Source organism: Phoenix dactylifera, chromosome 10, assembly GCF_051530095.1.
Source record: "Phoenix dactylifera cultivar Ajwa chromosome 10, Ajwa_hap1_PhDact_Kaust_v1.1, whole genome shotgun sequence".
NCBI lineage: Eukaryota > Viridiplantae > Streptophyta > Magnoliopsida > Arecales > Arecaceae > Phoenix > Phoenix dactylifera.
In genome coordinates, this window is record NC_143199.1 from 21928097 (window position 1) to 22072275 (window position 144179).

At 37.9% G+C, this 144179-nt stretch overlaps 3 protein-coding genes and 1 pseudogene across 16 annotated transcripts; 3 read left to right on the forward strand and 1 right to left on the reverse strand.

Moving 5' to 3' along the window:
• Positions 1-1353: 1353 nt before the first annotated feature.
• Positions 1354-29615, reverse strand: LOC103695689 (serine/arginine-rich splicing factor SR34A-like). Of its 11 annotated transcripts, none has more exons than XR_003383195.3 (15): positions 29382-29615; positions 25527-25752; positions 25262-25372; positions 18274-18339; positions 18124-18198; positions 17930-18041; positions 17732-17778; positions 17598-17655; positions 15238-15287; positions 15099-15155; positions 6624-6709; positions 6458-6544; positions 6327-6351; positions 2890-2953; positions 1354-1632 (listed from the first exon to the last, which is right to left on the reverse strand). XR_003383195.3 is itself a non-coding variant. In XM_088705524.1 (15 exons), the coding sequence occupies exons 3-14, from the start codon at positions 25557-25559 to the stop codon at positions 6336-6338; spliced, it is 798 nt and encodes a 265-aa protein (XP_088561650.1). In that variant the 5' UTR covers positions 25560-25752; positions 25817-25858; positions 29382-29609; the 3' UTR covers positions 1354-1632; positions 6327-6335. The 11 variants fall into 11 exon arrangements, 8 of the variants coding, with proteins under 8 accessions (XP_088561650.1, XP_088561647.1, XP_088561646.1 ...); XR_015969305.2 differs by having other exon boundaries at positions 1721-2953; XM_088705524.1 differs by lacking the exon at positions 2890-2953 and adding an exon at positions 25817-25858 and having other exon boundaries at positions 29382-29609.
• A 6043-nt stretch (positions 29616-35658) lies between these two features.
• LOC103695686 (Glycosyl hydrolase superfamily protein) lies at positions 35659-37306 on the forward strand. Of its 2 annotated transcripts, none has more exons than XM_008777068.6 (2): positions 35659-36912; positions 37029-37306. In XM_008777068.6, the coding sequence occupies exons 1-2, from the start codon at positions 35755-35757 to the stop codon at positions 37101-37103; spliced, it is 1233 nt and encodes a 410-aa protein (XP_008775290.4). In that variant the 5' UTR covers positions 35659-35754; the 3' UTR covers positions 37104-37306. The 2 variants fall into 2 exon arrangements, with proteins under 2 accessions (XP_008775290.4, XP_026656417.4); XM_026800616.4 differs by having other exon boundaries at positions 37032-37306.
• Positions 37307-56500: 19194 nt separating this feature from the next.
• LOC148702308 (secreted RxLR effector protein 161-like) lies at positions 56501-57310 on the forward strand (annotated as a pseudogene).
• Positions 57311-106475: 49165 nt separating this feature from the next.
• On the forward strand, positions 106476-124423 carry LOC103697683 (polyadenylate-binding protein-interacting protein 12-like). 3 transcript variants are annotated; one of them, XR_015969308.1, is made up of 11 exons: positions 106479-107360; positions 107474-107584; positions 117787-117831; positions 117907-117979; positions 118076-118188; positions 118319-118378; positions 118480-118527; positions 118635-118703; positions 123941-124002; positions 124086-124212; positions 124295-124423. XR_015969308.1 is itself a non-coding variant. In XM_008779592.4 (10 exons), exons 1-10 carry the CDS (start codon positions 106803-106805, stop codon positions 124141-124143), a joined length of 1197 nt encoding a protein of 398 aa, XP_008777814.1. In that variant the 5' UTR covers positions 106476-106802; the 3' UTR covers positions 124144-124423. The 3 variants fall into 3 exon arrangements, 2 of the variants coding, with proteins under 2 accessions (XP_008777814.1, XP_008777813.1); XM_008779592.4 differs by having other exon boundaries at positions 106476-107360; positions 124086-124423; XM_008779591.5 differs by having other exon boundaries at positions 107471-107584; positions 124086-124423.
• The last annotated feature ends 19756 nt before the right edge of the window (positions 124424-144179 follow it).

Sequence of the window (144179 nt, forward strand, 5' to 3'; positions counted from 1 at the left end):
CACCATTCTTTGGCAGAGGCCCATATATCGATTGCAGCCGCAGCAGGATCACCGCTGATGAGATCGAGGATCGAGCCCTTCACACGGACAAACAGCGGCAATGCGGACGCTGCACCTGCACCCTACCTCATGACTGGCCATATACAACAGGGACGATCAAACCCTAGGAGCAGCAATAAACTTTTGAAAAAGCCTCAAGTTTCGGCAGCCTCAAAATTTAGAGCAAGCCAAACCATGACATTAAGGACCAGGTTTTGCGCTTCCCACTCACAAGACAGATGATATTTGGTCAAATGATGGTGTATCTGGAGGAAATATGGCAAAATTCTGCCCACTTAGCATGAATTGTTCAAGAAATGTAGATGATCAAATATAAGTAGGAAATGTTAATTAAAGAGCTATCTTAAAGACCACGTTTATCTTCACCATGCCATACATGTAGATCAGACTACTAGAAATCCTAGCTCCAAAGCCGAATGAATCTATCTAAATTTCACGCTACCCAGTTATCTTATAAAACCAAAGTACCCAATCCGATAAGTAAAATATGAAAAGAAAAATGAAAAAAAAAATAATAATAATCTTTCAAGAGATTTATATATAAAAAGGGAGATTTTTACATGTATGGTAACATTTGACAACCTAAGTCACAGGATATAGAAGCAACCACTTCAACACCTAGTGGTCTAAAATAGCCAGAACGAGAGCGGTTGCAACCATCTTCTCTCCAAGGTTGAACAGGAGAAAGTTGATGTTTACAGTTTCCCATTGCACAAGTCATTAGAACATATAATGCAGTCCCGAACAACCTCCCCAATTAAGCCAATTAAGAATATACACGATCTATATATAACTCGTAGCATACCCATCTAGGACCTTAATCTAATGTCTGAAGGCGCATGGATCCTCTATGGCGCACGGTTTGCACTGCAAAGTCCAGTGCAGCGCTCGATGGCCACCATCAAGAGATGGACGGCCATCAAACAACGCACGCCGTGTATGACACGTAAGAGCGCATTGTTTGATGACCGTCCATCTCTTGATGGCGGCCATTAAGCACTGCACAAAACTCTATGGTGCAAATAGTGCACCACAAAGGATCTCAGGTCTGCCTGAATGCTTGATGGCAATTCAAATTTTGGGTCTCCAGGTGGCACAGGATCTGATGGCCACGGTCTAAAGATGGCTGCTATATTTTACACTCCATAATATACCCATCAATGAGTTTTGGTACTCATGTCAGTACGAGCTGCTTCCATATAACTAGCAAAACCCACGTCAATCAATACCCTAGGGTTTCATCAAGTCAAACAGGTTATAGTTGAATAAGCCATCCAATCCTGAAGAGTAATCTGACAAGTAAAATAAAACATACTAACTTACCAATCATCCCATAATGCATACTTCTTAACAGTTCAGATTACTAGCTCATCTGGATATGCTGATCACTTAGTTGAGGACATTCACAGAATACAGTAGTGAAAACAGAACAACTGTGAGAACCTAGCATTTCAAGTTCACAGTTATCAAAAGCTAAATTCTCTGCCACAAAAGGCAAAAGTCCAGAAAGTATATCCATGTCAACACTGATCATCTGAAAACAGCAAGTGCCACCACCATACAGTATGATGCCTGCCATGAAGCAATAACAACAATCAACAACTTTTAAGTAGAATAACATAAAACCTGAATCCCAAAAACTGCAAATGCCTGATTTCACCTGAGCAATTTCCTGCACGAAACCAGGAAAACCACAAACCACAGGTTCTTTCGTGATGTTAACCAGTTTGACCAGATCTAGGGCACTTAAAGATCGGAAATTTAAGAGAACAGTAAAAGCTTTTATGGAAAGAAAAAAAATTAAGAACTGGTTGATTTGATAAATGAATGTCCATCAGATAGAAGCCTAGAGCAAAGAGAATCCCTTGAAATTGTCCGACCATACGTTAATCCAATCTATCAAAGATCAATTACTTTCTCCAACCAAAATTACTTACTAGTTATTGCCTCCAAATTAATGTGGTGCATCAACAAATAGATGATGGTGTACAGCCATCGTATATCAGGCATCCAACATGGATTTGCAAAGAGCATCAAGAGGACTCCTAGTGCATTTCACATATTTGTTGGGTTGACCTATCTTGGCGCATTCCAATTAGGAGACAAACCATTATATGAGCAGATGTTTGAAGAAAGAAAATTAGTGGCTTGGTTCTTAGCATCAAATTCCAGAGAGATGACCTCAAATAAAACAAGGTTCGGAATCGAATACAGGAGTGCCAAAGTAACTTTTGATATTAATTTATCTTTGTTAGGCTTGAATCTGGAAACTAATTTCCCTGTAACTCAGATGAAAAAGAGGATGTGAAACATGCGCTCATAGGGTGTCAAATGTGAAAGATTGCTGCAATGGCAAGATTCCAAAAGCCTTGCAAACTTGTCTCCATGTAATCCCGTATAGGCAAGGGCTCAAGGCTCAAAAGCATTGGTTTCATTTTGGATTTTAGCAGGCCAAACAAGTCCAAGTTTTGGCAACTTTACCTGTTTCAGATCCGATTATGGTATTTACAGCCAAAAAATTGTAAACATTAAATTGCCCAAAGTTGGGGGAAAACGAAAATACATAAGCAACTAAAACAAATTATAAAAATAAGCTGTGGCCTTTATCAATAGATAATTGATACAGAAAGTAATGTATTGTACGTATTTCCTGTATCAGTGCATTTGCTTGTGCATATGACTTTTCATTGACTAGGGGGTGTTTGTTTGTCCTATGTATCTGGTACATAATAATGTGTGATTCATGTGGGTGCACGTGGGCACATTGTTTATGCTAATTTTATTATCAAAATATTTTCAAATCATAAGTTCGTTATTTTCTTTTCTTACTTTTTTCTTATTTCATTTGGTGCCTCATTTCGCTACGTCATGCGCCTCACTTTGCACCTTGAGCCTACAAGAGAACTTGGCATCTCAGTGCAGTTTGAGCCATAGCAACTTCGACAGATGAGCACTAAGAAACAGCTAATTTGACATCTACAAAAATTCAGCTAATTTGACATATTTTGAGCATTCATGCAGACCAATTTGACAGAACCAATAGCACCCTGTCCATTAACATACAGTTTTTTATCACTTTATTTTTGGGATCTTACTTAGCTCCTGTGTCAACCTTATTGCTAATCAAGAAAAGCCACCCCTACTTTCAATTCCTCTTCACAAATAAGAAAAACCAAGTTGCATGTCACAGGTGTAGCATCATATTTTCCTTTCCCCTTATAGTGTCCATAGTTCCTGCTAGATACTCCAATTATAATATACTTTATGCCCCCGCACCTAGACCAAAAGGACAGATAATTACATTGAGGCCTACAACCTGGTAAGATCTAGACAAGGTAAAGCATGACCCCAACACGATCCAATTTTCTTTCGGGTCAATCACTTGGGCCAGGCAGAGCCAAACATAACCCAATCCCAAAAACAATGCATTCAAGACAGGTTAGATCAGATAGGTTCAAGAAGTACCTAATCCATTATATATCGTAGAAGGAAAAGTAATACTGACACATATGCCCAGTGAAGATAGCTATAAGAGGGTGTCAAAACAGGTTGTTACTACATATGCCGCCGATAAGGATACGGTCAAACCACAATTAAACCTTCAGCCTACAAATAATACCCAACAAACCTTAAATAACAGCACTGCGTTGTGTGATAGAGGGGTTAGGGATTTCAAGCTCATGAGTTTTGGGCTAGAATTGGATCAGGCTGGATTGCATTGGATCCGGTTATCTAGCGTTTGACCTATTTAGACCAAGTTAATACATGACTAGGGTCAACTAGGAAAAATAAGACCCATACCCTATGGGTCTAGAAAAGGGGAGCAATTTACCTAAAGAGTCCCTACAAATCATGGTTCCAAAAATCGCTGAAACAGGACGGATCGACCAATATCGTTCTATTGCGGCATGAAACTAGCACTAGCATGGGTGCCAGGATGCTAAAACAATCGTACCAATATGTACCGATCAAGGTTGGTTGTATCGATACTAGTACCATACTGTTCCCGTCCGTTTCAGCCCCTTTTTCATTTTCAAATTTTGCACTGAAGTCGGTATATGGTTTGTCGACTTCAAATCAAAATTCGAAAATAAAAAGAGTTTGAAATTGAAAATAAAAGAGAGTCCTCCCCTATTCTGCAATGAAAACGGCAAGAAAGAGAGGGGGAGAGGCAAAGGTAGAGGGATGAGAGAGAGAGAGAGAGGGAGGGCGCAAAGAGAGGCCGAGAGAGAGAGAGAGAGAGAGGACTTTCGAGCCCTCATCGTCATAGGGTTAGGGCCAAGAGAGAGGGAGGGGGAGAGAAAAAGAGGAGGGGTTTCTTATCGGTGACGTCGGAGAGGGGGCGAGCGGGCGTCGAGAAAGGGTATTCTCTGAGTGGTCGCAAGCCACGGAGAGGGGGTCTCGAACAATCAAAACAGCAGGAGAGGGGGTCTCGAATGATCAAAACAATGGGAGAGGGGGGGTCTCAAGACAAAGGGCACGACAAGGGCTATTAACGAAAGCCAAGGGGGGAGCAGGTTTTAATCAAACCGAGCTAGAGGTCAAACGTGAGAGAGGTGAACCGATTTAATAGGTGGAATCATGCCAGTCCCCTACCGGTCCAGTTCGATACACTCCGAACTGGCCGGTCCGGCACGGTTCGGCATTCCTTGGTACTAATATGTATTGGTCCGTATTAGTGGATATTAAAAGTACCACACTTGATCATTTCGGTTAGTACCGATATTTTTTTTTTTTTTGAAAGCTAATAGTTTTGATACCATATTTTTACATTAAAAACAGTATGAAATTCGATACGGATATTTAAAACCCTGATATAGATCACAAGAATCCATAAGACTGTTAGATGGCATCCAATGGCACCTACCATTCATGCACACCTCAACTCACACATAGGGTAGGACCAAGGTCCGCCGTACCGGTACCGGTCGGCGTACCGGTGGCCGGCCGGACCGGTACGGTACCGGTCCGGTCCGGTACGTACCGGCTGGTACCGGTCCCGTACCGGCCGGTACGCGGTGGTTTCAAAAACCACAGCGCGCGGCGCTGTGGTTCTAAAAAAAAAAAAAAAAATCGTACCGATGCGAACCGGCCGGTTCGCACCGGTACGAGGTGCGTACCGGCCGGTACGGGCTCCGAACCGGCCGGTACGGGCTCCGAACCGGCCGGTACGGGCTCCGAACCGGCCGGTACGGGCTCCGAACCGGCCGGTACGGGCTCCGAACCGGCCGGTACGCACCCGTACCGGCCGGTTCGGATAAAAAACCGGAAATACCGGTTTTTTATCCGTTCCGGTACCGGTCCACGGCCGGACCGGTACGTACCGGCCCGTACCGGCCGGTACGGACCGGTACGGCATTCCATGGGTAGGACCATAAAGCACAACAACAATACATGGGGGTTATTGGATGTGATCCATGGATCAGCAAATGGTCTCATGGGTTCCTGTGAACTCACAATCCATAGGAACTTCCTGTGTAAACCACATCCCTAATAAGCAAGATCGGAAAGGGCCTCATAGGGTCAGAACCAGGTTTGGACCATGAGTTATACCTGTAGAGTAAATTTGTGGTTCAATTTTCAAACAAGAAGTTAAGGACTTGTACAAGAGCGATATAAAAGTGTTCATTGATATGTTAAATTTATGGATTTAGTGATCTAATCTGTTAAAAAATGATGCTTATGGTTACATCTTGTGAAGCATCATGACCCTTACCAGCCTGGCATAACTATTTACTTGTTAAGATTATTATTATTTTCTTTGTGCTTGCATGAAAGAGAACAAAAAGATAACAATCCATTGTGCAAAGACAAAAAAATCTATGCATAATTAAATGAATGAATAAATGAAGAGTAAGATGATGAAAGGATACTTCCAATATTAACTAGTAATTTGGAAACAAAAACAAATATAGTTGCAGATGCTTAAAAGTTAAAGCAATTTTTTTATTTTTCTTCCCAAAAGAAGGGGCAAAAATCCAAAATAGTCAGCAACCAAATATGAGATTTTTTGCATTATTTCACATTATCACTCATGTAAAATACTAGTATTCAATTTAATGTACTGTCTAACAATAACTACTAGTCTTCCTAATCCTATTAATGTCTGCATAATGTCGCTCTTCACTGTATGACAGGACTATTGTATTGGTTTTGCTTTCAAACTGCAATAACTAAGGCATCCAAAAATATCCTCTCCCAGCTAAAATTTTGCAATGATGTTAAGAGTAGATAAAGCTATAGAAACTGCAAGATGAAGACATTACCTGGCACAATCAGCCTGACCTTGACCTGTATATTGAAATATAAAAAAGGGAATGACAATATATATTAATAATAAATAACAGAAGACTCAATTTCAGAACTTCTAGAACCTATCATATGTACTAGCAACTACCTTGAAAATCTGACAGGAGAAGCGGATCTAGATCTTGGAGAAACAGATTTTGATGGTGATCTAGAGAGAGGTCTTTCCATTGACTTGCTGTAGAGGAAAGAATGGAACCAATTTTAATTAGAAAGAGGATCTATTTCAATGCACATCAGCAAAATTAGGAATTCACCTCCAACTCCGTCTAGGGCTTCTGCTTCTACTACTGCTCCTACTTCGGCTTCGACTCCTCGACATGCTTCTCTCATAGCTTCTTACCTGAAAATAAATAAAGTTTTAAAATCAAATATAACATCATAATGGGCAAATTTCATTTTAAGTCTCATGGTCTGATTTAAGGCATGTTTTGGTGTTGCTTAAAAATAGTGCTTTTGTAACTTTTAAAGCAAAAAAAATGCTTCCTAGAATAGAGAAGTTCTATGAGAAGAAAAATTAAAATAGTACTGTCAGGAGAAGCTAGAGAACCTAAAATAACTTCTCCTTTTGTGATAACAAATTTTTTAAAAAAACAGAAGCAACACCAAATATGCGCTTAGACGACCATTTTCTTCTACGTAAAAGCAATCTGCTCCAAAGAATTTGTGAAAGAAAATATGAAAAAAGAAAATACAGACTAGATGTTGAACTCCTGGTGTTTAGCTCAGCCTTCCCCAGTTCAAAAGTTGTATCAAAGCAAATGTTGCTTGAACTTTAACTAGCACTCAAGATCCAAAACATGAAGCTATCAGCCTATCACTACTGTTAATTGTACTAGCAGTTGAGAAAAAAAATATCATTGGTATCTATTGTTGAAAATTATGAGATAGAACTGATATAAACGCATAAAAGACACCAATTACTGGTATATATAGGACAACTGGTTTGCTCGAAAGTTAAGTTAATGAGGTTGCTTCTGAAAGGCCATTAATCTTTACAAGAATGAGAGATCAGAATCATGGTGAAGTGATTCATGGTAAAAGGTAATACCAGTGGAGAAGTATGACCAAGGAAAGAGCACTAGCTAACATAATATAATGAATTCTAAAGTATACATTAAAGGCCATAGCAAAAAAATATGAAATAACAACTAATATATAGACCATGTCACCAAGCACATGCATGGCCATATCAGCAATTTAAAATTTGGGCAGTGATTCATGAAATTCACTTCAAAGCAGCCAGGGCCCCTTAAGCATTTCAAGGTGGTTTAATAAAAATAGAGCTAGATCTATCCAATTTTTTGCAAGTATGTCGAAAGATTACCAATACAAGCAGATTGAGAAGTTTATCCAACAATCTAGAAACAACATATTGTTGTCACATGGAACTGTGAACATGTAAGCATTCTATGGAAGTTGCATTGAACATGATCATGGGCAAGAATTGCCGAACCGGTACCAGTAGACGTACCAATTGGCGCCGGTACCGAACCCGATACTGGTTCGAACTGGTACCAATGGTTCAGCCTGGTTCACGCATCTAGAAGCCCAAAAAAAATTTGAAACTGGTACAGGCAGATGCGAGCTGGTACGGTTGGCCGGTTCCGACTGGTACAAGCCGGTACTTGTTTTTAACGCCGAACCGGACTGGTCACAACCAGTACCGGTTCGGTACGGGCTGAACCGGCCGATACAGGCCGATCAGCATTCCTTGATCATGGGCTCATATCCTACCTGCTAGTCTTAAAAATAAGTCCAGGAAGCACTATGAGAATGAAATACAGCAACAAATCATTTGTTATCATCCCTTTACTAGCAATTTACTTGGAAATGGAACAAAAACATGAAATGGGAAGGATAACTCTGTGTCATTTGGACGGAGATGATATTCTCATTGACTATGTTGTATTGGCCCCCTTTATGAAGTGGTGGTAGCCAATCAAACCCTCCCATCACCAAGAAATTGGTTTCCACCTCACAAAGCATTTATCAAGAAAGACAAATCAAGACCACTTCATTTCTTAAGATTCCTTTGGCTTGGCAAATACCTTCAACACAAATTATGAATCTCAATGAAATAAGTTAGGTAGAAGATAGCGAAAAGCTTTGCCGAAATATATTTAATAAAATATAAAAAAAAGGAAAAACTCCAACTAGGTTTTGTACTCTGCCTAGTATTAGCTAAACCTACATTAAAGAGAATTAATCTTGCTTGATAACATTTAAAATTGGGCATAATACTCGTCAAATAGATTTCTTCCTGACTAGGAAAACTGATCGAGTTTTGTATAAAGATCATAAAGGTTTATGCCAGGTGAGTTTAACCGCCCAACATAAATTGGTAGTTTTAGATGTGTGTATTAGGAAGTGGAAGAAAAGGACTAAGGAAAATTAGGAACCCAAGGACTACTGGTTAGAATTTGTGAGAGAAACAAATGACTTTTAAGGATAGAATGTTAAAGGAAGGAAAATGAGATCTGTATAAAGAAATCAATAACATATGGGACGAGATGGCTAATAGAATTAAGAAAGTGGCAACAAAGATATTGAAGAATCAAAGGAGAAAGGGCAGTACAGTAAGGAAACTTTATGGTGGAATAAGAAAATTCAGTCAACCATTAAGGCTAAAAAAAAAAGAGTACTATAGAAGATTACCTAAATGTAGTAATAGAGAAGCAAATGAAAACTTCAAGGAAATCAAGAAGAAAGTTATGAAGAAGGTATGAGAGGGTTAGACTCAAGATGCAGGAAGAGTTATACTACAAACTAGAAACTAAGGATGGGAAAAAAGAAATCTAATAAAATTGCAAAACTAACATAAAGGAAAACTAGACAATTGACTCATGTTAAATGCATCAAAAATGAAAAAAAAAAAAAAAGTTAGTTAAGGAGGATGAGATCAAAGAAAGGTGGAGAAGTTATTTTCATAAATTATTTAATTAAAGTCATGGAAACGATTTAAGATGCCTTGCTAGTTCTATTGAGGATAGCAATGTTTAAGTATACACGTAGAATTAGAGTATCTGAGATAAAGAAGGCTAAGAAAATGATGAAAATAAGAAAAGTGGTTGGATATGATGGAACCTCCATTGAGGTTTGGAAGTGTTTAGGTGATGTGTAAATACCTTGGTTAACTAATTTGTTTAGTAAGACTTTAAAGACTAAGAAAACGTTGAATGAATACAGAAAAAGCACTATAGTTATGCATTATAAGAATAAATGTGACATTCAAAATTGTTCAAACTACTGTTGTACTAAACTTATGATCCATACTATAAAAATTTGAGAGGTGATTGAACACGAATAGAGGCGTGACACAAAAATATCATATTTGATTTTATAGAACGAAAATCAACTATGGAAGCAATTTTTCTTCTTTCATATTAAGGGAGAAATATAGAGAAAAGAGACAAGATCTTCGAATGGTTTTTATCAACAGAGAAAGCATATAACAAAGCCTTTAGAGAAGTCTTATGATGGGTGTTAGAAAAGAAAAGAGTTTCCATTAGATATATTAATGTGATCGAGGATATGTTTGTTACCAGTGTGAGAACTACTAGTAATAATACTAATGAGTATTCAATCACAATAAGTTTACACTAAAGATTTACTCTAAGTTCTTACATTTTTGCATTAGTTATGGATGAGCTTACTAAGCATATTCAGAATGATATTCATTAGTGCATGCTAATCGCGGATGATATAGCCTTCTTGCATGAAAACAAGGTGGGCTTTAATCGTACCATTAAACTATGGATGAGCGCATTAAAATCTAAAGATTTTAGATTATGTAGGACCGAACCAGAATACATTGAATTTAGTTTTAGTAAAATTAGAAATAGGGAAAGGTGGAGTGAAAAATGAGGATCATGACGTTTCTAAGAGTGATAATTTTTGATATTTAGAATCAACTATTCATAAGGAAAGACGGATTGTAAATCTATAAGAATAAAGCAGGTTAGATAATATGCATAATACAATTGAGATACTATGTGATCGTTGGATACTTGCCAAGTTGAAAGAAAAATTTTACGGAAGAGCCATATAACTAGTTATGCTTTATGGTACAGAATGTTGAAGAATTAGAAAACAACAAATCCACAAGATAATGTGGTCGAAATGAGAGTATTGAGATGGATGAGGTAATACAAGAAAAGATAGAATAAGAAGTGAAGTCATTCGCAAAAATGTAGAGGTAGCACTAATTGAGGAAAAATTGAGATGACAACTTAGATAATTTGGCCATGTACAATGTAAACCGAGGGATGCACCGTTACGAAGAAGTGATTTGATAGATGTATAAAGAAAGAGGAGTAGAGGTAAGGTACACCAAAAATCACATGGCATTTAATAAGGACAGACTTGATATCGATACGTCTTTCAAAAAAAAATGTAACCCTAAACAGAGCAAGACAGAGGAAAAGGATTCATGTAGCCGACCCCTATTAGTTTGGGATTTGGCTTACGTGAGTTGAGCTACATAAAAAGGAAAATGATTAAGGAAAACCAATGTGCTTGGCTTTCTAGTTATTTCTCTTTTGTTTCTCTTACACTCAACATATGTTTTTGTTCTTCTTGCATTATAGCAAATTTTCAGCATAGTTTCTACTTAAGTGTTTGTATTTAACTTCTTGAACGATTAATCAATGTGGTATGTATGGTTGGCGTAGTAAAATGAAAAATTCCAGTTGCCTATATTAAGACTGGGTGAAAGGGCGAGGAAGTGGAGATTTCAAGAAAACTTAATAAGACCCATGAATGGATATACCCAGAAAAACAAAAAGTATTATAAAATAATATAAAGCTACCCGCAACCAAGTAACAGAATTCGATATATTTTTGAAAAGTTTGCAAAGAATGTGCAGATGAGACCACAATTGAATAATTCTACGAATTGTTTCGCGGTTTGAGAATCATGGAATTCACGAGACTTACAAACAAAAGAAGAATTTTTGAAAAACTGCTGCGCCTAAAATCTACAAATGCAGCCTTACGCAGTCAAGAATGTAGGTGTGGGCATGAGGGTTTGGGCTATTTAAATTGAAGGGCAAAAATAAGGATCCAAAGCCTTCAACAGTGAATATGTTCCATTATCTCTCATGTTCTAAACTTCCCATTCTCAACCTTCTTGTTCTCAATTTCCCAAACTTCTCAGCCCCCCTCATCATTTCTCTTTTACTTCTACCAAGGCCCAAGTTCGAACAAAATTCCCAATCCTCAGGTACTTTTTAACCCTTTAAAAATATTTTTCTTTGATTTCTTTAAAACTTCTTGAATTTATTGTAAGAATGTAATTTGGAGAGATTTATCAGTCATGATATAGAACTGTGAACAATTATTTATTTTCTTATTGTTTAAAACATTTTAAAATATTTGGAACTTTTCCTGACTTGTAGCCAGACTTTTTGCCAAATTATTTTTCCAAATTCAAATCTTTCAATCATGCCAGGATGTCCCCAAACACTAGACTTGTGACCATGCCCGTAATGAGTTGGGGCAAAGTTTTTTATGAAATGATATATCATAAACGAAACAATTGTGACTAAATTAAAGTTTACTTGACAAACTATGGTAGCACTAAAAATTGATTGATGAACAAAGGTTAGATGTAATCGGATGTGGGCTGGAAGAGGGAACAAAATATTGGAGATATAACAATCTAGGCAGAAGATTCTAGTTGGTCAAAGCCAGCTACGAGGCACTAAATCCAAATCAGATGCCATTTAGTGCTTTCTAGGGAGATTTAATAGGGTTGCCAATGAAAGACATTAACCATAAAATGGTTAAGGATCAGAGCCCAGAGGTGATGAATGACATAGGATATCATTTGAAAGTGAATATGAACAGAGCCAAAAATACTACTCAAGTAGGTGGAATATTACAACAAATACTAATGGCAACAATGCTATTAGAACTTGATGAGGAGTACTTCACAGGAAAGTCTTATGTAGATTAGCTCATCTCGCTTGTGCTACGTCAATTGGGCATTTGTAATTTCATTCGAGTGTTGAAGCAACTTGGGTGATTTTGGCTGTTAAAAAAATTTGATCTACTTCTACTCTCATTTTGTCATGGTTTCATATGCATAAACCTAGAATTATTCAATGCTTGAAAATTAAGTAGGCTGACGGATTCCACAAACAAGTTGGTAAAAAATCAACATACCTTTTTTTTTTGTTTTGAGAAAAACTATCATATCATTTGTTAACAATATATTGGTCTTGGTGTAGCGATGGACATGTTGATTCTTTAAAAGGTTGCTTTAAGCAATGTTCATGCCCTTTATATAGCCTCAATAAAAGATTCAAGAATCATTATGAGAAACAAGGGAGGCCATACACTCATTTAACAATGTTAATAGTAGTAATTTGATAACAAAATAAAACAAGCATGTGAAACAAGAAGAGAAAGAAACAAAGGCAGCAATACTTCATCCAAAAATATTAGTAGTACTAATTTGCTAAGAAATGGAATAAATAAACGAAATGGAAGTGAAAGTCAATAGCTTCCCTTAAAAGGAATTAAGTCGTGCAAGGATTGGAGTATTGTGTGCCGATGTTGTGTCGATATAGCATTAGTAAGGTGCTTGCAGTCACATGCCAGTGGTAGGCATGCACTCACACCACGGTGTAACGAATACAGGCACTCAGCCCTACCACATGCCAGTAAGGCAATCACAAGATACATGCTGATCCATGCCAACAAGCATGGATGGCAGCTCAATCCACAATCCAAAATGATGATGCTTTGTGCTGCAGTCAAAATTGAGTAGTAAAACAGCCTGTCAAGAATTATGATAGCCATGTTAACTAGCCAACAGACCCTTTCATCTCCTATATAGGCCTCCATTGACAACTAAGAATATAGAGGAAGGTCCTTAAGGATTAGTTGGAGGCATGATCACCATGAAATATTTTTTCCACTCACAAAACATTCCCCGATTTCATCTTCCCACATTTTGGAAATGGCAAGAAGCACCCATGGAATGGAATAAAAAGAGGTTGGGGAAGCCAGGGTAAGAATATATTAAAGAATTGAGAAAAATAGTTGGTCTTGTTCTCTATGGTTTTCCTTGCCTTAATCTTCAATTATTTGATGTAATTTTCATATTAAAATGCTTTTTACCCTAGTTTCTCCATTACTGTCCACATATCACTTTCAGCACCCATTTCTCAATGCAGTACCTGAAGATAGAGTGCATGAACAGGAGACTATTAGCTACCTAGAGTAAGAGTTAATGGAGATTAAAGGAAATGCACATGAAAAGCTAGGATATGGAAGCATTCAGAAAAAAAAAAAAAAAAAGTTATGAAACAATAATATACATTATAAAATTATACAGATCTTTTCCCCAATCTTTCCATTTTCTACAGTTAAACTTGTAATTACAAATTGATAGAGCTAGAAATTGTAAAATTGTGATCAAATTAAAGTTCATTTTGCTAAATTATGATAGCAAAGTGAGTGAAATTTTGGAGTGCGTGACACCCCAGTAGGAGAACTTAGTTCACCAAAAAAAACTCAGCAAGGGAAGCTACCTGCTTATGATTTGAAAGCAATTGGGTGAACAAAAATTTCTTTAATAATGAGAATGAATTTAAGTAAATTGTGATAATCTCTGGTTTAATTTCCTGTCTTTCTCCTTAGAACACTCTCCACACACACTCTTTGACTTAACACTACATAGCCACATTTGTTGTTTTCTTGTTGTCCAACTCTCTTCTATTATCAACCATGTGTCTTACCCTCTTTTTTTGTTCTCCACATCTTTGGCTAAACCTATGAATCAATAAAATCATCCAGATTGACAATTTCTATAAGCAAAGAGTCTCGCAAGCACGGTCGGCAGAACTGTCCCAAGCCGTACTAGCGGCGAACTAAGACAGTTCCGGCAAAAAAACCGAGACAGTTTAGAACTAACATAGCACAGTTTAAAAATTTGTCATACATACACCCTAATATAGCCCTATGGTTCTTCCTATAACTCCCAAAAAATGAAAGGTAAATTTCAAAAGTCTTTACAGTCCTCAAAACAAGTTTGCTGTTTTCAAGATCCAATTATAGCCATGAAACAAATCTTCAAACAAAGAACCTGAGTACTGTCATGATGGCCATTACAAAAGTTGTGACCTTGGATTTTACAGTACATAATGCCATCTTTCTGGAACTATTTATTCATGGATCACAACACAACATTTAAACAGAAGAATTGGATCAAGTTAAATGATATACGTCTTCACCTTTTACTTCCATTCACAAGAATCCAAAATCAAAAAGTGCAATAGTTAGAACAGCCCAATTAGTGTATTTTTCAGTCTGTTGTTCATCCGGGAGGCCCACTGATTCAACAGGCAAAAAATGATGGGCTATAAAAATATAAACAAGAGAAACAACCTTGCCGTACACATTTACAGGAAAATCTAAATAACTTTTTCTGCCATTGGTGACGTCGACATTAAGTTATAAGCTGAAAGTGCAGTTAGGAAGACTGCATATGAACACAATAAAGAAAAATGCCTTAAATTATATCACATATTGCCTGAATTCTGCAATTACCCTCCTCTTATCACAATATTTTACTTGATTTTGTAAAACACAAAAGAACAGTAATAACACCATGGAGCCAATGCCTTGTTTCTACAGATACTAGAATACTAAGTTATGCTTTATAAAACAATGAATGACAGTTAGTCTTAGTAAATTACATCCATAGTAGTAAGAGAACTTACCCGAATATAGGACCTCGAAAAGGGATTTCGGAACTCAGAATCATCAAGTTTCCGAATCTGATAACAAAACAAAATCCATTAGATATCACAAATGAAGTTGCAATGTATAACAAGAAAAATATTGGAGACAGATGCTTACAGCATACTTCATGTCCTCATAATTAGTATAATCAACCAAACCCATAGTGCCTAAAATAGCATAGGAAAAATCTAAGTCAGAATGTCTATAATTAGAGACATGAACTCAACAAGTGAACCATATGCAAAACACTAAGCATGGAAAGTGTTTCAAGCAGAACACGTAATGCATAAAAGCTGCAGCAGAAAGTTTAATACATATAATTATTCATTATATTGCCATTCTTTAATCAATAATAATACATTGTAATTACAAATACTATTAATATTATAAAAATATGTACCTATTATATTATCTATATTAATGCTAATAATAAATCGAGAGTAGATTAATATTTATCATTATTTATACATTTATCATATATATTTTATAACAATATATTATAAGATATCAAATTTATATAACATAAAAATGATATAATGTGATACTATATAATACTAAATAATGAATTCCTGTATGCAATATATAATTATCATAACATATTAGAAAGTATTACTTGATAATATCAATACTATTAATATAGTAATATTGATGTCAATCTTATAACCATGTAATACTCTTCTATTCTATATTATATTATTAAGATTATTAATATTATAATAATAATTTTAATGTTGCTAAAATTTAAAATATTATTATTTGTCATATTGATATTGCAAAATCAACAATAATATATTATAATATATTACATACTATTATTGAAATATATTACATAAGAGTTGGACTATGTACTTTAACTTTTAACAATTCTAAAAACAATCATAAAACATCGAAATTGAAGATCCAAACCTTTATATATTATCTACACTACAAAACATGCCTAGAAACTAGAATTCATATATGTTGATGGTTTTTCTAACCTATGAATCAAGTCCAGACAAAATAAACAGTATCAATTGTAATAATGGTAAAATATATAAACAGGCAAATAAGTTGAAATTTCACTTTATTAATCATGATCTACACAAATTAAAACACGGTTGGATTTAAATTCATTAGCTTCTGATGATTAGATCATATTAAAATATAATACACTATTAAAACTGTTTATTTTAACACCAATTTGATGATTAGGTTAGACCAGCAAAACATATGAATTTTGGCTTCTCAGTATTTTTTCCAATGTAGATGGTGTTCCATAACTTGGATCTTGAAATTGGATAATCCGTTAACTTCTTTTTTAAAGAATTAATGTAATATGTCTAGTCTAACTCATCGCATAATATTATGACAATATTTATCAAATTTATAAAATATCAAATTAATATAAAAAGATACATAATATAATATTAATATTATAATATAAAAAATCATATAATATTATAATTTTAATATGCATATGGATGGTATTATTATTACAATGAATATAAAATTAACATAATAAATCATGGTGCAATAAATGATAAAATAATAGTTATAATAATAAATTGTAATAATATAATAAAAATTATCATAATATTACAATTACAATTATACAATAGTAACCTAAAATACAATATCATAATTATGTGTCATATTAAAATTATTGATAATATATTATAAATTATAATATCAATTACTATAATAATTGAGAATCTAATAATATCATACTAATATAATTTAAATTATTATATGATCCCCAATATTACTATGATATATAATATATAATATTAGATTATCTAATAAAGATTATATTACTACATATATTTTCAATGTATTTTTATTTATTATATAAGAATTTTTATGTTGCCAGGCACCTATCTAGCACTAGGGCCCCGCCTTGGTCATGGTTTAACTCCATTCATGGGAATTCAATAATCATTGGAATCAACATTAGTATGTCCAAATGAGTTGCCAAATATGGAAAGTTTGCTGGAATGGGAACCCAATACCCATTCCCACCTCCCATTCATGCGAATCAAACATTGCCTAGGAGTTTTTTACGTGTCTACTTCCCTAAACACATACACGTGCCTGCTCCTACACACACTCCCAATTCCATCAACTAATGACAGATGCTTCTAGTTGATAACAATCACACATATATCAAGGACTAAGTTTTCCGATGAATCTAGAATCTAGATTTATTGGCAGAACATGAAAACACAAGAAGGAACATCTAAACTGCATATCACAAGGTGTGCACATAATTGCCCGCCTGCACACGGTTATACTATTGCACGCAGGTGTGCAAGGCAGATACACACATTTGCACATGCACATATAGGCACGTGCACACAGATTCCGAATCCTAGGACAATACTAATCATGCTTACGTGATGATCAAGCATCATTGAAATATTTATTGCAAACCAATGATCATAATTCCATGCTTTAAGAATAAACAACACAGCAAATCATGATAGTTGTAAAAGACCTACCATCACCATCCCGGAAAACTTGAGCAAAACATACATCCCCAGCCTTTCTCATATGATCCTACAAAATATAAATAATTAAAAGCCCCAAGCTCAGAAAGGAAAAAGTGAATTATTTTGGTAGGCTGTGCTCGCACCTTTAAATCTTGCCATGAAGCTGAAGGAGGAAGTCCACGAACAACAACTGCAAAAGTTAATAAAGGTTGAGAGTTTAAAATACAACTCCACGACAATAACAAATACCAGTTATGGGACATTTACCAAAGCATGTCTAGCTATAATAACAAGAAATGATAACCTCATTAAAATGGTGAAGTTCAATTTCTTAAAAGCACCTCGAAATTCAGAACGACGAGAAATTCCATGTTTACCGCCTCCCCCACTTGCATACCCACTGCTCCGTCCAATAGAAGATGACTGCCCTCTGCCACCATGGGCTAGCTCAACCTGCATGAGGACCCAAAGAATAATCAAACCACTGGTGGGTATCATGATCACATCACAAAGACATGAAAGTAGTCTCAGTTACCCTCAAACGGTGGCCATAGAAATTATAGCCATCGCGACCCCGGATTGCGTCATCAGCATCTCTAGAACTTTCGAACTGTAGAATAACGAGTTAAAAATGAAAAAAAGAAACAATTGCTGAAGGGTCTGAATGTCAACTAATAGAGTTTACCTCAACAAAACAATAACCAGGAGGGCGAGGTGGATTCTTTAATTCAATTTCCACTATGTGACCATACTGCAATCAGAGTATAACAAGATATCAAAGGTAAAAATAGTTGTATTTTCTACGAAGTACAATCATTAATAAGTTACATGTTCCGAGAAGGTGAAAAAGGGTCTTTATGGGTACTAGAACTTTCACATATCAAACTAGCAACAGAACATCTACTTAAGCATGCATTCAAAAGATTGAAATCAAGCACATCCCCAAAAGTCTTCACCTCATAAGGCAATCATGCAAGACAGGCTATATACTTGAGTTCTGATATCATTAGGTTTGAGTCATGCAACTTTCTGTATTGGCTTCTCTCCTGATGAGAGAATAGAATGCACCACAACTTTCATTATTCATGGTAAAGCTCCACATCATCGGACTCGACTATCATTAGGCAAATCCCAATAGCAAGGTTTTAAATAACAGTGGAATAATAAGGCATCCCATCGTCCTGAGTGTCAAGACGGGACAAGCTGGGAAATGGATCAGGGAAGGATAGGACATCCACTGGTGTCCCGTCCCATGGAGGAACCAGGACAGTACAATCCTACAGTATTTAAAACCTTGCCCAATAGAATAAATTATTGTTACAAAGTAGAGTCATGGTTAGTTTTGTTAAACTGTCAATGATGGCCATAGAAAATGGTGAGGGTTATAGTATTCCAGCCTAATACACCTGATACCTTAACCAACCTAACTTTACACCAACCTAACCAGAAAGATGCAAAAGCAGGCTAGCCAAGAACTAAGAGCTCGTTTGGTTCGCGGGAAAAGAAGAGAGGAAAGTGTGGTCAACGGAAAAGTAATGAGATGCCTCTTGTTTGGTCGGAATTTTCAAAGGAGAGAGACAGGAAAGTTGTATTCCCATGGAAATATGATTCCCACATTTTATGGGAAAGTCTTTCCCATGAGAAACATAAGAAAGTTACTTTCCCATGAGAAACATGGAAAAGTTACTCCATTTTTATTTTTTCCCAAAAAGACCCTTCAGCATTAAAGAAGCATTAAAGAGGCATTAAAGACCTAATTTTTATTAAGGGCATAATAGAAATTATACATAACTTTTCCAGGAAAGTGGATGGCCAACCAAACATAAGCACTTTGGAAATTTATCACTTTTCCATGGTCAACCAAACATGCCAAAAGTACTTTCCTAGGCATCCTCTTCCTAGGAATTTGTTTCCCAAGAATCATATTTCTGGAGGGAAAATGTTTCCCGCGATCCAAACGAGCCCTAAAAGAATCGCTTGGGCACCCACTAGGTAGTTGTTCTGCATACAAGTCCAAGACTAGGCAGTTCAACCCTAAGCCTTTAAAAACAATACTAGATATAGTATTTGTAAGGCCTACATCTATGGTCTTGACAAAAGATTTAAATCCTAAGGGTCGATACTGTAATAGTGGCAGGCAATATGGTATGGTCCCTGATATGGGCAGGATGTCTCCATACACCTTGAGTAAAATGAGCAAGAACAAGTGTATAGTGGTACAGAGTTGATACACCTTGGTGTGCCTTGGTATGAGATTATGAGCGATACAATATGACACAGACCTGATTTGCCTAATATGGACTCCTACCAGCTCTCGGCTGAATACTATTATACCAGCCAGCGTGTGGCTGATACACACTCGATTTCAACCTTGGTGTAGGCTGTTCTAACTTAAGGATTAGACCTCACCACTAGCATGCAGAAGCTCTTAAAGGCACTCTTGCAAGTTGGGTTGCCTATGTTCAGCCAGCTTCCCTTTCCTAATTCATAACTGTTGATGGAACCTATGTTCATTTTTATGTTACCCACCATCTCTTACTAGTCCTCAGTTCTCACCATTCCATCTAGCTTGCAATTGTTATTCAGACAAAGGTGAAGAAAACAAGAAAAAGCTCTGTACAATTTTCGATTTCAGAAATAACCCGATATATAAAATGTACAAGCTGTTTGTACATTGGTGGTAAATAAAGCTATAAAAGAACTGAGAAAAGTAAAGAACATGCAATTTTCATTCATGCAGTTGTACAGTAGCCATCAAACTCACTATGGATCATACATTCAAAGTTTGCGTAGGAAAGAGCATCTGATAACAGTTTGAGAGGATATAGGTGGTAAGAAAAGAACCCAAGAAAGGCTTGCATAAAGTCAAAAAAGAATCTTATTGTGCTTGGTAAACTCAACATAGTGAACTGCAGGCAATCTAGAAAGCACTATGGTTGTCACGGTGAAGAGGAATATGAGTGTCAAGAAAGATTCACAATCATCCAGGCAATGGAGAAAAACAATTGCCTTGAGAGTATAAGCCCTGGCAACATGCTTAATCTCAACTCTCTTGCTAATGTTCCAGGAGAGGATAAAGCTGGAAAAAGATCCGTAAGACAGCAAGGAGATTGTACAACATCATACTAGTATGCATCAAAAAAGGCTCAAAGTTGAAGAGACAAAGGAGACAAATGGGGGAGTGCACTGTGGTGGTCTAATATAGATGGCAGGGAATACAAACAGAAGCATTGCAAGTAGTCTATACTAGAGTTGCAAACTGACCTGCCATATGGATGCTAGGAAAAATCTTGGCAAGGGATTGCCAAACAGTCCACATTGTCAACAAACTATAATGTGTAAACTAAAACAGATACTTGTCCTCGCTGAGCCAAAGCTTCAAGAGAAGCTTTATGGAATAGCAATCCAACAATCTATAAAGTTAGAATGAAAATAATGCCAATCATCGACTCATGACGAGAAACCAGAAATTTTCAAAAACTATGGGTCAGATTAAGGCTGAGGAAATTACTACAAAAACCCAAAGTGTATATAGGGCTGCCCACGGGCCGAGTTGCTCGGGCTCGGCTCGGGCCCAGCTCGGTAAAAGCCCGGCTCGAGCTCAGCTCGTTAGTCAAACGAGCCCGAGCCCGAGCCCAAAATGAGGCCGTTTAAATTCGAGCTCGAGCCCAAATGAGGGCTCGGTCCAATTAATAATTTAATTGCGTCCCAATTAAACTTGGACTCAACACAATTAAATTTTATTTGGCTTAATCAATTTAAATTCCAATCTGATTGAACCCAATTGGATTTAGATCAGACCCACCCGACCTAACCCAAATCCATTTAATTTCTTTAAATCAGATTGGATTGGTTCGGGTTCGGATTCAACCCGTTAACCTGAACCCAACCCGTTAAATTCCCTCCACCTCAGCACCTCCTCTTTCTTTTTTTCTTTTCCTCTCCTTTCTCGGTTTCTCCAGAACCTTCCAACGCCACGCCACCACCAACGAGGGCCCTCCCCCTCTTTCTTCTCTGTTTCTTCCCTTTTCTTTTTCTCTCTTTGCCGACTCCACCGACAACACTACGACAGAGGAGGGGAGGAGAAGCCCTCCTCCACCAGCGACACTGCGACAGAGGGGGGAGGAGAAGCCTGTGGCCGAGCCCGTGGCGCCCACGGCCGTGCCCGCGGCCGAAGCCGACGGCCTCCGCACGCGACGATGAGGGGAGGAGAAGACCTCCTCCACCGGCGACACTGCGACAAAGGAGGGGAGGAGAAGCCCGCGGCCGACGCCCGTGCCGGCGGTGCTCGCGGCCGAAACCGGTGAGTCCTTTCTCTTTTCTTTTTTCTTTCTTTCTTTCCTTCCTTCTTTCTTCTCTTCTTCTTCTTTTCTTTCTTTCTTTCTTTCCTTCTTTCTTCTCTTATTCTTTTCTTTCTTTCTTTCTTGCTTTCCTTTGTTCTTTTCTACGACGACGAACAGAGCTCGGCTGCTCGGGGATGGCCGGATGGGGATGGGGATGAGGATGGGGTGGGGCGGGCTCGCTCTCGCGCTCAGGCTCGCTCTCGCGCTCGGGCTCGGGCAAACGAGCTTTACGAGCTCAAGCCCGAGCCGGACTTTGCCAAGCGAGCACGAGCCTAGAATTTTGTGAAACAAGCCTAGCCGAGCCCAATACAGGGCTCGGTACCGAGCCTGAGCCTGGAATTTTGTGAAACAAGCCGAGCCGAGCCCGCGGAGGCGTGGGCTCAGCTCGGCTCGTTAACAGCCCTAAGTGTATATAAATTGATTTTGATGATATTCCTAGAGACGTTTAATATAACATGGGTCATTCCCTATAATAATTATATTGTCCATCTAGATAGCAAAATGGGGAGGATAAACAAATGAAGTATGACTATGCTTGGCTACTCAAACCTGCCTACAGAGAGTGCTGGACTAAGTTCTTAAGAATAAGACCAAGAAGCTCATTTAGTATCAAGAATTGCTAGACACAAACATGTTGGTTGGATAGGAAGACTAGATGAAGGATGCACATAGAACTCCTCGAGCAGATTACTATGGACTTGTTTGGTTCGCGGAAAGAAGAGGGGGGAAAGCGTAGTCAACGGAAAAATAAAAAAATGCCTCATGTTTGGTTGGAGGTTTCAAAGGAGAGGGATAGGAAAGTAGCTTTCCCATGGAAATAAGTTTCCTAAATTTCACATAAAAGAAAACCCATATGAGACACGGAAAAGCCTCTTTCCCATGAGCTGGAAGTTGTATTAATTTTTTTACCAAAAATGCCCTTAAACCATCATAATCTTCTTAATAGCTATTTTTATAATCCTAAACTATTAAAAATATACTATTAAGAATTACTACAACATAAAGAAGTTATAATAATTTTAATATAAAAATATATTAATAACTACTAAAAAGTACTAAAATATAAAAAGTTGACTAACTAATAAAATTGTTAGAACTCTAAAAACTCAACCCAGTAAATATTTTTAATACTTATTTTTAAATATTTAAAAATGGGTATTAAAAATTATGCATGTGATGTTTTACAGGTATTTTATACAATTTTCTCATAAAAGTAGATGCTCAACCAAATATATGTCGCTCTGGAAAGGAGGTTTCCTACGACACTTTTCCATAGTTAACTAAACATATAAAAACTACTTTTCTAAGCATCATATACCCAAGCATCAGCTTCTCAGAAAAAATATTCCAATGAGGCAAAATTCTTCTCGCGAACCAAACAAATCCTATGAGAAAACACATTCTTCACATATAAAAAGGCCGTTGTACAATATTACAAACAACAATGAACAACCAAACGGCGGTTATCTTAGAAAACAGTAAACAAAGGTCTAATAATCCACATTATACTAGGTGAAGCCATGAACCATGAATCAAGCACTTATGTCAGTCCATCAAACCATTGTATTCTTATTTAAGAAATATTTGCAAGAGACAACTTCCAAGTGAAGAATAAAGAATTTTTCAAAATGTGTAAATTAGGGAACGTAAAGATTCAGCAACCTCCAAGAATAAGAACCATAAGATGTGCCTATGACTCTGTGGTTATACCTGAGTAATATAAACCCACCTTGGTGATCTTTTGTGTTGATGAGCAGGATTAGCAATACTTAGAATGGTGAGAAAATGAAGCAGGATTCTATCCATGGAATTATTGAGAATCAGCATGTTTGTGAGCAACAAGCAAAATGAAGTGCACCCTTGTGGTATAAATTCAAGTGTTGGAAAGCTTGGAAATAGAAAGAAAGATAAAAATGAGCAAGATCACCATCCACAGGAGGACAATTGAAACAGCAGACAAGGAATAACATAACAGTGTAGATGCTCAAAACCAGTACCATCTCAGGGGCCTGTAGCCGATGCTCTGTAGGATCATCAAACTGGTAGGTTGTGTACTCAAGATTTAATTCTGGGAAGATGTACATAGCACACTAGCTATGTACTTGGTTTAAATTAGCAGGAGGAATAAAAAGAAAACAGGTTAACAACCAAAGACACAGATGAGAAGAAAGAGGCTAGGAATATGGATGGTAAAGAAGAGAGCTACCAGCAGTTATTATGGATGTGGATAATTGAAAAGATGCACCACAGTTGCAACTGCTTTGGGACAACCAAGGTTAGAACAGAAGCAGCAAGAAGAGAATGGCAGGTGGTCTCAAGGAAGTTATAACTCATACAGCTCAAGTTAAAACCAATTTTGCCAGCAAATATAAGAGTAAGAGAGTGGAGTCAAGTTGCCACAAGAGAGTAACTAGAAAACTCAATTGCCAAACAAACACTTGCCACTACAAAAAAGAACAAGAGAGTAACTAGAAAACTCAATTGCCAAACAAACACTTGCCACTACAAAAAAGAACAAGAGAGTAACTAGAAAACTCCATTGCCAAACAAACACTTGCCCCTACAAAAAAGAACAAATCTTGATGGTATAAAAAAAACTTTTAAGCAAAATCCTTATGCGTCCAACACATTTAGAACACTTTAAATACACCTCTACAAATTCAAAACTATTAATAGCTAGAGCTTATAAATTTCAATAAAATATTCTATTTAGTTTTTTATAGTATTTCTATGTCCTAGTCAGGGTATCGTTTAATCGGCCCTTAAAAAATTCAGCATGATGTGCCTGTAACTCTGATTTTTTATTTTCACTTGTCTGCTCATCAAATGCTCTTCATATAAATAAATTGATAGAAGTAGATAGATCCATAGAAGATACACAAAAATACATGTGATTGCAATAACATCATGTAATATTTATGTGATAGCAATCAACAAAGATATCATTATTTTAACACAGCAACTAAAGTTGCACCCATGGAAGATTGAAAAGGAAACTCTGATAGCCAACCAGAGAAATGATTCATCAGCCCTTAAAAATTTTATTTTCTGTTAGTCTGCTCACAAATACTCTTCATAAACACAAATAAATAAATGAAAATAGATAAGACCCATAGAGGATATACACAGAGATGCATGTGAGCATAACAACATCGAGCAATATTTATGTGATAGCCAATCAACAAAGATATCATTATTCTAACACAAGTAAATATGCATGCTATGGAAGGTTGAAAAACTATATAAAATAAATCTGGAGAGATCCATTACTAAAAGAAGAGCACTACCATATGCATACTTAAGACTGGACAAAACATAACCAATACAAACCTTGTAAAATAAATCTTCAATTTCTGATTCTCGTACATCTAGAGGAAGGTTGCCAACATAGATGGTACGACTTAAACGACCACTCATGATTGACACGATAGCTTGTAGAACCTGTACAAGGAGAAAGATAGACCATTAAAAGCATAACCTCATAACAAGACTACATTTCATCCTCAATCCAATCCAACAACGGTCATTTCACAACAACATGGATCCTGTACGATGATTAAAAAAAATGAAGAAAAGTGAAAATTTTGACGCAAACCAAGAATGGTGCTCCACAGGCTCCATTGCTCATATCCTCCAAAAGGCTCCATAGCTATAAATAATTGAAATATATGTTGAAAAAATTTCCACTTTATTGAGGTGCAGAGTAGGGCTCCTCTTTACATGCCAGAATCTCTATCAAATACCTACTATTCCACTGACTTCTCCCACTCCTCTATAGTCCTACTGACAGCTGCAAAGCTCCTATTTCCAGCATCTTTCATCTATCATAAAGGAAGTGTGTTTGTTACAAGATGCATAATATTTACAAAAGATCTACTGATTTACCTTGTATAGATTTCTTCACAACAGCATTGACAGAAACAAGACCTGGAATATGTGTGAAGTGCAAAACTTAGATTACCTCAACTCTAATTGTGTTTATGAACAGAGAAATCATAATAGTTTAGCAAGATGACAGTGACAATATCTAAATGCTACTTTGTTGAATATCTACCAGGTAGAAAAATAATTGAAATCACACGGCAGATCTCATCGCTACTTGGACCTTGTATAACATTCAAAATAGTCAAAACTCGATGAAACATAACTAAGAATTTAGAAAAGAAGAAATCATAGTCATTTTCTTATAAATATATGCATATATATATATACACACACATATGGATTTTGTCCATTATTACAATTTTAAAAAAAATGAATTTATCACATCAGATGAGAATCCTCCCCCTCCCGCCCCCCTCCTTAATAGCCACTTATCTATTTAATGATACTTATCTATTGTATTTTGGGTGGAGTGCTTATCCCATTTACTTCCTATAAAATAAATCACTTAAATATCAGCCATTTATTTCTCATAGCTTAATTTGATTTTATATAAATTTCTTCTTTACCTATAATTATTTTTCATTTCTATATAACTAATTATTATACTTTTGATAGAATTTATAATTTTTTCCAGACTTTACGAGCAATACACATGCATATAGACTAGTATAAATGTATAAAGGAGAGTGCCTAATTTCCAACCTAAGCAAACATAAAAGTATTCTTAGTGGCCTCGGACATTCATAAAAGCAAGTAGTCTCATTTGCACAGCCAAAATAACATATGCATGGTCTCAACAACCACAGCCAGGAAGTAGGAACGTAAGAAAAGATGAATAAAACAAAAAAGAAGAAAAAAAATTTAAAGCATGGAGATTAATGGAATAGCAATAACCTGAAGGAGAGTTCTGTCCAAAGGTATTTCTTTTGCTAACATAACATGACAGGCTCAACTGCCAGAGATACAAACTTATGATAACAAAGATGTACTAAACCATCTGATCGAGCTAGATTTATGAAACCTTGTTTGTGATTCATTCCGTTGAAGGCCAAATTCTCAGACATTGCAACTCTTTCAGGATATCCTCAAAATTCTTTCTGGTTTTCTCATCATTTTCTCTTCCAACACTCCCAACCACTTGTTGATGCAACTGCCACACATGCATATGCTGTGTGCATACAGACATATATATGCATACATATACATATATGTTTGTATAAAATATTAAAAGAAATTCAATTTTGATCTCACAAGTATAGCAATCACAAGACAATACAACAGTACATCCTTGCTTCAGCCAACCTGTTCTATGATGGTGTTGTCTTGAACAGGTATGAAGTTTGTTATATCTTGGCCATCGATCTCAAGTGGACCCTTGTTTGCAAACGTACATACAGATAAAAAGTATTCCACATTTGTTGTCTCCATTCAACAAAAATTTAGACCCTCATTTTCCAAAAGACAAACTCATAGAATACAGATCCAATTTAACACTTGCCCTTCTTGCCTCTCAGTGAATAAAGCTGCAACAAGACCCCCACAGGACACAATTCTGAAAATGAATTAACTAATCTAATAATAGATGTGAAGATTAAGATCATAGAGCAAAGCATTGCTTCTGTCCTCCATATTTTGTGTGTGTCAGACTGGGACAGTCCCCTGCAACTAGAAGCTGATTTATCCATACCACTGCTCGTACTAATCTTTGCAGTTGTACATCTTCAAAGCATTTAGTTAAAATCAGTCACTAACCATTCTGGTGAAACTATCACCTCTCTACGATTGCAACAAGAAATGATAACATCTGTGTTGCAAATAGATTATTAAGACAAATCCTCCCCACATTATCTATATGTGATTTTGCATGAGGAGAGATATTAAGACCATTTATATATCAATAGTACTCTAGGTTACATGGTATCCGTTAAAGGACTAAAGGCAGACCCAACCAAGATCAAGGTCATCTAGCAGGGGTGAATGTCATCTTCACTTGGGCATATTGAAGCTTCCAAGGTTTGGCTTCTCTCTATCAAAGATCCATCAGGGTCAATAGCAGATTTAGTTCCATCATGACCCCTATCATGGAGTGCCTGAAGCATTCAAATTTCAAATGGACCCCTATCGTGAAGTACCTGAGAAACTACTTCTACCCTTTTCTGAGTTCAAGGAGCTCTTTGTGGTATAATCTGATGGCACTCATCTTCGATTGGTGGAATCCACAGCCAAAAAGAATGATCAGTGGCTTTTTTTAGCGAGACACTGAACAAGGCCAAGAAATAATATCTACCTGTTGCCCTGAAATTTACACATTTCGTCATGCCATGCAGCATTAGAAAGAATATCTTTTGCAACAAGAATTTGTGATCTAGGTCAACCATGAAGCAATTTGGTTTATCAATCAGTAAATGAAACCCAACCCCTATCATCCTAGCTAAAGTTTGTTTCTTCAGCACTTCACCTTCACCTCTAAGTAAAATCAGTGGAATAGAACAAAGTGGCCAATAACTTGAATAAGGCGTTACCTGGACAACTAATAGAGATGTCACATGTCTAAGCATCCAGATCCCCGGGGTGAGAAAGAGAGGGATTTCGACGAACTGTCGGACATGGGATTTTTCAAAAATTTGGACACAAACACGTTCATATTATATAGATACATCTATATATATCATAGTTTTCAAATAGCTCAAGCGACCCTAGGCAATGAACCCTCCTATAGCCTAGGTGAAAGTCCCAGTGACTAGGCGATGGCCTGGGCAACAGAAATTTTACATCATTTATCCAACAATTTATACCTTCATATGTGTCAGTTATCAATTGAAACTTGTATCTTTCTCAATAAACTACCATATCACATGACTCAGATATACATCAGTAACAATAATGCATGACTTCTACTTAAGATATAGGACTTCAAAGTCTATTGCAGTTTTATCATTTGATCTAAACTTATAGAATACAAGTACACAACCGCTAAGGATTATTCTTAACAAAAGCATGTTAATAGTATGACAACAGTAGTAATACCCGCACGTTAGTACTATTGAAGACATATGAAAAGAAAGCAAATTTTCTTATTTCTACAGCGTAATATAGTACAACAAAAATCAAGAATAATATCAATAGATTTCGAATCCAAAAGAGAGTCTTGAAGATTATAGAAATGAATCCTAAACTCTCAAAGTGCTGTCACGATCATAGCAAAGTATTAATCACTTTTATTAAGGGCAGACGAACATAGATCAAAAATTTCAGAACGTAAATCATAACTAAGGCAACAAATTGAGAATAAAGAAAGCACAAAAGAAATCATTTATATCCTGGCATTTGAATAGAACCAGCCCTGTTTCGGAGTAAGAAGTACAAGTTATGGGAGAGCATTCAAAGCTCTCTCACAGTAATGGAAGAGGGGGTCAGAAACAAAAAAGTTCCGCCCTGTTTCGGAGGCTTCGAACGACCCCGTTCCTCAGAATTAATAGCTACAAGAACTAAAGTGGGGAAGGAAACGGTGGGGGAGGGAGAAGGAGAAAGGAGAGTGAGAAGGAAGGGAGAACGAAGCGCTCGCCTCAATCAATCAGCGGAGTGGTCTACTCCGACCCTTGCAAGCCTCGCCCGCCGCCGCTGTCCGCCGAGATCGAGCAAAGACGTAGGAGGGTGCGAGAGAGGCAGAAGAAGAGACTCCTCTCCGTGCCCTAGGTCCGATGAGAGCGGTAGCCTTTAGGCTGCGTATGGTGATCCGAATGGGATCAGAGCAAGGTGATCTTAGATCACCGTGATCCTCGCACGATAACCTATTTCCGATGATCTAACATCATCACCATATTATATTTTAGTAATTAATTTTTTTTATTATAAATAATATATTTGATATTCATTAACAATGTAATTCCAGAACTATTTTAATATATTCTATAAAAATACATTTATTAATTATAAAAAAAATTATAATAAAGTATTAATTTATTAATTATATAAATTATTAATTTTATAAAAATATACTAGTTGTTGTTATAGAACTAAATAATAATCTAATTATTTATATATTATAATGTAATTACATTATAAGTACTATATAATATAACCTATATAATATTTATAGGATAAAATACCATATTTTTGTCCTCAAATTTCAATCCAACATCGTTGTCATGGTGTGAACTTTGATACCCATTCTCACGAAAAAGTTTTTCATTATCAAGTTATGTGGTGATTAAAACTGATCATGAGTTGAATTTGGGCATAGAAAATGTCGAATTTTACATAGGTGACCCAAAGCCCATGATCAGCTCTAGTGGTAATTTAAGGAGTGGAAGTAATTTAGGATCGCTACTACATAGGATCATCATAGTGCAACAAAGCATGATGATCCTATCACCTCCACTCACATTATTTTTTATTTTGGAATCATCAGCCCATACCAAACATTCTTTTGGAGACCAAGACTAATATCTCTTAATTTTTATTATTTTTTTGGATATATCGGCAGCTCATAGTCTCGTATGAGCACAGCCTTTTGAATATCTCTCTCTCTCTCTCTCTCTCTCTCTCTCTCTCTCTATATATATATATATATATATTCCTCTATTTCTAGTTGACGGAGTCACCCCACCCAATTTGCCACTTGCCATCCAATTAGGCTCGAAGGGGCTCCACTTGTGCTGAGCCAGATTGGGCTGGGCGAGCATCCGTTAATGAAAAAAAACATCCATGCGACGCCAAATCACATAGGTGAGCGCCATGCGCTAGGGCAGGGGATAGAAAATCGAGATTTTGCCTAATCAATGGTAGACTTGAAATTTCTTATCTCTAATATAGACAAATTATATATTAGTAATTGATTCAGATAGGGCAATTTTATGGATGATCAACTATCTAATTGGCTCATGACAATTACAATGAATGTGTACCAAACATGCATATAAAATAAATAGTTTGTTTGAGCAATTACCTTTTGATTTGATAGGATTTATAAAACCAGCGTTCGATTGTCTCTAAAAGAAGTGAAAGGCCCAAATTTTGAAGCGTCACGCAATACTTCTTGAATAGGAGATAATTAATGCTAATTATTATTCAAAGAAAAGGTTGTGGGATTTGAAGATAGATGAAGAATCTCTAGCCATAAGTCCTCGGCAAAGCTCTCGAGAAGTTACGAAATTCTTCAAATATTTCTCTTTCCCTTCCTTTTTCCATGATGCTAACACAATTATGAATCCCAAACAAATTTCGTTGGAGATAAATCGTAGAAAACCATGTGGAGGGCTTGGTGGTGCTAAAGGCATGGCAAACTCTTGCTGTACTAGTTAATAGAAATCATTGGTCCAAATGAGTAAGTGACACTGACTTGGAGGTTTCTCCTCCAACTCCTGCCTTATGAATATCCTCATTGGAGCTAGTGCCACAAGCAAAGCCATATTTTTATACTAGATACATTTTCTAAAATATTTTTTTATGTTATTTATGCATTTTTTGGATAAATTACAATAGTATGCAATTTGTATCTCCAATTAGATACCTAAAATATATAGAAATAATGTAGGAGATTTAGTCAACTAATTAGTTAACTAAAAGAGAACTAAGACCCACGGTCCTGGTGCAGAGTTGAGAGCTGCATAAGCCGGCCTCCGATATGCGCGACATATTTTGCAGGTTAGCTCCATCCTGAATCCTGATGGAGGAAGACTTGGCCACAGTGATTCGATGGATCCAAAGAGGCCCAACCAGGATGGGGACGGACCACTTTCTGACCCAAAACATTTGGAAGATGGATAATGATGGGATGGCCTTCCAGGCCAAATATGTACATAAAAAGGCAAACAAGGCCGCGGACTAGGTTGCAGCTTATGTGGCCAACCACACGGAAGGCACGCTGTGGATGACTGAGAGTGCGTTGCCTAGGGTACTCTGGAACATTTTATTTTTTCGATTTTATTAGGCATGTTCGTACCCGAGTGATATAAACAACCCGCTTAAGCAAAAAGAAAAAGGGAAAGAGAGAGAGAGAGAGAGAGAGAGAGAGAGAGAGAACTAAGACCCTCATTTCTTGCTCTATAATTGCTACAGATAAGGATGAAGTTGGAAGACTATTAAATAGCTGTAGATGGTGGATAATACATCCCTTTCTTGGTTGCTAAAGTACAGACACCACATTAACACCTAGGTGTGACGGTTGACCCGCTAGCTTAATAACATGTCTAATTGAGATCGTACTATGAAGATTAACAATGTTCGAATCATGGGATAGCATTTGCACATCCTTTGAACTGAGTGGTTTGTATGAACTAACATGAGCCAAGCTGCTTTAATAATCAAACTGCTCAAAGCTACAGTGGCTGGTTGGGTGTATAAGATTTATATTGACGTCATGTGAGATAGAGATGCCCAACAAGGACGTTACTACCCATATCAAGAAATAACTCATTTGGATAAAAATTAACCAGATAAAATAAATCCATGGGATGTTTGTCAAAAAGTTTTTGATAATAATTTACTTTGCATATAAAATAAATATATGGTATATATGATTTTGCAAATATTTTGAAGGAAGAGTTTCTCCAATGTCTGGTTAATTTGTAGGCTTGAATGCTTGATAGATGTTTGTTGATTATGAGGAGGATATGTTAATTATTTTCTCGAGGATTGGCATGAGTTATTATTTATAGTAAAGGATGAATATGCAAATTGATGCACTATTACATGGTTGGAGATCAAATCCAACATGGTGCAATGCTTCTCCAGCCCAACCGAGTAGAACAACCTCACTAATTGGCTCATCAACCCATCAGGTTGGGTTTCGAGTGGCAATAATCTTTATTTCCAAAGAATCATGAATGCAATGCCAAACTTTCTTATACTCAAAAACACCGCCTCCAAAAATATTCTCTATGATAAATATTTTTAGTTAGTACTAAGTAACTCAAGAAAGATGGACTCCCTCATAAAACAATTTTCTTGTAATAGATGAGATTATATAAAACTCTTCATTAAAAATGTACTATTTTTTATTAGAATTTTGTGTGTAATTTTTCATAACTTTATCTACTATAGTGTTTGCAGCTAGCATAGATTGTAGAGAAAGAGTCTCAAGGAAAACATTACATCTCCCCTAGTTATCACTTATCACTCGTTTGGCTTCAATAGTCCTTGTAGATTATTTTCCTCGAGTGTCCTGTCGGACCAAATCCCTCCACCAGCCCACGTTCATTGTGTACATCGCGCGACTCATGGATTGAAACCCGCATGAAAAAGCTATCATTCATATGTGCCATTCGTTGATGATAGACACTAATAGAAAGAAATGCAATCATTAACATCTCTTGCATCAGATTAAACAAAAATCATATGTGGCGGGCACTAGGGAAAAAAATAGTGCGCACTTTCTTATTTATCATACTTTTTCTAGTGCCATCATAAAAAAAAAGAAAATCAGAAGTCAGAAACTTCTCCTACTAATAGAGTCATCAATCCTTGATTAAAAAAAAAATAAAATAGGAAAAGATATCACATATAGCATCCTATTTCTTACTCATTTTTTACTTGTATGCACTACATAGCTAGATGATACATACTGAGCAAATTAGTCATCTAGCAAACTAATACATATATTTAAGTAAATTAATACATAATTTTTATAATATGGTGTTTACTAGTACACAGTACATGATCGGATGATATATACTTAAAAAAATTAGTCATCTAGAAACCAAATATATACCTCAAAGTAAATCAATACACAATTTTCAGAACATCATATTCACCAGCATATACTGTATGACCGAATGATACACACTCGTCGACTTCCTAATACATAGTATAAGTTTCTTTGATACACATCTAGCTAGGAAGCAAAACACACATCCAAATAAATCGATACATAGTTTTCCGAATATACCTTTTACTAGTATACACTATATTGCTGGCGATACATACCAAGCAAATTAGTCATCTAGCAAGCTAATACACATCTCTAGATAAATCGATACATAATTTTCAAAACATGATGTTCATTAGCACCAATACATAGTATGCAGTTTTCTAGCTTTGTCTGACATATGGAATTATATATATATCATTTTTTAGATTCGATGAACTCTTATGTGCAAAAATTCTGAAATTTGGAAGAAGACAAAAAGACTTGGAAAGAAGAGGAAAAAAAGGACGGATAAAGGGGTTTGATGAGAAAGAAAGAGGATATCGAACATATTTTTCCTTTTTTTTGTTTTTTTAATTATGGACTGATAGCTCCATTAGTAGAAGCCTGACGTTTGGGTTTTTTTAAGATGGGAATTAAAAAAATAATACCAAAATAGGAAGGCCACCTTATGTTTTCTTTTCCTTGCTGAGTGGACTCTTGAGGGTGAAGCTTGCTCCAATTCGATAAAGCCCGGAGCTACTTTTACGCATGCTTTAACTGTAAACTTCGTTGAACCATGGGACATATCTAACAATCAAAAGCCCTAACGGGTGGACCCAACAATTGAGCACAAAAGAATAGAAAAGAAAAAGGCTTTTAAACGCACATGGATGCTTTACCTTCTTTTGGAGGCATTCTCACTCTCTTCCTTCCACGTCCGCCCCCGAACGCCCTCTGTCGCAGGCACAATCCCCGGTCTCTTAGATGGTCCATGACGGTGGATTTTATTTGAGAGGAGAAGTGGAGAAGAATGAAAGAAAAAGTGAGGCACGGCTCCGTTCCGGTTGCCGCTGGTTGGATCAATTTGGACGGCACCCACCCGCACCCACTTCCATTATATTGTTTTCGACATTAGATTCCCACATGGGATGGAAAAGTTCTGCCACTCGGATTAGATTCCCATTCACCGCGAACCTTCTCTAATCCTATCTTTCCTGCAAAGAAAGGAAGCAAAACGTTCAAAGCCTAGCCAGCTCACGTAGACTTTGAAAGTCGTGACACAGCTAAGGCTGATCCTACGGAGTACGGATACCGTGAGATTTTTTTTATTTTTATTTTTGCTTTAAGAGAATTTTATCTTTCCCAGGAACTTTGGGCTCTCTGTAAAAAAAAAGTAAAGGCTTGGACAGATGTGATTACTAGGGCTGCTATGAGGGTTTTATCTGAAATGGACAGAAATATTATGATATAGTGCCCATATCTGTCCTTGTTTTCCTATCCTTCGGTGATGGAGACAGAACAGATGTGGGCTTTGTGATCAGAAGTTATGACTCATAAATTATTGCTGCAGGAGGGCGACACACCAATGGACTGATAGTTATAGGGGCGGAGCTCAGAGCAACATAGGAATGTATCTCCTATGCAAGATAGAGACTGAGGGCGGAGCATATTATCCTCGAGGAAGATTCGGCCACGTTGATCGACTGGATACGAGAGGAGAGGCAGGGGAGGATGGAAACTCTCTACTCGACGATATTCAGTGGATGGTGTGAGATTACAATGCCTTTCAAGCAGTGCACGTGTATTGGATGGTGAATAGGGCCGTCGACTGGATCGCTTCCTATGCAGCACAGCACTCCGATGAGGTCCTCTGGATACATCAGAGAATTTTCCTTCACAATTATGCCAGATTGTAGCTCTTGATTTTGCTGTTTGCATCTATATCAGAGTAGGATGAGCAACAATTGTACCAAAAAAAATAAATAAAAGGTGTGGTCCAGGCGCTAATCTTCTAATGACCGCATATTTTTTTTGTTAAAAAGATAACCGCATAATTTTAAAAAAATTGTTCGAAAGGAAGATAAGTAGGTGCGAAAATAGCGCACTAACGCGAAAACGGCTGAAAAAACCGACAAACAGTCTCTCGTCTCCTCTTTTTCCTTCGTTAGATCTGACGGCGTCACGGCCCAAATACCGGTTATTATAGTCCTCCCACTCCCACTGCTCCCCCTCAGCCTTGCTCGCTCGCGCACTACACCATACTCACCTTCTCTCCCTCCCCGTCCGTGCTAGCGCGTGAGATTCAATAATGGCCGTCCATTCCCTGATCCCCTTCATCCTATTCCTCCTGGCGATCTCTCCGTCCTCCGCCTCCAATTCCTCGTCAGCGGCGATTGGCATAAACTACGGCCAGGTCGCCGACAACCTCCCGTCGCCGGAGGCGGTGATTCGCCTCCTCCGGCCCCTCGGCGTGGGCCGGGTGAAGCTCTACGACACCGATCCTCGCGTCCTCCGCGCATTCGCCGACACCGGCGTCGAGTTCGTGGTGGGCCTCCCCGACCGCCTCGTCCCCAAGGTCCGCGACCCCGCCACCGCCCTCGCCTGGGTCAAGGCCAACCTCTATCCCCACCTCCCCCGTACCCGCATCGCCGCCGTCACCGTCGGCAACGAGGTCCTCTCCGGCAATGACTCCGCCCTCACCCAGTCCCTCCTCCCGGCGATGCAGTCCGTCCACTCCGCCCTCGCCGCCCTCGGCCTCGACCGCCAGGTCGCCGTCACCACTGCGCACTCCCTCGCCGTCCTCTCCACCTCCTTCCCCCCCTCCGCCGGCGCCTTCCGCCGCGATCTCCTCCCCTACGTCACCCCCCTCCTCTCCTTCTTATCCAAGACAGGATCCCCGTTCCTCATCAACGCGTACCCCTACTTCGCATACAAGGCCGACCCCAAGCGGGTGACCCTCGATTACGTCCTCTTCCAGCCCAACCAGGGCGTGGTGGACCCCGGATCTGGCCTCCGCTACGACAACATGCTGCACGCCCAGGTGGACGCCGTCCGGGCGGCGATCGCAGCGGCGGGCGGGGGGAAGGGGGTCGACGTGAGGGTGTCGGAGACGGGATGGCCGTCGGCGGGGGACGAGGACGAGGTCGGGGCCACGGCGGAGAACGCCAGGAGGTACAACGGCAACCTGATGCGGATGGTGGCGGAGGGGAAGGGGACCCCGATGGCCCCCGGGGCGCCGCTACACGTCTACGTCTTCGCCCTCTTCAACGAGAACCTCAAGCCCGGTCCCGCCTCCGAGCGCCACTACGGCCTCTTCAAGCCCGACGGCTCCCCTGCCTACCATCTTGGAGTCGCGGAGGCCCCGGCCGGCAATTCTACCGCCCCCACCGCCAGTAGCGGCGGCGCCGGGCCGCACTCGCCGGGGGCTTCGTCCACCGGTTATTACTCCACCATCTCGTCAGCCACGGTAAATTATTTCTCCCGCCGCTTTCCCTTTCCTTTATTTCCTGGAATAATATTATTCTATATTAAAAACTTATTTACAAATACTTTTGAACTTTTTTGCATTAACTTCTATCGCAGAAGATGGTGGGGTCTGAAAGGGTGTCGGTGGTGGTATTGGCGAGTATGCTGGGTCTGGTTCTCCGGTTTGCGTGAGTTGGGCGCTTGGTGGCTGGATTTTTCCGATATTTATGGTCGTTTGATGGATTGGTAGAGTAAAGATTGAGGATTTTTTTGTTTGTAATTTTTTAGGTATTGATTCAGTGATTAATATGTAGGAGCCATGAATAGGGAGAGCAAGTTTATGTAATTAAAAATCTGTTAGGTTTTAAATCCACGCTGCTATTTTTCACACTAAAGCTGTGTTTCTTTCTTTGATTAGCTACAATTTATGATCATTACCGAATTGTTTTGGTAAAAGAGCCTAATAACATTTTATGTGACATGGAAAAACCAACGCACACACTCTCTCTATTTTATTTGCATTCATGGAGTTTAAAACAAGTGCTACAGTTTACAAAATTTTTTGATTCGGGTTGTATCTTTGGCGTAAATAAATAATTGATCTTTTTCTACAATGTTGACTGTTGAGTCACATTCTGTGCCGATTTTAAAGTATTTTAAATTTTTGGCCATTGTGCGGTCCAACAGTGAATTCGTATGAAGAAAAATAAATTCTTCTTTCACAACAAAGATAGGATCCTTTTCTCTCTAGGTACTACACTGAGAGTGATCCTAGTGTATGAGGTGCCATGATCTAGAAGAAAACTAAGTCCCTCCCAAACCATAATAAAATCGCCGACCGATGTCCCCTGCCAGCGAGCGAGTTAAGTGAGTTAGGAGCCTGATTTGCTTCTTAGAGGACATAATTGACGGACACCTAGTAAACATTTACAAGCATCCATGAGCCTCGTGATTGGAACTTAGCGAGTTGACAAAAGTCTGGCAGTGGTAACATGGTCGTGCACAATCTCCCATGGAGTTTATGGGTATTTAAGAAAGCAAAGCGTTCATTTGAAGATATTATTATAGTTAGTAGCTTACCACTTTCTTACTTAACATATATATATATATATATATATATATATATATATATATATATATATATATATATATATATATATCTATCTTAGAGAAAGCTCTAAACCTTTTCTGGACATATTAATGAAGAGCTTTCCAGAGATTTTCATCAATATCCTAATTTCAAGATATTTTCCTTAGAAATTCTTGCACCTTTTTTTTTTTTTAGTATAATGGTGGCTTATACCCGATGGATATAAATGCAGCAAATTCTTGCGCCAGTTCGTTTTTCGGTACAACTCTTCATCCTCCCATGAGACTTTTTCATTTTTCCTTCTAGACTACTCTAGTATACTACAGATTCTTCTACAAAATATCTACATATATGCATACATGTACATAATAATAATATCGATGATTAAGAATCATGTTAGCACAACAATTTCAACATCTATCTCTTGGCTAACCTATTGGTAGAGAGATAAAGGAGCCATCAATATTAAGCTTAATAAAACTAGGGGGAGGTAGATCCTATGTAAATTGTCTAGAAGAGAGGCATGTTGCAAATTCATAGAGCTATGGTACTCCATCAATATCTTGTTTTTAACACTAGATCCTTCCTGTGCTCTGTGTGGCCTTATTGTTAGAAGGTGCCAAGCATCTCTTCTTTCAGTGTCACAGGACTGAATATTTGTTAGAAGATCCCATTCAATCTCACCTATCACAAGCTTAAGTAAGAGAAAGGGCAAAAATTCTCACTCACTAGCTGTTTGATATCAGTACCGAAATCTTTTGTAAAGAATGCATTGCTCCAGATGATGTTATCAATTAAAGAAGAAACAACAGTATAAAGATCGCCATTATCTGTATTCATAAACATCGGTCTAAGTGGCCCAGGAAAATAAAAAACCCTAGGGCTATTAAAAACTATTGAGTATGATCACCATAATGACATCTATCATTTTAATAGCAAAAAGTTCAAAGCTGAATAAGATAGCAAATAAGATGTATTATAATTTTATAACGGCCAATAATGATTTTGAGGGATGGTCATTACAATAGATAACATTGTTATAGAAACCTGTTGCTAATTTCAAAAGAAACCTAATCTAAAGTGGACAGGTAATGATTGTTATTTTATTACAACAAGGAAATTCCAATTTAAAATATCAAAGGGTTTGCTTGTATAGGACGTTGATGTTGTGAATTTTTTATTACACGATTACTCAAAATATTGTTGAAATCTTGCTCAAAACTAATCAATAGTGGGGGGTTAGCAGGTCATGTTCGGATTGAGTTTGAACATATTCAAACCTAAACCCAAAATAAATTTATTAGATACAAATCCCAACTCAAACCCAATTAAAACTCTATACCCATGCTCGATATTGGACCTAAAACAGATTGAGTACTGAGTTGGATTCGGGTAGAAATTAGATATTTAATAAGCTAGTTAACTACATTTTTATTATATTTTTTTATTCAATACATCCAAAATGCTACCTCATGAACTATGAACAAGAAAATTGATATAAAAATATAAAAAATTATATCTAAAAGAGGGTATCTATTCAACAGTTACTTTCGCGCTAGGTTTTCATTCAAAGAAAAGACATGAAGCACAAAAAAGATTATACAATAATCAAGTTTAATATAAATATTATACCATAACAAATATATTGTAGAAAGACTACCAAATGCAAAATATTTTTGCCAGATTCAAATCCAAATCCAAACCCAATTAAAATTCTATATCTATGTCCGATATTGGGCCTAACAAAGGTCGGGTATTAAGCTGGGTTTCAAGTAGGAATCAGGTTATTCAATAAGTTATTTAAATATATATTTAAATTATATTTCTAATTATTCAATATATCCAAGATAGTACCTCAAAAATTGTGAACACTAAAGAAATCATATAAAAATATAAAAATTATAGAGTAAATTATCGTATGAGATTTACGTTTATTATACTGACACCGAGTAATGTGTAAAATATACATTTAAACCTAATTAAATAATGGCGTTAGTGAATCCATTTACCTCATGTCAAAAGTCAAAATTGCTCTTGAGTGAGGAGAAGCTAAGAAGGATACATACATTTTCTTATATTCTAGGGTATGTCACATAAAATTATTTGATCATTTTTAAAATTTTTCAGATATGACATTTGGTTCCTATTTAAATTTATCGGTTTGACCAACGTTTTATTAAGTTGTGGGTTAAAGTATTGGATAAAAATAAACATCAAGAGGATAAGCGTATAAGAATTGAAAATTTTAATGATGAATTTTTAGCGACGAAATAAAATTCTGGTTACAAAAAGCTCTATATTTAGTGACAAAAATAAGAGTGGTCACAACAAATCATTTTGTACTATATCTTTAATGACAAAAAGAAATACTATCACAAAATATATATCTCTTGTGACTATTTTTATTTTATCACAAAAAAATATTATTAAATAGAACTTTTTTAAGGTAGAAAAATAATTTTGGCACCACAATCAATTTTGGTCAACTCACTAATGATGATTTTATGATTTATCGCTAAAACTATATCTTTAGTGATGATATTTTAAAATAGTCATTATGGATATATGCTTTTAGTGACAAACTTGTAGAGTGGTTAATAAAAGTCTATATTTTCAGTGATGATATATTATATTGTCATAATTTTGGTGTCAAAATCAATATTGGTCAAATTACTTGTGAGTCCTGGCCTTATTAGGCCGGTCTGTTGGCCCAGCCAGGTGCCCAAACAGTGGCCCGAAGGCCTGTTTCAGTCAAAAAAGGATAGAGCCCTAGTAGAAATCCGTGGAGGAGGAAACGTCCTCCTCCACCACAAACTTCGTCGGAGGCTAGGATAAGCCTAGCCTCCACTGCTATATAAAGCCCTCCCAACTCTTCTTCAAGCACCACCGACGATCGCCGATCACCATCACCTCTTTTCTCCCATCGAGTCCATGGCTTGGATTCATCGTGCTCATTGGAACTCAAGGTCGGAGAGCTCGCCAGAGTAAGGTAAAGCTCGGATCTACCTTCGACTTTTCTTCTTATTGTGATAGGACCGCTTGCCGGCCAAGAAACCCACCAAAAATTGACCGAAAAATCTTATGTTTCACATCCTCTATTTTTATCGGTCCTTCTTTCCTATTTTTCGACCACCGCCACCACCAGTGTTTGTTGTCGAGAGCCGCAGCCCTTCCCTGCTCTGCCCTGGTCGAAGCGAGACCCCTAGATGTCGGCAAGCGAGCTAGGATCCAAGGACAATCGAGCCAACAATTACTGTCCTCGGGGCCTATTTTTGGGTTGAATTTTGCCGGCTGGCTATCGCCGCTGGTCACTCTTCGCTGCTGGCCACTATCTCTGGCTGCCACCTCATCGGACCACCATGGTAAGCCACTGGTCCACCCTCTTCCTTCCCCTATTTACCAAAGAGAAGAAAGAAAGAAAGAAGAAGAAGAAGAAGAAGAGGAGAGAACGCCTATCCCTTTCTTTCTCTCTCTTATTTCTCTCTCTATCTAGACTTTCTCTCTCTACTCTCTTTAGGGTAGTTGGATCCAATAGGGACTCTTCACAGTAATTTTGAATTGACCCTAATAAGGGGTCCTAATCCAAGATCGTCGGATGGCGTGTCAGCCCCCACCCTACCCTCTGTCAAACATTGTTAGATTTGATCGCTCCAATATTTGTTGAACTATCCATGCCCTAGTTCGAGCATGATTCGATAAATTTTATTTTGATCAAACCGACTAGAATGTCAGGCACTCTTGCTTGGTTAGTCTTGCATGGATGTTGGAATTTAAAGTTTTTATAATTATGATAAAATTTTAATAAAAAGTATAATTTTTGGATATTAGGCTCTGTGAAGAATTTTTGGAATTAATTGGATCTATTAGCTGAATTGCTTTCGCAAGATAAGTAAATTTCACTTTTTCTAAATTTATTAATAATTATTAAAATGTCTTTTAATTGGTATTATTCATGATACATGAATTTGATAGATAGTATATTATTACAAAAAATATTTTGGAATATTATGACGATATATGATCTTATTATGGATATGATTGATTGATTTTGACACTGCATGATTTTAGAACTGAAATATGAAACCTACAACTATTTGAATTTCGACCTGGCTATATTGAAGGCCCCTCTAATGGGGGTTAATATGTTAGCATATGATTTGTCTTGAAGGTTGTGTCCAAAATGATTAGCGACATACTACCAGCAGGCCAATGGTTTTGAAGGATTTTTGCTGCAAGATGATGCATAGCTCACCGTAAGAAGATTAGTAAGTGTTATGACTCGACCATAGGATGATATGGTCATAACTCAGAATTGATAGGATAAAATTGATATTTGAAAAATTTTGAATTCATGAACAAAATTTAATATTTTAAGAAATATTTGATTCATATATTAGTACTCCATATATGCTTATTTTTTATAAATTATTATCTATTTTATTGCTTAATTTGTTTAGGTAAAGTGACCATTGCTTATTGGGGTGTCTAGCTCATTATACAATTTTTTATTATTTGACAGATTCAGAGAATTAGCCCGATCGGAATTTTTAATATAGAAGAGTGACTAGTAAGCACAAATTATCTTATATTTGAGTTTATTTAAATTAATGTACTATTCTAAAATATTGTTAGAATCGTGAGACTTTTAAATATTGAGCTAGTTATTGAAATAAAGTTTGTCAATTATTAGTTAAATTATTTCGCCGCATATTTATGATATTATATTGCGATGCCTTGCATACTTGTAAGGAGGGTTTTCTATGAGTATGTGGTGATTGACAGAACTTTCGGTTATGAACTTGGGTCGGGAGTATGATATAATGGTATCAGAGTGGACTTAGCTCATGACCTATATGGACTAGGGGACACTGCAACATAGGTTCATGGAGACTAACTACAAACCAATTGTGGTGCTTGTGACTAGATTTGAATGAATTTGAACCCTTAGCCTGGCGAGCTCATTAATTTTAACGATGGCATAAAATCTCATTAAAACTCATTTTTGGTCATTAATTCCTTATCAAGTCATCATTTTTAGGCTCTTTAATGATAATTTTTTAGTCTTTTGCACAAACAAAATCATCATTAATATTTGTCTTGAACAACCATTTGCATTTCATCACTATATATAATAGTTCTTTTGTCGATTTTATATTTTCGTTACTAAAAGTTTTAGCCATGCGGCCTTTAGTGACCACCTAGCGATGAATATTTTTAGTTACTAAAATCTTTTAATGAAGAAAGTAAAAGATTTTATGACTATATTTTTTATTAGTAAAAACCTAAATATTTGTAGTAGGATTTTCATACTATTGGGTGTAAGTGTAATTTAATCCTAATCTCAGAAAGATTTTTATAATTTACTCAAAATTATATATAAAAGAGGGTTTCTATTCAACTACTCCTTTTGTTATTTAAGTATCCATGTAAAGATAGGACATGAAGCATAAAAAAGATTATATAATAATCAAGCTCAATATAAATATTAAACCACAATAATTGTTTGTAAAAGGACTACCACAAATGATAGGATAGGGATTTGATGGATTAAAATATGTTACAATTTAACTCCTCTTTTTGACCTTTTCTTTTATAAATAAAAATTGATAAATACATACATAGACATAGACATAGGTATGTATTAATATATTTATGTGTGCAAGTATTTATATGCATACATTTGTATATATGCATATAATTGGGTTATATTCCAGGTTTTCAGCATGGATCTACCTAAAAATAAACTCGATCTGATAAGACTTTTTGGTCTAATTTTGGAGTCCAAACCAAACCTAATGATTTATTGGAATATTTTTTTTATATTTATACCTTATATTTTGGTTCAATTTCACATCATAGTAGCAGGTTATTAGCCTCCATTGACATCGGTAACCAAGAGAAAGTGATCAAGTGTAGCAGCCTAGATCATTGGGCTTATGGGCTAGTCTAAAGATACCCAGGCCCATGGCCAATCATGCTCTGTGGCACGAGGTAGGCAGAGAAGAGACTCCGGTTGGAGTCTTCTTCCTCTCTCGATTCCGACGGAATCAAAGACTCCTAGGGCAATCCAAGCTTATCCAGAACTCTAGGATTCCTTTATTAAAGATCCTCCTCCCCCTCCATTAAACTCTACCACATGAGGAATCATCATTGAATTCACAACCTTTCACCGAGTTCTTTCCTTGATTTTTTGCTGGAAAGAGCTGTCGGATCGCCTCGCCGGACCGAGGTAATTGTCGTCAGTCTTTCTCTCATTTTTCTTGTTTTGTTGCCATCTTTGGTTGGGTTTGGGCCAACAAATCATTGGAATACCTTTCAAAATAGGGTACCTTATTTCAACCCCATTTTTTTAGAGTCCCGTTGCCATCAGCCGCCAGATTTGGTTGAGTTGTGCTGCCCCTGGGGACCCCTATGATCATGTGGCTATAGATTGGGGAGACAACCACGATAAAGGGTCTAATTGATGAGTTTGATGGTGATTGGTGTGGATTGATCTTCTTCCCTTCTTCTTCTTTGCGCCGGCCGACCACCGTCGCTGATGATGCTTTGGTGGAGGGATTGCACTGGGTCATCGCCACTGGAGCCGTCCACCTTGGGTTGCCACCCCTCTGATCCGAAGAGGAAAGGGAGAGACAGGCTCTCTCCTATTTTGGGGAAGAAGAAGAGAACCCTCTTTTCTTTCTCTCTCTCTCCTCTCTCTTTTTCTCTTTTATCTCTCTCTTTATTTTTTTCTCTTTTTTTCTCTCTTTGCATGGTTTAATGGACCTAAAAGGGGGTCCCAGATGTTTTCTGTGGCCTAGGTTAACCCCAGTAAAGAGTCCCGGACTAGTGTTGCTGTGGTCGCCCATCGTGCTAGCCTTCACTTTAGTATTTGCTAGCCCTCCATGGACCCCCACCATCAGCAACCTAGCATGCTACCCTTGTCGTATTTGATACCTATTCCTTGATTTGATTATTTGGAAAACATTGTTTTGACTGATTTGGGCGATTAGGCACCGTTGAATTTTATCATCACTAATCTCTATTGTGTTACCTATATTATTGATCCGATTCTTGTTTCATGAGTTGACTAGTTTGATTGGCTTGAGCAGACCGACTCGGATCGTCAGACACTGCTACCTAGTCCACCCTATCCTTCTTTCATCTCGACTATTGTCAGTTACTATTGGGCCCATAATTGATAACCCCTGATCTATTATTCTTTTCTTAATTGGATATATGTTTCTTGATTAGATGGATTGAGTTACGTATGCAATTGATTCGAACAATTGGGCGCTATTATTTAGCTGGCATCCTACTTTCTTCTATGCAAATCTATTTTTATAGTTAGCCCTTATTTTATATGGAGGTGCAATCATCCGAATAGAAAGAAGCCCAACGAAATTCTACACTTAGTTCTAAATTGAAGTAAGGCCTTAACCCTTTATTTATTTTAATTTTCAATTAAAGATGGATAGGGAATATGGGTAATTCAAACTTTATAAGTCTAAATTTAGGTAATTATTGATTAATTGATTCATTAATATGGCGAGTGATTGATAAGGGATAAGTTGGTTTTATATTGATATTAAATTGACTGAATATGTTAGGTGTGGATTGGTAGCATTGTAGTTGGGTTGGATTGCAATTGACGTAAGAATTTCTGTACTTGGTCACCAATATAAATATGTATATGCTGATCCTTTTGAGACTTTGATGTTTACAAAGCCATTGAGAATATATTATTTTACTAATGATTTTATGTTTAGTGTTTTAGAAAAATATCGAAATGATTCAAGATAAATTAGTAAGGATTAAAATGAAAACACTTTGGATCAGTTAATGGCCAAGGAACAGTCCTTGAGTCGACTCAAGTAGGGTTTGAGTCGACTCTGGCACAAATAGGACAAGTGACACACTTCTGGCACGCTCAGGAGCCAACTCATGTAGAGCTCGAGTCGACTCGAGCAAAGTGCGAGTTGACTCCAAAGAATCAAGAGACGTCTCCCTTCAAAATGGGCTAAAGAACAAAAGTCAGAAATAGTGGTTGAGTCGACTCATTGGAAGCTCGAGTCGACTCTCTGAGACACTCTCAGAAAAGACAGAAATCCGAATTTCGGATGAACAGTGGCCGAGTCGACTTCAGAAAATATCGAGTCGACTCCAGAAAATATCGAGTCGACTCCTTGAGAAAAAGATAGAAACCCGAATTTCGGATGAATTGTGGTCGAGTCGACTCCAGAAAACATCGAGTCGACTCCCTGAGAAAAAAAATAGAAATCGGAATTTTGGATGAACAATGGCCGAGTCGACTCCAGAAAATATTGAGTCGACTTTCTGAGAAAAAGATAGAAATCCGAATTTCGGATGAACAGTGGCCGAGTCGACTCTAGGAAATATCGAGTCGACTCCCTAAGAAAAAGATAGAAATCCGATTTTTGGATGAACAGTGTCCAAGTCGACTCCAAGAATCTTCGAGCCGACTCACTCAAAGGGAAGAACAAAAAGCAAGCTCAGAAGAACAGTTAGTCGAGTCGACTCTAGCAAATCTCGAGCCGACTCCATCGATAAATGATAGAAGATCAATTTTTGAGGATCCGAACTCGTGTCGACACCTCAGAAGTTCACGCGACTCCAGGTCCAGCCGAGCCGACTCCAAGTTTACACGAATCGACTCCAAATCGACTGGCAGCTCTAACGGCTATATTTTCAGAAGAACAGTACGGAGGGAAAATGTTAGTAATAACTATATTTTTGTGTCTAACGGCTAGTAATGTACTCCCTCCTTCTCAGAGACTATAAGAAACAAAGGATTCAACTGGGATCATGAGAAGGAAAAAAAAAAGAAGTGAGAAAAAGAGTATTCAAAGAAAGCAATCAAAAGCTTGAGCCAAAAAGAAAGCTTATTTTTCTGTGAGCAACTGAATTAGAGCAAGGAGCTGAGCAAATTAGAAAAGCATTCAAAGAGAGATCCATCAATAGTCAAAGCTCCAGCTCTACACGACGCCATTTTCTCATCGGCAAAAATCTAAAGCGCAATCAACCATTGCTCAACTTACTAAGTTTGCTTTTATTTCAAATTGAGCAATAGTTATTTTGTATACATATCAATTTCTTTACATTTGTTTGTAACAAGTTTCAAGTATTGAAACTTGGGGATAAAGGTTTGTTGGTGAGCCCGTAAAACTAACGGTTAGGTTTGTTGGTGAGCCTGCAAAACCAACGGATATGTTTAATTGGTGATCCCGTAAAACTAATTGTAAGATTTGGATTTTGAGTCCGGAAAAACAATCCGGTTGTAATCAGACAGATTATAGTGAATTCTCAAGAAAAATCTTGGGGAGTGGACGTAGGTGCTGCTGAGTTACTCCCCGTTCGATGCGACGTTCGCAGCGGAATTCAACGGAACGTCATTCATCGCATGAACGCGCCTCGGATCGTAGAATTCAAAAAATTTTCTGGATCCAAATCCAGAAGATCTTTGAATTCATTAGGGAGGGGAGATTAGGATCTGAGGAAGGTTGATTAAGATTCATAAAACTGAAACTAAAATCAGAAGAAATTAATTTGAAGATCTCATCTTCAAAAATTCTGCAGGTGAAAAATACCGCAGCTTGATGATCTATCTAGGCTCTTGTTTGAGCCACACAATTGTTCGGCCTCTACAGGTATCCACACGAGGATCTAATCATCTAAGATAGGATCTTACCGGAGTGCTAGCTCCTTGCAAAGACCTCTCATGACTATCATATAGATTAGAAGATAAAAATCTGCAACATACCTCCTTAAAGAAGAACCCTTTCTTCTTCAACCTTGCACGCGATGGAGGAAGAGGAAGGAGGAACCTTGCACGTGGATCTTCTTTGCCTTGCTACCGTGGAAGAAGAGGAGGATGAAGACCCCTTGCTGCCGTGGAGAAGGAGAAAGAAAGAAGAGGAGGCGTGGAGAGGAAGAGGAGAGAATTCATTCATAACTTCTTCCTTGCTACCCTTTTATAGATTGGGTTTAGGGCTCCTCCTAATCTTATTAGGAGTATGGGACTATAACCCACCCTTGGATTAATGCCAAGTGTCCAATCCTTGTGCTCATAGATGCATGACATGTGTCTATTTAATCAGTTGATTAATTTTCTAATCACATTAGGATTCCTAATCTCATTAGGAGAATTAATTGATTTGGGAGCATGCATCCTACGACGCCATGTGGACTTTAAAGTCTGCATAGTGTAAACATGACTTCAGTCATATTCATCCTACGACGACATATGGTCTTTAAAATCCGCACAAACTTTGGTTTAATCAAATTGATCCAATCATGAACCCAAATCAATTTGGATCGAACCCAATTTGATTTGGCTCATTAAATCAGCCCAATTGTAATCCAATTGCAATCAATTCCACTTAATTCTTTTTTCATTAACTCACTAACACTTAGTGGGTTAATTCAATCACCAATCATATTGATGATTGATTTCTATTATGATTCCAAATCACAATTATGATAGTCTGACTAATTAAATCCTCTATGTGTGTGATCCCGTAGGTTCTATTCTGACTGGTAGTGAGAAATATTGAGATCTCCATCTTCATATCACTGAAACTCTTTTCAGTGGATTGAAACGATTTCAGTTCTACTCTTAGGGTTCACTGATCACCAAGTGAATGCCTTCGAGTCTCACAATCTACTAGTGACACCTAGCAGTATGTGGTGGCAACTCAGCAGAATGAAATATCTGAACCTCTTGGTGCAGTTAGCGTATGATACAGTCCCTTTATCATGGATCCCGACGTGACGGAGGTTATATATATTCCGTCAAATTCCATCGTCTGTCATATGTCAAATTTATACAACTTCCAGTTCAAGATATGGAAAACTCTTTTTTCAAAAAATTTGGCCAGGAATTTATCGAACTCAGTCTCATAAATTACATAGGATCACTTCTAATCTATCAAGGTCGATAGATCTCATCTAGATGCAACCCTATTCCAAAATGAACCTACTGCAGCCAATTTCCACTACAAGGACCCGAATGACTAGGGCCTAAGTTCACATGCTCGTCAAACTACAGCAACCTCACAGTGAATAGCTGAGGCATCGCAGGTCAAAGGACCAGTCATACAACTGCAGCATAAGTAGTCACTGACGAGTGGATAGACATCCATATGACTACTATCTTTGGTCACGCTCAGTACCTTGTTCTCTAACAAGTACTTGCATAATCACTCCAGTGTCTCTACACCGTGGACTCGAGACTCGTCCATCTGACTAAGTGTCTGTGCACTTATCTCAGCAGATCGATCACCGTCCCTCGTGATGGATCCATCGATCAGGAGCATTTAGAAATGAATTCCTAATGACACATGCCTCAAATTCTCAACTTCTTGAAATTATGTGTCATCATCTATTAATTTCTTGGACGATTCATGGACTCATACAAACATGAATGAAAAATAAATTGCCCAATCTTGTTTATTAATAAGTGTCAAATTACAAATTTATACCCCAAATTATAAATATGCGTCAGCCACATTGGCTTCTAGGGCATACTTCTAACATGTGCTTTGAAGTGCACCGAACCACTATAAAACTTTGTGTCTTTGTGTGTGTGACCATTATCTTTATTTTTGAGTTTTATATTTCTGCAAAGTACTTAAATTAATTTCATTCTGCTGCACTATTAAGAGTTAAAATTTGAAAAACCCAATTCATCCGCCCCCTCTTGGGTTGTCACATTTGGGCAACAAGTGTGTTGAGTGATTGTTGTTCTCTCATTTGATTTTGATGATCCCAAAATACTTGAGTATATTTCATATTATACTAATGAATTCAAGTGAGTGTTTCATAAAATATGCTGCTATATACATTAGGATGACTTAGAAAGTGGTTCAGGATTAAAAAGATCAATTATTATAATGTTTGGAACCATTTTTATCTTACCCTGAACTTGATTCGACTCCAAGATTTTGTGAGTCGACTCTGTCACAAAAGATTGTATCTAGCACGACCTCGAGTCGACACCCAGGTGGGCGAGTCGACTCCTGATAGACTGGCTGAAAGCAAAATTATCGAGTTCAGAGTGCGAGTCGACTCCATCTGAGATTGAGTCGACCCCAGAGAAAACACCGAAGACTCATTTCAACCCAACTGATACCGAGTCGACTCCGACTAATACTGAGTCGACTTCAACAAAAAGATAGAAGATCTATTTCTCAACCTAACTGACATCGAGTCGACTCCAACCGTTATCGAGTCGACTTCGAGAAAAAAATAGAAGAGTGTTTTTTCTACGAGACTGAGATCGAGTCGACTCATAAAGATCGCGAGCCGCCTCCAACTTTTGGCGAGCCGACTCTAGATGACGCGAGTCGACTCCGATAAAAAAAGGCAGAAAGATTAGTTCATGACACACTGAGATCGAGTCAATACTTAAAGATCATGAGTCGCCTCCAACTTTTAGCGAGCCGACACCAGATGACGCGAGTCAACTCCGACAAGAAAAGGCAGAAAGATTAGTTCCTAGCACTCTAAGATCGAGCCGACACTTGAAAGATGTGAGCCGTCTTTCGCTTGTGGGGAGTCGACTCCAGAATGTCATGAGCCGACTCCTGGAGAATAGCCGGATAAGTACTTTTAAAAGATAAAGTGGGAGAGTTGTCACCTGAAGAACATGAATCAACTCCAGCTACAGTCGAGTCGTCTCCAAGTCGCGCGTGTCGACTCCAATCTCAACGGTCACATTGTCAGGTTGCATAATTGAGTCAGAACGGCTCTTTCATCTTTTGTAACGGCTAGTTTTCAAAAAAAAAGGCTCTAAAAAGTATTTAAAAGGAGAAAGAAGACAAGAACAAAGCATCCATTGAAGAGCATTCAAGTTCATATCCACCAAAAAGGATTGAAGCCTTTCTCAAAGCAAAAAGAGGAGTAATTGCCCCAACATCAAATTCAGAAGTACTCCTCTCATTCAAGGCTCGATTAACTGATCCTCAACCACTAGTATATTCAAGACAGGATCGAGAAGAGAAGAAGCCACATCCTACTTTAACATAAAATCTCTTTGAAAGCTTCTTCTCCTTAATATTATTTTTTATTGTGCTGTAACTATATAACTTTTATGTTCTGTTATTATACTTGATTCAATTAAGGGATTGAATTAAGGAGAAGAAGGTTGGTTGGTGAACCAGTGTAAAACCAGCAATATAGGTTGTGGTTAGTGAACCAAGGAAAACCAGATGACGCAAGTCGACTCCGATAAGAAAAAGCAGAAAGATTAGTTTCTGGCACACTGAGATCGAGTCGACACTTAAAGATCATGAGCCGCCTATAACTTTTGGCGAGCCGACACCAGATGACGCAAGTCGACTCCGACAAGAAAGGCAGAAATATTAGTTTCTGGCACTCTAAGATCGAGCCGACACTTGAAAGATATGAGCCATCTCCCACTTGTGGGGAGTCGACTCCGGAATGTCACGAGCCGACTCCTGGAGGATAGCCGGGTAAGTACTTTTAAAAGATATAGTGGGGGAGTCGTCACCTGAAGAACATGAGTCGACTCCAGCTACAGTCGAGTCATCTCCAAGTCGCGCGAGTCGACTCCAATCTCAACGGTCACAATGTCAGGTTGCACAGTAGAGTCAGAATGGCTCTTTCACCTTTTGTAACGGCTAGTTTTCAAAAAAGAAGGCTCTAAAAGGTGTTTAAAACGAGAAAGGGGACAAGAACAAAGCATCCACTGAAGAGCATTCAAGTTCATATCCACCAAAAAGGATTGAAGCCTTTCTCAAAGCAAAAAGAGGAGTAATTGCTCCAACATCAAATTCAGAAGTACTCCTCTCATTTAAGGCTTGATTAACTGATCCTCAACCACCAACATATTCAAGAGAGGATCCAAAAGAGAAGAAGCCACATCCTACTTCAACATAAAATCTGTTTGAAAGCTTCTTCTCCTTAATATTATTTTTTATTGTGCTATAACTATATAACTTTTATGTTCTGTTATTATACTTGATTCAATCAAAAGATTGAATTAAGGGGAACAAGGTTGGTTGGTGAACCAGTGTAAAACCAGCAATATAGGTTGTGGTTGGTGAACTAAGGAAAACCAACTAGGTTAGATTGTAATTCCGGGTAAAACAATTAGTTTGGTTGTAGTCGGTGATCCTGTGAAAACCGACCAAGTTCGTTGTAATCTCATGAAAATAACAAGTTATATTATGAGCTTGTAAAATAACTGACTGTAATCAGGAAGATTATTATGGAATTTCCAAAAGAATTTGGGGAGTGGACGTAGGAGCGGGGTTGGCTCCGAACTACTATAAAAGTTATTGTGTTTGTGTTGTGGTTCCTTGAGCATCTTGTTTCCATTGCTTTCTTTATAGTTAAGTCTTATCTCTTAGATTAAAATCAAGAAATCTTTCATAATCTCATTTGATACTTCGAAAAGAAACTAAAGTTATTATTCATAACCCAATTCACCCCCCCTCCTTGGGTTGTCTATTGGGCAACAAAGTGGTATCAGAGTCAGGTTCTGTAGTATTAGTTGTTGATCTAACGATCAAAGAGAAAAAAATCATGGCAGCCCAAGTAGGAAGTTCTATGAGTGATGAACAATCAACAAATAGACCTTACTTGTTTAATGGTACAAATTACACATATTGGAAAGCTCGGATGAGGATATTCATTCAAGCTCTAGATTATGATTTGTGGAGTATCATAACTAGAGGACCACACACACCCACTATTAGCATAGATGACACAATCATTTCTAAACCTGAAAAGGATTGGAATGATAGCGATAAGAGGTTGGCTCAGCTAAATGCTAAAGCCATAAATGTCCTTTACTGTTCTTTAGATATAAATGAGTTCAATAGGATCTCAATGTGTACCTTAGCCAAAGAGATTTGGGATAGGTTAGAAGTCACACATGAGGGCACAAATCAAGTAAATGAGTCAAAAATTAATGTTAGTTCATAAGTATGAATTGTTTAAAATGGAATTTACTGAGTCCATAATTGAGATGTTCACTAGATTCACAAATATTATAAATGGACTTAAAATCTTAGGTAAATCATATACTGACTCTGAATTAGTGCGAAAAATTCTCAGGTTTCTACTAAAAATGTGGGAGGCCAAGGAAACAACAATTCAGGAGGCAAAGGATCTCAACACGCTGCAACTAGAAGAGCTTTTAGGGTCACTTATGACTCATGAGTTGACTATGAAGGAGAACATTAAAGAAGAGGTTAAGAAAAGAAAAACTATTGCATTAAAGTCTACAATCCCTAGAGAATACAGTGAGTCAGATGACTCCGATGAGGAAGAAGGATACGATGAAGAAGGGATGGCAATACTTGCTAAGAAATTTAGAAAGTTCATGAGGAGTAAAAAAAGATTTCACAAAAGGAAGCCCTTCGTTAAAGGCAGCTCCAACAAAGAAAAAGGTGAGGACAAAGAAAATGAAAGGGATGTGCCCATCTGTTACGAATGCAATAAGCCCGGGCACTTCAAAATTGATTGTTCATAATTAAAATGGATGACAAAGAAACTAAGGAAGAAAACTCTCATGACTGAATGGAGTAAAAGTGAGGGATCAAGCTCAGAAAAAGAAGAACAGTAACATACAACTCAAATATGTTTCATGGCAAATAATGATTAGGTAGATGCTAAACTTGATTGTGATTTTACGGTTGATGAACTGCATGATGCTTTTCTAGATCTTATGGAAGAACACAAGAAACTAATTCACAAAAACAAAATGTAATAAATGAAAATCAGATTCTTATGGAAGAAAAATTAAAACTATCTAATAATCATGAAACTTTAAGTGAGATATTAACTCATGAAGCTGAAAAGTTAATTAAAGAAAACAGTGAACTAAAGAGAAATGTTGAAAAATACAAATCCTTGGTAGATAGATTCACCCTTAGCTCAACAAAATTAAATATAATCTTAGATAGTCAAAGAGCCGTTTATAATAAAACAGGATTAGGATATAGAACAAATAGTAAACAAAAATATCTAAAGAATTTATTTGTCAAATACAAAAATGATAACATAATATGTTGTTGTTGTAACAAAATAGGACATAAAACCTATGAGTGTAATTTCAGAAAATTTAACTATAACAACAAGTTAAATGAAAAGGGTAAACAAAGACTTAAGAAAATTTGGGTTTCAAAAGAAACCATAACCACTAACCCTAAAGGACCCAATATAGCTTGGGTACCTAAAATGGATACTTGATTTTATTTGCAGGTATGTCTTACAACCAATGAGAGGAATCGACTTTGGTATCCAGATAATGGTTGTTCAAGACATATGACAGGTGACAAGGATCAATTCATCGCTATGGAATCTAAAGATGGGAGAGTGGTAACTTTTGGTGACAACGACAAAGGTTATATTATTGGAAAGGATAAAATCCGTATCACTCCATCTGCGTTTATACATAATATTTTGTTGGTTTATGGCCTAAAACATAATTTGCTTAGCATTAGTCAATTTTGTGATAAAGATTTTGAATTTTTTTCAAATCTTCAGCATGCATAATTACTAGTCCCAAAGACAATAGTATTGTACTCCTAGAACATCGGCATGGAAACATTTACATTGTAGACCTTGATGATCTAGCCAAGAAAAATGGATTATGTCTAATTGCCAGTGAGGATAAGATATCTGAAAGTAGTTGGTTATGGCACCGAAGACTAGGTCATACAAATATGGAATTAATTTTAAAACTAGTCAAAAAGGAGTTAGTGAAAGGTTTGCCAAAATTAACTTATGAAAAGAATAAAATTTGTGGTGCATGTCAATTGGGTAAACAAATAAGGTCATTTTTTAAATTAAAAAATATAGTTTCAACTACTAGGCCTTTACAACTCATCCACATGGATTTATTTGGACACATTAGAACTAAAGTTTAGGAGGCAAAAAGTATGGACTAGTAATAATAGATGATTTTTCAAGATATACATGGATTTCATTCCTTGCAGATAAAAATGAAGCCTTTTCAACCTTTTTGAAGTTTTACAAAAATATTTTAACTAAAAAGAATATTACTTTAGTTGCTATTCGTAGTGATCATGAAACTGAATTTGAAAATCAGTACTTTGAAGAATTTTGCGATGAAAATGGTATTTCTCACCAATTTCAGCTCCTAAAATGCCTCAACAAAATGGGGTTGTTGAAAGGAAGAATAGGACCATGGTAGAAATGGCTGGCACTATGTTATGTGAGTCAAATCTTCCAAAGTACTTCTGGGTTGAAGCTATAAACACTGTTTGCCATATCTTGAACCATGTTTTAATCCGACCAATTACAAAGAAAACTTCCTACGAACTTTGGAAAAACAAGAAACCAATTGTCAAATAATTTTGAGTTTTTGGTTGTCGATATTTTATTCTAAATAATGGTAAGAAGAATTTAAGCAAATTTGATGCCAAGTCAGTTGAGGATATTTTCCTAGGATACTCTACCTCTAGCAGGGCATACAGAATCTTCAACAAGAATTCTATGGTTGTTGAAGAATCAATTAATGTTATTTTTGATGAATCTGACAGTGAGTCCTCTAGGAAAGAAAGTGTTTTTGATGATGATACAGAAACGTTCGAGCTTGAGAAGTTAACCATTCATGATACACCAACTCAAGAACAAAAAAGTACATCAAAGGAAGATGAGAAAGAAAAGAAAGATGATCAAAGTCCACCATAACCTCTGGATCTACCTAAAGAATGGAGGTATGTGCATGGACACCTTAAAGATTTAATAGTAGGTAATCCATCACAAAGGATAAGAACTCGATCTTCTTTAAGAAATATTAATAATTATCTTGCCTTTGTATCACAATTAGAGCCTAAAATATTTGAAGAAGCAGAAAATGATGAAAACTGGATTAGTGTAATGCAAGAAGAACTAAACCAATTTGAAAGAAATAATGTATGGATATTAACAGAAAGACCTAAAAATAATAGGTCATTGGAACCAAATGGATCTTTAGAAACAAACTAGATGAAAATGGGGTAGTAACAAGGAACAAAGCCAGATTAGTAGCTAAGGGTTATAATCAGAAAGAAGAAATAGATTTTGATGAAATCTTTGCTCATGTTACATAGATTTTAAACTTTATCAAATGGATGTAAAAAGTGCATTCTTAAATGGATACATATCAGAGGAGGTATATGTAGAATAACCTCCTAGATTTGAAAATTATGAATTTCCAAACCATGTATTTAAATTGCAAAAGGCATTATATGGATTAAAGCAAGCACCCAGGGTATGGTATGATAAGTTAAGTAAATTTCTTCCAGATAATGATTTCAGTAGAGAAAATGTAGATAAAACATTGTTTTTAAAGAAGAAAGATAAAAATCTTCTAATAATTCAAATATACATAGATGATATTATATTCAGTGCTACTGATGAATTGCTTTGCAAGGAATTTGCTAGGTTGATGCCGGGTGAGTTCGAGATAAGCATGATGGGAGAACTTAATTTCTTTTTCAGACTTCATATCAAGCAAACCAAGGAGGGGATCTTCATCAACTAAGCTAAGTACACAAGAAAAATACTTAAGAAATATGGGATGAAGGAAAGCAATGCATTGGGGACTCCAATGGCAACCTCTAGTAAGCTTGATCGTGATGAAAAAGGTAAGAGCATTGACACTAAATTCTATAGAGGTATAATTGGATCATTGCTCTATCTTACTGCAAGTAGGCCTGATATACTATTTAGCATGTGTATGTGTGCTAGATATCAAACAGAACCTAAGGAATCACATCTTAATGCTGTTAAAAGAATTCTAAAATATTTAAAAAGAACATACAAAATAGGCCTATGGTATTCTAAGGAATCAAGTCTTGAATTAATTACTTACTCAGATGCTGATTTTGCAGGATGTAAGTTAGATAGGAAGAGCACTAATGGCACATGCCAATTTTTAGGGGCTAACTTAATCTCATGGTACAGTAAAAAGTAAAATTCAGTGGCATTGTCAACAGCTGAAGCCGAATACATTGCTGCTGGAAGTTGCTGTGCACAAGTATTGTGGATCAAGCAGCAGTTAAGAGACTATGGAATCAAACGTAATAAAATTTTCATAAAATGTGATAATACAAGTGCAATTAACTTATCTAAAAATCTAGTACAACACTCAAGAACTAAACATATCGAAATAAGATACCATTTTATTAGAGACCATGTACAAAATGCGAATATAAGTCTTGAGTTTATAAGCACTGAGAGACAACTAGTAGATATATTCACAAAATCTCTAGGTGAAGATAGATTTTGTATGCTTAGAAGAGAATTAGGAATATGTGACCCCTTTGCTTAAGAATAAGTTCAATATTTCATAAAGCACTCCTTTCATCTCTAAAAGTCCTTCATGTAATTCAAAACGATGCTCAAATGATCAAAATTGAACTCTCCTTATGAGCGTTGTTGATCCCATAGATCAAATCTAACTTGGAGAAGATTTTTTAAAAAAATCTTGTTTAGACTGTGCTTGAGCCAACTCGAGGACTTATTCGAGTTGATTCGTGGTCGAGCCGACTCGCGGTAAACACATGAGTCGACTCGAGGTCGAGACGACCTATTCAAAAAGACAGAATGACTCGAATCCTTTTCATTTCAAACTCTTTCCCTTCAAGCCCTAAAACCCTTCCTAACCCTCCATTGCGAGATTTCTTAGGATCAACCCTAGTTTTCTCTTGATTTTCCTTAGATTTCACGGAAATAGGTCCAAGAAAACAACTTGCCGTGAGGAAGAAGAAATCCGCTAGGGCACCGATTGAGGAAAGAAGAACAAAATATAGAAATGATGCTCCAATCCGTGAAGGACCTATAGTTGCCGCTATACCTTCATCTCCAGTCCCTTCTCCCGCTCTGTCACCAAGATCTTGTGCAGGAAGGTAGCGACGACCGGTAGAAGGATTGATTTTGAGTTTTTAGAGCAAGAGGGACTCCAAATAGGGCAGAAGCTTAAGGATCTTGGTTGGGGATATCTTTGTTCTTTGGACTTGCCAACTTACCCGGACCTAGTCAGAGACTTCTATAGTTTCCTGAGAAGAGGTTCAGGAGGTTTTGTATGTACAGTGAAGGGGAAAGAAATATTGGTGGATGAGCAACTAATCTCCCGAGTTTTGAAAATGCCCACTGATGGTCCAGCCCTAACAGTGCATGGGGAGAAGGAATCTGCTTTGAAAGTTATCCTAGGGCGAGATGAAGTGAGTCCACTAGAAGTTATCTATGCAAATCAACTGTCAATGGAAATGAGGTTGCTACATCATATTATTGGTAGGATCCTATTTCCTAAAACTGGCAGATTTGACTTTATCACTGAGAGAGATATCATTGTGATGCATTGTGTAATTGAGGGTATGTGCCTAAACTTGCCTAAGATGATAATGCTATACATGAGTGAAGCAGCCAGTAAGGTCAAAGCTAGTTTACCCTATGGTATGGCAATTACATTGATATTTAGGGAGTTTGGAGTCCAAATCACTGATGGGAAACCCAAAAGACTTTTGTACAACACCGATGTCTCCAATGCAAAGTCACTACATAGAATGAGGTTTAGAATATAGAAGGAAAGTGGGAGAAGAGAGACTTTGGGCAGCACCCACTGACTGAAGGAGAACCCAGTTGAGCATAGCCGAAAAGTTCACACAGATCCTCCTCACCCACTCTAGCTGCACCCATTCCACCTCCTACCTCTACAGACCAGCCAGCTAAATCCTCTCATAGATTATATGAAGATCAGCTACAGACATTGGCTAGCTTCATTGTGGATGAAGTGACTACTAAAAGCCGAGCTGAGACTTCTCAGTTGACTGAGAGAGTAGCCCTGATTGAGCAGAACATACAAAGTATTTCTGATGAGGTTAAACATATCTTAGAGAAGATAATAGCTCCTGATCAGACTGAAATATCTGATTTTGCTAAGGAAGCAGCTGTTTTGAGAGGAAAGATTGAACAAGGACTACAAAGAATTAAAACAGTCGTAGAGGATTTCACACTTTCACAAGGAGACTCATTCAAAAACATATTGTACTCCTTCAGCAGCATTATAGGAAGACTAGATCTACAAATTGCGAGAGAAGCAGCTCGGCCTGCTCAGCCTACTCGACCCACTGAAAAAAGATCCTCTACCACTCATGTAGACATCCCATCTGATGAAGAGTAGACTAAGTGTACTGACAAATCTTTTTGTAATATGCATTGACTGTCTACAATGAATACAAAATTCACTTTCAGTATTATCTCTTTTAGCAATTGTTTTTGTGTGAAATGTTCATTGTATGGTTATAAGCATTTTACCTAACAAGTAACAAAGACTTCAGATAAAAGTTTCAAACAACTATACCACAAGCGATAAATCACTCCTTTTGATGATAACAAAAAGGGGAAGAAGAAATATGGAAAACATGGGGGAGAGGAGATAAATAAAAAGAAAGAAAACGGGGGAGTAAATCTTATTCAAACTCTTACTTTGACACAACTGATTTGATACAAAAGTAAGGGGGAGCATTTATATAAGGGAAGCATGTAAATATTGATGCAAAAATATGATAATTTTGGCATTTTAATGAACAAGATAGGGGAAGCATTTAATGTCATTTTGCTATAGACTATTCGGACTCATCTGATACATAACACTTTACTTGCATAATATTCTGCTTACACTCAATGTTTTGTAATCATCAAAAAGAAGGAAATTATTGATCCTTGTAAGATTTTGATGTTACAAAGTCATTGAGAATATATTATTATACTAATGATTTTATGTTTAGTGTTTCAGAAAAATATCGAAATAATTCAAGATAAATTAGTAAGGATTAAAATGAAAACACTTTGGATCAGTTAATGGCCAAGGAACAGTCCTTGAGTCGACTCAAGTAGGGTTCGAGTCGACTCTGACACAAACAGAAAAAGTGGCATATTTCTGGCACGCTCATGAGCCAACTCATGTAGAGCTCGAGTCGACTCTAGCAAAGTGCAAGTCGACTCCAAAGGATCAAGAGATGACTCCTTTCGAAATAAGCTAAAGAACAAAAGTTAGAAACAATGGTCGAGTTGACTCATTGGAAGCTTGAGTCGACTCTCTGAGACACTCTCAGGATAGATAGAAACCCGAATATCGGATGAACAGTGGCCGAGTCGACTCCAGGAAACATCCATTCGACTTTCTGAGAAAAAGATAGAAATCCAATTTTTGGATGAACAGTGCCCGAGTCGACTCCAGAAAATATCGAGTCGACTCACTGAGAAAAAGATAGAAACCTGAATTTCGGATGAACAGTGGCCGAGTCGACTTCAGAAAATATCAAGTCGACTCCCTAAGAAAAAGACGGAAACCCGATTTTTGGATGAACAATGTCCGAGTCGACTCCAAGAATCTTCGACCCGACTCACTCAAAGGGAAGAACAAAAAGCAAGCTCAAAAGAATAGTTAGTCGAGTCGACTCTAGCAAATCCGGAGCCGACTCCATCAATAAATGCCAGAAGATCAATTTTTAAGGATCCGAACTCGAGTCGACACCTCAGAAGTTCGAGCCGACTCCAAGTCCAGCCGAGCCGACTCCAAGTTTACACGAGTCGACTCCAAATCGACTGGCAGCTTTAACGGCTATATTTTCAGAAGAACAGTATAGAGGAAAAATGTTAGTAACGGCTATATTTTTGTGTCTAACGGCTAGTAATGTACTTCCTCCTTCTTAGAGACTATAAGAAACAAAGGATTCAACTGGGATCATGAGAAGGAAAAAAAAGAAGTGAGAAAAAGAGTATTCAAAGAAAGCAATCGAAAGCTTGAGCCAAAAAGAAAGTTTATTTTGCTGTGAGCTACTGAATTAGAGCAAGGAACTGAGCAAATTAGAAAAGCATTCAAAGAGAGATCCATCAATAGTCAAAGCTCCAGCTCTACACGGCGCCATTTTTTCATCGGCAAAAATCTAAAGCATAATCAACCATTGCTCAACTTACTGAGTTTGCTTTTATTTCAAATTGAGCAATAATTATTTTGTATACATATCAATTTCTTTACATTTGTTTGTAACAAGTTTCAAATATTGAAACTTGGGGATAAATGTTTGTTGGTGAGCCCGTAAAACCAACGGTTAGGTTTGTTGGTGAGCCCGCAAAACCAACGGATAGGTTTAATTGGTGATCCCGTAAAACCAATTGTAAGGTTTGGATTGTGAGCTTGGAAAAGCAATCCGGCTGTAATCAGACAGATTATAGTGAATTCTTAAGGGAAGTCTTGGGGAGTGGACGTAGGTGCTTTGAAGTGCCCCAAATCACTATAAAACTTTGCGTCTTTGTGTGTGTGACCATTATCTTTATTTCTGAATTTTATATTTTTGAAAAGTACTTAGAATTAATTTCATTCCGCTGTACTATTAAGAGTTAAAATTTGAAAAACCCAATTCACCTCCCCTTCTTGGATTGTCACGTTTGGACAATAGCATACACATTTATTAATTCGTACCGCTAGTTTTGCATCATGAGATTTATATCGTAAGATTTGCATTGTGAGATTTACATTGATAGATTTGATTTGGCATGTGATGGTATGTTTTATATAATTTTCAGTACAAATATACTTGTATGATTAATATATATATATCAGATATTGAAAACATGATTATGTGAACCAGCTACCTTGAATTTGTGAGAAATATATTATGTAAATGGAAAGCGATTTGAGAAAAATAACATGCAAATCAGACAAAAAAGATATGGTTTAGACTAACCTCGTCATGAGATAGCATTCACGAGCTTATGCGTGAGATAGCCTCCATGGGTTACACATGGGATAGCCTCCATGGGTTACGCATGAGATAGCCTCCACAGGCTTATGCGTAGGATAGCCTCAACGAATTTATACATGGGATAGCCTCCACGGGCATATGCATGAGATAGCCTCCACGGACATATGCATGAGATAGCCTCCACAGGCTGATGCGTGGGATTTTGTTTAACAGTCTTGGACTGGGTCATGATCTTGGTTAGTCCAAAGCCGAAAAAATAATTGCTATGAAACTTGAAATTGAGATAATGAGAAACGAATGCTAAGACACATGAAACTAATGCTGAATAATAAGGTTTTACTTATTGGTATGTCATGATTTATCTCTTTTGATAAGTTGAATATTTGATGTATCTATATACGGATATTTGTTTATTTAATTGAGTTATATTTGATGTTTGAAAATAGGTTTCATAATTTATATTTTTATGTTGATGTTGCTTATTACTATTTTCAAACTATATTATTATATTGGTGTGAGTATGTAGAGATTCTTACTATACTGTAAAGCTCACAACCCTCCCTTTTTTTTTCCAGAGTTATAGGTTGTATAATACTTGGCTATGGTTGAGATCACAAGTGGAAGAAATGAATAGATAGAGCATCCTTATTTCTAGTTGGATGAATGAATTTTGTAATTTTGTACAAATTTGTTACTTGTTATAAAATGAGATTATTATTGTTCATAGATAAGAGAGACTATAATTGATTTTCAAGTCTAGTATATTCCCTGGAGCTTTGCTCTAAAGAGTGTGTGACTGTTTCATATGGCTGACCTGGGTGATGGTTCAGGGCATGACGTCAAGATCTCAAATTATGATATAAAGACACAAGGAAACTGAACCTAAGATATTTTGAGATTGCAATATTGATTTGCACCCTCTTCTCAGAGGATAGATCCATAATATTTCATACTTGATCAACATTGTAATTTCAAAATTAACTTCTACTTTTCATACATTAATTTATGATATTTATTAGAACCTTTTTAAGATATGTTAATAATATGTAAATAGAATTACTAATATTAACATACTAGTATATTAATAGCATTGGTTGATATCACGGAATATGCTGATTCTGAACATAAAAATATAGGCACCCATAATAAAACCAAGATTTTAGATATACAGTTTTTGTTTAATAACCATGGTTTTGGCAATCCCATTGGATGACCGATTTAAAATCTAAAAATGAAAAAGTCCGAGTTGTTTCAAAACAATGATTAATATTAAAGATTACAGAATCTTTTACAAAAAAAAAAACCTCATAGAATCTTCTTAATATGGTAAATCCAAAATTAGGTACCATTTTAAGAAATTAATGCAATATCCAATAATAAAAATATCTTCGGTTTTGTTTTCCTCCCAAAACGCGTCTGCAGGATTTGGAGACACTCGCCTCATATGCCCAGGCTTTGTAACGAGTTTTTCCGATGTGGGACTATTAGGCCTCACACCTTTTCCACCATTGGACAAGAGCCGTCCTCGGCTCTGATACCAAATGTTACGCCTCCGCCTCCGCGGGGCACATGAGGCACCCAGTGCCCATGTGGGGGCCACATGAAGGGGAATATAGGGCTTCCCTGCCAGATATTGTACAGTTCTGCGGCTTCATGCAAGCATTCTTCACCTCTCTCCGATTTTATTTTTCTTGCAAAATGCGTCTGCAGGATTTGGAGACGTCCGCCTCATATGCACAGGCTCTGAAACGAGTCTTTTCGATATGGAGCTATTGGGCCTTATATATGCTAGAGACATGGATAAAACAATCTATTTTTAGAATTCCTGTTCAGACTGATATTTCAGTATATTTTTGGAGAAAGTCATTTTGGCCTTTACACGACCACACGTCACCATCTTAGGTACTCATCTCGCATAATAAATAAATAAATAACTTAACAAGTCATCTCAAAATGAGTAATTGCTATTCTGGGCAGCACAACCGATCTGCTTCCCTCACTCTGTCTGGAACCAATTTGTTCATGCACCATGCTAACGAGCTCTTTTTTTTTCTATGCACTAAAATGGAATTGACAAGGAGGAGACTAGAGTCCTCTTTGACAGAGCTTTTGGTAAACCAGAAAATACTTTTTGACTCTCCAAAAATACTTTTAAATAGAACAAAAATTTTGATAAAAAATCGAAAAGCTATTTTTGATTTGCTTGAAAATGTCTATTTGGAAGAAGCTTCAAAATATAGCTTTTTCGAAAAAGTATTTTAAGCATGCGTCGGAAAGTTATTTTAGATTTATAATTTTTTTAGACCAAAATACATGTTGGGGGAAAACCCAAGTCGCACCGACCAGAAGGCGCCCGACCAGGTCGCGCCGACCAGAAGGCGCCCGACCAGGGAGCGCCGACCAGAATGCGCCGACCTCGAGTTGAAGGCACCCCACTGGGCAACTGGCTTGGCCAGGTGCCGAGCCCCAAAATGCCTTGTCCAAATATTCGACTCCGGCCTGATTCCTTAGAGAGAACCTGACAACTAGATATCCAACTCCACCGTACTCTGCTATCGTCGTCAAGCCATTAAGGCATATGGCCTTCGCAGGCCTCCGGCACACCCGATCATTAATGCACATGGCCTCTGCAGGCCTCCAGTGCACTCAACCATTAATGAACACGGCTCAAGATGATCTCCGGATCAATTGACCATCAAAACGTATGGCTTTCCCTGATCATCGGTTCACTCAACAATTAATGCGCTTGTTATCTACGGACCCCGGGCCCTCCACAGCGGGCGGTTGAACCACTCCACCAGGTCCGATCAACCACGACAATTCGCTGACTCCGGTCTGATCCGGTCTCATCCTCCACAACGCCATTAATGAACATGATTGTGCTCAATTATCACGAAGAGGACAATCTGCCCTGTCACCTCCCAGGTAATATAATATCCTTCTATAAAAGGGAACCCGGGGGGAGGGACGACAAGAACAACAGAAAATGAGAAGAGAAACATTCTCCTCTCTCCCACCTACTGCTATCTCCACTCATATACTGCTCCCCTTCTGACTTAAGCGTCGGAGGGCCGGCGCCGGAAACCCCGGCCACCGGCTTCTTGCAGGTCTCCAGGAGGACGCCACCAGCCGACGTACCGCCACCCACCGTTCCACCAGCAGGAGCTCCTCCCCCCTCAGCCGACGGTCGCCCCCGGTCCAATTTCCAGCAACTTTTGGCGCTAGAGGAAGGGCCCGAGTTGCGGCCATGAAGCTGAGAAGCAAGGGAGCTTCTAATGCCTCTCGACGTCCTCCACCCAGTCCTGGACACTCTGTCCAGAACTCGCCACCTCCGGCCGAGTCAACTCTCCGAGTTCGGCCGGAGCAGTTTGATGCCCTGGTGCAACAGGTCCAGGCCTTGGCCACTGCTGTCCAAAGCTTGCAACCCAGGGGCATCCCAACGGCACCGCTCCCCCCAGCCCCAGTTCAGCCGGTGCCTCCTGCAAGCGGATTCTCCCTCCGAGGTCAAGATTCCCAAGCTCAGGCCTCCCCCTGGAGGGAATACCCGGTGAGAGGTCCTGGTGGCTGGCCACAACCGTCAGAAGCCGAGTCAGTCCCAAGGCAACCTGCGCCGGAGCAGACCGCCGCGGCGATCCCCCAGAATGATGAGCTCGACAAGAAGGTCGAGAAGCTGGAGCGCCAGATTGAGGCACTCCACGGAAGGAGGTCGGAACGCGATGGTGACTTCGAGTTCACCACGAGGTCCCCCTTCTCCCAACAAATTGAAGATGAGCCGGTCCCGCCAAGATTCAAGATGCCCCAGGTGGAGCCTTACAACGGTAGGACCGACCCCCTGACCACCTGGAAAGCTATCGGGCCTTAATGGCCCTGCAGGGAGCCTCGGAGGCCATGCTTTGCAAAGCCTTCCCAGCAACACTCCGAGGAGCAGCCCGGCTTTGGTTTACCGGGCTGAAGCCAAGCACCGTCTCCTCCTTCGAGCAGCTCAGCAGACAGTTCGCCAGCAACTTTGCTGCCAGCCGACCCCAGCGGCGGACCTCGGACTTCCTCCTCGATATAAAACAAAAAGAGGGAGAGTCCCTTAGGAAATATTTGGACCGATTTACCCCCGCAACATGGGAAGTCTGGGAGCTTGACCAGTCAATCGCCATGTCAGCACTAAAGACTGGAGCCCGGTCTTACAGATTCCTCTTCTCCATTGAGAAGAACTTCCCTGCTGACCTCATTGAAATGTTGGTTCGGGCGCGGAAGTACGCGAAAGCCGAGGAAGCTGTTGCCGTTAGACGGAGCGGGGCCGAGCAGACTTCCAAGAAGCAGAAAAGACGCCGCGAGGAGCGCGGCCACCCTAGAAGCCCGTCCCCGCGCCATGCCAAGAATCTGCCCCGTCTGAAGAGTCCACACCGATTACGGGGACCACCTCGGCAAAGGTCCCCGCTCCGCCCGAGGTCTCCACCACGGGCCCGCATACCCAATGGGAGGTACGAAAATTACACTCCTCTTACTGCTCCTCGGGCCGAGATTCTCATGGAAATCGAGGGCCGGGACTATTTCCGCCCCCCCCCCCCCCGAGACGAGATTCTGGAGCTTGGCGCAATCCCCGGAAGTACTGTCGTTTCCACCGGAATTATGGCCATGATACGGAGGACTGCTTCCAGCTCCGAGACGAGATCGAGGCACTCATTCGCCGAGGAGTACTCGAACGGTTCGTACGAAGCCGGCGTGAAGAGAAAAGGCCAGCGGAGAGAGCCGCACAGCCCGAAGATCCTAATGCTAACAGGCCCATCGCCGGCACCATCAACACCATCCGAGGCGGGGCCTCGGTCGGAGAAGCTCCAGAGGAAGGAACCCCCCCGAAGTGCCTACGCGCCTCAGAAACCATCTCGTTCTCAGATGAGGACTTGGAGAGAGTCGAAACTCCCCACGATGATGCTGTGGTCATCTCGATGGTTATGAACAGATTTGATGTAAAACGCGTCTGTTGCCCAGTAGATACAACCCAAGAGGGGGGGGTGAATTGGGTCTTTTAAAACTTTTAAACTACTTCTAGTACTTTTTGATTAACTATGCTAAGTTGTATAGATGCACAGTGAAAGTTAAACTTAGCAAGGGTTTGATGTATAGACTTCGACTTGATTAAATATGCTTGCAACTAAAGGATGTGCGGATAAGAATTAAGCAAGCAATTTATCTAAGTAAGTAAGTGTGTTAGTTAGACAATAACTAGAGGCATTACAAACACAAAGGACATATAGTGGTTCGGTGCACCCCAGCACCTACATCCACTCCCCAAGACCTCTTGGGAATTTCACTATAATCCTACCGATTACAGCCGGTTGTTTTACAAGCTCACAACCCAACTTGTTGTTATACGAGCGCACAACAAACTCGGTCGGTTTTCCCAGGCTCACCGACTAGAACCAACCCCGATTGTTTTCCCGGGCTCACAATCAAACCCTTACACGTTGGTTTTACCCTCGGCTCACCAACAAACCTAAACCTCGTTGGTTTTCCCTTTGGCTCACCAACAAACCTTAATCCCGTTGGTTTTCCCTTTGGCTTACCAACAAACCTTAATCCGTTGGTTTTCCCTTTGGCTCACCAACAAACCTTTAACCCCTTGATTCAATCCCTTGATTGAATCAAGTTACAAGATATTAAAACAAAGAATAAAAACAAATCAAAGCTTCTTAAACAAGCAGATATGACAATATAAACAAATAGAGTAAAGAGAAGCCCTCAAACGAGTTTTGAAGATGGAGGAGCTCGGCTTCTTCTTTACTTGATCCTCCTCTGATTTGGCATGAAGTAGAGGATCCCCGAGGCAGCACACGGATGGAGAGGAAGCTTTCGGATTCACTTGGATGCTCTTCTTCTCTCTATTTCATTTTGGATGGCCCTTTTGTGCTTGTGGGAGATTTCCTTTGTAATCTCTTTGAGATCTCTTTCCTAGATGATCTCTCCCATTTTCATGATTTCTCCCCTAGCTCTCTTCTTGTTTTTATAGCTTTAGATGGCGTGGAAACAAGAATATAGCCGTTAGAGACAAAAATAGAGCCGTTGGACACAGTCTGCACTTCCTGACAATATTACCGTTGGGATCGGAGTCGACTCGCGCGATCAGGAGTCGACTCGCCTGTTGCAGGAGTCGGCTCGTGCTTTACTGGAGACGACTCGGCCACTGTTCCAAATTTGAATTAAAGTGCATGCCTTGACTGGGAGTCGACTCGGCTTAACCTGGAGTCGACTCGCCAACTTCTGGAGCTGACCTGGCAATTTCGGAGTCGGCTCATCCACTGAAGTCCGTGGATCCAATTTTGAATTTTGTCCTCTCGAGTCGACTCGACTGTCCTGGGAGTCGACTCGAATCTCAGAGCCCGAACTCCCAATCCTCTGTCTTTTGGCTCATCCAGTCTTGGAGTCGACTCGAACTTCCTCGGAGTCGACTCGGCTCTCAGTTTCTGAAAGTTGGTCTTCTGCCTTTTGACGTGAAGCTATCGTGGAGTCGACTCGAGCTGTCTGGGAGTCGACTCGAATCTCAGAGGCAGTAACTTGATCTTCTGTCTGTTGATGGTCGCGCAGTCTCGGAGTCGACTCGTGTATTGCGGGAGTCGACTCGAATCTCAGAGTCCATGAAATGCTCTCTGACTTTTTCCTTGTGTTCCGCTGAGAGTCGACTCTTGCTTTCTTTGGAGTCGACCTACCAACCATCGGAGTCGACTCGCGTTCCACTGGAGTCGACTCGAATCTCAGACCCGAAAACTGCTCTCTGACTTTTCTGCCTGTGACTCCTAGGAGTCGACTCATGCTTCCCCGGAGTCGACTCGGTAAACATTGGAGTCGACTCGAATTCCTCAGGAGTCGACTCGAAGACTATTCTTTTGAATTTTTTTCTTTGATTTTACTCCTCCAATTTGAATCCTTTGAACTTTAAGCTTGGGCCAATAAATTGTAGCTTTCTTCCAACTTGAGAGCTTTGGAGGCCTTCTTGTGTTCTCCCAACTTGCTATGTTCCTTGCAAAATAAATATCTTTCTCCTTGCAACATAAACATTAGTATCTATACTTCAAGGTTTTGTGATCATCAAAATCAATCTATGAATCAATCTTTGGGTCATCAATCTCCCCCTTTTTGATGATGACAAAACTTGGAGTATATGTAATATAAAAGATATTGATTTCTAGAAATAATACATAGCTAAGTTGCATGAAGTAGAAAACATATATATGTAAAAACATACTTCATGATAATGCTTTAGATTTAATCAGCTTAACACAATTAACATATTTAAATTTTAAGCTGATTTGTATTCAATTCAAAGTAATAAAGCATTCTGAGGTATATAGCATATACTTAGATATTTCTCCCCCTTTTTGACAACATCAAAAAGATAGTGAAACATTAAGCACAAAGATCAGAGCAGAACACATCGAGTGTGAATTCAAGAGGTTTTCTAATTTGATACCACAGATAGTTTTCTAATCAAGTGTAGGTGGAATCTTCCTTAGGTTAATTCAAGAAGTACTACAAATGATATTCAAGGAAAAACATGAGTGGAAATCTAACCTCTCTTCACTGAGTATGAAAGCTTGTTCGTTTAAGACCTTTTGCCCAATCTATTAAGTATTTTATCAACATGAGAGCAATTTAATTAATTTTCAGAGTAAAAGATCAAAACTTATATATTTGGAAAAACATATCATCATGTTGGATCATTAATTCTTAATGACTTCAAAGTTCTTATATGATAATAAGAGCATTGGGGCACAAATACCAAAATATGAGTTTATGCAATTTTTGATACATCTTTGAGCTCTTTTAAAGACTTTCTTTTATTCCTTTAGAAAATAAGCATAATTTGATACATAAAATAATGAATTTGCACAAAATTGAAGTTCCAAAAATAGATTTTCTAAGAGATACTCAAGAAAATTTAACACATTATTCTCCCCCTTTTTCATTAAATTAGAGGCTCTTAAGATTTGCAATTTGGTTCAAGAGTGATGCATGAGATATACTAACCAAATAACACGCCTCAAGGTGTATCATACAGATTTTCAGATTTAAATTTCAGATGATACATATTGGAGAGTATTAGAATCACTTTTCATTTAGTGTTCTTTCTCTCTCCTTTAGTTATAGATTTATGCGATTAAGTTCCATAAGACCTCTCCTTCTGAAATTTTCTTTCTCCCCCTCAATTGATCATTCCATTTAAGAGTTTAGAATCCTAAGATAATGTTCAATAAGATTGTCAATCTCAAAAATATATTTCAGCTTATTTTCATAAGACTCAAGGTTTGAGATAAGACAACCTTTATAGAACTCATCTCAAGGAAATTAAAGCATGTCTTGCAATATAAGGAGGTTCATCAAAATCAATCCATAAAATTCAAAGTATGCATCAAAATAAAGTGTCTTTGGGATAGGATACTGAATATCTAAAGCTCCCCCTCAAAAGATGCATTCTTCTTTAATCATTTTAAATTGTTGAATTTCAGATTTTAGTGATAAACGTGAATAACACTGAAATTCTGTAATATCGAGAATGTAGAGTAATCTAGTATTATTCCAAAATTTGTAGTAATTACTCTTTCTAATCCTTTACGAACAAGTTATGCTTTCTCTTAATCTTAGAGAAAATGTATAGAAATATTAATCAGAAAATGATTCATTTGAAGCTCAATTTCTTTCAAAAGCATTTACATTTTCTTTCTTTTAGAGTCATTTGAGTGAACTGAAATATTTCTAGTTTTAAGATCATTCACTCTATTGATGGAAGTCTTTAATAATGTAGGAGAGAAAAACATATAGATGATCATTGAAGTATATCTATTTATAGAACTCAATTTCTTAATTATAGTTTTTCTGCAATGGATACATGAAGCATAATAAATCTTTTTAATATCAAAATAAACTCATATATTTAAAAATATTTGTTTGCAATTAAGATCATTGAAAGACACATCATTTAGACCAATATTAGTATACTTTGAAGATAAGAAATGATATGTTTCGGATGCGTATCGGAGCAATCAACCAAGGCATCAAAATTAATTCTGTTTTTCTTAAATTAAGATTTTATTTAGAAATCATATTGAGTTTAAGCTTTTATACAAAATTAGATTCTGAATTTCATAAAGATTTTCAATAGAGGCTTTTAAAGTCATAATTTGAGATATGGATCTTCCACATTGTAGCTCATCTTAAATCATTATGATTGAAGACACATATTTCACACATATAAGAGGATATTCAGAATATTTGTATTTATGTTTAGCACATTATATACCAAGGTTTGAAGGATAGAACAAACTCAATTCATTTTGCCTAAATAGAAATATCCTTCTCTTCTCCTTTTTACAAATTTATTCACCTTTCAGATTTTAACGATGATTGTGAATGACAAATCTGAAATTTCTTTTTAACAATACAAAAAAAATTTATATAGTATTCCAAATATTCAATCAAATTATCCAAGCATGAAGCATTGTAAAACATTGAGAACCCATAAATCAAGACATCATACCATATGCACACTATATTAAGTGTTAAGTCATACATTAAAATAATAAGAACAAGCATGTCAAGGATCAAAATCAATTCTTTTCAAATAAACTCCTCCTATTTAAATATTATCTTGCATTGATTTCATCCTTAAATTATGTTTTCAAGTGATAAAAAAAAACTTAATTCTTCTTATATACTTTCATTTACTTTGTCTTTCATTTTTACTTTCTTATGCTCTATACTCTATTTGCTCCCTATCCGATGGAGTTGGGAAGGGGCACGAGGTACTACCACTAGCCTCCCTCTTGTGCCGTCCCTAATATGCCCTACACCGAATAGTTGGGTCAAATAGTGCCGGGTACTACCACTAGTCTCTCCATTGGCACCATCCCTATGATGAGCAATATAGAAAGGTTAAAATGTTTACTTCAAAACCTCCCTGTTTAAGTGTAATTAATTATGGATTTTATCCCTTCCAAAAGAATGCTCACACAAGTCTCACAAATGTGTCGAATATATTAAGTTTGTTTTGCTTTTCCTTAAGATTGAAGTGTTTGCCTCTACTTGGATTTTACTTCTCTTGAATAATATCCATTTTCTTTTCTTTATCTCTCTCTATTTTTGTTATTCTCAAGTAATTTTCATGAGAGAGCAGAATAGAGAATTAATCTTACGTATCATATATATGTATATCATGCAAACAACATTTTCATTATGCTCAAGGATTCATAACTTCTCACAAGTTATTTTACATCAACATTTTAAGCATATACTTGTGTATTTCATGGTTATGACATAGGCAAAGATATATTTTAGTTTGGGCAAACCATGAAATAATTTCTAAAAGTATAAGTCAGTCAATACACATATAGACATGATATCAAAAATTAATAATTAAAGAATTTAATCATGCCATAATAAGATTTAAGTTACTGACTTTGCTCAACTAATTTGTGAGAAGGGTATCTAAATTACCTATTCATTATATGTTCTTCAAGCCAAACTAGATTTCTTATGTGTGAACTTTTGGCTGAAGAAGATCCTCTCTCTTGTTTGCATGTGAATGTTTAGTGTATCTTACATGAAGATATCCTTCAAGTTGAAATTTCTCATTTTTCTTTCTTGAAGAAAGGTCATTAGTTTCTTTAAGATACAAAGCATTCATCCAACATATATATTTTTTAACTAGATGACTCAATATAAGATATGACAATAGTTGCATGTTGAGTCACTTTACTCAAGAGATTGCCTAAATATAAGCAAGCACATATCATTTGAACTAAAGAGATAGATTCATTAACCAAGATAGTTCAAGTCAATTTAGTTTAGATTCTATTTGCTTAAGATAATTATCAATAAGATATGTTAACTATGTTTTAATCAATTTATCTTAAACATTTATTTCTATCAAAATTCAGATTATGATTTATTTGTTATCAATAAAATATGATTAATTAAAGGTAGATTGAAGTCTTGCACAAGGTCACATAATGAGCATACAATCTGGTCTACTAGCTGTATGATAAAATAATTATTCTATCATGCTTCAACACAGCTTTAACACAATAGATCTACTTTGCTCATCCTTTTCAAATTCAACAAGATGGGGTCATAGATATACCTTCTTCATGCCAATCTTCTATAAGAGTTTTCTTGTGGACTAACGTTGGTCAATGAAGATCCCCTTTCCTGTTTGTCTTAATTTGGAGTTTGAGAGAAGATGTTAATTCATTCATCATATTTCAAACTCACTTTGCAATATAACTCTTCATTAGTAGAACCAAAAATGATGTCATCAATGCATACTTTGAGCAAATAAGATATCACAAATTCATCTTTTTGATGCATAGATTTATCACTATTACTTTCTATCAAAAAGGTTGCTTAAGCTTTTATATATCATGCTTTTGATGCTTGTTCTAAATCACATATTGCTTTATCATATATGTAATGTGTATTTTTAAATATGGTGGTTATTTTTCATAGATCTCCTTTTTAATGAAGTAACCACATAGGAGTGAATTCTACACATTTATTTGACAGAATATAAAGCTCATGAAGCAAGCACATGATAATGATGATCTTTACTTCTAATCATGCAAGAATCTTTATCAAGATCTATTTCCTCTTTTCTTGATTTAGTCTTTTAGTAGTCATCAATTTTTCTTCATTAAGTACATATGTAAAAGATTAACCATATAATTTGATTTTAGTATTTTGATAATAAATCATTAGTCTCATAAAGAATAAAATGAATTGATATTTCTGCAACTAAAATCTTTTCATTGAATATTCTATATGCATTGCTTGATGAATGATATCCAAGGATAGAAGTATCTTTATCAGATTTGGCATTATTTTCATAATAACATGTACGACTGAAAAATATGAAAGATATGCAATGGTTCATTTTCCATTTTTCAGAAGATCAAAATTTTCATCAAAAATAGAAATCATATGTATGACAAGCAGTGATGATAGTCTTTTAAAAATTATTTAAGTAGATGACTATCATACATAATTGTCTTTTTCATTTCTTCAAGAATTCTATTAATCCTATTTTGCTTATGGTGTCCTTGGTGCTGAAATCATTGGATTTAATATTATTTTCTGTATAACCTTTATCAGGATTTTGGTTTTCAACACTGTGCCATGATACTCTTTATCTTCACAGTTTGGAAACCTTTATCATTTGAACCACTTTTACAAGATTTAGTAAATACAGAAAAATACTTCAGTTTTATTTTTCAAGAATAAATCCAATGTAAGCTTTTGAAAAAATTAGTGTTGGAAACAACATCTCTAGATTTAGAAATTATTTTTGTTTGTTTCCTTAGTTAGCATGCATAGTAAAACTTTGACCTTTAAGAGGATAATCTAAGTAAGCCTATGGCAAGGTCTTTTGAGATTAAATACATACTAGCATGAGCTGATTTCATATGCCAAATATGGTTTCTTTAATCTTGGTATTCATAGTGCATATATTCAAAAGCATACCAAGTACACATTATCATATCTATGATCAATAAACAATAATGCCATAGATAAAAACTCTCAATCAAGCATAAAGAGAATTCATAGAGTTATTCTTAATAAGTTGATTAATCATTTAGCACCTTATCCACTAGTGAGTAAAATGAAATGATTTGATTATATTTCCAAAAGTATTTTCTATATCACAAAATTGATCACTACTAGCAAATCATATCAAATACTAAAGCACAAATAATGATGAGATGCAAGAATTACTGATTTCATTATTATTATTTTTTTGTTAATAACTTTTTAAGTTTCTTTATGTTCCATAGGTACCTTGGTACACCTATGTGTACATCCTCATTTTCTCATTTTGGGTACCCAAGCTTGCTTGAGTCCTTGAGAGTTAGGACATATGGTTCCTTTTGGAACCCATATCTGTTTAATAGTAATAACTTTACCATTTGATTTAATTATACTAGAACGATAGGTAAAGTTGTTATTCCCATTCTTTTCATGTTTGAGATAAGTTATCTTATTTAATGGTTTGCATGGTGAATTGATAACCTTTTTCTCTAGAGGTTTATTGTTAAGTAAAGGAGTCAAGCCAAGTTTTGATTTATCATAAGCAACATATTGGCTTTCAAACATCATTTTCAATCGTTCTGAGCTTACGGTGAATTTGTTAATAAAAGATTTTAATTGATTAATTTCTTTACTTAAGTTTTGATTTTCTCTAATTAAGCTATGATTTTTCTGAATTAATTCTTCTGAAAATGACCTTAAGCTTTCATTTTCAGAATTTAGTTTCTCTTGTATTTCATCATTAGAATTTCTTTCTTTTGAAATTTTCAGATTTAGTTTCTTAAGATTTTTATTCTTTACAGCTAATTTTCTACATTCACTATACAAATCGTGAAAAGCATTTAATAATTCATCATAAGAGAATTCGTCTTGAAAATCATTTGAGGTAAAAGTAGATTCAGATTTTACCTTGTCTTCCTGTGCCATAAAGCACAAGTCCGTTACCTCTTGTAGTTTCTTGGAGCTAATATCATCATTGTTGCTCCTAACTTTTATTTTCTGGCTTGACTCTTTCTTGGTCAAGGCTTTCTTCCTTTTTATCTCTTTCTTCCTTTCTTCTTGCTTCCTCTTTTTCTTTGTCTTTAGGAAGCTGATTTGCCTCGGAGTCGACTCGGACCTTATTGGAGTCGACTCGGTTATCTTGAGGGTCGACTCTGAAATACTTGGAGTCGACTCGACTGAGGTGGGAGATTCAACACCTTTTTCTGCAGTCTCATTGTTAGAATGTAATTGAAGCACATGAGAGCTAATCTGAGATTTATCATAAATATTTTCTAAAGTATCCCAGATCTCCTTAGCAGATAAGCATGCAGAAATTTCATTAAACTTTGTTTCTTGAATAGCACAATATAATATGTTCATAGCATCAGCATTCAATTGTGCTAAGTCCTTTTCATTAAAAGTTTGAGAGAGTATGTGAAGATCATTTATTATGATTTTCCATAAGTAATAGTTTTGTGATTGAATAAAGATGCGCATGCGTATTTTCCAATGTGTATAGTTTATGCCATTAAATGGTGGAGGTGTATTAATTGATTGTCCTTCTCCTAGAAAACTATCTATTTGAGTTGTCATGATCTTTGGCTCTTGATCGTGAGATCAATGATTAAACTTAGAGCACCTGCTCTGATACCACTTGTTGCCCAGTAGATACAACCCAAGAGGGGGGGGGGGGGGTGAATTGGGTCTTTTAAAACTTTTAAACTACTTCTAGTACTTTTTGATTAACTATGCTAAGTTGTATAGATGCACAGTGAAAGTTAAACTTAGCAAGGATTTGATGTATAGACTTCGACTTGATTAAATATGCTTGCAACTAAAGGATGTGCGGATAAGAATTAAGCAAGCAATTTATCTAAGTAAGTAAGTGTGTTAGTTAGACAATAACTAGAGGCATTACAAACACAAAGGACATATAGTGGTTCGGTGCACCCCAGCACCTACATCCACTCCCCAAGACCTCTTGGGAATTTCACTATAATCCTACCGATTACAGCCGGTTGTTTTACAAGCTCACAACCCAACTTGTTGTTTTACGAGCGCACAACGAACTCGGTCGGTTTTCCCAGGCTCACCGACTAGAACCAACCCCGATTGTTTTCCCGGGCTCACAATCAAACCCTTGTTTTACCCTCGGCTCACCAACAAACCTAAACCTCGTTGGTTTTCCCTTTGGCTCACCAACAAACCTTAATCCCGTTGGTTTTCCCTTTGGCTTACCAACAAACCTTAATCCGTTGGTTTTCCCTTTGGCTCACCAACAAACCTTTAACCCCTTGATTCAATTTCTTGATTGAATCAAGTTACAAGATATTAAAACAAAGAATAAAAACAAATCAAAGCTTCTTAAACAAGCAGATATGACAATATAAACAAATAGAGTAAAGAGAAGCCCTCAAACGAGTTTTGAAGATGGAGGAGCTCGGCTTCTTCTTTACTTGATCCTCCTCTGATTTGGCATGAAGTTGAGGATCCCCGAGGCAGCACACGGATGGAGAGGAAGCTTTCGGATTCACTTGGATGCTCTTCTTCTCTCTATTTCGTTTTGGATGGCCCTTTTGTGCTTGTGGGAGATTTCCTTTGTAATCTCTTTGAGATCTCTTTCCTAGATGATCTCTCCCATTTCCATGATTTCTCCCCTAGCTCTCTTCTTGTTTTTATAGCTTTAGATGGCGTGGAAACAAGAATATAGCCGTTAGAGACAAAAATAGAGCCGTTGGACACAGTCTGCACTTCCTGACAATTTTACCGTTGGGATCGGAGTCGACTCGCGCGATCAGGAGTCGACTCGCCTGTTGCAGGAGTCGGCTCGTGCTTTACTGGAGACGACTCGGCCACTGTTCCAAATTTGAATTAAAGTGCATGCCTTGACTGGGAGTCGACTCGGCTTAACCTGAAGTCGACTCGCCAACTTCTGGAGCTGACCTGGCAATTTCGGAGTCGGCTCATCCACTGAAGTCCGTGGATCCAATTTTGAATTTTGTCCTCTCGAGTCGACTCGACTGTCCTGGGAGTCGACTCGAATCTCAGAGCCCGAACTCCCGATCCTCTGTCTTTTGGCTCATCCAGTCTTGGAGTCGACTCGAACTTCCTCGGAGTCGACTCGGCTCTCAGTTTCTGAAAGTTGGTCTTCTGCCTTTTGACGTGAAGCTATCGTGGAGTCGACTCGAGCTGTCTGGGAGTCGACTCGAATCTCAGAGGCAGTAACTTGATCTTCTGTCTGTTGATGGTCGCGCAGTCTCGGAGTCGACTCGTATATTGCGGGAGTCGACTCGAATCTCAGAGTCCATGAAATGCTCTCTGACTTTTTCCTTGTGTTCCGCTGAGAGTCGACTCTTGCTTTCTTTGGAGTCGACCTACCAACCATCGGAGTCGACTCGCGTTCCACTGGAGTCGACTCGAATCTCAGACCCGAAAACTGCTCTCTGACTTTTCTGCCTGTGACTCCTAGGAGTCGACTCATACTTCCCCGGAGTCGACTCGGTAAACATTGGAGTCGACTCGAATTCCTCAGGAGTCGACTCGAAGACTATTCTTTTGAATTTTTTTCTTTGATTTTACTCCTCCAATTTGAATCCTTTGAACTTTAAGCTTGGGCCAATAAATTGTAGCTTTCTTCCAACTTGAGAGCTTTGGAGGCCTTCTTGTGTTCTCCCAACTTGCTATGTTCCTTGCAAAATAAATATCTTTCTCCTTGCAACATAAACATTAGTATCTATACTTCAAGGTTTTGTGATCATCAAAATCTGATGACCCAAAGATTGATTCAAAGATTGATTTTGATGATCACAAAACCTTGAAGTATAAATACTAATGTTTGTGTTGCAAGGAGAAAGATATTTATTTTGCAAGGAACATAGCAAGTTGGAAGAATACAAGAAGGCCTCCAAAGTTCTCAAGAAAAGTTGGAAGAAAGCTACAATTCATTGGCCCAAGCTTCAAGTTCAAAGAATTCAAGTTGAAGGAGCAAATTCAAAGAAAAATTCAAAAGAATAGTCCTCGAGTCGACTCCTGGAAGTTTCGAGTCGACTCTGGCACTCTAGAGTTTCAAGGAACAGTGCTCGAGTCGACTCCGGGACTCTACGAGTCGACTCCGACTGAGAACAAACAAAAAGACAGAGAGTTGATTTTCTGCGCTACAGTGATCTCGAGTCGACTCCCAACTTCAGGAGTCGACTCCCAGCTACAGTGCCGGCAGACTACTATTCACAGATCAACTCCTGTTTCAGCCGAGTCGACTCCTACTTCAGCCGAGTCGACTCGAGCACGCTGGGAGGCATAACGGCTAGTTTTTTCTTGATTCCAACGGCTCTATTTTTGTCTCTAACGGCTAGATTTTTGTTGGGACTCCCTCTAAAGCTATAAAATCAAGAGAAGAGCTAGGGGAGAAGGTATGGAAGTGGGAGAAAACATTTAGGGAAGAGATTTGAAAGAGATTACAAGGAAAATCTTCCATAAGCACAAAAGGGCCATTCAAAGTAAAATAGAGAGAAGAAGAGCATCCAAGTGAATCCCAAAGCTTCCTCTCCATCCGTGTGCTGCCTCGGAGATCCTCTACTTCGTGCAAAATCAGAAGAGGGGGCAAGTGAAGAAGAAGCCGAGTTCCACCATCTACAAATTAGTTTGAGGGCTTCTTCTCTTTTCTTTACTTATTTACATTTGCTATATTTGCTTATTTGAGAAGCTTGTATTTGATTTAAACTCTTGTTCTAATATCTTGTAACTTGATTCAATCAAGGGATTGAATCAAGGGGTTAAGGTTTGTTGGTGAGCCAAAGGGAAAAACCAACGTTGTAAGGTTGTGGTTGGTGAGCCTTTGGGGAAAACCAACCGGGTTGATTGTGAACCCGGAAAACAATCATTGTAAGGTTGTGGTTGGTGAGCCTTTGGGAAAACCAACTGGGTTGGTTTGTGAGCCCGTGAAAACAATCGGTTGGTTCTAGTCGGTGAGCCTGTGAAAACCGACCGAGTTCGTTGTGATCTCGCAAAACAACAAGTTGGGTTGTGAGCTTGTAAAACAACCGACTGTAATCTAAGGGATTATAGTGAAATTCCCAAGAGGTCTTGGGGAGTGGATGTAGGTGCTGGGGTGCACCGAACCACTATACATCTTTGTGTTTGTGATGCTTTATCTCTTGTATTTCATGCCTTCCATTCATGCTTGATTGTGTAATATCTCTAGATTTGTTTCTATAGAGTTATAAGTGATTTGCTTAGCTTCCACTCCATTCTTACCATACACATAGATTAAAATTGATCATACAACTATAAGTTAATGTTAGATCAATTGCACCCTAAAGCCATAGTATAATTGCTCTAGCTTAATCTTCCACTGCTTTACTTGTAATTGCCTAGAGCTTAAGTAAATAACATCTTATTATTCCGCTGCATTCTATTCAAAGTAAAAATTAGGGAACATAATTTTTAGAAAACCCAATTCACCCCCCCTCTTGGGTTGTCACCTTGGGCAACAAAATCAATCTATGAATCAATCTTTGGGTCATCAATCTCCCCCTTTTTGATGATGACAAAACTTGGAGTATATGTAATATAAAAGATATTGATTTCTAGAAGTAATACATAGCTAAGTTGCATGAAGTAGAAAACATATATATGTAAAAACATACTTCATGATAATGCTTTAGATTTAATCAGCTTAACACAATTAACATATTTAAATTTTAAGCTGATTTGTATTCAATTCAAAGTAATAAAGCATTCTGAGGTATATAGCATATACTTAGATATTTCTTCCCCTTTTTGACAACATCAAAAAGATAGTGAAACATTAAGCACAAAGATCAGAGCAGAACACATCGAGTGTGAATTCAAGAGGTTTTCTAATTTGATACCACAGATAGTTTTCTAATCAAGTGTAGGTGGAATCTTCCTTAGGTTAATTCAAGAAGTACTACAAATGATATTCAAGGAAAAACATGAGTGGAAATCTAACCTCTCTTCACTGAGTATGAAAGCTTGTTCGTTTAAGACCTTTTGCCCAATCTATTAAGTATTTTATCAACATGAGAGCAATTTAATTAATTTTCAGAGTAAAAGATCAAAACTTATATATTTGGAAAAACATATCATCATGTTGGATCATTAATTCTTAATGACTTCAAAGTTCTTATATGATAATAAGAGCATTGGGGCACAAATACCAAAATATGAGTTTATGCAATTTTTGATACATCTTTGAGCTCTTTTAAAGACTTTCTTTTATTCCTTTAGAAAATAAGCATAATTTGATACATAAAATAATGAATTTGCACAAAATTGAAGTTCCAAAAATAGATTTTCTAAGAGATACTCAAGAAAATTTAACACATTATTCTCTCCCTTTTTCATTAAATTAGAGGCTCTTAAGATTTGCAATTTGGTTCAAGAGTGATGCATGAGATATACTAACCAAATAACACGCCTCAAGGTGTATCATACAGATTTTCAGATTTAAATTTCAGATGATACATATTGGAGAGTATTAGAATCACTTTTCATTTAGTGTTCTTTCTCTCTCCTTTAGTTATAGATTTATGCGATTAAGTTCCATAAGACCTCTCCTTCTGAAATTTTCTTTCTCCCCCTCAATTGATCATTCCATTTAAGAGTTTAGAATCCTAAGATAATGTTCAATAAGATTGTCAATCTCAAAAATATATTTCAGCTTATTTTCATAAGACTCAAGGTTTGAGATAAGACAACCTTTATAGAACTCATCTCAAGGAAATTAAAGCATGTCTTGCAATATAAGGAGGTTCATCAAAATCAATCCATAAAATTCAAAGTATGCATCAAAATAAAGTGTCTTTGGGATAGGATACTGAATATCTAAAGCTCCCCCTCAAAAGATGCATTCTTCTTTAATCATTTTAAATTGTTGAATTTCAGATTTTAGTGATAAACGTGAATAACACTGAAATTCTGTAATATCGAGAATGTAGAGTAATCTAGTATTATTCCAAAATTTGTAGTAATTACTCTTTCTAATCCTTTACGAACAAGTTATGCTTTCTCTTAATCTTAGAGAAAATGTATAGAAATATTAATCAGAAAATGATTCATTTGAAGCTCAATTTCTTTCAAAAGCATTTACATTTTCTTTCTTTTAGAGTCATTTGAGTGAACTGAAATATTTCTAGTTTTAAGATCATTCACTCTATTGATGGAAGTCTTTAATAATGTAGGAGAGAAAAACATATAGATGATCATTGAAGTATATCTATTTATAGAACTCAATTTCTTAATTATAGTTTTTCTGCAATGGATACATGAAGCATAATAAATCTTTTTAATATCAAAATAAACTCATATATTTAAAAATATTTGTTTGCAATTAAGATCATTGAAAGACACATCATTTAGACCAATATTAGTATACTTTGAAGATAAGAAATGATATGTTTCGGATGCGTATCGGAGCAATCAACCAAGGCATCAAAATTAATTCTGTTTTTCTTAAATTAAGATTTTATTTAGAAATCATATTGAGCTTAAGCTTTTATACAAAATCAGATTCTGAATTTCATAAAGATTTTCAATAGAGGCTTTTAAAGTCATAATTTGAGATATGGATCTTCCACATTGTAGCTCATCTTAAATCATTATGATTGAAGACACATATTTCACACATATAAGAGGATATTCAGAATATTTGTATTTATGTTTAGCACATTATATACCAAGGTTTGAAGGATAGAACAAACTCAATTCATTTTGCCTAAATAGAAATATCATTCTCTTCTCCTTTTTACAAATTTATTCACCTTTCAGATTTTAACGATGATTGTGAATGACAAATCTGAAATTTCTTTTTAACAATACAAAAAAAATTTATATAGTATTCCAAATATTCAATCAAATTATCCAAGCATGAAGCATTGTAAAACATTGAGAACCCATAAATCAAGACATCATACCATATGCACACTATATTAAGTGTTAAGTCATACATTAAAATAATAAGAACAAGCATGTCAAGGATCAAAATCAATTCTTTTCAAATAAACTCCTCCTATTTAAATATTATCTTGCATTGATTTCATCCTTAAATTATGTTTTCAAGTGATAAAAAAAAACTTGATTCTTCTTATATACTTTCATTTACTTTGTCTTTCATTTTTACTTTCTTATGCTCTATACTCTATTTGCTCCCTATCCGATGGAGTTGGGAAGGGGCACGAGGTACTACCACTAGCCTCCCTCTTGTGCCGTCCCTAATATGCCCTACACCGAATAGTTGGGTCAAATAGTGTCGGGTACTACCACTAGCCTCCCCATTGGCACCATCCCTATGATGAGCAATATAGAAAGGTTAAAATGTTTACTTCAAAACCTCCCTGTTTAAGTGTAATTAATTATGGATTTTATCCCTTCCAAAAGAATGCTCACACAAGTCTCACAAATGTGTCGAATATATTAAGTTTGTTTTGCTTTTCCTTAAGGTTGAAGTATTTGCCTCTACTTGGATTTTACTTCTCTTGAATAATATCTATTTTCTTTTCTTTATCTCTCTCTCTTTTTGTTATTCTCAAGTAATTTTTATGAGAGAGCAGAATAGAGAATTAATCTTACGTATCATATATATGTATATCATGCAAACAACATTTTCATTATGCTCAAGGATTCATAACTTCTCACAAGTTATTTTACATCAACATTTTAAGCATATACTTGTGTATTTCATGGTTATGACATAGGCAAAGATATATTTTAGTTTGGGCAAACCATGAAATAATTTCTAAAAGTATAAGTCAGTCAATACACATATAGACATGATATCAAAAATTAATAATTAAAGAATTTAATCATGCCATAATAAGATTTAAGTTACTGACTTTGCTCAACTAATTTGTGAGAAGGGTATCTAAATTACCTATTCATTATATGTTCTTCAAGCCAAACTAGATTTCTTATGTGTGAACTTTTGGCTGAAGAAGATCCTCTCTCTTGTTTGCATGTGAATGTTTAGTGTATCTTACATGAAGATATCCTTCAAGTTGAAATTTCTCATTTTTCTTTCTTGAAGAAAGGTCATTAGTTTCTTTAAGATACAAAGCATTCATCCAACATATATATTTTTTAACTAGATGACTCAATATAAGATATGACAATAGTTGCATGTTGAGTCACTTTACTCAAGAGATTGCCTAAATATAAGCAAGCACATATCATTTGAACTAAAGAGATAGATTCATTAACCAAGATAGTTCAAGTCAATTTAGTTTAGATTCTATTTGCTTAAGATAATTATCAATAAGATATGTTAACTATGTTTTAATCAATTTATCTTAAACATTTATTTCTATCAAAATTCAGATTATGATTTATTTGTTATCAATAAAATATGATTAATTAAAGGTAGATTGAAGTCTTGCACAAGGTCACATAATGAGCATACAATCTGGTCTACTAGCTGTATGATAAAATAATTATTCTATCATGCTTCAACACAGCTTTAACACAATAGATCTACTTTGCTCATCCTTTTCAAATTCAACAAGATGGGGTCATAGATATACCTTCTTCATGCCAATCTTCTATAAGAGTTTTCTTGTGGACTAACGTTGGTCAATGAAGATCCCCTTTCCTGTTTGTCTTAATTTGGAGTTTGAGAGAAGATGTTAATTCATTCATCATATTTCAAACTCACTTTGCAATATAACTCTTCATTAGTAGAACCAAAAATGATGTCATCAATGCATACTTTGAGCAAATAAGATATCACAAATTCATCTTTTTGATGCATAGATTTATCACTATTACTTTCTATCAAAAAGGTTGCTTAAGCTTTTATATATCATGCTTTTGATGCTTGTTCTAAATCACATATTGCTTTATCATATATGTAATGTGTATTTTTAAATATGGTGGTTATTTTTCATAGATCTCCTTTTTAATGAAGTAACCACATAGGAGTGAATTCTACACATTTATTTGACAGAATATAAAGCTCATGAAGCAAGCACATGATAATGATGATCTTTACTTCTAATCATGCAAGAATCTTTATCAAGATCTATTTCCTCTTTTCTTGATTTAGTCTTTTAGTAGTCATCAATTTTTCTTCATTAAGTACATATGTAAAAGATTAACCATATAATTTGATTTTAGTATTTTGATAATAAATCATTAGTCTCATAAAGAATAAAATGAATTGATATTTCTGCAACTAAAATTTTTTCATTGAATATTCTATATGCATTGCTTGATGAATGATATCCAAGGATAGAAGTATCTTTATCAGATTTGGCATTATTTTCATAATAACATGTACGACTGAAAAATATGAAAGATATGCAATGGTTCATTTTCCATTTTTCAGAAGATCAAAATTTTCATCAAAAATAGAAATCATATGTATGACAAGCAGTGATGATAGTCTTTTAAAAATTATTTAAGTAGATGACTATCATACATAATTGTCTTTTTCATTTCTTCAAGAATTCTATTAATCCTATTTTGCTTATGGTGTCCTTGGTGCTGAAATCATTGGATTTAATATTATTTTCTGTATAACCTTTATCAGGATTTTGGTTTTCAACACTGTGCCATGATACTCTTTATCTTCACAGTTTGGAAACCTTTATCATTTGAACCACTTTTACAAGATTTAGTAAATACAGAAAAATACTTCAGTTTTATTTTTCAAGAATAAATCCAATGTAAGCTTTTGAAAAAATTAGTGTTGGAAACAACATCTCTAGATTTAGAAATTATTTTTGTTTGTTTCCTTAGTTAGCATGCATAGTAAAACTTTGACCTTTAAGAGGATAATCTAAGTAAGCCTATGGCAAGGTCTTTTGAGATTAAGTACATACTAGCATGAGCTGATTTCATATGCCAAATATGGTTTCTTTAATCTTGGTATTCATAGTGCATATATTCAAAAGCATACCAAGTACACATTATCATATCTATGATCAATAAACAATAATGCCATAGATAAAAACTCTCAATCAAGCATATAGAGAATTCATAGAGTTATTCTTGATAAGTTGATTAATCATTTAGCACCTTATCCACTAGTGAGTAAAATGAAATGATTTGATTATATTTCCAAAAGTATTTTCTATATCACAAAATTGATCACTACTAGCAAATCATATCAAATACTAAAGCACAAATAATGATGAGATGCAAGAATTACTGATTTCATTATTATTTTTTTTTTGTTAATAACTTTTTAAGTTTCTTTATGTTCCATAGGTACCTTGGTACACCTATGTGTACATCCTCATTTTCTCATTTTGGGTACCCAAGCTTGCTTGAGTCCTTGAGAGTTAGGACATATGGTTCCTTTTGGAACCATATCTGTTTAATAGTAATAACTTTATCATTTGATTTAATTATACTAGAACGATAGGTAAAGTTGTTATTCCCATTCTTTTCATGTTTGAGATAAGTTATCTTATTTAATGGTTTGCATGGTGAATTGATAACCTTTTTCTCTAGAGGTTTATTGTTAAGTAAAGGAGTCAAGCCAAGTTTTGATTTATCATAAGCAACATATTGGCTTTCAAACATCATTTTCAATCGTTCTGAGCTTACGGTGAATTTGTTAATAAAAGATTTTAATTGATTAATTTCTTTACTTAAGTTTTGATTCTCTAATTAAGCTATGATTTTTCTGAATTAATTCTTCTGAAAATGACCTTAAGCTTTCATTTTCAGAATTTAGTTTCTCTTGTATTTCATCATTAGAATTTCTTTCTTTTGAAATTTTCAGATTTAGTTTCTTAAGATTTTTATTCTTTACAGCTAATTTTCTACATTCACTATACAAATCGTGAAAAGCATTTAATAATTCATCATAAGAGAATTCGTCTTGAAAATCATTTGAGGTAAAAGTAGATTCAGATTTTACCTTGTCTTCCTGTGCCATAAAGCACAAGTCCGTTACCTCTTGTAGTTTCTTGGAGCTAATATCATCATTGTTGCTCCTAACTTTTATTTTCTGGCTTGACTCTTTCTTGGTCAAGGCTTTCTTCCTTTTTATCTCTTTCTTCCTTTCTTCTTGCTTCCTCTTTTTCTTTGTCTTTAGGAAGCTGATTTGCCTCGGAGTCGACTCGGACCTTATTGGAGTCGACTCGGTTATCTTGAGGGTCGACTCTGAAATACTTGGAGTCGACTCGACTGAGGTGGGAGATTCAACACCTTTTTCTGCAGTCTCATTGTTAGAATGTAATTGAAGCACATGAGAGCTAATCTGAGATTTATCATAAATATTTTCTAAAGTATCCCAGATCTCCTTAGCAGATAAGCATGCAGAAATTTCATTAAACTTTGTTTCTTGAATAGCACAATATAATATGTTCATAGCATCAGCATTCAATTGTGCTAAGTCCTTTTCATTAAAAGTTTGAGAGAGTATGTGAAGATCATTTATTATGATTTTCCATAAGTAATAGTTTTGTGATTGAATAAAGATGCGCATGCGTATTTTCCAATGTGTATAGTTTATGCCATTAAATGGTGGAGGTGTATTAATTGATTGTCCTTCTCCTAGAAAACTATCTATTTGAGTTGTCATGATCTTTGGCTCTTGATCGTGAGATCAATGATTAAACTTAGAGCACCTGCTCTGATACCACTTGTTGCCCAGTAGATACAACCCAAGAGGGGGGGTGAATTGGATCTTTTAAAACTTTTAAACTACTTCTAGTACTTTTTGATTAACTATGCTAAGTTGTATAGATGCACAGTGAAAGTTAAACTTAGCAAGGGTTTGATGTATAGACTTCGACTTGATTAAATATGCTTGCAACTAAAGGATGTGCGGATAAGAATTAAGCAAGCAATTTATCTAAGTAAGTAAGTGTGTTAGTTAGACAATAACTAGAGGCATTACAAACACAAAGGACATATAGTGGTTCGGTGCACCCCAGCACCTACATCCACTCCCCAAGACCTCTTGAAAATTTCACTATAATCCTACCGATTACAGCCGGTTGTTTTACAAGCTCACAACCCAACTTGTTGTTTTACGAGCGCACAACGAACTCGGTCGGTTTTCCCAGGCTCACCGACTAGAACCAACCCCGATTGTTTTTCCGGGCTCACAATCAAACCCTTGTTTTACCCTCGGCTCACCAACAAACCTAAACCTCGTTGGTTTTCCCTTTGGCTCACCAACAAATCTTAATCCCGTTGGTTTTCCCTTTGGCTTACCAACAAACCTTAATCCGTTGGTTTTTCCTTTGGCTCACCAACAAACCTTTAACCCCTTGATTCAATCCCTTGATTGAATCAAGTTACAAGATATTAAAACAAAGAATAAAAACAAATCAAAGCTTCTTAAACAAGCAGATATGACAATATAAACAAATAGAGTAAAGAGAAGCCCTCAAACGAGTTTTGAAGATGGAGGAGCTCGGCTTCTTCTTTACTTGATCCTCCTCTGATTTGGCATGAAGTAGAGGATCCCCGAGGCAGCACATGGATGGAGAGGAAGCTTTCGGATTCACTTGGATGCTCTTCTTCTCTCTATTTCGTTTTGGATGGCCCTTTTGTGCTTGTGGGAGATTTTCTTTGTAATCTCTTTGAGATCTCTTTTCTAGATGATCTCTCCCATTTCCATGATTTCTCCCCTAGCTCTCTTCTTTCTTTTATAGCTTTAGATGGCGTGGAAACAAGAATATAGCCGTTAGAGACAAAAATAGAGCCGTTGGACACAGTCTGCACTTCCTGACAATATTACCGTTGGGATCGGAGTCGACTCGCGCGATCAGGAGTCGACTCGCCTGTTGCAGGAGTCGGCTCGTGCTTTACTGGAGACGACTCGGCCACTGTTCCAAATTTGAATTAAAGTGCATGCCTTGACTGGGAGTCGACTCGGCTTAACCTGGAGTCGACTCGCCAACTTCTGGAGCTGACCTGGCAATTTCGGAGTCGGCTCATCCACTGAAGTCCGTGGATCCAATTTTGAATTTTGTCCTCTCGAGTCGACTCGACTGTCCTGGGAGTCGACTCGAATCTCAGAGCCCGAACTCCCGATCCTCTGTCTTTTGGCTCATCCAGTCTTGGAGTCGACTCGAACTTCCTCGGAGTCGACTCGGCTCTCAGTTTCTGAAAGTTGGTCTTCTGCTTTTTGACGTGAAGCTATCGTGGAGTCGACTCGAGCTGTCTGGGAGTCGACTCGAATCTCAGAGGCAGTAACTTGATCTTCTGTCTGTTGATGGTCGCGCAGTCTCGGAGTCGACTCGTGTATTGCGGGAGTCGGCTCGAATCTCAGAGTCCATGAAATGCTCTCTGACTTTTTCCTTGTGTTCCGCTGAGAGTCGACTCTTGCTTTCTTTGGAGTCGACCTACCAACCATCGGAGTCGACTCGCGTTCCACTGGAGTCGACTCGAATCTCAGACCCGAAAACTGCTCTCTGACTTTTCTGCCTGTGACTCCTAGGAGTCGACTCATACTTCCCCGGAGTCGACTCGGTAAACATTGGAGTCGACTCGAATTCCTCAGGAGTCGACTCGAAGACTATTCTTTTGAATTTTTTTCTTTGATTTTACTCCTCCAATTTGAATCCTTTGAACTTTAAGCTTGGGCCAATAAATTGTAGCTTTCTTCCAACTTGAGAGCTTTGGAGGCCTTCTTGTGTTCTCCCAACTTGCTATGTTCCTTGCAAAATAAATATCTTTCTCCTTGCAACATAAACATTAGTATCTATACTTCAAGGTTTTGTGATCATCAAAATCAATCTATGAATCAATTTTTGGGTCATCAATCTCCCCCTTTTTGATGATGACAAAACTTGGAGTATATGTAATATAAAAGATATTGATTTCTAGAAGTAATACATAGCTAAGTTGCATGAAGTAGAAAACATATATATGTAAAAACATACTTCATGATAATGCTTTAGATTTAATCAGCTTAACACAATTAACATATTTAAATTTTAAGCTGATTTGTATTCAATTCAAAGTAATAAAGCATTCTGAGGTATATAGCATATACTTAGATATTTCTCCCCCTTTTTGACAACATCAAAAAGATAGTGAAACATTAAGCACAAAGATCAGAGCAGAACACATCGAGTGTGAATTCAAGAGGTTTTCTAATTTGATACCACAGATAGTTTTCTAATCAAGTGTAGGTGGAATCTTCCTTAGGTTAATTCAAGAAGTACTACAAATGATATTCAAGGAAAAACATGAGTGGAAATCTAACCTCTCTTCACTGAGTATGAAAGCTTGTTCGTTTAAGACCTTTTGCCCAATCTATTAAGTATTTTATCAACATGAGAGCAATTTAATTAATTTTCAGAGTAAAAGATCAAAACTTATATATTTGGAAAAACATATCATCATGTTGGATCATTAATTCTTAATGACTTCAAAGTTCTTATATGATAATAAGAGCATTGGGGCACAAATACCAAAATATGAGTTTATGCAATTTTTGATACATCTTTGAGCTCTTTTAAAGACTTTCTTTTATTCCTTTAGAAAATAAGCATAATTTGATACATAAAATAATGAATTTGCACAAAATTGAAGTTCCAAAAATAGATTTTCTAAGAGATACTCAAGAAAATTTAACACATTATTCTCCCCCTTTTTCATTAAATTAGAGGCTCTTAAGATTTGCAATTTGGTTCAAGAGTGATGCATGAGATATACTAACCAAATAACACGCCTCAAGGTGTATCATACAGATTTTCAGATTTAAATTTCAGATGATACATATTGGAGAGTATTAGAATCACTTTTCATTTAGTGTTCTTTCTCTCTCCTTTAGTTATAGATTTATGCGATTAAGTTCCATAAGACCTCTCCTTCTGAAATTTTCTTTCTCCCCCTCAATTGATCATTCCATTTAAGAGTTTAGAATCCTAAGATAATGTTCAATAAGATTGTCAATCTCAAAAATATATTTCAGCTTATTTTCATAAGACTCAAGGTTTGAGATAAGACAACCTTTATAGAACTCATCTCAAGGAAATTAAAGCATGTCTTGCAATATAAGGAGGTTCATCAAAATCAATCCATAAAATTCAAAGTATGCATCAAAATAAAGTGTCTTTGGGATAGGATACTGAATATCTAAAGCTCCCCCTCAAAAGATGCATTCTTCTTTAATCATTTTAAATTGTTGAATTTCAGATTTTAGTGATAAACGTGAATAACACTGAAATTCTGTAATATCGAGAATGTAGAGTAATTTAGTATTATTCCAAAATTTGTAGTAATTACTCTTTCTAATCCTTTACGAACAAGTTATGCTTTCTCTTAATCTTGGAGAAAATGTATAGAAATATTAATCAGAAAATGATTCATTTGAAGCTCAATTTCTTTCAAAAGCATTTACATTTTCTTTCTTTTAGAGTCATTTGAGTGAACTGAAATATTTCTAGTTTTAAGATCATTCACTCTATTGATGGAAGTCTTTAATAATGTAGGAGAGAAAAACATATAGATGATCATTGAAGTATATCTATTTATAGAACTCAATTTCTTAATTATAGTTTTTCTGCAATGGATACATGAAGCATAATAAATCTTTTTAATATCAAAATAAACTCATATATTTAAAAATATTTGTTTGCAATTAAGATCATTGAAAGACACATCATTTAGACCAATATTAGTATACTTTGAAGATAAGAAATGATATGTTTCGGATGCGTATCGGAGCAATCAACCAAGGCATCAAAATTAATTCTGTTTTTCTTAAATTAAGATTTTATTTAGAAATCATATTGAGTTTAAGCTTTTATACAAAATTAGATTCTGAATTTCATAAAGATTTTCAATAGAGGCTTTTAAAGTCATAATTTGAGATATGGATCTTCCACATTGTAGCTCATCTTAAATCATTATGATTGAAGACACATATTTCACACATATAAGAGGATATTCAGAATATTTGTATTTATGTTTAGCACATTATATACCAAGGTTTGAAGGATAGAACAAACTCAATTCATTTTGCCTAAATAGAAATATCCTTCTCTTCTCCTTTTTACAAATTTATTCACCTTTCAGATTTTAACGATGATTGTGAATGACAAATCTGAAATTTCTTTTTAACAATACAAAAAAAATTTATATAGTATTCCAAATATTCAATCAAATTATCCAAGCATGAAGCATTGTAAAACATTGAGAACCCATAAATCAAGACATCATACCATATGCACACTATATTAAGTGTTAAGTCATACATTAAAATAATAAGAACAAGCATGTCAAGGATCAAAATCAATTCTTTTCAAATAAACTCCTCCTATTTAAATATTATCTTGCATTGATTTCATCCTTAAATTATGTTTTCAAGTGATAAAAAAAAACTTGATTCTTCTTATATACTTTCATTTACTTTGTCTTTCATAATAATTTATGATGAGCCACAATGTGAAAGATACATATCTCAAATTATGACTTAAAAGGCCTCTATTGAAAATCTTTATGAAATTCAGAATTTGATTTTGTATAAAAGCTTAAACTCCATATGATTACTAAATAAAATGTTAATGTAAGAAAAACAGAATTTATTTTGATTGCTCCGATACGCATCCGAAACATATCTTTTCTTATCATTAAAATGTACCAATATTGGTCTAAATGATGTGTCTTTCAATGATCTTGATTGCAAGTAAATATTTTTAAAATATATGACTTTATTTTAATATTTAAAAATTTATTGAGTTTCATGTATACATTGCTGAAAAATTGTGATTAAGAAATTGAGTTCTATAAATACATATACTTCCATGATCATCTATATGTTTTTTCTCTCCTATATCATTAAAGACTTTCATCAATAGAGTGAATGATCTAAAAGAAAGAAAATGTAAATGCTTTTGAAAGAAACTAAGCTTCAAATGAATTACTTTTGATTAATATTTTCATACATTTTCTCTAAGATTAGGAGAAAGCATAACTTGTTCTTAAAAGATTAAAAAGAGTGATTACTATAAATTGTGAATATTTCTAGATCACTCTACATTCTTGATATCATAAAGTTTCAGCTCTATTCACGTTTATCATTAAAATCTGAAATTCGACAAAAGAAAAGAAAGATTAGAGAAGAATGCATCTTTTAAGGGGGAGCTTTAGATATTCAGTATCTTATCCTAAAGTCACTTCAATTTGATGCATACCTTGCACTTTATGGATTGATTTTGATGAACCTCCTTATATTGCAAGACATGCTTTAATTACCTTGAGATGAGTTCTATAAAGGTTGTCTTATCTCAAACCTTGAGTCTTGTGAAAATAAGCTGAAACTTATAGAAAATATATTTTTGAGATTGACGATTTTATTGAACATTATCTTCAAATTTTAAAACTCTTAGATGGAATGATCAATTGAGGGGGAGAAAGAAAATTTCAGAAGGAGAGGTCTGATGGAACTTAATTGCATAAATTTATAAAGGAGAGAGAAAGAATACTAAATGAAAAGTGATCCTAATACTCTCCAATATGTATCATCTGAAATTTAAATCTGAAAACCTTTATGATACACCTTGAGGCGTGTTATTTGGTTAGTATATCTTATGCATAAATCATGAACCAAATTGCAAGTTGATCTTAAGAGCCTTTAACTTAATGACAAAGGGGGAGAATAACGTGTTGAATGGTCTTGAGTATCTCTTAGAAAATTTATTTTGAAATTCACTAATAAGTCCTAATTAGCTTGCTCTTTAGAACGTCAATTCTGTGCCAATTCATATTTTTATATATGTATCAAATTGTGCTTATTTTCTAAAGGAATAAAAGAACTTTGAAGACATTAAAAATTAATGATCCAACATGATGATATGTCTCTCAAATATATAAGTTTTGATCTTTTACTCTGAAAATTAACTAAAATTGCTCTCATGTTTGATAAAATACTTAATAGATTGGGCAAAAGGTCTTAAATGAACAAGCTTTCATACTTATTATTGAAGAGAGGTTAGATTTCCACTCGTGTTTTCTTTGAATATCATTTGTAGTACTTCTTGGATTAACCTAAGGAAGATTCCACCTACACTTGAATAGAAAACTATCTGTGGTATCAAATTAGAAAACTTCTTAAAATCACATTTAATGTGTTCTGTTCTGAAATTATCTTAATTGGCTCTGATCTGTGCTCATTAATCTGATTCCAATATTATTGCCTTGAGTTATATGATTCATATCCTTGCAATAATTTAACATTCAAATCAGAGTACAATAAGGAAAAGAAATATATGAGTATTCTGATCTTTGTGCTTAATGTTTTCCTATCTTTTTGATGTTGTCAAAAAGGGGGAGAAATATCTAAGTATATGCTCATAATGCTTTATGTTTTGAATTGAATACAAATCAGCTGGAATTGACATATATTGATTATCTTAAGTGAGCATAATGCTTTATGTTTTGAATTGAATACAAATCAGCTGGAATTGACATATATTGATTATCTTAAGTTGATTAAATCTAAAGCATTATCATGAAGTATGTTTTTTAAATATATATGTTTTCTACTTCATGCAACTTTGCTATGTATTACTTCTAGAAAACAATATCTTTTATATTGCATATACTCCAAGTTTTGTCATCATCAAAAAGGGGGAGACTGATGACCCAAAGATTGATTCAAAGATTGATTTTGATGATCACAAAACCTTGAAGTATAAATACTAATGTTTGTGTTGCAAGGAGAAAGATATTTATTTTGCAAGGAACATAGCAAGTTGGAAGAATACAAGAAGGCCTCCAAAGTTCTCAAGAAAAGTTGGAAGAAAGCTACAATTCATTGGCCCAAGCTTCAAGTTCAAAGAATTCAAGTTGAAGGAGCAAATTCAAAGAAAAATTCAAAAGAATAGTCCTCGAGTCGACTCCTGGAAGTTTCGAGTCGACTCTGGTACTCTAGAGTTTCAAGGAACAGTGCTCGAGTCGACTCCGGGACTCTATGAGTCGACTCCGACTGAGAACAAACAAAAAGACAGAGAGTTGATTTTCTGCGCTACAGTGATCTCGAGTCGACTCCCAACTTCAGGAGTCGACTCCCAGCTACAGTGCCGGCAGACTACTATTCACAGATCAACTCCTGTTTCAGCCGAGTCGACTCCTACTTCAGCCGAGTCGACTCGAGCACGCTGGGAGGCATAACGGCTAGTTTTTTCTTGATTCCAACGGCTCTATTTTTGTCTCTAACGGCTAGATTTTTGTTGGGACTCCCTCTAAAGCTATAAAATCAAGAGAAGAGCTAGGGGAGAAGGTATGGAAGTGGGAGAAAACATTTAGGGAAGAGATTTGAAAGAGATTACAAGGAAAATCTTCCATAAGCACAAAAGGGCCATTCAAAGTAAAATAGAGAGAAGAAGAGCATCCAAGTGAATCCCAAAGCTTCCTCTCCATCCGTGTGCTGCCTCGGAGATCCTCTACTTCGTGCAAAATCAGAAGAGGGGGCAAGTGAAGAAGAAGCCGAGTTCCACCATCTACAAATTAGTTTGAGGGCTTCTTCTCTTTTCTTTACTTATTTACATTTGCTATATTTGCTTATTTGAGAAGCTTGTATTTGATTTAAACTCTTGTTCTAATATCTTGTAACTTGATTCAATCAAGGGATTGAATCAAGGGGTTAAGGTTTGTTGGTGAGCCAAAGGGAAAAACCAACGTTGTAAGGTTGTGGTTGGTGAGCCTTTGGGGAAAACCAACCGGGTTGATTGTGAACCCGGAAAACAATCATTGTAAGGTTGTGGTTGGTGAGCCTTTGGGAAAACCAACTGGGTTGGTTTGTGAGCCCGTGAAAACAATCGGTTGGTTCTAGTCGGTGAGCCTGTGAAAACCGACCGAGTTCGTTGTGATCTCGCAAAACAACAAGTTGGGTTGTGAGCTTGTAAAACAACCGACTGTAATCTAAGGGATTATAGTGAAATTCCCAAGAGGTCTTGGGGAGTGGATGTAGGTGCTGGGGTGCACCGAACCACTATACATCTTTGTGTTTGTGATGCTTTATCTCTTGTATTTTATGCCTTCCATTCATGCTTGATTGTGTAATATCTCTAGATTTGTTTCTATAGAGTTATAAGTGATTTGCTTAGCTTCCACTCCATTCTTACCATACACATAGATTAAAATTGATCATACAACTATAAGTTAATGTTAGATCAATTGCACCCTAAAGCCATAGTATAATTGCTCTAGCTTAATCTTCCACTGCTTTACTTGTAATTGCCTAGAGCTTAAGTAAATAACATCTTATTATTCCGCTGCATTCTATTCAAAGTAAAAATTAGGGAACATAATTTTTAGAAAACCCAATTCACCCCCCCTCTTGGGTTGTCACCTTGGGCAACAAAATCAATCTATGAATCAATCTTTGGGTCATCAATCTCCCCCTTTTTGATGATGACAAAACTTGGAGTATATGTAATATAAAAGATATTGATTTCTAGAAGTAATACATAGCTAAGTTGCATGAAGTAGAAAACATATATATGTAAAAACATACTTCATGATAATGCTTTAGATTTAATCAGCTTAACACAATTAACATATTTAAATTTTAAGCTGATTTGTATTCAATTCAAAGTAATAAAGCATTCTGAGGTATATAGCATATACTTAGATATTTCTTCCCCTTTTTGACAACATCAAAAAGATAGTGAAACATTAAGCACAAAGATCAGAGCAGAACACATCGAGTGTGAATTCAAGAGGTTTTCTAATTTGATACCACAGATAGTTTTCTAATCAAGTGTAGGTGGAATCTTCCTTAGGTTAATTCAAGAAGTACTACAAATGATATTCAAGGAAAAACATGAGTGGAAATCTAACCTCTCTTCACTGAGTATGAAAGCTTGTTCGTTTAAGACCTTTTGCCCAATCTATTAAGTATTTTATCAACATGAGAGCAATTTAATTAATTTTCAGAGTAAAAGATCAAAACTTATATATTTGGAAAAACATATCATCATGTTGGATCATTAATTCTTAATGACTTCAAAGTTCTTATATGATAATAAGAGCATTGGGGCACAAATACCAAAATATGAGTTTATGCAATTTTTGATACATCTTTGAGCTCTTTTAAAGACTTTCTTTTATTCCTTTAGAAAATAAGCATAATTTGATACATAAAATAATGAATTTGCACAAAATTGAAGTTCCAAAAATAGATTTTCTAAGAGATACTCAAGAAAATTTAACACATTATTCTCCCCCTTTTTCATTAAATTAGAGGCTCTTAAGATTTGCAATTTGGTTCAAGAGTGATGCATGAGATATACTAACCAAATAACACGCCTCAAGGTGTATCATACAGATTTTCAGATTTAAATTTCAGATGATACATATTGGAGAGTATTAGAATCACTTTTCATTTAGTGTTCTTTCTCTCTCCTTTAGTTATAGATTTATGCGATTAAGTTCCATAAGACCTCTCCTTCTGAAATTTTCTTTCTCCCCCTCAATTGATCATTCCATTTAAGAGTTTAGAATCCTAAGATAATGTTCAATAAGATTGTCAATCTCAAAAATATATTTCAGCTTATTTTCATAAGACTCAAGGTTTGAGATAAGACAACCTTTATAGAACTCATCTCAAGGAAATTAAAGCATGTCTTGCAATATAAGGAGGTTCATCAAAATCAATCCATAAAATTCAAAGTATGCATCAAAATAAAGTGTCTTTGGGATAGGATACTGAATATCTAAAGCTCCCCCTCAAAAGATGCATTCTTCTTTAATCATTTTAAATTGTTGAATTTCAGATTTTAGTGATAAACGTGAATAACACTGAAATTCTGTAATATCGAGAATGTAGAGTAATCTAGTATTATTCCAAAATTTGTAGTAATTACTCTTTCTAATCCTTTACGAACAAGTTATGCTTTCTCTTAATCTTAGAGAAAATGTATAGAAATATTAATCAGAAAATGATTCATTTGAAGCTCAATTTCTTTCAAAAGCATTTACATTTTCTTTCTTTTAGAGTCATTTGAGTGAACTGAAATATTTCTAGTTTTAAGATCATTCACTCTATTGATGGAAGTCTTTAATAATGTAGGAGAGAAAAACATATAGATGATCATTGAAGTATATCTATTTATAGAACTCAATTTCTTAATTATAGTTTTTCTGCAATGGATACATGAAGCATAATAAATCTTTTTAATATCAAAATAAACTCATATATTTAAAAATATTTGTTTGCAATTAAGATCATTGAAAGACACATCATTTAGACCAATATTAGTATACTTTGAAGATAAGAAATGATATGTTTCGGATGCGTATCGGAGCAATCAACCAAGGCATCAAAATTAATTCTGTTTTTCTTAAATTAAGATTTTATTTAGAAATCATATTGAGCTTAAGCTTTTATACAAAATCAGATTCTGAATTTCATAAAGATTTTCAATAGAGGCTTTTAAAGTCATAATTTGAGATATGGATCTTCCACATTGTAGCTCATCTTAAATCATTATGATTGAAGACACATATTTCACACATATAAGAGGATATTCAGAATATTTGTATTTATGTTTAGCACATTATATACCAAGGTTTGAAGGATAGAACAAACTCAATTCATTTTGCCTAAATAGAAATATCATTCTCTTCTCCTTTTTACAAATTTATTCACCTTTCAGATTTTAACGATGATTGTGAATGACAAATCTGAAATTTCTTTTTAACAATACAAAAAAAATTTATATAGTATTCCAAATATTCAATCAAATTATCCAAGCATGAAGCATTGTAAAACATTGAGAACCCATAAATTAAGACATCATACCATATGCACACTATATTAAGTGTTAAGTCATACATTAAAATAATAAGAACAAGCATGTCAAGGATCAAAATCAATTCTTTTCAAATAAACTCCTCCTATTTAAATATTATCTTGCATTGATTTCATCCTTAAATTATGTTTTCAAGTGATAAAAAAAAACTTGATTCTTCTTATATACTTTCATTTACTTTGTCTTTCATTTTTACTTTCTTATGCTCTATACTCTATTTGCTCCCTATCCGATGGAGTTGGGAAGGGGCACGAGGTACTACCACTAGCCTCCCTCTTGTGCCGTCCCTAATATGCCCTACACCGAATAGTTGGGTCAAATAGTGCCGGGTACTACCACTAGCCTCCCCATTGGCACCATCCCTATGCTTTATCGGAGATCTTTTACCTCTCCCCTCCTCAGATGTCTCCACCCGACAGAGGCGGATTATGCAATGCGTGAAGTCCATGAAGGGATTTGCGGAAATCATCTGGGAGGACGAGCACTGGCGCAAAAGATTTTGCGACAAGGATACTACTGGCCGACACTCCAGAAGGATACCTTGGACTTCGTCCGAAGGTGCGACCGATGCCAGAGAAACGCTAATGTCCAACGCCGACCCTCGGTTCCGTTAACCTCTATCAGCTCCCCTTGGCCTTTCGCCCAGTGGGGGATTGACATCTTGGGACCATTTCCTCTGGCAACCGCGCAAAGGAAATTTCTAGTCGTCTCCATCGACTATTTTACTAAGTGGGTGGAAGCCGAGCCAGTCGCCCGGATCACCGAGCAGAAGATGCGGGATTTTGTCTGGAAGTCAATAATCTGCAGATTCGGACTCCCCCGCATCCTCATATCAGACAACGGCCGCCAGTTCGACAACCTTCGCTTTAGAGAGTTCTGCTCCGAGCTTGGCATCGACCACCGCTTCACCTCGGTCGCGCACCCTCAAACGAACGGAGAAACCGAGATAACAAATCGTACCATCTTGCAGGGGCTCAAAGCCAGGCTCGACCAGTCCAAAGGGCAGTGGGTCGAAGACCTGTATAATGTCCTGTGGGCTTATCGGACCACGTTCCGTGTCCCCACCGGTGAAACTCCTTTCAATTTAACATATGGAACGGAAGCCGTCATCCCACTGGAGATCGGACTCCCTTCTCCGAGGGTGGAGCATTATGACGCCAGCTCCAACTCCTCGCAGCTCAGAAATAACCTCGACCTAATCGAGGAGACGAGGGAAGCCGCCCGAGTTCGCATGGCGAGGTACCAGCAAAAAACAGCGCAATACTACAACGCTAAAGTCAAAGTCAAGTCCTTCAAAGCAGGGGACCTCGTCCTTAGAAGAGCTGAGGCCTCCCGGCCGGCCGAGCAAGGAAAGCTGACTCCGAACTGGGAGGGACCCTACCGAGTCGCACGAGTCCAACGACCCGGGGCGTACAAGCTGGAGTCTCTCGATGGGACCCCCATTCCACGAAGTTGGAGTTCCAAAAATCTCCGGATGTACTACCAGTAGAACCCCAAGGGGTTCCCCATTTCAATCATAAATCTCACCTTTCTACCATGGCTTATTTGCAATTGTTCAATTGTGCCTAATGATTGTCTCGTGACTCCCAGACTTGGCCCAGCTCGTCAACCAACATTGAGCGAAGCCGGGCGCCTTAAACGAAACTCCGGAGCGCCGATGTCGAGCTCGGTCTCGATCTCCACCAAATACCCCGGCACTTCGGGAAGGCGGAGCAGTGCCCTCGGGCCCTCCGTGGCGCTCAACGACGAGGTAATACCCTCGCGGTCCCCTCCGCGGTGCCTCCTCGACTACGGTCGGGATGCCCCGACGAGTCGACAGTGAGCCCGAGCTCCCTCGACCTCGGGATGACGGGGTAGTACCTTTGCGACCCCCGGACAAACGTTCGTGATCGCCAAAAATGTTCGTGGTCGACAATACATGTTCGTGATCGACAATGTTCGTAGTCATCTAAAGGTGCGAGATGCGGCCTTCCACCGAGCTCGGCTCGATCTCCATCAGTTATCGAGCTCGGCTCGATCTCCATCTGTCGAGCTCGGCTCGATCTCCATCAGTTATCGAGCTCGGCTCGATCTCCATCGACCATCAAGCTCGGCTCAATCTCCATCGATCATCGAGCTCGGCTCGATCTCCATCAGTTATCGAGCTCGGCTCGATCTCCACCGATCATCGAGCTCGGCTCGATCTCCATCGATCATCGAGCTCGGCTCGATCTCCATCTGTTATCGAGCTCGTCTCGATCTCCACCGATCATCGAGCTCGGCTCGATCTCCATCAGTTATCGAGCTCGACTCGATCTCCATCGACCATCGAGCTCGGCTCGATCTCCACCGATCATCGAGCTCGGCTCGATCTTCATTTGTCGAGCTCGGTTCGATCTCCATCAGTTATTGAGCTCGGCTCGATCTCCATCAGTTATCGAGCTCGGCTCAACCTCCATCTATCGAGCTCGGCTCGATCTCCATCAGTTATCGAGCTCGGCTCGATCTCCATCGACCATCGAGCTCGGCTCGATCTCCATCGATCATCGAGCTCGGCTCGATCTCCATCAGTTATCGAGCTCGGCTCGATCTCCACCGATCATCGAGCTCGGCTCGATCTCCATCAGTTATCGAGCTCGGCTCGATCTCCATCGACCATTGAGCTCGGCTCGATCTCCATCAGTTATCGAGCTCGGCTCGATCTCCATCAACCATTGAGCTCGGCTCGATCTCCATCAGTTATTGAGCTCGGCTCGATCTCCATCAGTTATTGAGCTCGGCTCAATCTCCACCAACCATCGAGCTCGGCTCGGTCTCCATCTGTCGAGCTCGCCCCAATCTCCATCAAATACCCCGACTACGGTCGGGATGCCCCGATACTTCGGGATGATAGAGTACCCTCGTGGTCTTTCCGGAAATAAATGTTCGTAATCAGCAAAACGTTCGTGATTGGCAATAAACATCCATGATGGCGACTGGTTTCTCCTAATGTGTCGGCGTCCCCAAGGAGCGGACCCCGAGCAAAAGAGCGTCCTCAAAAGTTCGCCGAGGAGCAAAGCTGCCGACCTCGGCGTAAGACGCTCGACCCCGATGGTACAAAAGGTACCTTCTTAATCAATGTTTACATTATTTCATTTACTCCATTCCTGATTAAGCGTCTGAATAAAGCCCCGACTAGCGTCGAGGGTACTTAGCCGGGCCAATCGTCGCCTGGTCTCGCCCGCCCCGCATGCACTGCTTAACGGCGAACTCTAGCCCAGTTTATACCGGCCGCCCGGCGAAACCCTATCCCGAGCTTGGGGACATCGGACCTGTTTTAAGTCGGAGGTCCGACAATCCGCCTCGGCAACTCGAGGTCCGAGCTCGTGGAGTCCGGATAAAATTCGAGTCGGATTAGTGACCTTTGGTCCTAGGGCTCGGTCGAATTCTGAGCCGAGCTCGAGAAGGCTTGACGAGCCTAAGCATATTCTTTTGGACCTAAGCACCGCAACATCGCTGGTCGAAGGTCCGAGCGACGGAAACTTAGGACTTGAGCTCAGGGACTCGGCAAATATGCCGAACCTAAACCTAGGTCTAACTACGTAGCGGACGAAGTTGAGGCCGCAGAGCCCAAGTCCATAGAACCTAAAGCGGATTCGATTGAAGAAATCCAGATTTACTGAGAATCGGAACTTAAACCAATCATATAAGTTAGAAAAGGATATTCATTTAAGAGAGCCCGAAGGCCAAGTACAAAGTCTAGGCTAGGCCTTATAACAATATGAAGGCCATCCCTATTTACAAAAATGATAAAGGATATGAAGAAGTCCTAAGGCTCGGCCCTATTGTCTTCGGCGACTTCGGGGACGGCTGGTTCCTCCGCGGCCAAAGTCTCCGCGTGGCCGTCTTCAGTGACCTCGAGAGCAGCCTCGGGCGCCCCAGCTGGGCCCTCCTCGGCGGCCTCGTCGACCGCCGGAGTACCCGCTTCTGATTCTTCAACCCCCGCTCCTGGTTGAAGCAGATTAAGGTCGAAGTCGGGGAGAAGTCGCCGTAACTGGTTACGGAAGTCCTTGAAGCCCTGGATAAGCCCGTTTACGCCCTCCTCCTCCAACAGATCGTGAAACTCTTCCGATTCACGGAAGAGCTTAACGGCGTTTTGGGCCTGCTCCCGAGCTTCGTGATACCCGGCCTTCCATTCCAGATTCTTCATTTCCCGTTCGCGGGCGACGAGCAAGGACTGCGCGTCGGACAAACGGGCCTCGAGCTCTTGAGCCTTGAGGTGAACCTCTTTCACCTCCTGCTCGCGGATAGCGAGCGTCGATGTGGTCTCGGCCAGACGCGCCTCTGCGGTGCGCACTTCGGATCTGGCCAGGGCATGTGCGCCCTTCTCCTCTTCGAGCTCGGCGGTCAGAGCCCGAATCTCGTCCTCGGCCGCCTCCACTCTCGTTTGGAGCTCCTGTCGCTCGGCCTCGGACACTAGACGCCTCGCCTCGGCCTCCTCGTGCCCTCGCTGATGCCTTCGGGCTCGTTCCCGATAATCTTGGATGATGTGCATCATCGTTTCGGTCTCGTGTAGATGCTGTAAAAGAGGGACATGAGAAACAAATCTAATTCAAAACAAACTTGCACAAATATGGAGGTTAACTTACTCGGATGGTAGAGCAAAGGGTCGCGTCCATGAAAGCGCCGTAGTTCATGGACCGGATCTTGGCCTGGTCGGCTGGGAGCAGTGCGACCCGAAGAACTTCACGCGCCGTCTGGGGATTATCGAGAGCCGAATCGCCCTCGAAGACCGCCTAGCCAGGAGCGTAGGGCACCCTCTTCTGGTGACCCTGATCACCCGACGGGCCCGCTAGACTAGGCCCTGCTGGGCTCAGCAAAGGCGGTTCCGCGGCTCCCTGGCTGCTCCTCGACTCGAGACTGGGAAACTGAGGTCGGACAGGCGGCCGATCCGATTGCCGTAAGATTGAGGCGGGGCGCGCAAGCGCAGAATCCGCCGTAGAGCTCATCCCTCCCTGATCGGCGCTCGGGACTTCCTGCCGACCAGGAACCTGCAAAATCGGCGCCGGGCACGGGAGCGCCGCCGTAGCTCCACCAGAGCTCGCGCCCCTAGAACTTGGGCCCTCCTCCCGACCAGATTCGGGTGCTCGCCATGAGGAGCGCCCTTCTCGGCGGCCACAGCAGCCGAGACCTTCGCCTTCTTTTTTGGCTCAGGTGGTTCTCCCGCGAGCTCGGCCGCCCTTTTTCGGAAATGGGCGTATAGGACGTCGCTCTTGGTCACCATTTTTGCAATATCTGCAAAGACGAACAAAAGAAGTTAGCCAAATATTGCCAAAAAAAAAGAGAGGGGGACAAAGGAGAATTCCTTAGTTACTATCCTTACCCGGAGGGCGCGCCGAGCTCAGACCAACATTGATCAAAATATCCTCACTCACGAGACCACTCAGGAGAATGCCATCCCTGAGGCTGCGGATGGTGTCAAGGATTCCCTGCTCACGCGAGGAAAGCCTGGGAAGTTGGTTAGCAATCTTGAGCCGGCTCCGCCTCCACGTAGGGTTGAACCTCCATGGTTGCTCGGAACTCAAGAAAAAGAACTTTTCCTTCCAACCATGAATGGATGACGGGGCGCCGTGAAAGAGTGGCCGACCCGCCCGAAAGGCGATGTAGAGCCACTCTCCGTCTCCCGGGTTAGACTTAAGTGAAAAAAGTCGCCGGAAGACGTTCACGGAAGACGGGATCCCGTACGCCCTACACAGGGACAGGAACCCGATGATTGTCCTCCATGCGTTCGGAGCGAGCTGCGCAGGGACGATTTCGTACTCCCCGAGCAACTCGTTCACAAACCCATGAAGAGGAACCCGTAGGCCGGCCCAGAGTGCTTCCGAGTACACTCCGATCCGGCCTACACGGGGGTCCGTTACCCGGTCCCCCAACCCAGCGGGTTCCAAACGGAACCCTTGCAGAGGAAAAAACCATTTCTCGACCATCTCAACTTCTAGCTCGCTCATGGTAGACCCGAACTCACCCGGACCAAGACCCATTGGGAACAGAGAGAGGAAAGGGGGAAGAAAGTTCCGAGCAAATGAAAATGGAAACACCTTAGGAAGTTCGCCGGAGGTAATGGCGGAACGGCCGTTTCGGACTGAGAAGTGAAGGGAGAAGAAGACAATAAGAAAGTAGCTGGAGGCCAGATAGGGGTTTATATAGACCCCTCCAACGGCCCAGATCAGCAAGAAAGAACGCCGCTCCTCGTTCAGATCATGACGTGTGTCGACCCGAGAATCAGAGCGCTGCATTTAATTCAGGCTGACGCTTCGAACACAGAAGCGCCTCGTCGGATCGTGCGGCCCCATCATGAGCCCACGATGCGAGGACGCTTCGAGAAATGAAAAGGTACCCTAATAATGAAACATTTCGGGAAAGAAGAGACGCCGCCCATTAAAGGCACCTCGAAGCGCGCGATAATTCGAAATTTTCCTAACTCGCGGTAGCCCAACTAAAACTACTTCCCGCGCCCGAGCTGGTGGCCAGCTCGAGCTCGGAAGTCGGGGGTAGTGTTGGGGGAAAACCCAAGTCGCACCGACCAGAAGGTGCCCGACCAAGTCGCGCCGACCAGAAGGCGCCCGACCAGGAAGCGCCGACCAGAAGGCGCCCGACTAGGGAGCGCCGACCAGAAGGCGCCCGATCAAGTCGCGCCGACCAGAAGGCACCCGACCAGGGAGCGCCGACCAGAAGGCGCCCGACCAGGGAGCGCCGACCAGAATGCGCCGACCTCGAGTTGAAGGCGCCCCACTGGGCAACTGGCTTGGCTCGGCACCCGGCCAGGTGCCGAGCCCCAAAATGCCTGCCGGGTGCCGAGCCCCAAAATGCCTTGTCCAAATATTCGACTCCGGCCTGATTCCTTAAAGAGAACCTGACAACTAGATATCCAACTCCACCATACTCTGCTACCGTCGTCAAGCCATTAAGGCATATGGCCTTCGCAGGCCTCCGGCACACCCGATCATTAATGCACGTGGCCTCTGCAGGCCTCCAGTGCACTCAACCATTAATGAACACGGCTCAAGATGATCTCCGGATCACTTGACCATCAAAATGTATGGCTTTTCCTGATCACCGGTTCACTCAACAATTAATGCGCTTGTTATCTACGGACTCCGGACCCTCCACAGCGGGCGGTTGAACCACTCCACCAGGTCCGATCAACCACGACAATTCGCTGACTCCGGTCTGATCCGGTCTCATCCTCCACAACGCCATTAATGAACATGATCGTGCTCAATTATCACGAAGAGGACAATCTGCCCTGTCACCTTCCAGGTAATATAATATCCTTCTATAAAAGGGAACCCGGGGGGAGGGACGACAAGAACAACAGAAAATGAGAAGAGAAACATTCTCCTCTCTCCCACCTACTGCTATCTCCACTCATATACTGCTCCCCTTCTGACTTAAGCGTCGGAGGGCCGGCGCCGGGAACCCCGGCCACCGGCTTCTTGCAGGTTTCTAGGAGGACGCCACCAGCCGACGTACCGCCACCCACCGTTCCACCAGCAGGAGCTCCTCCCCCCTCAGCCGACGGTCGCCCCCGGGTCCAATTTCCAGCAACAATACCTATGACAGAATTATATAATTACAGGAAGTATCATTTATATTATAATGTACGAAGAAAAAAAATCTGCAGAAAGCCTAATAAACAAGGAACCTTAATCGGTCTTGGCTTTCTCCCTTGCCATGTGATCAAGGTATTATTTCTTTTCTTCATTTATTTATCCATCGTTTTGAACAAGAAAAGCATTGGAAAAAAAAGAACCATAAAATCTTACTTTTGCAAGTATGATTGTATGGCTCTATATTTTTTTCCAAAAATTAGTTTTCAAAAATATTATATTAATAAATATCAATATATAATAATAATAATAATAACTATAATATTTTATATCAAAAATATTGTATTATACTATAATATAATATTATACTATATAATATCGAATTACATTATATTATTATATTATAGTATACAATATTATATAAACTATATTAGAATAAATTTATATTACATCATAATAATATTATACTATATCATATATTTATGTATTAATATATTATATTTTATTATGCTCTATTATATAATGCTATGCAATGTATTTTATTATACAAAAATATATCAAAGTTTCATTGTATTTTAAAAATATAATTATTAAATAATAAATAGTTTTTTATAAAAAAATTATTTCTGAAAACTCGATCCAATAATTCTGCAAACGATTTGCATGTTGCACTATGACATGGTGCAAGAGGCGTAGAGTTATAATTTCTTCTGCCGACGGTTTCTGAGAAAAACAAAAAAATACGGACGTGGTATCTCGACGAGGCACCTGCCCCATCGCGTACGCCAAGGCCACTCCGCGAGCTCCACGTATGCCAATGGTCATGCATGCACATGCCTCCATATATGCGATGTTTCCTCCGGGCGTCTGGCAGGCCTTTTTTTTCTTTTGAGTTTGAAACGAAAATTGAAAAAGAAATTAGAGAGGTTTAGACCTGTCCTTCGTAAGCCCATAGGATTACAGAAAAGGAAAAAAATTAAAAGGAAAATATGGAAAGGCGAGGAGGAGGGGAACGGACGATCCGATGACCTCATCTCGATGATCCCCATCCCTCAAATGGTTTCTCCCCGTCTTGGCGGTGCGGGGATCCCACCGGTGCGCCTACCCCTCTTCTCCCTCCTGATCTCCGTCCGCGCTCTCTAAATAGCGACTGCGAAGAGGAAGGAAAAAACGGAGAAGAAAGAAACCAAGACATCATGGCCGTTGTTGAGAACACGGGCGGCGTCGATCTCGAGGCGAATGCGAGGTCCTCAAGCCGGGATTTCGACGCCGGTGCAGCGCCGGACTCGCACGGCCCCAAGGATCTGGACGCCCGCCAGCCGGTGGTCCGGATGGTGGAGCCCGCCGGCGGCCTCCCCGTCCTCCGTCCCCACCACGACCCCGCCGCCGCCTTCTATATGAGGGTTCAGCAGTTCCAACCGCAGCACCGCGCGGCCGGCGCCGGCGACGGTGGCTTGGTGAAGGGCCTGGCGAGGAGCGGGACGGGGATGGTGCCGCAGCGGGCCAACGGCGTCATCGTCGGGAGGAGCGGCGACGAGGCGGCGGCGGCGGTCGCCGGCGGTGGCGAAGGGTTCAAGCGCGAGATGAGGGATTTGGAAGAGCTGCTCTCGAAGCTGAACCCGATGGCGGAGGAGTTTGTGCCGACGTCCCTCGCCAACCATGGATACGCCGCCGCCACCGGCGATGTCGCTGGGTTTTATTCTAATGGATTTGAGACGCAAAATGCTGGGGCGAATGGCGGTGGTGGAAGGCGGGTAAGTGTTTTGACCCCAATAGCTACCCTAATTTCGTCTATTTTCTCCCTAATATAGCCAACGTTATGATTTCTATTTTTCTTCTCTTACAATGGTTTATTTATTGAAAGAAGAAGAAGAACGGATATGGCCAGGGAAAGCGTCGAATGAACAGCCGGACGAGTTTGGCACAGCGAGAGGAGGTGATAAGGAGAACGGTTTATGTTGCTCACATTGATCATCAGGTAAAGACTCTTTGGCCAGAGTTTTTAGTTCTTCTCTTACATGGCTTATTTGTTTTCTGGATTGTGTTTCACTTAACTAGGTTTTATTAGGAGTTAGCTGTGAGTCATGCCTGCTGACACTTGTCCTCATCGAATGAAGATCCTAAAGTTTTTTGGCTTTTTGCTTTCCCCCTCATCTTTTTATTGGAGTTTGCTGTAGTTTGTAAGTGCTTGAAATGCTATAGAGCCATTATCAGTTTAGAGAATATTTCAATCAATGGGTGGCATTTTGGCAGAAGTATAGTTATGAAAATTGTGTAGGTTAGGCTTCAGCAGAATATGATGATGGAGAGGTCATGGAAGCTATTATTGGATTACAGTAGCTGTAAAGTGCTTCTAGAGCATGGAATGATGGCCGATGTCTATGTGTTGACTGAAATAAGCAATTGTTAGGAAAAAATGTCCCATTATGGATCAGCATTAAAAGTACTAGGATTGCATGTACATAATAGTGGCAGAGTGGATATTTAAGAATGTTGAGACACAAGATCAAATATTCTGGTAGTTTGGGTTTCATTAGTCTTAGCACTTGTAAGCTAGATAATAATTGTGGTTGTTATTATGTTGTTGTTGATGATGATGACGATGAGGGGATTGGGTTGGTTGAGTGGAGTGTTGTTGTAATGTATGCTTATGGAAATTGTGTTATGCCACAACTTTCTTGTATATATAGCATGTAGTTTGAAAGAACAAAGATAGAGAAGCTTATAAGTGCTAACCATTTGAAAAAGGAGATGACTTGGATCACCTAAAATCTGTTATGAAAGTGTTTTTTTCAACTTTGATGGAATCTTTGAACTCCATGACTAGAAGTTTCTTGGAAAGTATTGGATCAATGTTCAATTTTCAAGTAATGATTTGTATCGTGAATTCTAGACTCAGTTGATTCATCCATCTATTCCTTTTTTAACAACTGCAGATCTGAACTGAACAAAAGATCATATAAAATGAAATGCTTCACATGTTATGCAAAAAATGAAATAATTTGGGCTAAATGTAAGATTTACTAAATAAAGTGTAAATAAATTCCAGAATATATGTAGAGTTGAATTAACTAAATTTTCAGAGTGTATGCATTATATAAAAATGGATTATGAAGTTATTCAATATTGATACTTAATGATGCTATTTTTGTTCTTTTTTTTGGGTAAAGTATGATTCTAAGTTTTTGCTACTATAGCTCTAAACACAAATTTGTAAAATCCATGTTAGCTATGGTAAGATTTAATGTTGCCTAATAGTGCAGACAGCTGATATAGTAATTATTAGTCATCTGTGCCTATTGTAGAAAACATATGCATGGTGGGGACTTGCTTGATAAACATGTTTGTCATGCTCTTGAACATTTATGGCAAAGTAAAATTTTCAAACAAGCATGCCAAAAATTGTGAATCCTGTGTTTCTGCATTTTCATTATTTGGATTTTTAGAATGAAATGATATATTTTTGAGAAAAAGAAAGAGGGGGAGCATGCTTTAAATTTAGACAATATACTGAAAAAAAGAAATACCAGATCCTTGACCGTTTGTTCTGTGGTCATCGAGTTAGTACTCTTATTTGTTGAATATCCAACTGTTTTTCTCTTTGTATTGATTTATTTAAGATTGCATGATCCACTCTAGAAGGTTAAAAAAAAGTCATTAACAATCCTATTAGATTTGTCTTGAATCAAAAAATATGATTAAGGATCCTAAAATCGGCTTAATAAAGTTGCATCTGGCGAACTGGCTTTACATATCTTATTCTTGTGGCTTTCTCGAATTTTGCCTCGTGTGTAGCATATTGTGAGAGCTTAGAGAAGGAAGTTGACACCCTCTAACACTTAGAGCTCTACTTTGTCAGTATACATACTTCACCACTATATGTTCCACTAGTGTCTTCTCACAATAGTTGTCTGCATTTATCGGAGAACCTTCATTGTGAAGCATGATCTACTTAAACATTGCAAGTTTGCAATTTAAGGGTGCATACTTCTTGTTAAAAATACCATCGCCAGCTTGTTAAAATTGTATGTTATTTTTGGTCTTCTTTGGTACTCTATTCACACTTCACATTTTGATGTGATAACATTTTTTTGTCCATGCAAGATGAATCAACAAGACCATCATAATTTTTACCATTATTTCTGTATGACTTTCAATTTTTATGAATTATGATCCATTGACTACCAAAAGGAGAGGCTTATCTATATTCTATAAGTTGGGAAGGGTTCCAATTTTTTATATTTCTATTCAAAATTTACTGTCATTTATTCCAAGAGACAGTTAATGCTATTACTTCCCCGTTTTCCATTCCTAGTGATAAGTGCTTTATCACTTCAACCACCTTCAGATCGCAATTATCTCATGCCATTGCCCTTTGCATATCATGGCTAAGTTTCTATGATAAATGCTAAGTGCAACATCCATGAATTTGGTCAGCCAAATAGTACACCATGGCCATGGGTACATACATACATACTTATAGGCACATATATATACATACATATACACACACATATATACATATACATATATTTATATGTGTTTGTGTAAAACCTTTCTAATTGTGATGATGCACCACATACTGGTCTTTTATTTCACCTAGTTTAGTTTCTCTGCACATAATGCTCCATGAAGAGTTTTTGTATGCAGTCCTCTTGTCGTGCATTTCCTCATCACTATGTAGAGTTAACTTCAATTATTGACCTTCACTCATCATGGCTCTTAGTTCATTGATCATCAAATTACCAAAAGTAATTGGACTTTATTGATAATTGGCTTTATATGCTGCATGGAATCTGATTTTTCGGCCAGTCTTCTGTTTATTAGCCTCCACTCTAAATGTTTGACTAGTTAAATATTTTTAAATATTTCGCACCGTTGTTCAACAATGCAACGTGTGAGTTTGGTTTTAGTATTGAACTTGGGACAAGGGGACATGGGGACAAGGGGATACTGGTTTGAAATTAAATCAGTAAGGGGATAAAAAGAGCAAGCAAAGAGAATAAAAATGATTTGTGCAGGACAAACATTTTAGAAATCTAAAATGAAAAGTTGCAGACTTTATAGTGGTGAAGTACCTTCTAAAGAAATAGTTAACAACATTGCTTCTGTCTTTTTGTGTCAAGAACAAATGATGATTAGGGGTTTGCCGAAAACTGGCCAAACTGCGAATCTGACCCGAACCGGTCTCTTTGGTTTGGTTTATATCGGTTTTTCTTAAATTTTGTTTTGTGTTTATATCAGTTTGGTTGCAGTTTGAGTTTTTAGAAGACCAATTCAAACGACCCAACCCGACTCTTATGTGTGTGTGTGTATATATATATACTCAAATCGATCGGACCCGACCTATATGTGTGTGCCTATATATATATAGATACTTGAATTTTTTATTTTTTTATATTTTCTTATATATAAAATAAAATTTTTATGTTTAGACTTAGACTAGCCCATTTAGCCCAGTCCATTGACCATCAACCTTATATAATATGGAATTTTTTTTAGACCTAGTCTAGCCCATATTCCCCAACCCATTGAACGTCAACCCGATAAACTGATCCGAACAAAACCGAATTTCTCGGGTTGGTTTTAAGCGGTTTTTGTAGATAGTTAGTTTCGATTTCGGTTTTAGGAAATAAATTTAGATCGGTTCAGTTTGGGCTTTATCTTCAAACTGACCTGACTCGATTTATGCACATTCCTAATGATGGTATCTAGAAGCAGAAGAAGAAAATCCCTTTGCAACATGGGAAAATGGATAAACCTTTATAAATTGTGATTATATTGGCGATCCATCTTAGACAAGCAAAGCTGAAAATTTGACTATATAAAAATGTGAATTTCTGGACAGAGGCTAAAAAGAGTCATAATTATAATTTAGGCAAAATTAAGCGAGAGTTTCTTTGCAGAATGACAATGTGTGTGCATAAGTTTGGTACTGTTCAGGACATTCAAGTTTCAGCTATTGCTTGTATTTCAAAACCAGTAGAAACAAATCTCTGCTTTAGTTGGAGAACCGGAGAAATCTGATCTTGATCAATTCACAATAGACTATCTATTTGAGGGAACATGGCTGAAAATACTTATTGTAGGTTAGTTTTGTTAGAATTATATTGAGGAATTTTGTGGTACATTGTAAATCAAGTCGGAGCACTTTTAGGATTAGAAAATGGACTTGGAATTCTCTGGTGTCTCCTTTGTATGGATCAGATACTGAGCTAGCCTTTGAAGCAGGAAAACTATTTTCCTTTTTGTTTTTAGTGAATACTAAGTCTATTAGTCTTTTCTCATGTCTAATGCATTAGCTTTTCTTCTCCATTTTCTTCTCAATCATCTTCATCTTTCTCTTCTTCAATCCCTTCTTAATTTTCAGCAAAATAAAGCCATTTCATGTTGGAATTTCATTTGAGATTTACACAATGTTAAATCCAAATTTTACGTAAGATACATTTTTTAAAAATTTCATTAAAGGTACCATTTCATCTTAGAACATAGTAGTATGAAAACAAGAACAAATCAAAACAATGCCGCAAAATTCCAAGGATAACTACAAAGAGTATTAGGAAAAATGAGTAGCCAATGTAACCCCAAGTAGGATGAAGGAAACTAATAACCACATCCTAACCTTAGATCTATATCCCTTGAAAGCATGCGTTGAAAATGTTTTAGTGTTGAGAGTCAATAATTGGTGGGAAATTTATTTATTGATACTCATAAGAGAGATAATCATCATGGGGTTTCATTGTAACCCTTGGGGACTTGCATGGAAAAACACTCCATGAGAGATCAAACTCCATCATCAAAGTCCTTTATCTCATGGATCAACAAAAATTTGAGCCACTCACATGTGGTTCACATGTGCTTGATGCTAATTTCCAATGAGTTGATGTCAGAAAAAACATAAGAAAACCTATTATTGTTTGCAAACTGACAAGAGCACTAGGGGAATGTTTAAACAAATGTTTTAGCAAAAGTGCAATCATCAATAGCGGGATGGAGCATAAAGCCAAAAATTGTTGAAAAACTGTATGTTAGAAGGGATAAGGATAGGAAAAGTATCAGATTTTGAACCACTGTTTAGCAGCTAATGACAGCCAGAATAGACTTGGTATAGAATCAAAAAACAATATTATTCAAAAAAAGGCATTGCAACAACAGTCAATAATCTTAAGAACCCAATTGAGATCCGTCAGGACCACAAACACAAAACTAGCCTCAATTTATCATGGTATGACAGCAAGTAATCTAAGATAAACAACAATGACAACCCAATTGAGATCTTTCAGAGCCACAAACATAAAATTAGCCTCAACCTATCATAGTTTGACAGCAATTCTGATGAAGATAAACATGTCAATGTAGATTTGTCTTCACATTCTATCCAAATTACCGGTCAAGTGCCACTAACTGTCAACCAGCAGATATTTGCCCAATGGTATCGTTCTTGTTCTGATAGCAGAACCAAGCAGGGAGCTTTTTGCTGTATATACAAAAAACCAGTCCTTTCTTTCAAAATTATCAAGTATTTACTTTAGAGATCATGCAATTTTTCACCTATAAAAACTAGTTTATTGAACTGACTATTACAGATAAGTTTGAAGTTGGAGTTCTTAATGACCACTCACCTCACCTTGACCATGTCATGTAACCATTTAGAAATGTGGCACATGAATGCAACTGAAGAGTTTCATCATCTATCTTTTCCAAGTAAATGAAACTGAAGGACATCTATTTCAAGAGTTAGGTCGTAGAGTTTGTCATTGCCTTATGCAGTGATATTGGTATTAGTTATTGATCTAGTAAAGAACATGGCTGGGAGGATAAGAAGAGTCCATATCTGAAAGAAGTTCTTGGGTGTGGGCCTAAATATCTGAAATAATGTAAAAGGATCAATAGAAATGCTCTATAATCTCCTTGTCAACACAAGATCCTATCATATCTTATGGTAGATCCTTACAGCTGTCCTAACCCATCACTATGAACCCCATTACAAGATCCTATCATATCTTTTTTAACCTCAATTCCCTACACTCAGCAATCCATACAAACCACTACCTAAGTGAAGCAACAAAAGATCTCACATTAAGAAATGCTGAACTGGCCCGTACCAGTCGGTTCAGCCCGTACTGAACCGGTTCGATCTCTGATTGGGTCGGTACGGCCACAGAAATGGAACCAGCCGGTACAAGGCCAAACCGGACTGAATAGGACCGGTTTGGCCAGGACTCGATGCGAATCGGCACCGAGTTCGGTTTGATTTGCTAGAGTTCGGTTTGGCTTGTTGTGCGGTTCGGTACCAGTCCGAACCGGTATCGAACTGGTCCGGTAGCTGACTGGTATGCCACCCAGTACTGGTTTGGCGATTCTTGTCTAACATCCTTCATTCCTTCAGAATTTTTGGATGAATATCTAATCTCCCTTTTCCATATCGAGTCTCAATTATGCTTCCTAGATGTAACAAAACAACAATTCTAGTTATTCATCTTCCAATTGTGCCTTAGAACCTCGATATAGTTCAATTTAGCACCTTATTTGCTACGCTATGCCTCCCATTGCAGTTGTAATAATATTAACTCTTTATTATAAAAAAAATTTAATGTAATGTGAGCATGTCAAGTTGTGAGCTACAAGCTTGTTTATGGAGGTTAGTAATGTTTTGCACATGTTAACCATCAAAACCACTAAATATGAATTTTCAGAATTCCATCACACCAATTTATTTGGCATCCTATTCTACAAATCTTCAACAAGCACATAAAAAGAGGGTTTTTTGGTCTATTTTCCCTTGTTTGATGAAGAAACAATTGTCATTACTAAGAACACTGAAACATATGTTGGTACTGCATGGATCGGCCAGATGCATAGGGGGCGTGCAGGTTTGTTGAACCATGGAGAGGAGTTGGAAGTAGAACTGGTTGGGGAGGAGATAGAGAGGGAGAGGAGGCTTTTGTGGCAAATGAGCGACTTGGATGAGGTAGAGAGGAGGAAGAGGAGGCAGCCAGTTAGGGGTGAGGTGCTAAGAGAGAGAAGGCAGCGAGGGTGGCCGGTTTGGTGGTGGTGGTGGTGTGGGGAGAGAAAGGAGGCATTGGGAGCAAATGGTTGGTTAGGGGGAGGTAGAAAGAGAAAGAGGAAGAGTAGATGGCTGGCTAAGGTCGTGGTGCAAGAGAAAGGAGGCAGCAATGGTGGCTGGCTTGGTGGTGGTGGGGGTGAGGCAAGGGAGAGGATGCGGTGGTGGCAGCCGTCCGAGTGAGGGGGAGGGAGAGAAAGGATGAGGAGGTGGCGATTGGGGTGTAGTTGGTGGGTGCAGCATTGTTGGCAAACATGGGAGGAGATCTGAGGGAGAAGAAGAGGTAGGGTTAGGGTGATTGCAGATAGGACTTTTCCGATTCCCCTCTTTCCCTTTTTTTAACATTTCATGATAAAATAGATGATATAATAATATATGTTTTACAAAATTTGAAAACAATGGATATCAAATTTGAGTTGGACCTTATTTCAGTTTGGGCTTAAATTTTTAGGCCTGATCCAGCCCCTCAGATTGAAAATTGTAGACCAAGCCCAGCAAAAATTGGGCTGAGCTAGGCGAGGTTGGGTGGGCTTACGTGGGTCTATTTCAAAAAAAACATTAGCATTTGAGTCCTATTTATATTCCCGCTTTACTCTAATATAAGGTTAAGCATTTAAAACATATCCTTCTTTACCAACTTCCTTTTTGGCTTGACCTGTTTTTTGGTAGCTTTGAGGTAATCTTGAGCTTTTTTCTTGTAAAAGCTTCGTTGCAATCTGGTCAAGAGTTGGGGCCTATGGATTTGAATGATGTGTAGTTGATAAGCTTGTAAAAGTTGTTATTGTATAAAGTATGAACTATGTTAGTTCATAGCTGACTATGCTTTATAGATTTTTTTTTAAAAAACTACGTGCATATGTAGAGTGTATATATTTATACATACATACATACATACATACATACATATATATATATATATATATATATATATATATATATATATATATATATAATATTCCTTGATGTATCCTAGCTACATCATATCCTATTTTTCTCAAAATCTGTTGTATTGTGCATATTGTGTCATATCCTTATCCTATATTCGGATCCATGCTTTTTTTAGGGGCTATATGATGCTCCACCCAATATTCCTGCCTTCAACTATTTACCACTAAATGCTAGTATGGGACTATGTTTTCTTCCCCTCCTTTTTCTAGCCAACCAAGTCAAGCCTTTTTCTCCATATCTCCTCTCCAATAAGCTTTTCTGATCATTTTACTAGCTTGGCTAACCAACTCATTTTCTCAGAAACTTTATTCTCCACCACATATTGGCATAGATGTTTGCAGAAGATCGATCTTGTCCAAAAGCACATAACTAGAAATATGCATGTTTCACTTCTTTATACACTTCATGTGAGATGTTTGCTGATCATTAGAAAATGAATAACTTAATAGTTCCCAAGTACTATTATCCTGTTGAGAATCTGATGGCTTTTATGTATGAATGATGTAGATTGTGTAGACTCTACTCCGAATTGAGAAAGATGTCATGTGAAATAGTGTTTAAAACATTATTAATTAATATATCCTCGGATCATCTTGATTTTTTACTCCGATTTATTACTCACTACTTTCTTATTAGAGGAAAACTGAGGCACATTGAAATCACTGTCACTCCTGAACACTAGGGATTCTACATTAGGTCCTAGACGTCAAGGACTTGACATGCTTTAGGGTCATTAGCTATATCCATCTGTATCTAGATATATCCTATGACACTAAAATACCATCCATGCTTTTAAATTCACTAAATTTAAGCATGTTCGATTAAATTCACACAATCTGTAGCTTTCTTGCAAGAAGATGATAAGAAGCCTATGAGTGTTGTTTAGACCGTCTATGAAAATTTCTTTCTTTACATCTCATGGCTTCAATGGTACAAGTCAATACTTTAATCTAAATCATTTTCTTGCCCACCCTTGTGATTATCTATGATGCATGGACGTGTAGAATACGGATACGACACGATACGGATATGTGGATACAACGAATCTTGAAAAGGTAGGATATGATGAGATGACTAGGATACGTCAATATGTTTATATATATTTTATACGTGTATTGACACGTACACACATTTATACATGTTTATATATTTAAAAAGAATAAAGCATGGCAGGCTATCAAAATAAGTAAGTCCATTTTTTCATAATAGCATATTTAGTTATTCAAATCTTTAGATCCCAATCCATATCTTGTATTTTATATTAATATCATAGACTACAGCTGACTATTCACCATTAAAAGTTTAGGATGAGAAAAAAGAAAGAATAGAACCTCCCCATCATATTTGGAGGTGCTGGAGAAGTATTTCTAGTGTATCCGGAAAATAACCAGAGTTTTTTGTTCTAAATTTTGAAAAATTGGATATTTAATACAAGTATCATACATGTATCCAAGAAGTAGCCACTTATTTGTATCTGATAGGTATCTGTACGGACGTGCATGTGATTGGAAGCATCCTGGCTTCCTAGCTGACATTCTTTTGCCATAATATGTTGAAGCTCCCTGTTGTCCTATTCCGTTTATGAATTTCAATGCAAATACTCATTCTTGCATTTCTCTCTAACCACACTTTATCTACACCCATTAATCAAGAGGCCCGCATTGTAGGGATCTAAGGCAATTCCCAAGGCCTATCTGATGATTCCTATGCCCCCATTTTTTTTCAAAGTAAAATTGTTTTGAACTAGCTCTTTCTTTATTGTAATCCACAATGCAGAGTGTGGGTAGGCCTAATATGTCCTTACTCAGCATTGTGTCAAAGGGTATGAAGAAACCAGCACTTGGCTGTTTTGAGAAAAGAACATGGGAGTGATTTACTATGGGAAACATCATCAGTAACTATTATCTGTGCAGCTGATTGTTTTTTACACTTTGTTTCGATAGGTTATGGTTTATGAAACCTTTGCATCACTTGTAAAACAGGCATCAGAAAATTAGTATTCCTTGATTTACAGGATTTCTACATTGAGGCCAGGAAGTTTATTTTCTGTTTATGTTACTGTTAGGTTGTTTTTTGTTAAATACAAAAAGAGTTCTGTTTACCTCGTTGCTTTTGTCCTTCATTTTAATGAGGGGAAAAGTTTGATATATAACTCTTTTGGGATTTAGGTTACTGAAGAACAGCTTGCAGCACTCTTCATTAAGTGTGGACAGGTAAATTTTTTTCATCTCCTCTGAATTTGTTGGAATTTAATGCATATAAAATTTATCTTTTCCTTACTGCCAAAGGTTGTTGACTGCCGTATGTGCGGGGATCCAAACTCTGTTCTTCGTTTTGCTTTCATAGAGTTCACTGATGAGGGTAATTACCAATATTTACATGTATTTGCACGCTTAGCTTCTCATATTAAAAACTTTAAATATCATTGATTGATGTCATGGGCTGATGCAACTTTAGAAGGTGCAAGGGCTGCTTTAAATCTGTCGGGAACTGTGCTTGGATTTTACCCAGTAAGGGTGCTTCCTTCCAAGACTGCGATTGCCCCTGTCAACCCAACATTTTTGCCAAGGGTAAGAGATTTGAAATATTTATGCTACTCTATAGATATAGATACCATACTTTTTATGTATCAAATCTATTCCTTGCCTTGATATCTTACTAACTAGTGGTTAACTATATAACCATTGCTGTGGCCTTTAGTCTGATGATGAACGTGAGATGTGTGCAAGGACTGTTTATTGTACAAATATTGACAAGAAGGTAGACTATAAGTTTGTCTAATCATTCTTTCAATTTTTTTATTACATCTTTAATGCATCTTCAGAGCCATTTTTCCTATCAATCCTGTTTACTTTATGCAGGTGTCACAGGCAGAAGTTAAACTCTTCTTTGAGACTATATGTGGAGAGGTTTGCTGTCTCTATGGGCAAATTTTGGTCTATTATTGTTGTTGTTGTTGTTATTGTTATTGTTATTGCTATTATTATCATAGGTTGTGACATCTTGTATGGTACAGGTCTATCGCTTGAGATTGCTTGGAGATCATCATCATTCCACTCGCATTGCATTTGTTGAGTTTGTGATGGTTAGTATCTCTGGCTTTCTGCATTAATGCTGAACTATCACCATCAACATATGTAACTTTTTTGCCCTTGAAAGTGGATAGCTGTGTTTGCAACGAGGAAAATTTCCTACTGCTGAAATTTTATAAGTATGGCAAAGAAAAAAAAGGATTCAAAGAAATCAAAATTCTTACCTTTTGTATCATAACATGCATAAATTTGCGTTTCTTGTCTTCTCTCTATGCTGCTTTTATCTATTACTATTTGCTGTTTCATGATTTTTACTAGATTTTTTTCGACAGTTGTTCCCTTTACCAATTTGTTGTTCGGTTAGTGTAGGTATTCTCTTATGGCTTTGATCCAAGAATCTGCCAAATAAAACTTGAAAAGTTTAAATTTTTAAATAATTTTGAGATTTTAATTTGCTGATGAAAAACCAAAGAACAATATTTGGTGTTGTTTATGTCAGTAGTTCTTTCTCAAATGGCTATACTAATTTTTCTGTAGTTATTATGTATGTCTATCTATTTTGGAGTGTTTCGGATGATAACACAAACTTTATGTTAAAGACAGAATATCTGGAAGTGATATGAAGCAAATTAAGATGGAAAGTTCGTTGTACTAGTGCATACTACCCTATACAGGGCGTAACATATCGTACCGATATTGAATTGATAGTCTGTACAGGGGGTGTACTGAGTCTCCATACGCTGAGTTGACGATATTTTATCAGCATGGTACTAATATATAGTTTGGGACCAAGATTGCGAATCTTGAACAAGAGTTTAGTATTTTTTGTATCATGTCCCATGATATGATGCAAGTGGATTACAACTTCACCAATTTATTGTTAGATATTAGTTTCATGGAACAGAGTACTCAATGCTCCAGTTGTACATTGATGGTTTGGTAGTAGTTTTTGATTGTCCAGTGGGAGGTCCTTTGCCAAGATATTGCATTTGAAGACCCTAGATATGTATGGGCTTGGTTCATCGAATGACCCGTACGACCAGTGCAATTTAGTATGCAGGCTTTGGCCCGATAGCTGTGTGCAAATCAGCTTGGACTTGTGGATGCATACATGTTCTTTAGGCTCATATCCAAGCTATAGCTATGACTAGATGTGATTAGCCTAAAGGTTTTTATTTAGTTTAGTCTGTAGCCCTTCTTTTTTATTGAATTGAGTGAAGACTTTTTAGCAAATGTTTTTCTTTTTTTTTTCCCTAAAATTATTTACTGCATGGTACAATATCAGTATAAAATTATGTACTGTATAAAATTATATGGTGACTGGTGCCCAAGTCTTCATCTTTTGTTCCCTTTATAAGTCCAAACTGGGTAAATAAGTGATTGATGAGATATGATTTATATCCTAATCTTTTAGGATCTTAATTTGTGTGACATTAGTTGATATGTTCTGGAGATCCACTTTCGAGTTTAAGGAGTCCTTTTTAGTGTCGAACTATATTGAAACTCTAGTCATAATAGATGAGTAATTTCTTGAGGAGCAAGTATAATAGTTTTGGTATCTATAAAGAGTGTTTCAGAGTTTCATTTGGAATATTTTGTTTGAAAAAGATTTTGGCCATGTTCAGCCCTCTTGTTTCCTATCTCGTTCCCCTCTTTTAGATTTATCTTTATCTCTGCTAATATTATCCCTGGTTTTCCTCTACTAAATCTCACTATGAAATCTGCTAAATGAATTTTTGTTATAGGAGTACTATGGACCACCAAACAATTGACAAGCTCGTCGAAAACTTTTTCCAGACCTTTACCTCATCTAAGAACCTAAACAGAAAGTTTTGGTACTTTTTTTAATTTTATAATCACAAAAAAACATTTATCTACCTTGTTTTTGTTAGCAGGATGATAAGGTAATTTTTATCATACAGGAGATATTTTTCCAAACCCTTCAGCCCTTTTGTACATTGTAGTCCATCCTCAGTCCTGCATCACTTGCTTTTGGCCTTTTAATGAAAGGACCATGCTTTGTTTATTGGATAGGTCCTCTTAATGCTTTCAATACCTGCAAGTTTAGAAAAGTTGTATTTTATATTTTGAGGAACATGTTGTGATTCCTTCTACCTATTTCTAAGGAATCGGGATGGTAAGTCATGTATTAAAATTTTAGATTCTAACTGTCTCGTTTGGTGTTATAAACATCATGCATAGCATCTCTAATAAAAAAATAATGACGTTCTTATCATAAAGAGTTTAACATTCCATTATGAAGCTAACCAAGGTTGCAAATAGTCCAATTTTAACTCTCGAGTATGAAGAAGTGATGTTCAGGCCAAAGCTTTCCAAGATTTATTTAAAAAGAGTACTTATAATCAAGGTACGCCGAATTGGTACCGATCGGCGTACCGGTGGTGACATGGACCAAGGCGGTACCGGTTTGGGCCGTATCGAATCGGTACCGATCCGGTCCGCCGCATGCGCTGCCCGCATTTCTCCGCATTTTTCCGCGTTTTCTCTGCGTTTTCCCATGTTTCCTGCGTTTCCACAGGCGAGGCCGCGCACACGGGATGCGGAATGCTCGCGACCATGTCTTTTTCTTTTTCGTTTCTTCTTTTTTTTTTCTTTCTCTTCTTCTTCCCGATTCTTCTCCTTCCTTGTCCTTTCTTCTCCTCTCTCCTCTCTTCTCCTCTCTTTCCCCCTTCTCTTGCGAGCAAGGAAGGGCGAGCACCCCGTCGAGGATCACCCCGACGAGGCCCGGTATCGGTAAGTCTTCTTCTTCTTCTCCTCTTTCTCTTCTTCTTCATCTTCTTCCTCTTCTTTCTTACTCTTTCTCCATCTTCTTCTTCCCCATGCGTGCGGGCGCGCTGCCCCGCGCATACTGGTGTGAACCGGTCTGGTTCGCATCAGTGCGCACCGGGAATAGGGGCTGGAACCGTTTTCCATAGCTGAACCGTACCGGTTGGCTCTGGTACCGGTACGGTACGTGCTGAACCGGCCGGTACGGGCCGGTTCAGCATACCTTGGTTATAATGCATGTGCTAATGGTTGTGGCTACCGCTGAAGATTTTAGATATAGGATAAATTTTAACAGGATTTTAACATTAGTTATGTGCCAATATATCTTCATCATGATTGTTGTATATTTATTTGGTATATTACATTATTAATCTAGGTAAGCTTGAATTTTGCTCTGGCGAAGAAATCACCATTTTTGGATTTTGGGGATGCAGGATTCTTGCATACATAAAATCATGGAAATTCCAACTTAAGGAAAGTTTCCCCCATGTATTCAAGTTCAGTAATGTTAGGATTCTTTTTATGCTGGCTTACCATAGTTTAAACATCAAAGGAAGAAATCTAATTAGAGTAATTATGAGAATTGAAAATTGGGAAATGTAGTTGCAGATATTTCTAAAACCAGGCTAGTCTGCCGATCCCAGGCGTGGCCAGTGTTCAACCATATCTGTGACTTTGTAAGGTCTTTGTGGTGCTGAGTGCATTTGGAACCAATCATTCTGTACTTGTAACATGCAGTTGGATTCTCCAGATCTTTCTAAACCTGGATCTTGGGTTGGTGCATATTTAGTTAGAAACTAAAACATTGGCTTTGGTTTTAGTTCTTTATTATATGGATGCTATATTGCAGGTTTTGCTTTCCTTGTTTGGAGATATGTTTATGGAATTTAACCTGCTCGTTTTGTGGCTTTCAAATGCTGTTCTATGAAGAACTTTGAGCTATTGCAGACTTTTCATATAATTATGTAGTGGGTTCCATTGCTGTTAATGCGATAAGTTGATGCACCGCAAATTTTATCATTCCAAAATAAATATAAAACTTTCAAGATATTCCCAGTTGCAGTATATTGCGAGAAGAAAATGACATTTGACCCCCTAAAGGTCACCCGAGGAGGGTGTAAACCTGGTTTCCTGTGAACGTCTGACAGCAGAATGACCTTCTTGACCCTGAAAGACACCCCAACCCTTGTGAACTGGATGTGATGCAATTACATTCTTTTCAGGTAGCTTCTGGTGGACATGTAGTAGTGCTCCAGTGATTTTCACTAGATGTGTTATACCTGTATGTTACTAGGTGCTTTCAGTTCCCTAAGGAAAATTGATATGAGAGTTAAAAAATCATTGATGTGTCACCTTTCTTAGATACTGTTGTATATCAGATGGTTTCGATAACATGATTAACACTGTCATATTTCTATTGTAATATTTGGATGTTCTGATGGCAGATCTGTTAGAGATTAGAATTAGGTAAAGTTATGGAAAAAATGGAGAAATTCAGTTGAATGAGAAACAAGGTACTGATGATAAATGATATATTAAGAACTTACTATAATGCAACATCTGCCTTAATAGGTACTCGTTTCAGAATCTAGAAGAATGGAGGCCTAGTTCATATGCCAGAGGGTGGAAAAAGGATCTAGAGCTCGTTGCTAGGTGCTTTCAGTTCACTAAGGAAAATTGATATGAGAGTTAAAATATCATTGATGTGTCACCTTTCTTAGATACTGTTACACATCATATGGTTTCCATACCATGATTAACACTGTCATATTTCTATTGTAAGATGGTTTCCATACCATGATTAACACTGTCATATTTCTATTGTAAGATTTGGATGTTCTGATGGCAGATCCGTCAGAGATTAGAATTAGGACACATCAGATGGTTTCCATAACATGATTAACCCTGTCATATTTCTATTGTAATATTTGGATGTTCTGAAGGCAGATCTGTCAGAGATTAGAATTAGGTAGAATTATGGAAAAATTGGAGAAATTCAGTTGAATGAGAAACAAGGTACTGATGATAAATGATATATTAAGAACTTACTATAATGCAACATCTGCCTTAATAGGTATTCGTTTCAGAATCTAGAAGAATGGAGGCCTGGTTCATTTGCCAGAGGGTGGAAAAAGGATCTAGAGCTCATTGCTGAAGGCATATACTAAATGATCTGATTTGTGCCTTTTCTGTGTATTTATAAGTTATTGGATTTGTCGAATACAGATTAAATTTTTTCTCATGTTCTCGCACCCTGAGCATCAATGAAATTTGGAAGCTGTGTAGAGTTTTCCAATCTATCATTGCTAGGCCATCTCCTTTTCTCCTCCTGCCTTCCTTATCCGCCTACTGATTTGATCTTGTGAAAGTGCTTGAAATCCTTTTCTTTAATGCTTATTTGGGCCCCTGGATCTAGAGTCCGCTCAACTATTGTGCAGTCTCTCTTACGCATTTTAAACACAAATTTGATGCCAAAATACATTATTTAAAAATTGCATTGCAGGCTGAGAGTGCGACTGGTGCCCTCCACTTAAGTGGCTCGATACTGGGATCCTTGCCGATAAGGTATGTTTTCTTGTATCTTATTTGAATTTATGGATGTTTCATTTTTCATCGGTCTTAGTCTCATCTCCTTGTAAACAATTTAGGGTAAGCCCGTCAAAGACACCTGTGCGGCCACGGGGTCCTCGCCAACCCATGCATTGAAACTTTTAGGTCCATGACATGGCTGATAGCACTCTTATATATATACACATAATATAAAGGAATTTTAAGGTATATCTCTTTTGGTTTATAAGTTGTTTCTATGTATTTTTTTTTTACGTTTTGTACCTTTGGCATATCTTTCTATGTCTAGGGGGATGGATTGTTCTTTTCTGGCACATAGAGTTGGTTGGGACGTCGAGGCTTTGGACATTTATGAGTAGGCAATGGAACAAATATCCCCCGGATATCTATGAAAGAAACTGTTTCAGTTGTCCGAAAATCTTGCTGACTCTATAACCCTTGAGTTCTTGCTGGAAGAAGCTTTTCTGGTTGCTTCTCATCTATTACTTCTATAGATTATGAAAGGAAAGCTTGCATCCTGCTACACCTACCGGCTTTGAAGTTCATGAACTTTCCCTGGATAAATTTTTACGTATCTATGAAGAATACCCTCTCCTCAGGCATTGTGGATTAATTTATATACCTATTTCACGATTAGGGACCTCATCAGTGTGAGAATATTGTTACCGATCGCTGATCGCTGACCTCATCAATGCTTAATGTTGAATGAATTCTGGTATTGGTCAGAAATTGCCACCTGTCATGATTCACATATAGGTTAAAGCTTAACAGTTCTGGAACCAAAAGGAATTCAATAAAATTTGCAACCCTAGTTTTGAATCCGTTCTGGTGTTCTTGGTCTCTACTGCAAAAAAGGATCAAGAGAGAACTGAGAATAATAGTACCATGCAGCTGTTGGAATTTTTGAGAAATGGCTCAGGCTATTTAGTTAGGTTCTAAACATTAATCCTCAGATCCTGTATCAAGGACCTTGTTCTTGAACATGTAAATGTAAAGGAAAAAAAAAAGGAGAAAAAAGAAAGAAAGAAAGAAAGAAAAGCCTTCCTCAAGATAGAATTGGAGCATATGCGAGAAATCCGTACGCCCTGTTTGCTAATAAGCCCCAAACAAAGTTATCAACCGAGCTCCTCTTCCATGATTGGCTCCAAACTCCTTGACAAGAAGGCAAACTCTCTCTTGCTGCACGCATGACCAACGGGCGTAGCCTGCCACCTCCCTCTCAAGCATCCTTCGATGATTAGCTGCCCGATCTCAGCGTCGCTCCTCTGCGAGGCCAGCTCCTCGAACTCCTTCGCTGTCATCAGAACCTTGATCCGGTGCGAGCCTTTCGATGACTGCAAGCTTCGAACTAGTCCTCGAGGCTCCAAGGGGCGAACCGGATTGCTCTTACCCATACAACCGCCCATTATGCTCTCAAGATCTATAGCCTTCTGGAATCAGTTCACAAATTTCTGGGCAATAGAAAGCATATATGTAGGGATGGGTGGTGCCGGCACCGGCAAGGAATGGATAACCATGAGAAAGTTTCGGGCGGACGTGACGCATGGAGGCTTCCTTTGCGTCCGAGAACCGCTTGATTGTGAGGACACGGCACACGAGCTCGCGGGTCTTCGGCATGGTTTCGGTTGGCGTTCTCGTGCGCCTGGTGACAGATACCTGTGCAATCAGTGGGGGCTTTTCTATTTGTAACGTCACATCTTGCAAGAATCTTAGACAACTCATTCTAGTATCTGACGGCCTTTCGGTTATCACTTGTCTGCATCCGTATTAACCATGGAGGATGAGTAGCTGTAGAATATCCTTGTGGTGCAGTAGCTGTTGAGAACGAGAAATTATATCCTACACCATATGTATTATATAAGTAGTGCACTATAAAGATAAATCAAAATGAGATGAGCAGGCGGCAATTTTGGAGCCTACAGAAATCGAGAGATGTGATTGGTGTGGTGCAGTACCATAAGTACCTTATGGTGTATGGTATAGAATATAATTTGCCACGAAGGAGGTGCGCATGCTCTGACCCATTATTCTAGCACCATGCAAGAGAGTCCTACTAATCAAGATGGTCAATGTCCCAGGTGGACCACATATTATATTATCTACCATGTTTGCATCTAAAATCAATATTTCAATAATGCCGGCATCTCTAATTAAATATGGCCTCATCAGAAACAATTTTCTCCTGAAGGGCACTTTTCGTCCAATGTGATTTGGGCTGGGTATATTCTTGTGGGAAATAGTGGTTTATAGCCATTGTAAAGGAAAAACAACAAAATTTTTGCTAAAATAATTATCCAACGTATCAAAAATTAGTTCTATAATGGCATGTAAATTTGGTTTTAAATTATATATTTATGTTTCTTTGGAGGGATGATGGAAATGTAAAAATCCAAACTATCATTCACTTTTTATAAGGAACTTAATAGCAGGTTATGAAGCCCTTTATTTCTAGATGTGACAAATTGAGATGTCATCGGGCTTGACTTGACATAATGCCAATTCTAACATTGTAATTGAATTTTGATTTCTAGATACTTTTTGTAGTCTACGTTACGTTCAATTGTTTGGATTTTAAATTTGGATAGTCTATCGTTAATTTCAATTGTCAAGTTTTTTTTTCAAGGAGTTGATATGAAGTATGCAGTCTAACTCTTAAAACATAATGGAAATCTTAATGTCAAGTTTATGAGCATATGCGGTCATATGTTCCTAGCGTTGGAAGGGCATTTCTTAATGGGTCTTTTGGATCTCAATTTTCCATGCATCTCTTCGTCACAGAAACACCTGTTTCTTTTCAACCCTTTCCTTACAACCTCTAAGATCCTACAACTTGTGTAAACCCTATGCAATATGAAATTATTTTATTTCTGGATTCCCTACACGTAACTTTTAACTTTGACTTTACATAAGAACTTCATGTTTCCATGCAGAGTTTACGGGACTAATGAAGATTGCTACTTGGAAAGCTTTAAAGGACTTTCTATACGCTGGAGATACATCGTCAAAATTCACCAGCAGTTTGTACAGTAAGTGGGGCCAATTAACATCACAAGATGGAAAACTACTTTACGTTTCAAAATTTGCAGGATATTTTTAGGAAGTTTCACTTACATCTCTCTTAGTTAAAAAAAATTCAATTAACTCCCTTAAGTCCATTAAGTGATGCAATGTTCCACCTCATCCCAATGGCAAATGGTGAAACTTCTTAATGGTGGATACATAAGGTGGATACACAGGCTTCTCTGCAACTAGGGTTTCCTGCTGTGAAGTTGCATGTCCCCTGTTGCAATCCTCTTGTTATGCCCCAGATGGTTTGAGATGAAGTTGCTTTGTTTCTTGTTGCAACCCTTTTGCTGTGCACTTGATGGTCTGAGCTGCAGCACAAACCTGTCCACACATCAATTCAATTCAATGATATAGCACAAACTGTTGAATTAAATTAAATATTTTAAAATTTTGAAAACTAAATTAATCAACGGCCAAGTGGCAAGCATCCGTACACAAGCAAGAAAGCAAACATGAAAAAATTCCCAAAGAAAGCAAACCATGACAAGTGTCATGCATCCAGCGCAAGAGTAAGAATGGAAATGCCCCTCAAAAGAAGGAAGGAAGCATGAACGGCCAAGATGCAATAAGCCGAAGAATCAAAGAAGCACAAAAAGACACGTTATCAATCCACGGGAGGGGAATCTTCTTCTTTTGACATGCCTGAGCCTATATAAAGGGCTCTAGGGATCATTTCAAAAACAATCAAAATTTTCTCTTCTCCCTATTCCAAAAGTCTAGATAAAAAGGACTCTAGGGATCATTGGGGAGAAAAGAAATAAAGAAAATTTTTCTTCTCCTCATAATTTTTCTAAGTTTCTTTTGAGGTATCTGCAAGCGTGAACGTGCTCTTCTTTCTTCCCTGGAGGCGCACTGACGGGGAAGACGTGGTTCTGTATTGGGTCGTCGTATCTCTAGGAGATCTGTGCCAGCAGACCCGTGCGTGGGGGGCATAAACTTTCCTGGGACAACGCATCAGCGTGCTTCGATCCACAGGCCATCTTCTCTCTCTTTCTTCATTTTATTATTATATTGTCAAGTTAATTATTTGCTAGTTTATTCTTCTTATTTATTGTTTTTGAATATTAGAAATATTTAATTTATCAATTATATTTGTGTGTCTAGGCTAACAATCTAAAAAAGTTTATGTACTGTTAGCACTAGATTTTTAAATTGCAATATTTATTATATATTTTGCTGCATAATTGTAAATTGTTATATTTTAACTGTTACACATTTATGCTAGCTTTACTTTAGTACTTAATTTTCCATGCAAAATTTTAGATTGCTTAACCTCCAAGAGGTTTATTAATACCTCCATTTGGACTTCTCACGGAGTAATTTCCAGATTCCATTCAAACGAAAATTCAGAAATTGGTTAATTTATAGGAGCTAGCTTAATATTGTACTTAGGATAAAATTGAACAATATCTAGTGAAATTATCTATTGAATAACGGTGTCTAAGAAAAGCTTGTCAAAAAGGCATACATGCCTAAGAAAGGCTGGTACTTAAGTGAGCCAAGTGCTCCACCACCGATCTGAAGCTGATCTGGCTGTTATTCTTTAGATTTTTCAATTAGACATCTAAAGTTCAAATTAGATATCGGTGTAATAATTTGATATATACCCTTCTCATTTTTACATGTGTCAAAATTGTGTTAAGCTACAAATTAATGGCTTCCCACACATCTGAAAATGTTAGTGCTAAATCTGAAAAGTTTGATGGTCAAAACTTTAGGAGGTGGCGGAATCAAATACGGTTCTTGCTCACCATCCTAGGCTTGATTTCTACCATTGGTGAGAGTACTACTAAAGTCAATAATGGGTCTAACCCATTTGCTCTCCTTCCCCATTTGATTTTCAGCATGTGCCCTGCATGGGAGAAGTTTGAATTTGAATTTGAATTTCACCCCATATGGCTGATTAGGAAGTAGTTTCAATTATCCCGCCAACAAGCCATGTATGGTATATGAGTCTTAGGTCTATATAAGAGAGTCATAGACCTTTTGTGAGAAAATATCTTTGATCATTATATTTGATTTTTAATGCACTTGACTTAATCCCAAAATCATAACTTAAAAATAATGACAAATGTGAGATATGTGTAGAGGCCAAATTACCTAAAACATCCTTTCATTCTGTAAGTAGAGATTTTGATCTCCTTGAACTCATATATAGTGATGTATGTGACTTAGGAAGAACCTCAAGGGATAAAAACAAATATTTTGTAACTTTCATAGATGACCTTTTTAGATACTGTCACCTCTATCTTATTGAAGCTAAAAATGAGGTCCTAAATAAAAATCAAAGTCTATAAAACAGAGGCTGAAAACTAACCAGATAAAAAGATTAAAATCTTAAGAGGTGAATATGCCTCATTTGAGCTGACCCAGTTCTGTGAAGAACATAGGATAATTCATGAAGTGACAGCTTCTTATTCACCCCAATCTAATGGAGTAGCTGAGAGAAAGAATAGAACCTTAATGGATACGATTAATTGTATGTTAATTAGTTCAGGTGCACCGGAAAATCTTTGGGAGAAAGCACTAGTAATTGTATCTTATATCTTGAATAGAATTTCATTCAAACATAATGATAAAACTCCATATGAAATCTGGAAACATAGGAAACCTAACCTAAAATACTTAAAAGTGTGAGGTGCTTAGCTAAAGTAAAAATTTCAGAAAATAAAAGAAAGAAATTGGATCCAAAATAGTAGATGCAATATTTATAGGATATGCAATTGAGAGTAATGCTAATAGATTTTTTCTCAAATAAATGAAATTAATAACAACACCATAATGAAAGCAAGAGATGCAATATACTTTGAAAGTATATTTCCTTTTAAAACAAGGATAAGTGATCAAATAAATACCAATAATAATTTAGGGACTAGTTCTAGCAGAACCAGATTTAGAAAAGAAGAAGAATAAACTGAACCTAGAAGAAGTAAAAGAACTAGAGTTGAAAAGAACTTTGGAGAAGACTACTACACATTCCTAATAGAAGACTCTCCTACTTCTTTAGAGGATGCCTTGAAATCTCTAGATGCCCTCTTATGGAAAGAAGCAATAGATAATAAAATGCAATCCATAATCCAAAACCACACTTGAAAATTGGCGGACCTACCCCCAGGAAGTAAACCTATAGGGTGTAAATGGATCTTTAAGAAGAAACTTAGGCCAGATGGAACTGTAGACGAATATAAGACTAGGTTAGTAGCCAAAGGTTTTACTTAAAAATCTGGAATTGACTTCTTTGATGTTTATGCCCCTGTAGCTAGAATCACTACCATTAGGATTTTTGTTGCATTGGCTTCCATTCATAAGCTGGTTATACATCAAATGGATGTTAAAACCGCTTTCTTGAATGGGGACCTAGATGAAGAGATCTACATGAACCAACCCGAAGGTTTCATTGTCCCAGATCAAGAGAAAAAGGTATGTAGGTTGATTAGATTCTTTATGGTTTAAAACAAGCCCCCAAACAATGGCAACTTAAATTTGATGAAATAATCCTAACTAATGGATTTAAAATTAATAACACAGATGAATGTGTATATTATAAAAAAGAAGAATAACAAAATTATAATCTTATGTTCATATGTAGATGATATCCTAATTTTTAGAATAGACTTAGAAATTATTAATGAAGTAAAACAATTTTTATCTCTAAAATTTGACATAAAAGATTTAGGAGAAGCAGACCTAATCCTTAATACTAAAATCATGAGGAATGAAGATGGAATAACTTTGTCCCAAAGCCACTATGTGGAGAATATTCTTAAAAAGTTTCACTACTCTGATTGTCATCCTATATCTACTCCCTATAATCCATCTCTTCATCTAAAGAAGAACTTAGGTGATCCAGTCAATCAAAGCTTGTATGCCCGGATCATTGGTTTTTTAGAATTTTTTGCAAATTATACCAGACTTGATATTGAATACTTTGTGAACCGACTGAGTAGATATACTCACAATCCTAATAATGATCATTGGACTGCTCTAGAAAGAATTCTTAGGTATCTTAAGGGTACCATATCTCTGGGATTACACTATTGTGGTTATTCTGTTGTTCTGGAACGCTATAGTGATGCCAACTGGATCAGTGATACAGTTGACACCAAATTCACCACTGGTTTTGTCTTTCTTTTAAGAGGTGCAGCTGTATCATGGAAGTCTACCAAACAAACTGTAGTGGCTAGGAGCACCATGGAATCTGAAATGATTGCCCTAGATACCACTAGCATTGAGGCCGAGTGGCTTAGAGATCTACTGATAGATTTACCTCTTGTGACTTCACCATTACCTTCTGTATCTATTCATTGTGACTGCAGATCTATTATATATAAATGCAATCAAGAGAATGCAAATGTAAAAATGAATAGGCACTTGAAAGTGCGCCATAAATCATTGAGATATAAATTAAAGAATAACTTGATTGCACTAAATTTTGTAAGATCCGAAAAGAATCTAGCTAATCAGCTTACCAAAGGATTGTCTAGAACAGTGGTTCTAGAGTTATCGAGGGAGATGGGGCTAAGCCTATAAGTAAAGTCACCACGGTGGTAACCCAATCTAAAAAGGTTCAATGGGTAGAAACAAGCTAGATAGGTGACTAATGAGGAGCACTATTTATTTTTCCCATCCCTAGGGCAACAGTGCTTATAAAAAGCAAGGGTTAGGTTGAGTTTTTACTCTTAATGAATCCGAGACCCATGAGGCAGGGTACCTACTTGCTCGCACCCTTTTTAGGATTCACCTATATGCGTGTAGTCGTGAGGTCGCGACTGTGGAAAGTGGGCTGTTTCCTAATAACACACATGAAGAGATACCTGCGCATGGCCATAAAGTGCAAACCCGTTTCGAGCATGTTCACGCTATATTATGTGTGCTGTTGATGAAATCTGAGCCATGGACCAAGGTTCAAGGCATAGTCCACCTTGGCTCCACAGAGGTAATCAATTGTCACTAAGTGAAGATTCAAACCGAAAGGTGCCTACACCTATTACATAATATAAGATATTCAGCATTTTATTTTAATTTTTTTTAATTTTATTTTGATTTTAAATTTTTTTAAATATTTAATTTATGTGGGGGATTGTTGAATTAAATTAAATATTTTAAAATTTTGAAAACTAAATTAGTCAATGGCTAAGTGGCAAGCATCCATGCACAAGCAAGAGAGCAAACATGGAAAAATTTCCAAAGAAAGCAAACCATGACAAGTGTCATGCATCCAGCGCAAGACCAAGAATGGAAAGGCCCCTCGAAGAAGGAAGGAAGCATGAACGGCCAAGATGCAATAAGCCGAAGAATCAAAGAAGCACAAGAAGACATGTCATCAATCCATGGGAGGGGAATCTTCTTCTTTTGACATGCCTGAGCCTATATAAAGGGCTATAGGGATCATTTCAAAGACAATCAAAATTTTGTCTTCTTCCTATTCTAAGAGTCTAGATAAAAGGGCTCGAGGGATCATTGGGGAGAAAAAAAATAATTTTTTTTTTCCTCATAATTTTTCTAAGTTTCTTTTGAGGTATCTGCAAGCGTGAACGTGCTCTTCTTGTTTCCCTGGAGGCGCACTGACGGGGAAGACGTGGTTCTGTATTGGGTCGTCGTATCTCTAGGAGATCTGTGCCAGCAGACCCGTGCATGGGGGACATAAACTTTTCTGGGACAACGCATCAGTGTGCTTCGATCCACAGGACATCTTCTCTCTCTTTCTTCATTTTATTATTATATTGTCAAGTTAATTATTTGCTAGTTTATTCTTCTTATTTATTGTTTTTGAATATTAGAAATATTTAATTTATCAATTATATTTGTGCATCTAGGCTAACACAAACATGTTCACAAACAAAAACCTGGCATGCTTGATATGCATGGAAGTGGAATTGAGAGCTGACAATGAACTGAAAATCAAAGGAGGAAGAACACTTGAATTGCAAGTTGACAATGCAAAGCAGCTTCAAATCTTTCAAACTGGAATTTATACATAACTGATCCAGGACTTTGGAATTAGTTGAAGAAAGGCTCCACAATGCATAATAGAACTGGAACCTGGCATTGAACTGAATCTGGCATTTTTGAAACGTAATTCTCCTATAAATGAACCGACACCGACTCAGGAAAAAAATTGAATGGCAGATTGCATTCACATCACAATATGTGCTTAACAAAACCAAAAACATTTCCTGCCTCATTCACACCAATAAATAAGTGCTTAACATTGGTTCGGACACCATAATGTCAACGAAAGCATTTATTTCACATTCATTCACATCAACAAAACCTGTCAATTCAACGCTCCTATACACAATCCTTTTGTCATTTTGTTGTGAGGGGAGAAGAGGCAATTGCCTTGCATCTCCTTGAGAGGAGGTCTAAATCCCATGCGTAGGTGGAGGCACTTCTCCAATGCTCTGGATCCAGTATGTTTTTGACTAGGTGAAACCTACAAGCACCACCATAAATTAATCAAATGTATCATGATAATAGAGTTGGCTGCATTGCAGATCATGATGGGCGAGCAACAATTCAAGTGGAGTGTGGGCGCATTGCTGCATACCAGGAACTGGCTGAATGATATGCTCATAAGCCTTCATATAAATTGCCCTGTACTACTAATAAAGATAGTCATAAAGAAGATGGAACAATTCTCAAAGTTTGAAAAACCAATAGCTCAGGTGAATCGGCACATCATCCTCACATTCGGCAAGGATGATGCTCTGAGATCCATCATGGCGCAAAGGGAGAATATTCCTCCTGCTGCTCTACATGGAGACACAACAGAATGAGTTAGGATTTGACTTTTTATTTTTTTGATTCAATTGTACAAAGTTGGTTATTTGATTCCTTTGTAATGCTACAGACATGCTATATATATGGATACATCTGTGTACAAAACATACAGAAGGAATGAATTAACCATTCACAAATCCGTTGTTTATTCTCTCTTGCTCTGTTTCTTTCTCTCTATATTTCTCTATTTCAATGTATTTCTCTCATTGAAACTTTACTTTCACTCTCTGAACTTTTCGTTTCTGAAACTTTTCCTCCTCCTCTGTTCTAAAACTTAACATGGTATCAGAGCGGGGCTTGCGACTTACAATCCTCTCATCCTCTACATCTCTGCGTTATCATTATCACATTCTATTTCTCCTAGATGGCTGAAAATCCCCGTACCACATATTCAATTGTTCCTTCGAATCCCTTTGCTTCTAGTTCTTTTCCTTCTGAAGATCCGAATAGTCCCTTCTTTCTTCACCATAGCGATAATGCCAATACCCTAGTGGTAACACCTCCATTGACTAGTTTAAACTACCTCTCATAGAGCCGATCCTTCTCTCTAGCCATTTCTATCAAGAACAAGCTTAGTTTTCTTGATGGAAGTATTCCCACTCCAGAAATTACAGATCCTCTATATGTCCCTTGGCTGAGATGCAACAACCTCATTCTTACCTGGATCATAAATTCTATTTTGAAGGAAATTGCCTCCAATGTTCTATTTATCAAGTCTGCAAAGGAGGTGTGGAACAAACTCAAATCAAGGTTTGCACAACCAGATTGTTGCCCAAGGTGACAAGCCAAGAGGGGGAGGGGGGAGGGGGGGTGAATTGGTTTCTTTAAATTTTTACTATCTTAATTTAGTCAATCGATAAGTGAGTGAAGTTAAAACCAATACACAATGCAAACACACAAGAAGTATAGTGGTTCGGTGCTCTCCTAAGCACCTACGTCCACTCCCCAAGCGACCCCTTGGGAATTCACTATAATCCCGCGGATTACAGTTGGATTGTTTTCCGGGTTCACAATCCAAAAACCTTTACACTTTGGTTTTCCGGGATCACCAAAAATCTATGTTGGTTTTACGGGCTCACCAACGAACCTTCACAATTGGTTTTACGGGTTCACCAATAAACCTACACCGTTGGTTTTACGGGCTCACCAACAAACCTTTACAAGGTGATTAAAAGAGAAGAAGAAGATTGAAACTCCTATATGAGCAAATATAACAATTATAAGCTACAAAGAAGAGTTTAGAATATAGTTATCGCTTGATGAGACTTCTCTCTTCTTTGTCAAGAATGCTTCACTCTTCAAGGATGGATGGAGCTCTTAATGTCTCTTGGAATCTGCTCAACCACTTTCTTTTGACTCTTGAGTGAAGCACTTGAATAAAGAAAGTTAGGGCTCTTGTCTTTCTTGTGTAAGTTTTGATATTTTGCAAAAGGATCTTTTCTCTGATGAATAGTGTCCCTTTAAATAGTTGTTCTCATCCATTGGACATCCCCCATTGGTCAGATTTCAAAAACTAGCCGTTACTTGCTGTTGGGAGGACAAAAAGTACTTAAGCAGAACTAGCCGTTATGCTTGTGTCCGTGCTTAGGTCGACCCAAACTTTTCTGGGGTCGACTCAACCCACTGTTCATCAGACTTGGGGTCGACTCAACTTTCACTGGGTTGACCCAACTTTCACTTGGGTCGACTCATGCAACATTGGGGTCGACCCTCTCAGGAAACACAGAACCTTGTATTTCAGCCTTCCTTCACTTGGGTCGACTCAACTCTTTTTGGGTCGACTCAAGGATCAGTTGGGTCGACTCAATTTCCACTTGGGTCGACCCTCTCAGGGATTCCAGAGAACCGATTTTTGAATGACATAGCCTTTGGGTCGACTCATGTTCAGTTGGGGTCGACTCAAGGTTGGGTCGACTCAAATTCCATTTGGGTCGACCCTCTCAGGAATTCCAGAGAACTGTTTTCTTGAGGCTTGAAGATGGGGTCGACTCTGCCTTTACTTGGGTCGACCCAAGTACTGTTCATCCGTGCCATTTTTGCAGAAGTGTGCCAGATGGTTCCTTGATGTGCCGGGGTCGACTCCACCAATCTTGGGGTCGACTCATTCCACACTTTGCTGCAACTTAGGGTTAGATTCATCCATATAATCAATGAAATATTTTTTAAGCAATTTTGAATATATGTCATGGTGGTGCTATATACTCTTAACAATGAAAATTACTATCATCTCCTTGAGAGTACGTTTTACTTGAAACTTTGCCGAATTAGAATTTAGAATTCACTATCATTCTTCAAGCAAATTTTACTTATTATTAATCATTGAAATACATCTTGATCTCATTCTACTTATGTACCGAGAGTGACGAACTTAGTAATGATGTATCATATTACCTTGTAAAATTTAATTAGATATTCCTTCAATGGTTGAGTTAATCATCAAAATACTACTATCATCCTCAATCTTCCCCTTTTTGATGATTACAAAATATTGAGTATGAGCAGATTGTTACTTAAGTTAAAATCCGTTTTTAGAAGAGCTCAAGTTGCTGAATTTCAGCTTTTCAAATTTGAGAGTGAAGTCTCCCCCTTTTTCATCCAAATATTGCCAATTTGAACTTTTTGATTTACTCCCCCTTTCTTTTATATTTGGTTAAAGATGAAACTTCAAAAATTTGAGATAAAACAAGAGTTTCAGATTATGTATCAAGGTATGAGAAGTACGTGCCAAATTTTGAAATTTGATTTCAATTTGAGACTTTAACCTTTTCATTGTTACATATTACTCCCCCTTAAGTGTATAATCTTTCCTATTATCATTTTCAATCTTGTTTATCAACTTATTTCTTTCCTTACTTCTCCCCTTTTTTGTTATCATCAAATAGGTGCATGGCAATAGATAAGTAGACACAGTAAATAATAAACATTCAGATTTTACTGATCAAACATGGAACATTGTAGTATATTAATACCAAAAATACAATGTTTTTCAATCAAAGTGCAAAGTACATGATCAACACAAAATACATATGAGAACTAGATAAATCCTAGGCACTAATCAAGGTGCTAACATCAGCCTAGGGGGTATCTAATGGCTGTGATCTAGTCCTCATCCTCCTAGCATAAGTAGCGAGGGAAGGTCGAGCCTGATAGGACTGAGTCTGGTGTGGACCTCGCTGAGCTGGATGACTCTGTGCCGATACCTCTGACTCAGCTGCTCGGGGCACAGATGGACCATGAGCCCCTCTCTCTCTCTCCGTAATGCTCCTACCTGCTCTCTGAGATCGCTAATCTCAGCAGTCATGCTATCCATCCTGCTCCATATCCCATCAGAGAGAGTCCTCACCTGAGCTGATACAAGCTCAGTCATCCTACTCCAAAACTCCTCTGTACATCCCGTAGGTGTGGATGACGAAGGTCCAGCCTCTGAAGGTGCTGTAGGATGATCCGCAGGCTCCTCATCCTCAGGGATGGGGTCTCCAATCTCTGGTGCATCACCTTCTGGTGCATCACCCTCTGGTGCATGTATCCCAGCTCCCGCACGCACCCACTGCCCGTTCACCTTCTCATAACCCATGCGAATAAGGGATCGTGCAGTGTACGTGTCAGTAAATAGTAGATGCCTGGAGATCTCTCCCTCTACTGATATGTCATGCTGTCGGAAGACCAGGGTGAGTATCATACCATAGGGCAAGGAGACTCTCAAATTGCATATAACCTTTTTCATCTGTCTGATCATCATAGCTGAGAGGTTCAGGGGAATGCCCTGAATAATGTGCTCCATAATGACCAAGTCTCGCTCAGAAATGAGATCAAATCTTCCACTCTTCGGAAATAAAATCCGACCTATGAAGTTGTGCAACAACCTCATCTCAGCTGAAAGGGAGCTTGCTATCATATTTTCGGAATAGTCGAAATCATCGTTCTCAAGGATCAATTGTAGAGCTCTCAACTTGTTTTCAGGTTTTTCCGGTGTAGCTCCTTCGCAGGGGAAATGAAGCAACTCACTCAAGCTTTCTTCTGAAACCCTAACCCTTACTCCTCGGACTTCAGATATAAGCCCTCCCATTCCAACTTTCAGGAAGGCATAGAACTCACGAACCAACCCAGAGTAGATCACCACATCTAGGGAGCAAAGATACTCCCATCCTTGCCTTCGGATCCAATCACCCAACCGGAATCCTTCTTGATCCAAGAACTCGGAGTGGATCCTTCTTCCCGTGGTAACCGGTCTCCCCACATATTTTGCAAGTTGGACTGAAGGGGAGGGAGGAGGAGGAGGCTCTACACGTGTCTCACCTTGTGGAGGCACTGTAGAAGACTCTCTAGCATTTCTTTCAACACGGGTGGTCCGTGAAACTCTCCCGGATCGCTTGGCTACGGCTCGCTTGGGTCCCATTCCTTCAAGATCTTGATCTAACGGCTTGGGAAAACTTCCTTCTTCTGTTTGGAGATGATTGGAAGAGATTGGAGAGTGGGAAATAGAGTTTTAGAAAGAGGATAAGATGAAACAGTGCCCTAATGTCGCTCACGGGTCCCCCTTTTAAAAGTGGGGTCCCGTCGTTGGGTCGACCCCAGATTTTTTTTGGGTCGACTCAACGTTGGGTCGACCCCATTCTGGTTTGGGTCGACCCTAGTTGAGAAAATTTTCTTTCTCTTCCTTTTCTTTTTAAAATTCTTTCTTTCCTCCAATCCTTACAAATTCTTACTGGAACAATGATACATGAGTAAGAAATCTATAGATGACTAGTTTGACTAATGTTTCATGGGTTTTTCGAAATGGGAGGAGAGTATCATGAGACTACTTGCTCCTTCTTATATCTCCTCAATCAAAGGGATCACATATACCTAATTCCCTCCTAAGCATGCAAAACCTGTCTTCACTCAAAGGTTTTGTGAATATGTCAGCCAATTGTTTCTCGGTACACACATGCTCAATACATATATTTCTATTTTGAATATGATCTCTAATAAAATGATACCTTATTTCAATATGTTTGGCTTTAGAGTGCTGAACTGGATTCTTGGTAAGGTTAATGGTACTAGTGTTATCACACTTTATAGGAATGTTATCTAGTTTAATTCCATAGTCCTCTAGTTGTTGCTTGAGCCAAAGTACTTGAGCACAGCAACTGCCGGCAGCTATATATTCGGCTTCAGCTGTTGACAATGCTACTGAATTATGCTTTTTGCTAAACCAAGATACTAAGTTATTTCCTAAAAATTGACATGTTCCACTAGTGCTCTTCCTATCTAATTTGCAACCAGCAAAATCTGCATCAGAATATGCAAGCAAATATAGACATGAGTCTCTCGAGTACCATAATCCTATGTTTGCAGTTCCTCTCAAATATCTAAGGATTCTTTTAACAGCACTTAGATGTGACTCCTTAGGATCTGATTGGTATCTGGCACAAATTTCCACACTAAATACTATGTCTGGCCTACTAGTAGTAAGGTAAAGCAAGGATCCAATTAAGCCTCTATAAAGCTTTATTTCTATACTTTTTTCTTTTTCATCTTTGTTTAGTTTATTAGTGGGATTCATTGGGGTGCCTATTCCCTTGTGATTTTCATTCTCAAACTTCTTTAATATTTTCTTTGTGTATTTAGTTTGATGAATGAAGATACGTTCCTTAGTTTGCTTGATTTGTAATCCGAGAAAAAAGTTTAGTTCTTCCATCATACTCATCTCGAATTCTCCTTGCATTAGATTAGCAAACTCTTTGCAAAGATTATCATTTGTGGCACCAAAGATTATGTCATCTACATATATTTGTACCACTAGCAGATTTTTGTCTTTCCTTTTGAGAAAAAGTGTTTTATCTACATTTTCTCTACTGAAATCATTATACAGTAGAAATTTGCTTAGTCGATTATACCAAGCCCTAGGTGCTTGTTTTAATCCATATAATGCCTTATGTAATCTAAACACATGATTTGGCAATTCATGATTCTCAAAACCAGGAGGTTGCTCTACATATACTTCTTCCTCTATAAAACCGTTTAAGAAGGCACTTTTTACATCCATTTGATACAATTTGAAATCCATGAAATATGCAAAAGCTAGAAGTAATCTAATTGCTTCTAATCTAGCCACGGAAGCAAATATTTCCTCAAAATCTATCCCTTCTTCTTGATTGTATCCCTTAGCTACAAGTCTAGCTTTATTTCTTATGACTACCCCATTTTCATCTAATTTATTTCTGAAGATCCATTTTGTTCCAATTACAGAGTTATGCTTTGGTCTTTTAGTTAATGTCCATACATTACTTCTTTTGAATTGATTTATTTCTTCTTGCATAGCATTTATCCAATTGGTGTCTTTTTCAGCTTCTTCATAAGTCTTAGGTTCCAATTGTGAAACAAAAGCAAGATAATCATTTAAATTTCTAAGAGAGGATCAAGTTCTTACCCCTTGAGATGGATCACCAATGATTAAGTTTTTAGGGTGTCCATATGCATACCTCCATTTCTTTGCCAAGTCTTGAGATTGTGGTGGCACGCAATCATTTTCCATCTCTTGATTTGGCACGTCATCAAGATTCAATTTTTCAAAGTCAATAATTCCTGCATCATCATCAAGAATATTTTCTCTCCTAGGAGACTCACTATCAGACTCATCAAAAATGATATTAACTGACTCTTCAACTACAAGAGTTCTTTTGTTGAATACTCTGTATGCCCTGCTAGATGTAGAGTATCCTAAGAAGATACCTTCATCTGACTTGGCATCAAATTTACTTAGATCCTCCTTGCCATTATTTAAAATGAAACATCTACATCCAAATACTTTAAGATATTTAGCAGTTGGTTTCTTATTCTTCCAAAGTTCATAAGGAGCTTTCTTGGTTATAGGTCGTATTAAAATCCGATTTAGAATATGGCAAGCAGTACTTATAGCTTCAGCCCAAAAGTACTTTGGAAGACTTGACTCGCACAACATTGTGCGTGCCATTTCTGCCAAGGTCCTATTTTTTCTTTCAACAATCCCATTTTGTTGAGGCGTTCTAGGTGCTGAAAATTGATGTGAGATACCATTTTCATTACAAAATTCTTCAAAGTATTGATTTTCAAATTCAGTTTCATGATCACTTCGAATTGCTATTAAGGTGAGCTTCTTTTCAGTCATGATATTCTTATAATATTTTAAGAATGCTGAAAATGCTTCATTCTTATGTGTAAGAAATGAAACCCATGTATATCTTGAAAAATCATCTACTATAACTAGTCCATACTTCTTCCCTCCTAGACTTGCGGTTCTAGTGGGTCCAAATAGATCCATGTGTATGAGTTCAAAAGGCCTAGTGGTTGATACTACATTCTTTGATTTGAAGGATGATTTTGTTTGCTTACCTAATGAGCATGGTCCACAGATTTTGTCCTTTTCAAAGATCAATTTTGGCACATCTTTTATTAATTCCTTCTTGACTAGTTTTGATATTAAGTCCATACTAGCATGTCCTAGTCTACGATGCCAAAGCCAACTTGTTTCATTTTTCTTTTCTTCATTAGTAATTAAACATAATCCATTTTTCTTGCCTAATTCATGAAGATCTACCATGTAAATATTTCTTTGCCTTTGCCCTACAAGTACGATGCTGTTATCTTTAGAATTTGTGATTATGCATGTAATGTCCGGGCCCAGAACCTACTAGGCCCAATAAGGAATAGGCCCAGTTAAGGTTTGGGCCCAAATTTCACTGTGGGCGGTGCTGTTATAATGTTTAAAAAAAAAAAAAAAAAACGAAGGGATAAGACCGACAGGGAGGGGTTACCGCACCCCCTGCTGGCAGCCGTTGCCGGCGCGCCGGAGACAGGGGGGGCGGCGGCCAGTCCCTAAGTATGGAGGAAAAGAGAGGATGGGACCTCTCAGAGGGGGGTTTCATCCTATAAACAATGATTTAAGCCTCTGCCGGCAACCCTAAGTCACAGACCCCCAAGAACACTGAACGGGAGAGAGAGCCGAAGCCCTGGAGCCGAAGGCGAAGGAACCCTGAAGCTCCAAGAGGAAGGGCAAAAAGCCAGGTAAGCCCCCTTCCTTCTCTCCCCCTGTTTTGTGCAAGACAACAAAGAAACAAAGAAAGAAGGGAGGAAGGGGATTGATGGCAGACCAAGGGGAGCGGCTGCGGGCATCCCGCAGTGCCGCCGGCTTCTCCCGGCATCTCTTCCCCGTGGGAGAAGAGAGGGCCGCCGCAGGCGCGGCCGTGGGCTCAGCCGCAGGCGCGGCTGTGGACGCCGCGAGCTCGGCCATGGCACCGCCGACTGTGGCTCGGCCCTCCCAAACCCCCCTTCTTCCTTCACAGGGGAAGAATGGAGAGAGGAAGAGAGAGGGTTTGGGAGTGAGAGAGAGAATATGGGGTGGTGCCGGAGGGAAGGACCAAAGAAAAGAAAGAAAGAAAGAAAGAGAGAGAGGAGGAAGAGGCCGTAGATCCGGCCGGAGGAGAAGAAGAAGACCGGAGGATCGGCCGAAATGGCTAGGGCTTCCGATCGGAACCAAGGAGAGAGAGAAAAAGGAGAGGAGGAGGGGACTTGCCCGTGTACGGCCGTGAGCGTCGCCGGTGCGGGCTCGGCCGGGGAAGCCGAGAGCTCGGCCGCGGGCTCGACCGAAGAAGCCGAGAGCTCGGCTGCGGGCGTCGCCGATCGCGGTCCGACCCCCTCCCCGTGAGGAGGAGACCATCGACCTCCCTTTCCGCTCGTCGTGCTCCCATCGTCGGAGAAAAGAGGAAGGGGAGATCGGGATGAAAGAAGAAGGGAGGAGAGGAAGCTTCGGGAAGGAGAAGAAAAGAAAAAGGAGAAGAGAAGAAAAGGAAAGAAAAAGGAAAAGAAAAAGAAAAAGAAAAAGAAAGAAAAAGAGAAACAAAAAAAAAAAAAAGAAAAGAAAAGAAAAAGAAAAGAAAAGAAAGAAAATGAGAAGAGAAAAGAAAAGAGTGGGTTAACGGACCGGAATCGGGTTCGGATCCGAAACACGTTAAGCCCAATTCAAGCCAATGTAATTAATTTGGGGGCCAAATTGATTCCGGATTGACCCTGACTCAGGCCCAAACGGGTCACAGTGACCCTAAACCCGAAATTAAACCCAATTAAGCTCGGAATTAAGCTTAGTGGCCAATCGGAAGGCCAATTAAGACTTATGAGCCCAGCTAAGACCCCAATACAGAGGAATTAGGCTTGGGCTAAATTTCAGGTAGAAAAGGAAATAACATATTGTTATTATGACATGATTTAGGTGATTAAGGATCTGTCACCTGGACTTGAGCAATTTGGAAAGCGAATTGAAGTAAGTAATCTGCCTTAATCTTATCGTAGATCCTGTATTACATTTTATAAGATGAACCAGTGTTTTTTATACAATTTGAATTGTATGCATGATTAGTGAAGAATGTAAGTAACCTGCCCTAATCTTTATGGATCATACATGAAATTTAACATGTTATGCATGTACTGTAGGCTAAGAATGATATGTGTATCTGACATGCTCTAGTTATACAAGATATGATGATATATGTTTTATATTCCGTTATGCCTACAAAATACTGGGATTACGTTACATACTAAGATATGAGTTATGAAATATGAACATGAGTGGTACATGTCAGTCACATGATTCATAGTTGTGCACATATTATGTTTTCATAGCTCTTGTGATACATGCAAAATGAATGGAGTTCCATGTTATGATTTTTCTTAGCATGAGTGTAAAGAGTAATAATGATTTGCTCTAGCTGCATATTGCTTGTAAGGGGGTACCTAAGAACTACTAATGCTACGGGCCGAATGCAACTGAGCCGGCCTTGCCAGTGGCCGATAATGACTGAGCCAGCCCCGCCAGTGGCCGACTAATAACTGAGCAGGCCCCGCCAGTGACCATTAAACAATTCGCCGTAGCATCTATGAGGTACTACCTATACGGAGCATTATTTATGAACTCTTAAGAGCTACTGACCCAATGTAACTGAGCCGGCCTTGCCAGTGGCCGAGAATGACTGAGCCAGCCCCGCCAGTGGCCGCCTAATAACTGAGCCGGTCCCGCCAGTGGCCAAGAATGACTTTGCAGTAGCATTTAAGAGCATGACCACGGTATGCCGGGGGCACGGTTTCATGTGCATGTTTTATGAAAATTTTGTGATTTACAATACTGCTTTGTTTAAATTGCATACTTTATGAAAATGATATTTGAAGCATGATCATGAGGCTCGTTTCAGAGATTGGGTATATGAGGCGGGTGCTTCCAAATCCTGCAGATGTGTTTTTGGGGAGAAGCAAAATCGGTGAGGGGTGAAGGACGCTTGCGTGAAGCCCCGGAACCGGCCAACATCTGGCAGGGG

Excerpts from the sequence above, each read along its gene's own strand:
- LOC103695689 (XM_088705521.1), bottom strand. The coding sequence starts at position 25,559 with ATGAGCAATGGAGCCTGTGGAGCACCATTCTTG. Across the intron at positions 25,373-25,526 it reads CCTGTGGAGCACCATTCTTG|GTTCTACAAGCTATCGTGTC; the intron begins GTTTGCGTCAAA and ends CTCCTTGTACAG. Across the intron at positions 18,042-18,123 it reads TCTATGGCCACCGTTTGAGG|GTTGAGCTAGCCCATGGTGG; the intron begins GTAACTGAGACT and ends GTCCTCATGCAG.
- LOC103695686 (XM_008777068.6), top strand. The coding sequence starts at position 35,755 with ATGGCCGTCCATTCCCTGATCCCCTTCATCCTATTCCTCCTGGCGATC. Across the intron at positions 36,913-37,028 it reads CCACCATCTCGTCAGCCACG|AAGATGGTGGGGTCTGAAAG; the intron begins GTAAATTATTTC and ends CTTCTATCGCAG.
- LOC103697683 (XM_008779591.5), top strand. The coding sequence starts at position 106,803 with ATGGCCGTTGTTGAGAACACGGGCGGCGTCGATCTCGAGGCGAATGCG. Across the intron at positions 117,832-117,906 it reads TCTTCATTAAGTGTGGACAG|GTTGTTGACTGCCGTATGTG; the intron begins GTAAATTTTTTT and ends TTACTGCCAAAG. Across the intron at positions 124,003-124,085 it reads CTGGGATCCTTGCCGATAAG|GGTAAGCCCGTCAAAGACAC; the intron begins GTATGTTTTCTT and ends TAAACAATTTAG.